Source organism: Gastrolobium bilobum, unplaced genomic scaffold, assembly GCF_033153095.1.
Source record: "Gastrolobium bilobum isolate Gb01-03AN ecotype WA unplaced genomic scaffold, APGP_CSIRO_Gbil_v1 utg11336, whole genome shotgun sequence".
Lineage (NCBI taxonomy): Eukaryota > Viridiplantae > Streptophyta > Magnoliopsida > Fabales > Fabaceae > Gastrolobium > Gastrolobium bilobum.
Window position 1 is genome coordinate 314,659 of NW_026898076.1, and position 120,899 is coordinate 435,557.

General features: G+C 33.9%; 9 protein-coding genes across 13 annotated transcripts; 6 read left to right on the forward strand and 3 right to left on the reverse strand.

Moving 5' to 3' along the window:
• Positions 1–6,636: 6,636 nt before the first annotated feature.
• Positions 6,637–9,597, reverse strand: LOC133312673 (patellin-3-like). The gene is made up of 4 exons (XM_061513913.1): positions 8,317–9,597; positions 8,116–8,240; positions 7,889–8,024; positions 6,637–7,122 (listed from the first exon to the last, which is right to left on the reverse strand). Exons 1-4 carry the CDS (start codon positions 9,595–9,597, stop codon positions 6,865–6,867), a joined length of 1,800 nt encoding a protein of 599 aa, XP_061369897.1. The 3' UTR covers positions 6,637–6,864.
• A 17,848-nt stretch (positions 9,598–27,445) lies between these two features.
• Positions 27,446–31,372, forward strand: LOC133312657 (serine/threonine-protein kinase SAPK7-like). The gene is made up of 9 exons (XM_061513895.1): positions 27,446–28,143; positions 28,727–28,801; positions 28,901–29,002; positions 29,115–29,168; positions 29,266–29,358; positions 29,448–29,540; positions 29,824–29,928; positions 30,019–30,117; positions 30,842–31,372. The coding sequence occupies exons 1-9, from the start codon at positions 28,024–28,026 to the stop codon at positions 31,169–31,171; spliced, it is 1,071 nt and encodes a 356-aa protein (XP_061369879.1). The 5' UTR covers positions 27,446–28,023; the 3' UTR covers positions 31,172–31,372.
• Positions 31,373–33,687: 2,315 nt separating this feature from the next.
• On the forward strand, positions 33,688–40,177 carry LOC133312649 (ferrochelatase-2, chloroplastic). 2 transcript variants are annotated; one of them, XM_061513883.1, is made up of 11 exons: positions 33,696–33,935; positions 34,030–34,191; positions 35,079–35,385; positions 35,587–35,730; positions 36,321–36,422; positions 37,114–37,217; positions 37,308–37,434; positions 37,810–37,962; positions 38,734–38,834; positions 39,075–39,276; positions 39,484–40,177. In XM_061513883.1, exons 2-11 carry the CDS (start codon positions 34,085–34,087, stop codon positions 39,706–39,708), a joined length of 1,572 nt encoding a protein of 523 aa, XP_061369867.1. In that variant the 5' UTR covers positions 33,696–33,935; positions 34,030–34,084; the 3' UTR covers positions 39,709–40,177. The 2 variants fall into 2 exon arrangements, with proteins under 2 accessions (XP_061369868.1, XP_061369867.1); XM_061513884.1 differs by lacking the exon at positions 39,484–40,177 and having other exon boundaries at positions 33,688–33,935; positions 38,976–39,215.
• Positions 40,178–40,908: 731 nt separating this feature from the next.
• LOC133312663 (TOM1-like protein 5) lies at positions 40,909–46,852 on the reverse strand. Its single transcript, XM_061513904.1, has 11 exons — positions 46,422–46,852; positions 46,053–46,152; positions 45,405–45,511; positions 44,784–44,862; positions 44,452–44,550; positions 44,240–44,353; positions 43,455–43,615; positions 42,894–42,969; positions 42,546–42,631; positions 41,802–41,969; positions 40,909–41,585 (listed from the first exon to the last, which is right to left on the reverse strand). The coding sequence occupies exons 3-11, from the start codon at positions 45,503–45,505 to the stop codon at positions 41,231–41,233; spliced, it is 1,239 nt and encodes a 412-aa protein (XP_061369888.1). The 5' UTR covers positions 45,506–45,511; positions 46,053–46,152; positions 46,422–46,852; the 3' UTR covers positions 40,909–41,230.
• Positions 46,853–55,480: 8,628 nt separating this feature from the next.
• LOC133312680 (uncharacterized) lies at positions 55,481–59,460 on the forward strand. 2 transcript variants are annotated; one of them, XM_061513921.1, is made up of 8 exons: positions 55,481–55,834; positions 55,930–56,065; positions 56,213–56,282; positions 56,374–56,467; positions 56,942–57,155; positions 58,006–58,147; positions 58,741–58,911; positions 59,147–59,460. In XM_061513921.1, the coding sequence occupies exons 1-8, from the start codon at positions 55,534–55,536 to the stop codon at positions 59,336–59,338; spliced, it is 1,320 nt and encodes a 439-aa protein (XP_061369905.1). In that variant the 5' UTR covers positions 55,481–55,533; the 3' UTR covers positions 59,339–59,460. The 2 variants fall into 2 exon arrangements, with proteins under 2 accessions (XP_061369905.1, XP_061369906.1); XM_061513922.1 differs by having other exon boundaries at positions 55,481–55,810.
• Positions 59,461–62,464: 3,004 nt separating this feature from the next.
• LOC133312677 (uncharacterized) lies at positions 62,465–70,214 on the reverse strand. Its single transcript, XM_061513916.1, has 11 exons — positions 70,042–70,214; positions 68,789–68,942; positions 68,424–68,596; positions 66,819–67,237; positions 65,744–65,822; positions 65,075–65,421; positions 64,447–64,889; positions 64,184–64,346; positions 63,947–64,108; positions 63,780–63,868; positions 62,465–62,808 (listed from the first exon to the last, which is right to left on the reverse strand). The coding sequence occupies exons 2-11, from the start codon at positions 68,899–68,901 to the stop codon at positions 62,661–62,663; spliced, it is 2,136 nt and encodes a 711-aa protein (XP_061369900.1). The 5' UTR covers positions 68,902–68,942; positions 70,042–70,214; the 3' UTR covers positions 62,465–62,660.
• Positions 70,215–79,594: 9,380 nt separating this feature from the next.
• On the forward strand, positions 79,595–88,667 carry LOC133312674 (oxysterol-binding protein-related protein 1B-like). The gene is made up of 10 exons (XM_061513914.1): positions 79,595–79,894; positions 80,040–80,378; positions 80,495–80,585; positions 80,674–81,077; positions 81,215–81,370; positions 87,295–87,462; positions 87,554–87,694; positions 87,936–88,166; positions 88,257–88,370; positions 88,485–88,667. Exons 1-10 carry the CDS (start codon positions 79,595–79,597, stop codon positions 88,665–88,667), a joined length of 2,127 nt encoding a protein of 708 aa, XP_061369898.1.
• A 5,543-nt stretch (positions 88,668–94,210) lies between these two features.
• Positions 94,211–99,336, forward strand: LOC133312676 (phosphatidylinositol 4-phosphate 5-kinase 1-like). Its single transcript, XM_061513915.1, has 9 exons — positions 94,211–94,295; positions 95,278–96,448; positions 96,552–96,716; positions 96,864–97,029; positions 97,191–97,301; positions 97,400–97,593; positions 97,676–97,806; positions 97,887–97,935; positions 98,982–99,336. Exons 1-9 carry the CDS (start codon positions 94,211–94,213, stop codon positions 99,289–99,291), a joined length of 2,382 nt encoding a protein of 793 aa, XP_061369899.1. The 3' UTR covers positions 99,292–99,336.
• Positions 99,337–106,411: 7,075 nt separating this feature from the next.
• Positions 106,412–112,932, forward strand: LOC133312655 (uncharacterized). 3 transcript variants are annotated; one of them, XM_061513892.1, is made up of 8 exons: positions 106,412–106,622; positions 107,668–107,759; positions 109,052–109,199; positions 109,920–110,051; positions 110,153–110,302; positions 110,561–112,201; positions 112,290–112,459; positions 112,547–112,932. In XM_061513892.1, the coding sequence occupies exons 1-8, from the start codon at positions 106,491–106,493 to the stop codon at positions 112,692–112,694; spliced, it is 2,613 nt and encodes an 870-aa protein (XP_061369876.1). In that variant the 5' UTR covers positions 106,412–106,490; the 3' UTR covers positions 112,695–112,932. The 3 variants fall into 3 exon arrangements, with proteins under 3 accessions (XP_061369876.1, XP_061369878.1, XP_061369877.1); XM_061513894.1 differs by lacking the exons at positions 106,412–106,622; positions 107,668–107,759 and adding an exon at positions 109,449–109,635 and having other exon boundaries at positions 109,071–109,199; XM_061513893.1 differs by lacking the exons at positions 106,412–106,622; positions 107,668–107,759; positions 109,052–109,199 and adding an exon at positions 109,219–109,635.
• The last annotated feature ends 7,967 nt before the right edge of the window (positions 112,933–120,899 follow it).

Here is a 120,899-nt window from a genome sequence, read left to right on the forward strand (position 1 = left end):
ACACTACAAATATACCGACCGTGCACAGATTTATTTCTTTTCATATCTCTATTTTTTTCCTTTTTTAATAAAAATGTACCGTTGCATCGAAGATTTACTCATGAAGAGGCAGGTGACTGTGCTAAGGTGACACCTCATTCAGCCTTAAGCTTTGAAAATGAGGCATCTGTTCCTATGACATATGCAATACAAGCAATATCTGACACGAGTTTTGTTCTTTAGTCAAAGTGAAGGAACTGGGGAGGGTCCTATTCCAAACCTTAAAGAGTGAAAACATCAATTTCACATGCAAACCTGCAACGCGTGCACAGAAAGCGCATGTAAGCTGCCACGATAAGCTTGCCTGACATGTTTTAAAATGGCCACATACATTATAATGTGTGATTCTTGCTACCTTTAATAGATTTTGTTTTTTATTCTATTATGTGATTTCATTTTTCAGATAATTTATTAGAAGTCAATATTGATTGACTTAATTAAGTGGTCAAACCATTTTTGTCCACGTTGCTATAAATAGTTTAGGCTAGTAATATGTTCTGAAATTGAAATAACACAGATTTTTATCTTCCTCTGAACTTTTCTTTTAAAAAATCCAAAAGATCACTAAAAATTGATGTTTGCAGATCAATTGTTTATATATTTTTTGTAATAACTAATAATGAACAACTTTTTTGTTTACAACATATATTGTTAGGTTAATAGATCAATAATCCGTTGCTATTATATTATAATTGGTTACTATTCAATTAATAAAACAACACATTTTTTTAACAAATAAAAAGTTCGCACTTTGCACATCATTAACAAGTGCAAAAGTAACATGAGAAAATTGATCTCTAAATATCCATTGAAACTAAAGATTATCTGCCATAATGGCCCATAAGGGCCTACTCTATATATCTACATGTAAGTAGGCATAATATGTGGAAATGGAACGAGATATAGAGAATGGAATTGCATTTGATGTCTTTTTTTTTTTTTTTGGTACAATGCATTTCATGTCTTTTATTCAGACCTAAGATGGAAAGGGATCTCACGTGAGGATTTTATAGCCCATGATCAATTGAAGTTAGGTGTTTACAATCTAGGAGCCCGTGGACTGGCGTTGCTGATATCCCTTGCCGAACCCGGATTTTTTTTATGGGCCAATTTTGAGGTTTCCAACCTAAGACTATGGGCTCATGCCTTCCATGTTTCTCTCTCTCTCTTTTCAAGTGAGTCAAAAAAAAAAAAAAAAAAAACTTCATTTTGAAAGTTATCGTCTATCCCAACTCTGATTCATATTAGTTAATGACTTTGAATTCCAGCCCAATACACTCACATAAGCTATTACTAATTTTTTTTTGAAATTAAGCCAATAGTGCTAAAGAATTTGAATAATTTGTATTAGATTTATCATTATATTTAAAAAAAATAAAATTGAAATCGCTTATTTTTTTTATACTGAAATGATAATTATCTTATTATTTTAAGAAATTAAAAAATAAAAGAAAAAATGTTTGTCCTTTTAAATGACACAACTAGTATCATTTCACTCTCATAAAGAAGTGGGACCCACACCTTTATTTTTTTTATCTACTCTCTCTTCCATGATTTATCTTTTTCTCTCGCTTAAAATGATATAATTTTACATCTTTTAAAATGATACACACTTTTTTCAAAAATAAAATGTTGATAACGAATTTCTTTTATATTTTTTAAAAAATTTAAAAAGTATTGAAAAGTATTTCTTTTCAAGTTTTGAAAAATCAATGAATACTACAGTTAACTGGTAAGATGACTTTGAAGTTTGAAGCATGAAGAGATAAGTCCAATACTCATTTGTCTCGAAAAGAAAAAACATTTTCTTACATGTCAGATAGCAATTTATTTTAAAAAAAATAATAAGATAAATATTATTAATATTCATTATCAATATGTTGCAGGATTTATATTCCTTATACACCGATAGCAATTTACTTGTTGCGTTGGCGTTTGTGTTAAGTGCTGATCGTGCATCTCTTGTCACCTCATCCAACCCCAGCTCCAATTTACTCATAACATCTTCGGAAGGCATGCCTCTACACTTTCCCTGATCAGAGAATCAATTTTTGTCATATCATTAACGCATGTGAACAGCGAAATTAACGAGTGGACCATTTGACGTATCATTTTCAACTTCAAATATTCTCAATCATAAACATTTTTATAGATATCTTAATTGGATTCCTCTCAATCCCATCAGTCCTTTATTTCTGGTTTTTTAAATCCGTTTTCCTAGGAATTTTTCTGTATAACTTGACACAAAGATATAACAACATTTTTTTTATTTTTTTTCACTTTACACAAATATATAAATAATGTAAGTAGATCACAGGTTAGAGGGAAATGATTGTTGCAAAGATTCCAAAAGATTTAAGTTCTTTAAAAATAAAATAAAATAAAATAAAATGAAATGAAAAACATTATGAGCAGGGTCTCTATTTATATAAATAACGTTAATCTTGATTTGACAGTGTTGATCAATGATGAAAAAGTAACAAGATGTTTTTTTATGCCTTTACCTAACTAAAGAAACAAAAAACATTTCTATAACTTTGCTGCCTCGTTGGTCCAAATGATGGTCTCGACCTCCTCGCTCGTCCAGCACTTCATGCCTTAAAAGGATCAAAAGTTTGTTTGAAAAAAGAAGGCGTTACAGGTACATAAAGCATATTTAAACAGATAGGTTAGAGTAATCAATGGGCTTTTGCGATGAAATTCGGTGCAAAAAAAGTTAAAGTAGGCACCATGCTACTGAACATTGAATATGTTTGGGGGGTCCTTGAATGTCTTCATATCTGTCAATTTACATATGGGAATTGTTCTGCCACGGCAGGCATTTATGAAACTCAAAGATTCAGGGGTTAATAAAAAAACCAAAAAAAACAAAACTACAGCGCATGTGTATAATTGTACAATTATCTTACAGTATGTGGTTGTCGAGCTGATGGTACTTGAACGGTAGCTGATGAGAAAATTTGAGTATAAATATAATAATTAGACATCATATTTTATATATAAGTAACCACACTCTTGTATTTTTTATGTAAGAAAACATAGCCTATACATCTTACTGTTTAGAAATTTCCTTTTTGAGTCTTTTAAGCATCATTGTCCCACTTCCATTCTTAAAGAGTATAGTATAAATTTAATTGCAGATATTTTGGCCAAAAAGTGAAATCCCTAGTTGACCTGTTGGCATAACTCTAGTGAAGCACCATGAAAGCTTTCAAATTCAATATAGGAAAACAGGGATTTTCAAAATAATGTTGTTGATACGTGCTTGAAGCATCTTTGGTATCGCACGATCCAAGCGGAGAAAAAGATCCGTATAAATATAAAATTAATCTTAAAATAAACGGTATGAGTTAATTATTCAGCTTCACAAAGATTTGACAAATTATTTTATATTATCACTTGAATTAACCCATTACGGTCCAAATTTTGTTTAGCCTAAAACTGCCAAAGAAACTTACGTAAAAATTTTACCGTTCGTAAACAAAATTTCCAAGTGCAATAAACTTGAAGGGAAATATAATGGGGTGGTTCAGTTATCAAGAATCGAAGTACTTTTGTTTGTGAAATTCATGTTCCATTCCGCTTATCTACAAGGGCGCGTTTGTTAAGCGGCTTATTTGTGAAACACCGAGAAAGCACTGTAGGAGATAAATATTAGCAACGTTTGGTAGCTTCAATATCAAAAGTTTGCAGGGGAAATTTGTTTCCAGCAAAATGTGTTTATGTGATAAAAATTGTACTATTTGACAAATTTATTATTCGCAAATTGGGTGGAAATGTTCAGTCCCCGGGGAAGCAAATATTAAAGCGAGAATATACGGACAAATATAACCTTCAATTTGTACTGTACATATTGTCTTCGCAAAAGGTAAAGCTACCACAATGGCCTCTCCCATGGCTGAAAACCTTCCATTCGACGGGAAGAACTTGAAAGGCGTAATTTATTTGTTTTTTGTATTTATTTTGCAGAGACTCCTATGAGTTTTTGATGTTGTGAAAACTCGTTACTATGTTTACTACTCGACAAAAACAAGAACACCGTATGAGGTTTTCTTCTCTGTCGACGAAAACAAGAACATTGTCTTCACACCCGAACCCAGTGAAATGACCCTCCTTCGGTTGTTGAGGACACAGATGTGAACCAGATCTATTTGTCTTCAGCGACGTTATTAGAATATTTGAATCAAAAAGGATAAAGGTGGGATTATTTTGATAAAATAACCTCACATTCTCACTAATATTTCATAACCAACCAAACACAAACTCAGTAAAATTAGTTTAATTATTCCGGGAAAATATGAGTCTGCCACACAGCTTTTTATAACATTCCAGTAAAAATATATTTCCTAATACAATTCAGTAATAATTATTTTTCGGTTAAAAAAAAATTTCTCTTGTATCAAACGTCCCTGAGTGTTTATTTGGATTACAAAAGTTGAATTATAAATTAGAATTTTTATTTTTATTTTGAAGAGTTGAAATTGATTGATAGAATTAAAATTAATTTTAGAACAAATAAAGAAATATGATATAGAGTCACAATATCAATAAAGGATACCGACGACAATGCTGGTCAAAGGGCGTTTTAAAAAATTGATAGCACTTGTGATCTGCTGACTCAAACCGCGATGAGTTGTAAGAAAAATCTTTAAAAAAAAGAGAGATTGCAAGTAGTGATGATCATAGTTATGATTATGTACCATATAATATAATTCACAAACTCAGCGACATGTATTAAGGAATGTATTAAAAAAGGATTGTATTGGATGATACATATTGTATCATATGATGGTAGTATACGATACGAAAATAAATCAAAATTTTTAATTTTTAATATAAAAAATAAAATTTTGATTTGTAATTTAAATTAAAAAAATCTACAAAAATTATTATTAATAAGGAAAAGAAAAGAAAATTTTAATTTTTAATTAAAATTCAAAAATCACTCTAAAAAATCTATATTAATAAAAGAAAATTATATATATATATATATATATATATATATATATATATATATATATATATATATATTTGTTATGTATATTTTTATATTTTAAGTCCTCGAATGATAAAAGTAAAAGCACCAAACTCCTTTGGCACAGGTGATAAAGAGCCTCAGCCCCTTAATCAGAGGTCTCGAGTTCAAGCCCTGGGAATGAAAAAAAAGGGTTTGGGAGAGAGCCGCCCCCGAAAGGGTCCGACAGTGCTCGAATGAGAATTAGTCTTCGGTTACGGCTAGAGGATATCCTTGAGATAACTCCAAAAAAAAAAAAAGTAAAGGTATCACCATATAAGAATAAAATAATGTCAATTAGCTTAATAAACAAAATGATATTGCTAATGAGAATAATAGGGGGAAAAGATATCAGATTAACAAGAAATGGGAGCTAAATCGAATGACTACACTAATGAAAAAGATAATAGATTGGGCTTAGCCCCTCTTTATTTACAAAAAAAGAAGAAGAAAGATAATAGATTACTTATGTCACTGATAGATGCGGATGGTGATAGTAGTAAAATATTAATTTGATGATTGATAAATAGAAAAATAATTGATTTGCACTTTAGTTACTTATTTTACTTATTCTTTTTGGAATTTAAATTTATATGATATTAAGTATATTTTAAATTTTAATTTTTTTTTTATATTTATGTATCGATTTATGATACATATGAAAAATCTATCAAACAATATACAACGCGTATTGTAATTAAACAAGATAGTTGAAAATAAACGGCAGCGACGTGGCCGTTGTTAACAATGGTTCCTGGTGTATATCAACGGCAATGGTTTCTAAAATATATAATAAACAATAAATATGAAATCTTTAGTATTTAGAATCATAATTCTTAATGTTTAAATTAAGAACTAAAATTTTAATTTCGTAAAATTAGACTTAGAAGTAAAAATTCAATTATAATATATACAACAAATAAAATAATTAAAATTAAAAGCTTCAATTTCAAAACTCAATTCAAGTATCATCTATATGTTCTTCCTGAATAGACCTATTTGTAATAAAATAAAATAAAAAAATCTTAACCTTAAAATATGATAGTGTCTATGTTTAAAAGCCGGCAAAACACAAGGTCATAATAAAAGTCAGCCGGCTAAAATAGCAAACAATTGTTTCTTGAGAGAACAACAAGTTTTGGTCGACTCCTGGAAAATAATTTCAAAAATTAATTAGGCATAAGAAATTTAATCATATAAAAAAAAACTAATTGAATTAATGTTATTTATAAATTGACCAAGAACTTGAATAAATCAAATTACTAGCTAGATTTTTCACGCACACCTAATTGAATTCTTTTGTTTTTTGAAGAGACATCCAAAAATTTCCATTCTCTCAAGACAAAGCTGACCCAAATGTCTGAACAGCAATGTGACACATATTATAGAAGTCCAGTGCCATGATAGATATTCGTATTACCTTTTTTCCTTAGAGGGAACATGGATCATGACGGCTCTCAATCACATTTCACGCTTGAACAGAGACAAATCGACAGAGATAAAGAGACCCCACTTTAATTAACACGATATTTATAACATACCAATCAATATGTCCTCCCTATAAAATGAATAACAGCAAATTTAAAAGATAAACTCTAATACGACAAAATGGACCTTGATACTTATCTTCAATGATAACAACAACAATAAACAATAGCAAGAAAAACCCAGAAAGAGTATATATGAATTGAACACAATTAAAAGGTAAAAACAAAAAATTTATGTTCATAAAAGAACAGCAGGAAAGTTAATCTTTGGAGCTTTGGTACTGTTCGTCTCCTTCCTGCTTGCACATATACATAATGATATTCTCAGTCAGAGGGGGAAGGCTTAGTCTTCAAGCGGTACAAGAGCTTCTTCTTCTTAGAGCTTGGATTGTCAATGGTGAGAACAACTTTCCCAGGTTCACTAATATTGAAACTGTTGCAAAGCACTGGTTCTTCTGATGAAGCAACCTTTCTAGTCTTCTGCACAATTACTGTATAGCTTCCTTCTGTGCTTGGCACGAATTCTGCACCATAGCTTACTTCCCACCCTATTACTCTGAGCTCCCAAGAGAGTAAGCATTTCTGCTGGTTCCCAAGAGAAAAAAAAAAAAAGACTTCAAATCATTATACCATATATTAATAACAATGTACAGTGTACGATTTAATTGCTACACCTGGTTTTCGTTTGCAGTGTCAAGTCCTTTATTCTATAATTGGCTTCAAATAATAATAAAAAGAATGATGTAGAGCTTAAATATGCAACCCTATAGATGAGTCAAGATCAACATCACTAGGTAGTTATCCAGACTGATGAAGAGTATGAATACTCGTTAAATGTTGGATGCTCCAATGGTTCAACATAAATTTCTCTCATCAATCCTTATGAGGCAAAATTGAAATATCTGACAAACTTTATATTCAAGGTTACTTTATTGTTCACTCAATTACCTAGCCAATCAAGCATCAAAATGGTCCCCACATATTTTATGGGTTTTCTAAACGCAACGGGAAATAATTTTGGCTCTTAGCAATAATAAAAATGAATTGAAATAGAATTCCACTATTCCGGTCTGGTCCCCTAGCAATAACACACAGCTAATGAAAGAAGCTGCTTTTTATGTTTGTTTTTTCCTTTTCCCCAATTGGAGTATGTTCTTTCTATATTTATTTTACTATTTGCTCCTGAATTTTCCTCCAGGTCAGCAGCAATTTGTTGTATAAAAACATGAGAACTAAGCAAACGATGAATAAATAATATTGTGAACAGAGGAATCCTATGAAAGATTCCCCCATTCCGAGGTTGCATACTCTGGATTCTAAAAAGCAATCAATTCCGACAAAAACTAACCTCAGTAACAGGAAATTCAACAGTATGTTTTGCTGCTGGCCTCAGTGTGATTTCTGTAACAGCATCGGTATTTCCGAAATCCCCATTTTTGCTTAGTCCGCCGTACTTGACCGGAAGTTGCTCTGCAGCTATGTATCTGAAAGTGCAAAGAGCAAATTAAAATTATGCATAATAACCCAAATACAAATCAAACTGAAAACGCAAATTTTGAATCTTTATGTTTCCACCTCAAAAGGGTCTCTGTTGATTTTGAAGGCCCAGCAAAGACAAACTTGCTTTTTGTTCTCTGGGTAAGAAAAGGGCTTATCATCCGATTCACAGCCAGGTACCACCATGGCACATTGATGAACACCTGAACCAAAAAAATGAAATATTTGAATACCCATTACACGTTTAAAATTAAAATTTACCAGCACAAAATTCAGTACCTGTTTGGCTACAAATTCAGGATAGTTATCCTGAAGCAATTGCAAGGCTTGTTTAGTAGCTTGTCTAAGTTCCCATTTGCCAGGTCCAGGAGAATTCTTGAGATCATTGACCTGAACAATGGTGCATATGCCACCGGGGTTGAAATCCAATTTCCTGATACTCTTTTCGAGGAACTGAATTCTCCATCTCAGGAACTTGTCCCTCTTCTCCTCATCAGAAAAAGTCTTCTTGTATAACTCCTTGTTTTGGAATTCCCCATATATGTTATAACACACGGGATGACCTTCCTTGTCGAATCCATTCATGTAAACCACTTTCTCCAAGTCATCACCCAAGTTCTCCTCCATCAACTCGTCCATTTTGAATTCTTTTCTCCAGCGGATTGTGTTCTTGATCATGGCAAAAGCATCTTTCACCTTGAAATCCCTGGCACGTAGAAACTTCAAGAGAATCACATCGCTCCTCCCATCAGCAAGCAGTGGTATCCCCCAAATGGATACTTCTTCGGGTTGCAATGGTGGTGAAGCTTCATCCTTGACTTTTTCTGCCTCGGACACTTTCTCTTCAGCAGGCTGCGTAACCGTAACAGAGGAAGAAACAGCTACAACAGTCTCTTCAATAGCCTCAACAGTTTTTGCTCCATCATCATCCACAGATGGAGGAACAGCAGCAGCAGCAGCAGTAGCAGCAGCATCAACCACCTCGGTGGTTTCTTTCACTTCTTCCTTCTTTTCTACTTCATCTTCCTCTGTCTTTGTCGCAACTTGCTCCTCCTCATCGGTTTTTGCAAGTTGTGGAGGTTCTGCTGGGGCAGGAGCAGCAGCATCAGTGCTTGGTTCTGAAGACTGTTGTTCCTCATGGGGTTGTTCCTTGTCAGCATCTAGGGTGGTTGGCTTTTCTTCTTTGGGTGGAGGAGATGGTGGGGAAGAGAACTCGTGCTTGTTGAGTGCATCCTGAATAAGCTGCTTAAGGTCTTGGAGTGCCTTGTTCTCATTGTCGGGAAGATCAGAAAGTTTGGTACTTTCTTCCTTGAAAGAACCAGAATCAGGGACTTTGTCTTTGTCATGAGTAGTACTGTTGTCAGCATTGGGTTTGGAGAGGTGAGTCTCCAGAGTTACAGTCTCCTCAACGGGTTTCATTTTTTCTGGCTCAGGATGTGGATCTTTCTGCTCTAAGGGAACTAGTGTTTCTGTTTTGTTAGGTTCTGGAACATCATTGACCAGCACTTCCTCCTCCTCTTGGGTTGTTGTTGTTGTTTGGTTTGGAATCTCTTCAGCCATGTATGATTGATAATGATCTGAACTGAACAAGATTTTGAGAGTGAATTATGGAGGAAAAGGGAACTAACAGTAATAGGTAGTGAGTGAGATAGAGGGGGTGTTTGAGGGAGAGCAGTTATAAATAACAGTGCAGTAGTGGGGGGTGGGGGTGTGAGGGGGTAGGGTTAGTGATGGGTCATGAAGCATGAGTTAAAAGGGAAAGATGGCCGTTGGTGTTGTGCTGTAACAGCTAGGAATGTGTGGGACATGTTTTCTTCACAATGTAATCTTATCTGTCCATTGCATTGTAAGTTGTAACGTTGTAATTAGGCTAATCATCGGCGGTTTTGCCGGCTACAACTCATCAATTATCCATGGGATGTGGGCCCTACCTACCAGTTACTCACCACAACTCAACTCAACAATTCCAAGCTATTTTCATATTTCTTTCCATAACTTGGCCAGTTTCTTTTTTTTTTTTCCTTACTTTTTTAAAGAATGTAAATGAAAGGGGGGGGGGGGAAATAACCTTAAAAAGTTGATGAAATTGAAACTCATGCGGTGGTATTATTAATACGCGTTGCACTTTGCATGTTTCTGTTCTACTTTGTTGTCGCTTCTGACTGTGTAGCTGTAACTCTATGATTCCGTCCAGAGGGTTAAAAAGTTTTGGTTAGACCCGCATGATGACGTACATTTTTTCATTCCATTAAATGTGAATGTGTTTGGACGAGGAATTTTAAGAGGGGAATGTAGTTTTAAGGAGAAACTAAAATTCTATACTGCAATTATTTTTTACTTTTTTAACTTAGAGTCTGTTTCTATGAGTTTTTTAAAAAGATTTTTTTTTATGCAATATTTTTTTTAAAGGGAGGTTTTTTAAAAGTTATAATTATTTTGCGTTAAGATGAGAATTTCTGAATTCCGAGGTATACCAACGACATGACACGGAATTTCAAATTCATGAGAATCCAATGTCATCATTTGGATTGACACGGTATCCGATGAATTTGAAATTCTCTGTCATTGCCTATGGCCTCAACTCAACAATAGACCATTGTATGTATGGCGCTTACATCTGGTCTATAACATGGCCTGCCCTTAGCTCAATGAGGCCCAATCTAACTGTAACATTGCATCTATCCTCTTTGAGGCCCATTTTTCAAGGCAGAAGCGATTAACCGTGGAATCCTAAGCCTGACTCTTTGTAACCACGAGTCCATAACCACAGAAAACAATAAATAAATAAATAAATTGTAAGTTACACAGTACTACTGAAGCCAACAGCCAACAGGGGCTCTTGTAAGCTGGGCAACTTTGAGTTTGTCGTCTAGTCGGGTAAAATTTTAAATAGCAATTTTAATATTTAAATTTTTTATATCACGAATAAAATTCACCTGGATATTGCAGAGTTAAAAGTTGTTTATTATAAATTATGAGACAGTTCACATCTATATCACTTTTTTCTTAGTGTCTGATCAACATTAAATCATTGGATTTATTTGATATCATTTTATAACCATTAATTTTAATAAAAGTGGTTGTAAAGAAAAAATAAAGTAAAAAGCAAATGTTATGTTACATGAAAATTTTGTTTTCTCCTACTCTCATATCATTTTTCGTGCAAATTTTTTTTTTTTTTTTTCCTAATATTTGGTGGGTCCTACACAAACATGTCTCTGTAACATGATATATCAATTTTCATGTTACATAACATTAACAAAAACCAAAAATAAATATAACCTCTTCCATAAATAAATTAAGAGAAATATGTTTCTCTTGCACACACAAAATAGGTAGGTTTCCCATGAATTAAATAGTGTCGTCTATTTAAAAATGTTTTCTATTATGTTTAAGATAAACTAAAATTGTACACTGTTTATAATAATAATAGTCATCATAATAATAAGGATTTAATATTTATTATATTGTAAAAGATAAATTTACTTACTACACATACATAAAAGTGTATGTAGTCCCTATTTTTTTATATCTCTCTATTCTTCTCATATGGGTCTCATATATTTTTATGTATGTGTAAGAGATATATTTATCTCGTAAAACATGAGGAATATTAAACCATCATATTGTGATTTGATTTTATGCTAACAAATAATCAATTTAATACCTTTGTTTTACCCAACAGAAACTGATTTTTTTGTTTTTTTATGTTTTAAAAATGGATTTAATATTTTTTTGATTATGGGAGATAAAAGTTCAAAGCATTGTCGTTTTGAGATTAAAAAAAATGTATTTTTATAATTCTAATCTATTATGGGATTATATTAGTATTTTATTGTTATAATTTTTTTTCTCCCAATCTCAAAACAAAGAAAAAAATTATTGCCAAAGTCTAAAATACAAAATTTATCTGGATATTGCCAAAGATAATTTAGCAATCTAAAAATAATAGTCATCATAATAATAAGGGTTTAATATCTGGATATTGCCAAAGATAATTTACCAATCTCAAAATAAAAGACTAAAATTATGCTGTTGTTCTGGATATTGTTCGAGGAAGAGACCCTGATGATCTATCGTCAAAAGATAGCTCCATTGATGATCAATTCCTGGTTGACATTACTAAGTTGACTGTTGGATATCTTGATGATGCTGAAATGGAGGTTAGTTATCCAAGTAATTTTGCAAGTAAGCTTTGACATCATATATATTACCAAATTCCATGAAGACATTTGCATTTCTTGACTGTTGTTAGGATAATATTATGAAACTAAATTTCTTTTCCTATGACAACTCTAGGTTGTCCATGTTCTTGCATCCCAGGATGTCAAGATGGTTACTTTCCAATTGAATTACACAGTTGATTCTGTACAAGTACCTTAAATTTCACAATAGATGTTGATATGCTGGCTCACTTTGATCAGTGGAAATGCTCAGGCCAGGACAATGTGTATGAAGCCCAAGATCAGTGGCCCACTGAATTAAGGCGTGCTCGCATAATTCCAGCGGTGGACTATGTACAGGTTTTTTATTTCCCTTAAATAACAGCATGTTTTATATGAAGAATTTGCTCCATTTCCCTTTTGCTGTTTTGCATATTTATTTTTGTTGAAAGTAAGTTTAAATTTGAAGTATTGTTTGTTAAGATATGTTTAGATAGGATCTGATTGTTAAAGATAATTTGTTTAAGTTGTTTCCTAGTTATATGATAGGTTGTTATTTTCTCCTTGTATATATAATCCCCATTGAAGAGGAAGATAAATGAATGAAATGTATTTACTGTACACATGTTTAGCTTTTAACATGGTATCAGCTAGTTTTTGATCCTGGGAATTATTCTCTTTTCCCAATTTCCTATTCTATTTTTTTTTTGTTCCTTTTCCCCACCCGTTACTTTTCCCAAACCCATATTCATTACCCGAACCCATTTTTTTACTGTATTCATTACTTTTTATTCATTACCCGAACCCAGCCGACCCGCTCTTCCTTCTGCAAATACCTAGCCGCCGCGCCCAGTGTCTTCATCTTCTCTGATAATGGACGCTGGTACAGACGCCACCCATTTGAACAACCTCCAGCCCACCGCGACCATTGGGTCGTCCTCCTCTTCCAATATTGTCATCCAACAAGAGACTTCCTCCTTCCCCATCACCATTGTTCTGGACGATTCCAACTTTCCTCTCTGGTCGCAGTTGATGGACATGCGAATAGGGGCGCGAAATAAGTCTGGCTACCTCACTGGTACCACGCCGAAGCCCCTGCCCAGCGATCCCTCCCACGATGCTTGGGTAACCGAAAATAAGAGGGTCAAGAGTTGGCTCATTGATGCCATGTCTCCTTCCTTGATGCAGAGGTTTATTCGCTTGGAGACAGCCCATGACATTTGGGAAGCTGCGCGCCGTACGTTCTATGATGGCTCCGACGAGACGTGCCTCTTCGACCTCAACCAACGGTCATTTTCCGTCAAGCAAAACAGACGTCCTCTCTCTGTTTTCTACAATGAATTACTCTCCATCTTCCAGGAGATAGATCACCGGACATCCTCCCCTGCCTCCACCATAAATGATGTTGTTCAAAGCCATTCTTCCCTGGCACGCATGCGGGTTCATCTTTTTCTTGCAGGTTTGGATCCTGATTTTGATCAGGTCCGTGGCGAAATTCTTCGGAAGGATATGAAATTAGACCTTGAAAGCTCCTATGCATATGTCCGCCGTGAACACCAGCAACGAATTACAATGAATCGCCCTTCTTCTGCCGAAGCTTCTGCTCTTGTGACACAGGCTCCTCGTCCCTCCTCTGTGCATCTCCCACATCGCAGCCGCAAGGATGGTCCTCCCCACAGAGATGGTGCCCCTAGCGCCCCTGGCAAGCCCTTCATCTGCACCCACTGTGGTGAATCCGACCATTCAAAGTCTCGGTGCTATGAACTTGTAGGATACCCGGAATGGTGGGATTTTAACAAGCGTCCCCGCCGCAAATTGCCATCTAAGGCTCTGCAGTCTTCCTCTACTGGTGACACCACTTCCTCTTCCTCTGCTAATGTTGTTTACGAAGGAATCTTGGGTAATCCTCTTTCCCTTTCTGCTCATTCTGGGAATTTAATTTGGATAATCGATACTGGAGCCTCTGATCATATGATTTGTGATGCATCTGTCCTCAAACACTGTAATCCCTGTTCTAAGACCACTATTACTACTGCCAATGGTGGTTCGGCCCCTGTTATAGGACAGGGCACTGTTGTTCTTTCTCCCACACTGACCCTTCACTCTGTTCTTGTAGTTCCTACCCTTGATTTTAATCTAATTTCTGTTAGTAGATTGACCTCTGATTTGAAATGTAATGTTATTTTTTGTTCCACGTATTGTATATTTCATGACGTCCAGAGCAGTGTGATTCTTGGCTATGGAGTTAGACATGGAAATCTCTATTTTTTGGACCTCTCGAATAAAGCACCTGTGAAGGCTTCTACTGCAAATTCGAAATTCTCTGCTGTTTGGCTTTGGCATAGAAGGCTAGGCCATTTATCTTTCATTTATCTCTTTAAATTATTGCCCCATTTATTTTCTGGTTGCAACCCTTCTAGTTTCCATTGTTCTATTTGTGAAATGGCCAAGAGCCACCGTATTCCATTTTATCCAAGTATGAATAAAAGTTGCATTCCATTCCAAGTTATCCACTCTGATGTTTGGGGTCCAGCCAAGGTCCCTTCTTTTTCTCACTCGTATTATTATGTTTCCTTCATTGATGAATGTACTCGAATGGTCTGGATATCTTTGCTGAAAAATAAAGCTGAAGTTTTTCCTGCATTTAAAAGATTTCACAGCATGGTAAAAACACAATTTAATAGCTCTATCCATATTCTTCAATCGAATAATGGACTCGAATATAAAAATGGACCTTTTTCTGACTTCCTCTCTTCTATTGGAATAAAACATCAGACTTCTTGTACCTACACCCCTCAACAGAATGGCCTCGCTGAAAGAAAAAATCGGCATCTTTTAGAAATTGTTCGAGCCTCCCTTTTTGATATGCATGTACCATCCACTTACTGGGTTGAAGCTCTCTTATCTGCTGCCTACTTAATTAATCGCACACCCTCCAGTGCTCTAAATTTTTTAACTCCCATCCAAAAGCTTGAGACCTTCTTTTCTCTTCCTCACAAAATGAACCTCGACCCTAGAATTTTTGGTTGCACTACCTACGTCCATATCCCTAAAAATCTTCGGAATAAACTTGAACCTTGTGCCAAAAAATGTATTTTTTTAGGATATTCAGATCTTCAAAAAGGATATCGTTGTTTTGATCCCAAGACTCATAAAATGTATGTTACTCTTGAGTTATCCTTTCGGGAATCCGAACCTTTTTATTCAGGGGGAGACGAGCACCCTGCTTCTTCTCAGGGGGAGATTCCACATAATCGAGAAGAAAAATTCTGGTTGTCTCCACATATAAATCATTTGTCCCCTTCTTCCAACAGTCCCATAAATCAAAATTCTTCTTCTGAATCCTCTGAGATGACTCCACTGAATGAAAATCTAAATGAAAATCAAAACTCCCATCAGATAGCCGAATCACCTGCTGTGGACACACCTGAAGTACACTCGGAACCTGTTACTGAGGTAATCTCTGACACTCATTTGAATGATCCGCCACCTACCGTACAAATCAGAAGATCCGAAAGAGCAAATAAAGGTATACCTAGAGCGGTGTATGAACCAGATCCAAAAATGAAAGTGAAATACCCCATTAGTAGTTATGTATCATCTCACAGATTATCCAAATCATATGCTCTAACGGTTGATCAATTATCCAAAATTTCCATTCCCAATAGTGTGCAGGAAGCGTTAGAAGATCCTAGATGGAAACAAGCAATGGAGATCGAATTGGAGGCACTTCACAAAAATGAGACTTGGCAATTAACTCCCTTACCTAGAGGCAAGAAAGCAATTGGATGTAAATGGGTGTATACCGTAAAGCTTAAGGCAAATGGAAGTATTGACAGATTTAAAGCAAGACTTGTGGCAAAAGGGTATACTCAAAAATATGGTGTGGACTATCAAGACACTTTTGCTCCTGTGGCTAAGCTTAATACAATCCGAATTCTGATATCAATAGCAGCTAACAGGGATTGGCCTCTAAAACAATTTGACGTCAAGAATGCTTTCTTAAATGGTGACTTAGAAGAAGAAGTCTACATAGAAGTTCCACCAGGAATAAAATTAGCACCGTCAACAGAGAATACAGTTTGTAAACTAAAAAAAGCATTGTACGGTCTTAAACAATCACCCAGAGCATGGTTTGGAAGATTCACTCTAGCAATGAAGAAGTTTGGGTATAAGCAGAGCAATTCAGATCATACATTGTTTATAAAGCACAAAAAAGGGAAGGTCTCCATACTCATTGTCTATGTAGACGATATGGTATTAACAGGTGATGATGTAGAAGAAATGAAACTACTAGAGAAGAGACTGGCTGCTGAATTTGAAATGAAGGACCTAGGCCAAATGAAATACTTTCTGGGAATTGAAGTTACAAGATCAAGACAAGGAATTTTTCTGTCTCAAAGGAAATATGTTCTAGATCTCTTGGCTGAAACTGGAATGTTGGCTTGCAAGCCAACTGATACCCCGATTGAGGTGAATCACTACTTAGCAATTTATCCAGATCAAGTTGAAACTGATAAGAACAGATATCAGAAGTTAGTGGGAAAATTAATCTATCTATCTCATACTAGACCTGACATTGCATACTCGGTGAGCATTGTAAGTAGGTTCATGCACTCTCCTAGCGGACAACATATGGATGCAGTATACCGCATCCTTAGATATCTAAAAGGATCACCAGGAAAAGGTCTCTTGTATTCTAAAAATAAAGCTGGAATAGAAGGATATTGTGATTCAGACTGGGCTGGAGATAAAACCACCAGGCAATCAACCTATGGATACTTTACCTTTGTAGAAGGTAACTTAGTCACTTGGAGGAGCAAGAAACAAAAGGTTGTAGCAAGGTCAAGTGCTGAGGCAGAATACAGGGGTATGCATATGGTATTTGTGAGTTATTGTGGATAAAGAGCATCCTAAATGATTTGGGAATCACATATGATCAACCCATGAACCTATATTGTGATAATAAAGCAGCTATTGATATTGCTCATAATCCAGTCCAACATGATAGAACAAAGCACGTGGAGGTAGATAGACATTTCATTAAGGAAAAGCTGGATGGAAAGATTATTCAAGTTCCGCATGTAAAATCTGAAGATCAACTGGCAGATGTATTAACCAAAGCAGTGTCAGGAAGAATTTTTGAAGAAGTGATTGACAAGTTGGGCATGTTAGATATCCATGTACCAACTTGAGGGGGAGTGTTGAAAGGAAGTTTAAATTGGAAGCATTGTTTGTTAAGATATGTTTAGATAGGATCTGATTGTTAAAGATAATTTGTTTAAGTTGTTTCCTAGTTATATGATAGGTTGTTATTTTCTCCTTGTATATATAATCCCCATTGAAGAGGAAGATAAATGAATGAAATGTATTTATTGTACACATGTTTAGCTTTTAACAATTTTGCTTCAGACAAAGGAAAAACTAGGGAAATATAAGACAAACTTGAGTAACTGAATGTCTTGTCAATTATCATATATTCATATATTCATATTTATCTTTATGCTGCTGAGTTTGGCAGAAAAATCAGGTTAATGTTTGCATAACATAAATCGATAATTCAATATTATTATATTATATTTAGCTAAAATATGTTGGCGTTGGGATTTAAATAATTGTTTGCAGGCACATAGAACATGGAGAAGGCTAATCAAAGAAATAAGAGTCTTTTCACGGTGGATGCATTCATTGACAATGCAACCAAGGAAGCACGGACACTTGTAAAAAAAACAAGGAGAGTCGTATCCGACACGCTTCGATACGGCGACATGCTCCGATACGGTGTCGGACACGCGGTCAACTTTTTTCGACACGTTGACCATTCCGACACGCGAATTTGACCGTGTGTCCGACACGGTCAAATGACATTTTCGCAATTTTTTTTTTATTTTTTTTAAATTAAAATATATTAATAAATCTTCCACTTTATCATATCAAATTTATTTTTTTGTCTTTTTTCCCCTTGAGTAGATAAGAGATCATCTCAGCATCATTGTTGTCAATTCCTATTACGCTCTTGTTGTATCTCTTTTTCTCTGATCTCTCTCTATCTAATATGATTTGATCTCTCTATCTGATATTATATCTCTCTCATCCCAGTTCTTATTTTTTTTAATTAAAGCTTCCATCTTTATAACGTGTTGATGGGTATTATTAATTTAGTTTTATTTTTTTTGTTAAATTATTAAATATTAAATGAAATATACACTATATAAATTAAAAAAATTATTTAATATTAAAACGTGTCCCAACGTGTCGAAATCTATAATTTTTTAGAATTGACGTGTCAGAGTGTCGTGTCGTGTCGCGTGTCGTATCGGTGCTACATAAAATGCAACGAACTGAGAGAAAGTTTGCCTAGGAAATCTTGTCGGTTTACCAGTTATAGTAGTGCCAACAGGATTTACTAATATCTTTGATCCACCACCTGGTGAAAGCAGAAGAAGAACTACCGTCACTATTGGCATTTATGCTCCCCTTAACCGTGATCACATTATAAGCTTGTGACTTCAATCTTTGTTTAATATCTACTATATTTTTTACTATGATAAAGTGGAGGAGCCAGTATTTAATTTCAGTCGGGGCTAAAAAATTTGACATATCAAATTATCAAAAATATTTCATAATTACACAAAAAAATTTCAAAGTAATATGATCAATGTTATTTTAACAAATAAAAGTTATTTATTTAAAATTTAGAATATAATATAAAATAAAATTAATAAAGAAAGTGCAAATTATATATACATATATGAAAATTTTCATATGATTTTTATGCACATTTTCATGTGATCTTTGATAACATTATTTCATGTGATGTTAATGAAAACTTATTTCGTGTGATGTTAATGAAAATTGATTTCATGTGGTCTTTGTGAATAATTTTTTTTATTTTAATTTGATTTGGGCCTATAAACTTTAGTTTGGAACTTGGTAGGCTTTACAAGTCGTATTCGAATTTTTTAGTTTTTTATAATATGGCAGTCTGGCAGGTCATAGTTCACTAAAAATAATTTTATCTCGGTGTCTAGAAAACATGAAACCTTTAAAAATATGATTATATCTTATAAAGTGAGAAAATGTAGTTAGACTAAGTAATATTGATAAGAATTTTTTATGAATAAGTCTCTAAAAAAAAAGAATAAGGAAAATAGATAATTTATATGAATAATATTACTAAAAAAATAAAATTGATTTAATTGACCGGAAGAAATTGACAACATGAATTCCATTATTTTAGTGACTATTTCCTATTTTTATTTCTGTACAAAAGAATCTTTGAACATTATCAAGTGTCGTGCTTAATGTATAATATTTCTCACTCTTTTTTAACATTTATCAATTTTAAATTAAAGGGCTAAATATGTATATAAAAAAACAAAGGGCTAAATTCAGTCCGTTCCTTTTTGAAAATATACCCAAATTACTTTTTTAAGACAAATAAACTCTCTCCGATATCCCGTTGTGGTTATCCTATAGTAGGGTTGGCAAAACGGTCCATCTGGCTCAACTCGACCCAACATGCATGCAATCTGAAAAAAAGAGTCGGGTTACGGTTGGCTCGAAAAAAAAGAGAGCCAGAAAACCCGACCCGAGTCGGGTTAGGGTTGGCTAAAAAATTATAGCTCGTGAGTTGACTTGAAAAAATAGCTCGCGAGTTGACTCGAAAATTGGCTCGCGGGTTGTATCGTTTTCAGCCTGATTAAATGAATTTGTATTATCAATGCACCAGCTATATATGGCTTCCATCAGCTTAAATAAAAGATTACAAAATAAAAAATAAAAGCAAAATATTCCAGTTTTGAATTTTCTTCACAAAAAATTTGCACCAACATCAAGAAACAATTAGAACCACTTGCTACTAAGTGTGTAAGATATTTGAACCAAACAGAGTCAGCACAGCCTAACAATATAAAAATGACAGTGATGTGAGAAGATTAGGGACTTAAGTTTAGAGAAGGAAGAAATATGATGATAGCATGTGTGGGTTTTGTCCATTTTTGTATATTATATTTTGTATTTTTTATAAATAAAAAAAATACTCAACCCGCGTGCTGGCCCATTTGACCCGCTAGTTGGTTCATTTTTGTCTGAGCTGACTCGGATTGGGTTGACAGTTTATTTTTGCTCCACCCAACTCATTTTTGGCGAATTACTAGCTAACCCGACTGGTTGACTCATTTTTGCCAACCCTATCCTATAGTTTCAATTTTGTAATTTTGCTAACACTTACGATTTAATTTCATTTACACTTTGTTCATATAATATCGTTTCGTTAAATTTTTTACTGTAAAATTGCTTTAAGTGAGTTGGAAGCAATTATTTAATATGGTTTCGTGAAATTTAAACTCTTAGCATAAAAATATATCAACCTGATAATGCAACCACAAGTGAAGGAAACGGTATGATAACAATGAATATGATTTAGATTATTATCTTGAGAATAAAGTACGAATTCATATGTCATGACTCATGACCCGTGGGGTGAGGAGAATTTCTCGCCTATCTTCACTGAGGCCGGTTTTAGTTCACATTTCTTTTCCTTTTTTAATTTTCGGAAAGGTCTTAATAACGGAGAAGACGTTTAAGGCGCACCCTGTAAAATAGGGGGCATCGGTGGCACATGAATATTTAACCATTGATAATTAATTAAAAAAAATAACGACAGGGAATTATAACATTTAACTTTATCAACGGCTAATTTTGCAACTCCCTGCAAGTTATAAAAAAAAAATCCCCTCAACTTATAATTATTTATTATTTGGTCCTTCAATATCAAAGTTTGCCTTTCCTATCTTGTTTATGAACCCGTGTTGTTTTGATTTTTCTAATTTCAACTGAATACTCCTGTTATTTCTGGTCTAAAATGACATGCTTGTTGAGAAGACATAACTATTATGTTATGGGCCCAATAAACGAGCCCCACTTCTTAATAGCCCAGGATAGATAAAGGTAAATAGGGTAAAGATTCTGCCTAAAAGATGTCAATTTTGTAATAACTTCATCATACGAGGCCTCCAATATTAATAAGAAGTCCAGAATTTCATACTTATTAGGTAATCATTTATAAATAAAAAGTTATGTCTACCATATACAGTGGCGGAGTCACGTTGTAACCTGCCGTTACTTTGGCACTGGCTTAATTAGTCACGTTCATTTAGCTATACTTGAACGTGGCAAATTCTGTTTCAATTTTTTTCGAAAATTAACCACGTTTGGTCGTAGCCAAAGAACCGTAGCTATTTGGGCACTAGTTGAATTTTTTGGCACTAGCTGACTTTCCATGCTAGCTCCGCCACTGACCATATACATATTTTTAAACAAGGATGTTGGATCGTAATACATATTGAGATTTATTTGGCTAAACTTTTGTATCATATATATATATATCATGAATTGTATCAAATTGTAAAATACAGAAATATAACAAAAAAAAAAAATTTAAATTATTTCTTTTATTATGCAATTTTTTCATATTGTTTTTTTTTAATCACAATTCAAATCTTTATTTTCTTTTCTTTATTAATAATTATGTTTAGATTTTTTTAAATTTGAATCATAAATCAATTTTTTTATTTTATATTAAAAGTTATCAATTTGATTTAATTTTCGTATCGTACGATACACGATACGTATCGTATGATACAATATCGTAACCGTCGGATACAAATTCCTTTCCGATACACCTAACGATACGTATCGTTGTGCTTTTGAATCGTATTGTATCATGGATCGTAAGAGCTGATAACTACATTTTTGAACCATTTCTCTTTTAGCTGTTATTGTGCACACACTCTACATTTTCGCAACACCGTTATCCTTGGTGCATGGTAATAATCTTCTCTCTCTTCTATAAATACCTAAGAAGGAATACAAATTCTACATAGATCCACCAATATTTAACGGGACATATCCAATTCACTAAGATTGAACAAATTAAATAAATAATTACAATCGTACATAAAACATTAGTCTCACAATCTTAGCGATAAAGACCATGATCCAACGGAGCTAGGATATTCTATCATAATTATCAACATCTTGTGAAACACGATATAATTCGGACTATACGATATGATTCACAAACACAGCGATACATATCATGGGGTCAGTGGGGTGTATCAAAAATTAGTTTGTATTGGACGATACGATATTATATCATACGATATGATACATATTGTATATTAAATCAAAATTTATAACTTTTAATATAAAATAAATAAACAAATATTTGATTTATGATTCAAATAAAAAAATTCTAAAACGTAATTATTAATAAGGAAAATAAAGATTGATTTGTGATTAAAAATAAAAAATTAATCGAAAAATCTGTTTTAATAAAGAAAATAACAAAATAAATATTTTAATAAATATTTTTGAATTAATTTTTCTTTTATTTTTGTATCTCACAGTTCGATACGATTTGTTAGAAATCGACAATCACACAAATCAAAAACGAAAGAGAGAGAATAGACACAACGATTTACTCTGGTTCACCCAATATAAGCTACGTCTAGTTTGTCTGTACAATATTCACCTCACCGTCACTCTTTACAAGTCACTCGGTTTACAATGAAAATATAAATAGGATTAGAAAATCCTAACAACAGCTATTCATAGGCCCAAGCCCAAACTGTTAAGAAAATTACAATAAATCAGAGGCCACAACAGTACCTAGCCTCTACGGGTCTGGAGGCGCTGCTCCTGGACCCCCGCCCGCTCACCTGGGAGTGGGACCCCAGTTGCTTTCCTGCTGACCCCGACAACTAGAATCCTCATCAACATGCGAAGTATAAGCGATACCCGAGTGACAATATAAAAAATTGTCCAAATAATACACGATATGTATATTCCATCGCAACTAAAATAAAGTGCCAAAAAATACAACTGATGCAGAAAGTAAAGTAAGTTCTTAGGTGCTTTACCTGATTAGAAATAACATGATTCTATAATTTGCAATGCATGGAAAGGCAAAATACAGTAATACTTTCTTAAAATACTTATGGCAAGCTGATTTAACTCTCAATTAAATAATCCATTAAGGTAATTTTATTATATTTTTATATTTTCACATTTAAATTTTTTTATTTACTGCTATTAAAATATTATTTTCAAAAAGGTTTACTCGAATACTAAAATTAAGAGAATTAAATTGATACAATACAGCAACATACAGTTGTTTAAGATAATTAAATTGATAAAGCTGTAAAATAATGAAACTATGAGATGATGTAGTACTTCGCTTTCATATCTATTTTTTTCTCTACTTTCTCTTCCTGTGTGAGCCCCTTTTGGCATCTTGAGAGTCTACTTTAGTGATAGGTTCTTCCAATTATTTAAATAAAATAAAATTAAAAAAGAAATGTACCATTATATTCGATATAAGAGACAAGGGTAGGACTATAATGATGTGAAACATCATTAATTTGAAGTAACACTAACGGTGGAGAGCGATGGGTAGTAATTGGAAGGGGAAATATCAAATTGGCATGTTAAATGGATAAGGTGCATTTAAGGTGATAGCCATTTGTAAGTTGGCATCTGGATTTTTAAGTGTAGCAAAAGTATTTAATGTGATGAAAATGATTTCTACAGTGCAGGGTATGTGTAACTATGCTGTTCAATCTTTAATTGTCTTTATCCCCTCTTTGACAACGTTAAGTAAGGTACCCTTTTTGTTCAACTCAATACTCGATGAATAACAATAGCACGCGAAACTCTCCCATTGCCGACATCTAAATATATATTTTAAAAGTTATCCCATCAAGACAAAAATAAAAAATAAAAAATAATTCATATGGTCACATCACAACTATTTTATTGTGTGGTTCGAGCCTTCGAGGTTTTAGCATTTTCAATTTAGGAAAAAAATTTGATGCTCCGCGCCTAATGTGATCCTTTCATTTTAATGCATTTATAAAGATAAAAGTAAAGAAATTGAAGTTATTTTATCTATCATTGTTTACTACTCTTCAAAGTTAGATCAGAATCTAAAGAGGAGAGAGAAATATAAATGTTAATTAAGATTCTAATATAATAATCTTTTAAAATGATAGATAAAAATAGACAAAAAAATGATAAGTAGAATAACTATCTCTAGATAAAAGTTAAAAAGTGTTTCTATAGGTGTATGTAGTATTATTTTTTTAACATATTTTGTATATTATTTTTTATTTTATTTAATTTAAAAAACAATGTAATTCAAAATAGTACATATAATATTTTTATTAAAAAAAACTATAAGTACTTAATAAACTTTACTAGTTAAGTTTTACTTTCAATAATTGATGACAAAATTAATGAAGTGAATTCTAGCAAACTTAATTTGTTATGTATGAACCTGTAATTTATTAAATATTAATAGTTGACTTTTTAGCATTAAATCATTAATTGATTTTTTTATTAAAAAAAATAACCTCCCATTTTGGAAGAGCCAAAGACGAAGAAAATAAATAAAAAGAAGGTTCCCTGGAAAGTATTGAATCCCCCTCCGAAAAATATGCATATCACGTCACAAAACATTTAGTGGTAGTGCCGTTGAGTATTCATGAGAAATGCAAATTTGATATATTATAAATAATAAAATATAATTTAATAACATTATAAATTTATGGAATTGATATTTCTAATATTGTACGAAAACATTATCTCCTACACAGATATAAAAATGTGTGAGAATCATAAATTTTTTTTGTCTTCTCTTTACATGGCCTCACATGGGTTCCACATATTTTTAGGTATATAGGAGATAAAATATAACATGAGAAATATTAATACTTAAATTGAAATTTACGTGTGGTATAGGGTAACATACCTCTTAAACTTAAATCATGGGCTAAGCATATTTGAAATTAAATTGATCTTAGCTTACTATGGAGTGTGACGTTATTTAAAGTTCGACTCTCCACTAAATTACATACACATCTCTCTCCTTCTTCTCACCTCCACGTACTAAAAAATCACTGAATTTTACACGAAGTAGTGACTCAATTATTGCTTCTATTTCCTAAAATAACAATTTCTTAGTTTTATAGAAAAAATAATTTGAAAATTATATTTATAACCTTACTCACGTGGAGATAGAAATAAAAATTTCAAGTAATAAGATTTTTTAATATACATGTACATATGTGTGTATATAGATATTTATAATTATTAGTCATAATGATGGTTACAGTTTATGACTTTTAATATATAAAAATGAAATGCTATGTTCTATCATTTTAAAGTTAAATATTAGAATAAGGATGATTATTTTATTGCTTTTAACTCATTCTTATACTTATTTCCACTCCACGAATTTAAACTAAAAAGGTTATTTACATGAAGTTTTCATCATTTGAAAAAAAATCACATATTGGGGTGCAACATTAATAAGGACCCTTAGGGGCTGTTTGGTACATGGTAATAAAATGGATATCCAGGAATTTAATAGTGAGAATTATTTATACTCATATTTGGTACAAGGAAAACATAAATTTTGCCTTGGAATATTTTGTAACCAGGTATCCATTTAACATGGTAATTTTTTTATACCTGCCTATTACATTTTTTGCAGACAAAAATACCCTTGTGAGTCATAGCATAAGTTGTTTCACAAATCGTTAACCAGATCTCCATCTAACTTCATGATGCAGGCCGTGAAACTTGCCTAACCTTGTGCACGTCGAGATCTCCATCGTGGTTCATAATGCAATGTTGTTTTATGAATCTGTTTAATGAATTTTGTTTCTAAAACATCGTGTTTAAAGTTATTTATTAGGAGGGCAGTTTTGTAAAAATTACGTATTTTTTCAGTAATATTTTAACATCAACCAAATACTCATTCAGTAAAATTAATAAATATTTTTAATAATATTTTAGCCTATCAAACACTTTTTTTGTATTATTCTCTGTCACTTTTTTTTCAACAGTAATAATGTTGCATGCATGGGACCATACCTACTATAGATGGGAATCGAAGGACTTGATCCATTTATAGTTATTAAAAAAAGCCTATACATGCATTGAGGTTTTTGAACTGGACAGAACAGGAGATATACATTATAATATATACTTCACGCTGTATCTGTCTAAGTTATTTGTATCAAACCTCGGTCCGAAATCAAATCAAATAAAAGGAAGAGACGAAGAAGAAATATAAGAGAAAATAAAACAGTGGAGATAATAAATGCAAGCAAATGATTGGAGAATGAGTAGAATGGACATGAAAATTTGGGAGATGGCACATGACTCGCGCAATCACATGTGGTGACTAAGAGTCTGACAATATTGCACATGGATTTAGGACAATAAGTTATTTATGGGCATTCACTAGTAACTGATACCATACCGTTTCAGGAAATTGGGTCAATCAGCCAATCACCGTCCCAAGGCGGTGTTGCTCGGTGTCGGCTCCGGCCAACGGGAACAAAGTCCGGATGATATGGTCAACGCGTTTTCTACATATTACTTGTACAATGGAATTAATTTTTGAAATTAATGTTTATTGTTTATTTTACTAATAAAAATTTAATCCTTAAAAACAATAATAGAACAAGTAACGTAAAATGATTTTGGATAGTACACAGAAATCACATTCATTGCATTAAGTATTATTCAAGGAGGGTTATATTTATCTCATTTAATATGATATAACTCATTTTTCTATACACAATAAAAGTGGATTTCACCTCTATTTTTGCTCTCTTCAGTTATTTGTAGATCTCTCTTATAATTTTGTTTCACTAACATAAGATAATTCATCTTTAACAACATAAGAAAAATATTTTCCATTTAATAATGGTATATATTGGCATTATTTCAAAGGACATTCACTATCAAAATTATTTATGACTACTTTATGTATCCAAGATTCCTAACGAAGTAATTATTAATTAATTAAATAGATTTGCTTTTTCTGCAATTTATTTACTGGAGATAAATTATTTGCAGTAAATTCAATATGACGTTATTTTGAGACGAAAATTATGATATTTTTATAATTTTATATTATTTTTAGATTATTATAGTTTTTATAATTATAATTTTTTAATCTTTTACTCATAAAATGACATCATTTTAGAAGTAAATGCAAATAATTTATCTGCAATAGTTACAAAAATATTTTTGTGTTAATTAAATGGCATAAAGTGGTTCTTGGGCGAGTGAGAGAGGCTGTTAAATAAATAAATAAAATAAATATATATATAAAAAGAAGAAGAAGAGATAGCTTGTGAAAACAACAATGAGATAGAGGAATGAAAAGAAAGGTGTCTCCTTGAGCAACGGCGTTGTTAGAGATCCAATACCAATGGCATATACCAATTCTCCAATTCCGAGTTGCAGAGCTTAAAAGTTAATGCAAAAATCAAAAACAATAATATAATATAATAATATAAAAGAGGCATAGCCAGCAAAAGAAGAAAGGTAAACCGATGGCAGTGAGTAACTGGATTGAAGCTGGTGTTGTTCCTCATCCTCATGGTCATTGATTGGATCCCCATACCCATTTCATTTTTCTAATGTCTTCTCTCTCACTCCCACGTGCACTCTCTCCTCTTCCTCACTCTCCCTTTCACTCTAAAATGAAATCCTAAATAAATCTTCATTCACACCTTCTCTCTCTCTCTCTCTCTCTATTTTATTATATATATAATATTTGAGAAAGAGCCATTTTTTCCAGTGAAAGCGACCTCCTTTACATTGCCCTTTTAATTAGAGTGCAAAAGGGTGCTGTGATTCCACAAGGGATTTGCATGCCCATTTGAGTTTGAACTTTGAACCCTTTCCATCAATATAACCTTTCCTGCGTAGTATCGTTGTTGGGTTTGAGGATTTGATTATGGAGAGGTACGAGGCCGTGAAGGATTTGGGATCTGGGAATTTTGGGGTGGCTAGGCTCATGAGGAACAAGGAAACCAAGGAGCTCGTTGCCATGAAATACATCGAGCGTGGCCACAAGGTTTTCTTTCTTTCTCTCTGTCTTTTTTCTTTTTTATTTATTTATTTATTATAATTAAAGTTTTATTTTCTGTTTGTTTTGCCTTCCTTCAATCTTCAGATTTATAACTAATCACGTTTTGCATTTGGTATAACCAATAAAAGGACTAGTGAGGTTGGAGCTCTGATTTGTCAAAAGTGCAAATCCAGGACAAGTCTTAACATATTCATTTGTCACAATTTCGTTACACGTGAATAAAAGAAATGTAGGACAGGGAATAGAAAATTCAGTTATATAACTCTTTTAGTTTTTTTTTTTTTTTTTTGTATGAAGCATCTCCTTCCCAGAGATATTTATTTGTGATTACTGATGATTAGAATTTAGAACTCAAAATTGTCAATTAATCTTTGAATTAGCAAATCCAACATATGGCTGGTTCATTTTCTGCATGTTGCTTGTGTTCTTCTGGAAAGCCAAGCTGGCTAGACGAAAAGGGCTCCTAACTTGTTGTTTCTCGTTTCTATTTTTGATAAATGAAATTGAAAAGCTATTATTTTGACATTTGTAATTATTTTAAGTTTTTTTTCCCCTCCTTCAATTCCAGATTGATGAGAATGTGGCGAGAGAGATTATCAACCACAGGTCCCTTCGGCACCCCAATATAATTCGCTTCAAGGAGGCAAGGACTTTATTTGTTTACCTGTTGGATTAATTTGAATTGAGTAATCTATTTAATTAATTGTGTGCTTCTATTTTTAATGGGGTTTGGATTTTGCAGGTGGTTTTGACCCCCACTCATTTAGCAATAGTAATGGAGTATGCAGCTGGAGGAGAGCTCTTTGAGAGGATTTGCAATGCTGGCAGGTTCAGCGAAGATGAGGTTAATAACTTAACATACTCTCTCAGGATTTTCTGCTTTATTTCACACTTTAGTTTTCAGTGTCATTACTATTGTTGCCTTATCTCATTCATTTTCCCCTTTGATTGTTCAGGCTAGATATTTCTTTCAGCAGCTGATATCTGGTGTACATTACTGTCATACCATGGTATAATCATACTCTCTGAGTTTCTGAAAAATTATAGGACTTCGTGTGTTCAGAAATACACAAAGTGAGAACCTATGCTTTTACTCTTCTTTTGCAGCAAATATGCCACAGAGATTTGAAGCTGGAAAATACCCTTTTAGATGGAAGCCCTGCACCCCGCTTGAAAATTTGTGACTTCGGTTATTCCAAGGTACTAGAAATCTAGAATGAATACTATCAAGTCCTAATAATATTTACTTTAGCGTTTATATCTCTGAGTGTTTCTTTTTTGTGGTGCAGTCATCTTTGCTTCATTCACGACCCAAATCAACTGTTGGAACTCCAGCTTATATAGCACCGGAGGTCCTTTCTAGGAGGGAGTATGATGGCAAGGTAATATATGTACTCTACATTGATTAGTTCTTTATAGTTCTTTACATCTTAGTCACACACACACATATATGTTTTTGGATGTTAACTATATATTTTCATCCTGCTGCATGACAGAATCGTTGCTTTTTTTTTTTTTTTTTGGTGTGGGTGGGGGTGTGGGGGGTTATTTCATGCTACCTGGAAAAGACTTTTATATGCATCAAATGTATGAAGGATTTGTACACTTCTGAACCAATATATTAACGATTATATTAATATTCTCCTATTCTTAAAATTGTTTTAGTTGGCTGATGTATGGTCATGTGGAGTGACTCTTTATGTCATGCTGGTTGGAGCATATCCCTTTGAGGATCAGGATGACCCTAGGAATTTTAGGAAAACAATTCAGGTATGTAATCCTCCGTTTAAATACTGAATTTAATATCATTTGATATTATTATCTCATCATCTTATCCCCATTTCCTGTTCTCTTCTGCAGCGTATAATGGCTGTTCAATACCAAATCCCTGATTATGTCCACATATCTCAGGATTGCAGACACCTCCTTTCTCGTATATTTGTTGCAAATCCATTGAGGGTATATAATGTTTTAGTAACTTATTTTTGTTTGCTATTAATGCAATTCAGATAGATTGTCATGTCATTTCAGATGATGTTATGCCTTTTCTCTATTATATTCCAGAAGGATTCATTCTACCCTTGTGGATTATTTTGTTAATGAACAGAAAATAATCAAAAGAAATTTTGCTGTTAAAATAAACCTTCTTGTTGACTGAAACTATACCTTGAGAGAAATTCTACACCCAATCCCTATGCTATATTCATCATCTGGTACACTCCTGTTTAGTTGATTGGTAAGTCTCAAGTGTATCCATTTCTCCTTTTGGTTTAAACCAGAACTTGAATTTGGTCTTCTTTACTCTCCTTTGCACTGCTTTCCATCTTAACTTGTGTAGGGTTTATATCACAGAGCCAGGACATTACGAAAATTGAGGCATACACAATTTAAATAGAAGTCTTTAGTTTTTTTACTTATATTCCATTCAGGCCTTATTAATGAAATCACTCGTATGATTTCTACATCTATATATGACTCCCTATTTGGATGCATCTAATGTTGTGTCTTCAGTTCATTCTCCAGTTTCTTTGTTGCATACTCTAAGCAAAAGACAAGATTTTAAACATGATTTATGTCAAACAAGATGTTTTTGAAAATATACTTAACTACATTTGATATAGGGAATCAATGTCTTGTTTATATCAAGCTAACCGCCAGACCTTGTTCTCTTAATTGTTGACAGAGAATTACTCTTAAGGAAATTAAGAACCACCCATGGTTTTTAAAGAATCTTCCAAGGGAGCTAACTGAATCAGCTCAAGCTATCTATTACCAGAGAGGCGGAAACCCAAGCTTTTCTGTTCAAAGTGTGGAGGAGATAATGAAAATTGTGGGGGAGGCAAGAGACCCTCCTCCAGTAGCTAGGCCTGTGAAAGGTTTTGGGTGGGAAGGAGAAGAAGATGAAGGGGAAGAAGATGTGGATGCAGAGGTGGAGGAAGAGGAGGATGAAGAAGATGAGTATGACAAGAGGGTCAAAGAGGTTCATGCAAGTGGAGAATTTCAAGTCAATTAAGCAGTCTAATTCTTGTGTACTTGTTTTAAGTATTTTTTTTTTTTTTTATGTTAGAAGTCACCTATTTATGTGTATTATAATTTATAACAAGTACTATAAACCAACGAGGCAGTATAACTAATAGTAATATTCATGTAATGTACTACCTTGATCACCTTGGACTATGAGAACAGTTGTTATCTGATAACATTCTAAATTACCCTTCCCAGTTATAACAGGATAGTTAAGCTCAAAATGCTTCTTTTTATTTGGAGCACGTAGTTAATAAGAAGGAATGGCCAATTTCTCCAGGGAGATACAGCAATATTATAATAGAAGACCTAGGTCATTCATTCCAAGCTGGGACCAAGATATGGCCACAGGTCACATGGGAGAGATCCAATAAAAGTGGAATTATTAGATTGTGCAGTACTATTTCTTGCTCGACAAATTACCGTGTTTTTTTTAGGAGTTTTGCACAAATTTTTTTATTCCCAAGACATGGAAATACATATTCCCAACTCCCTCTTATCAGAATGAAAATTTACCAAAACATGAGAATATATATATATATATATATATATATATATATATATATATAGAGGTAGGATCCTTTGACACCGGTGTCAAATTTGAAATTTGACACATCATCTGATAGCCGTTAGATAAAAAAAGATCAATGGTGTCACATACTTGCAAATCAGAGTCGTTGATCTTTTTTGATCTAACGGTTCTCAGATGAGGTGTCAAATTTGAAATTTGACACTGGTGTCAAAGGATCCTACCTCACACACACATATATATATAGGTAAAAGTATTTCTACAGCTACTTTAGATAAGTTTATCTACAGCTATCGTTTATAACTATGTTCTCCCGGGAGAACATAGTTATAATATTAAAAGTTGTTTTTTTTTTTTCCTCCTCATTTACTTTTCAGAACCTGTCTGCTGACGTGGAGAGAGAAAAAAAAAATAATTTTAATGTTATAACTATGTTCTCCCGGGAGAACATTGTTATAAACGCGGTAGTTGTAGATAAGCTTATCTAAAGTGGCTGCAGAAATGTTTACCCCATATATATATATATATATATATATATATATATATATATATATATTGAGAGTAACTTGTTCAGGAATTAAATTTTAAAACTTATACTAAATAAGGAAATATTCATTTCCAAGTCTATATTTTTATGAAGGTTTGAAAAAATACCCAGTATGATACACGTCTCACATGGCACACCGCACTCCCTCTATAGAATTTAATTCCTTGCTCCTCTCCCAACCATAAACATTACTGCATGCTCGATTATGTTACATATAAAAAAGCTTGTTAGGGAACCCAACCTTAGCCAACTGAGCTCCTAAGTGGTTGTATGATTCAAGATACAAAAGCATGTATCATGCAATTTCCTGAAAATATTTTGGGGAGAGAGGATGTATCTCTTTCTGAGAGAGAGAAATAGTCTTTTTTTTTTTTTTTTTTTTTCTGATGGCATAATTTAGCATCCACTCTTCGAACAAGGAGGTAGTTTTTGCGACTGTATTCTGAGAATAAGGTGGTCGGAAGCGATTGAATGGAAATACTTTGGCCGGTGGACAAGGTAGCGAGAGCAGAGGACTTGCCTCTCTCCTCGAGTAAGGATTAGTCTCATTCTTCTTCTAGTGACATAATCCAATACACGGGTTATTCCAATAAAAAGATAGTATTTTGGGATATACTCCGAAGACAAGATCACCAGAAGGTTGAATGAAGAGTATATCCAAAAAAAAAAAAAAACTTATTTGTTAGTCACAATTTTGTTTTCATAAGTCCTTTTAAAAAATAAGCTGGGTTTGTATCCACTTTTTAAAAAAGTTCTTTTTATCATTTTCTTATTTTAAAAGTACTTTTTATAAAAGCTATCACTATTTAAATTTTTTAAAAAAATATATGATTTTTGAAAAAAATATTTGACTTTTGACTTCTACTTTTTTGAGAAGCTAAAATTTTTAACTTTAGAAAAAAATAAATTTTTAGCTTTTTTTATGGTTTCTGTTTTTTTAAAAGCAGACATACAAACAGACTTTTTTCGAGAAGTGATTTTTTTCTTAAAAAAAGTAGAAAAACAATTCATCCATAGTCGAAGTGAATATTTGATTCTTATTCAACAATTCAAAGTAACTTCACCGATTTCATGAATCATCCATCATTGATTTGAAAATAAGTTATTAAAAATACATATACCCTTTATTACTGATGGGTACAAGCACCTACCACCTCCTAGTGGATAACTCAGAAATTGCCTACATATAATTTCATTTATATTTTTTTTTATCAGTTTATTTTTTAAGATATTTAGAAAAAATACCAGATCAGGTAAAAAAAACAAAAAAGTAATTAAAACAAATAAGGCCAAATAAAGGTATAGCCATCAAACATTTAAATTTTTTTGAACATACTTATCCATATAATGATAAGTAGAGAAAGATAATCCTGGAAAATGGTAATTTTTGGAGATGAGATGATAAACAAAAAGGGAAGAAGAGGTGGTTGGGATTTTTTTCAGTTTCACCAGTCACTCTCAACCTCAAGGGTCTCTCTCTGCATTCAGATTTCAGATGCAAAGGGTTTTTGAGCATTTATAACATTTTTCAACATTTTGCATCCAAACTCGTCCAATAAGAAAAAAAGAAAAAAAAAAGAAAGAAAGAAAGAAAGAAAGGAAATCTACATGGTCTTCATTCACAGTTCACCTTCTGCTTAGTGGTAGCTCATTCTCTTCCCAATTTGTGGGAATTTGGTAAAGTTTATTCCTTTTCCTTAAGTTAATTTCTGGGCTTGATTTTTTGAGCCTTGAGTTTTGTTGCTAAGAGCTCAAACATTCATTTATGCAGTAACAGAAGGACAAGCAAGTGGTGAAAGTGCTGTTTTTTTTTTAATCATCAAGCTATGAATTCTCCAATTCATGCCCCTTCACCGCCTTCCTCTTCTTCTTGCTCCTATACCCGTCCTCCTCCTTGCCTCCCTTATGCTTCTCGTAATTCCAAGTTTCCTCTGTAAGGGTTCCTTTTACCAGTTATTCTGTGTCTTGAGTTTTTCAGTAACTATTTTTATTTTTTTATTTTTTTTATAATTCAATTGTATTTCTCATTTTTTGTTGTAGTTTAGTTGTTGGATTTGAAGATGGAGACATTTCACCAGAAACACCACATTCTAAAATTTGAATTAGTGGCCCTGGCTATTATAATTTATAAGATGGCTTTTTGGGTGTTGATCATGCGAGTAAATGTTTTTTCATTATATAATGGGATTAATGGGGTTGAAAGTTGCATTCCATGGTCTGATATGTAGTTCTTTAAGGTTATGGTGCATTGCTTATATGGTATTTGTAGTGTTTATGACAATGTTTGAATTTTAGAATGAGATATTTCTTTAGTTTTGAATTGTTGGCATTGTAGGACTGCTATTTCAAAATAACTATTGCTATATTTTAAAAACATGCAAGGATTCTGTTGTATCCAATTCCAACTTTGTTTTATAATAACCAGGAGTTATAATATTTTAAGTACTATTTGCTCCCTCTGAAGTTTACTCAAATTATCAGTGACCATAAATTCTGCATTTTAAGTGGTCAACTGGTTATGATTTTAAACTTGTGTTCCACTTTGTTCCCTGTCTTCTTGAAGCTGTGAAGTGCTATAGTTTCATCCATAATTTCTTTCTCATTGTTCATCCAAGGCCAACTTGTCTTGGCTTTCTAGATTAGCATGTGTGGTATGCTAAGATATGAATTTCATTTTGATATTTTCAGTTTCATCTAAATGCCAAAAATACACTTTAACTTTATCCTCATGTTAAATTGTGTTTTTCTTGTATTGCGATTATTTTATTACTAAATGTTAGCAGAATTTTTCGATGCTTTTAATATTCTTTATTTTCATAGGCTGTTGCCACAGGCAATTTCTACCTCTCAAAAGATGTATCGCTGCTCTGGAGGCCATGTGGAGGCTTCTACTAACCCTAATCCCTTGAAAAATTATATAGTGGGCAGATGTACTGCAAGATGGTCCAAGCAATCACTCAAAAGGAACTTGTTGCCGGTGGAAGCTTTAGTAACTTCAACAGCTCAAGATGTTTCTGACACACCTTTTATTGGTGATGATAAGATTGGAGTGTTATTGTTAAATCTTGGAGGTCCAGAAACCCTAGAAGATGTGCAGCCTTTTTTGTTTAACCTTTTTGCTGACCCAGTAATACTCTAGCTTTAACACACTATTTATCTGAGCTAAATGTCTTTATCACTATTCCTTTATGTTGAGATGAACTAAAAGTTTCAATTTCTTATTTTTGATTGTTAGTTATATCTTTTGTACAATTATGCAGGATTATAAGACAAAGTTTGAATTTCTTATTCTTTGATGACTAGTTATATTTTCTGTACAATTATGCAGGATATCATAAGATTACCAAGGCTATTTAGTTTTCTTCAAAAGCCGCTGGCCCAATTTGTTTCTGTTTTAAGAGCACCAAAGAGCAAAGAAGGTTATGCTTCAATTGGTGGTGGATCTCCTCTTAGACGTATAACTGATGCACAGGCATGACACTTCCTGAAAACTTTTTTTTATACATTATTACATATATTTCACTTTCAACTTGTTAGATAGTGCATTGGAGACTTGAATTTTCAATTTATCAGATATGAGCAAGAGTGGTTCTGAGCTCTGTTTGTGTACAGAATGTATGTAATTGATCTCTTGTGGCAATTTTTAAGTTTTAGAAAGTGAAAGAAAAGCACAATGGTTGATGGCAAAAAATTGTGGACCCCTTTGTAGAAGTTATCATCGTTTGTATTACAATTATTCTGACCAATATAAGTTAGAACTGTTTTTGGCATTCAGAAATATTCTTTTCATCGGGAATTCAAAATTACCATGTTGTGAATTTTATGTTGTCTTCTTGTCATTCGTTTAATCAATATTTTACCAAATCTTTTCAAGCCAAAGTTAGAAGTTTTCACTAGTCCATTGAGATTTTGCAATTGACTTATGTCATATTTTTCTCTGATGTTTTTAAAATACTTTCTAATGCTGTGGTATGGGATACATAGCATGTCCACTCCATTAAATGCTTTTTTTTTTTTTAAGCTCTTTTATTGTTCAAGCTCTTTTGATGATTCCCTACACAGGCTGAAGAGTTGAAGAAATCTCTTTGGGCAAAGAATGTCCCAGCCAAAGTGTACGTTGGCATGCGTTACTGGCATCCGTTCACCGAAGAAGCTATTGAACAGGTATTTGATCATCTTGTTCTTTGATTACAATGTGATATTGAATAGCATTTGATTAAGATTATGCCACTGATAGAGACTTATTTTACAAGTTTCAACATGATATCATCTGAATAGTTGTTTATAAATATACGCAAATATGCATTTGTTACTGTTTGGAAAACATATAATCTGCATGAATGGGTGGCTTGCATGCAGCCACTGCCTTTTCTCCTTATTCAGATACTTCTTGGCTGGTATCCTATATCTGAGATCTAAACTTAATTTTGATTCAGACTGATACATGTTAGTTTGAAATAATTTGGTCTATTTGCACTACACTCTAGCAGGCACAATCTAATGTGTTCATGGAAAAAGATTCTGAAAAATTAACCTAAAAAAGATATACAGAAGTGGGATGGTGGAGAGGGTAAATGAGAAGATAGTGAAAATTTACAAAAATAAGGAACTTGCTGTGAGTAAATGGGAGAATATAATTGACCAAAATGTCAATTTATCTTTTTCGTTTTTATTATTTTAATATATTTATGTAAACATTTTTTTTTGGTTCGCATTATTAATATTAGTGTCTTAATCACATGTTAGATATTTAATGTAAAACCATTCATATGTGTTCATAACATTTGTCATTTGTCTTTGTGATTTACTCTCAATCTGGTTATAATTAATTTTCCCTTTGAAATATATCATGTAGATTAAAAGGGATGGAATTACAAAGCTTGTTGTGCTTCCACTTTATCCACAATTTTCAATATCAACCAGTGGTTCAAGTCTGCGTCTGTTGGAGAGTATATTCCGGTGATTACTATAAAAATATACTGTTATCACATCATGTTACTTCAAGATATTATCTAACATTCTGTTATGAATTAATTATTGTTTCTTCAGAGAGGATGAGTATCTAGTCAACATGCAGCACACAGTGATACCTTCGTGGTACCAACGTGAAGGATACATAAAGGCCATGGCAAATTTAATTGAAAAAGAACTAAAAGGTTTTGACTGCCCTGAGGAGGTACCCCGTCATTTTATGTTTAAATGACTTTGAAAAATTGTGGTTCGTAGACATTTTTATCTTCTCACTGTCATACTTATACTTCAAATGTTGATAGCATAATATATATAGTGAACATATTAGTTATTTCTGGTTAGGATAACGGATTATGAGAGTAAGTAACTTACCCAACTTAACTTAAATGGCATCTGGGAGATTGTGAAATGGCATTTTTTATCAATATTTTTCTATCAACAACTTTAGCTATTCTATTTTATCTTATTTTGGCATTGCCAATGAAATTTTCCTGAACTCGAGTTCCTCTTCAGCTTGATCTTGGGCGTCACTTTATTGCAAATATTTGTTGTTAGCCCTTGTAACCGATGCACATTGCAGGTCATGATCTTCTTTAGTGCACATGGGGTGCCTCTTGCTTATGTGGAAGAGGCTGGTGATCCATACAAGGCAGAGATGGAGGAATGTGTGGATTTGATCATGGAAGAGCTTGAGAAAAGAAAGATAAATAATGCATACACCCTTGCTTATCAGGTAACTACTTTTTTTAAAAATAAAATAATTATCCTGGTTTTCTAGTTTCAAAGTGTTTACACATGATATTGATTTCTATTTAAAAAAAAAAATGCATAAGTAGTGAGGCTTATCCTAGTATGTGGTATAAGGTATACTAACTTCTTTCCAGAAGTGAACATTCCTATCAATGATGGGAATTTTCTTGCGCAAGAAAGTTAAGTATCTAAACTAGATCTAGAGCAAGATTTCTTTTTAGATTATGTATAAAGTATAAACCTGCCAGTATAGTCCTTACCAAAGTCATAACTGGAATTTCTCTTTAAAAATGAATGATAAACTATGCAATAATATTCTGAACAGTTCATGTGATGCACCTGTCATTTACATAAAGAAATCTCTTTGCAAAGAAAAATACCTCTTTTATAAAGGTCTCGGGGAACCCCGCGATAATCATCAATATCAAAGGCCAAACATCTTACCCTTTTGGTCATGAGCTCTAGACAATGTAGCGTTATGGTGAATCCACTTGAAAAATAACTAAGTCACAAGATAAAGCATGTAAGGCACATAAGGCATGTAATACATGATGGAATGTGGAAGCATATCCAGATGAAGGACCTAATTTCTTTGCTGAAGACTAGATTACTCATCAAGGTCAATAGGTGGTGAAGATGACTTGTCTCTACACAATTAATCTGTACCAATCTTTTCCTACAGCCAAGCATGACTACTGCTTTTAGATACATCCTTTTTCCAATTTCTAACAATTGACTATAATTCTTGTTACAGAGTAGAGTCGGACCTGTCGAATGGTTAAAACCCTATACAGATTACACAATAATTGAACTTGGGAAAAAGGGAGTAAAAAGTCTGCTGGCTGTACCGATTAGGTAACTTCAGCCTTCTTTATTTATGTGATTTATTGTTTTAGCACTATTTTTATAGTTGCCACCTTTCATTTCCTCTCTGCCTGTCTTAAACCTGGACAGAGTTAAGTAACATTAATGTTTTGTTTAACTTTGTGGCACCAGGCCTGATACTTCCCTGAACCCTGCGCATAGCGGGAGCTTATAGCACCAGGATGTTCTTTTTTTTTCAATCTTTTATTTAACCTTTTACTTGATTCACAGCTTTGTCAGTGAGCATATAGAAACATTAGAAGAAATTGATGTTGAATACAAAGAATTGGCTCTAAAATCCGGTATAGAAAAATGGGGTCGTGTTCCTGCTCTAGGATGTGAGCCCACCTTCATTTCAGATTTGGCAGATGCCGTAATTGAAAGTCTCCCATATGTTGGTGCAATGGCAGTTTCAAACCTTGAAGCTCGCCAGGTACTCTTCTCAACTCTCATATTTACATTTTTGTATCCTAGTAAGAAACATTTTATTCGATGTTCTCTGTTGATTTCTTGTCGAAACATAGACACACGCATTTTCCATTTCAGCAAACTATTGAGCCATATAGATTCATGTGATGTTGCATTTGTAGTTGCATGCTTGCAGTATCTGATCTAATAGAAAGTTTTGGCTCTTTGGCAGTCTCTGGTTCCCTTGGGCAGTGTAGAAGAGTTATTGGCAGCATATGATTCACACCGTAGGGAGTTGCCACCACCAGTAATGGTGTGGCAATGGGGGTGGACAAAAAGTGCTGAAACTTGGAATGGAAGAGCAGCTATGCTTGCTGTGCTTCTTCTGTTGTTTTTAGAAGTCACCACTGGTGAGGGATTTCTGCACCAGTGGGGAATATTGCCCTTATTTCGGTGAATAAGTCCTCCATTGTCCTCAATGGAATTTAGTTTTGCTTGTATATGCATACCATTAGCATCACATATGCACCTTAAAGTCCAAGGCATGCACTCGGGAGTTCTCAATTAAGTTTTGACACTGCAGTTGTTTATGGAAACGAGAGGAAGATAATGTATACTGGTTTGGTTTGTATACAACGCAGTGTACCTCTTGTATTTATCTAAAGGTAAGATTTGAAAAGAAAGGCATGGTTTGGTTCTCAATCTAGTGTTGAGGGGGAAAAAAAGGGAAGATTTGAAAAGAGTATTGGTTTAGACGAGTTATGTGACTGATTTTAATTGTATTCCAGTTACAGAATAATCCTATTTCTACTACTATTTGCATTTGGAAGTAAGTATGTAACCAATTGTGGTTAGTTAATGTAAGCAACTGTTGCTAGTTCTGGAAGTAGCCTTATTTTGTAACACGATGTCCTTGGTTTGTGTTTTCACATGGTGCAATAACATAATCTCTTAATTATTAGATGTATTCGCATTAAAATATGAAAGATCGAAAGAATTTCATGTGTATAGCAACTTGAGTTTTTGCACCACAACATCCCTTGCCAACATTTGAATTTATGAGTATTTTGTTCATACATTACATACTCGTACATTGTTAAAATAATATTTGCAGTTAGTATCAAAATATTTATTGATAAAATTGCGTTTGAGTTACTATTTATAAGGTGTCAATTAGGTTAACTTTAGTGGATTGGGCTAGATCAGGAGTTCAGGACAATTACTGTTTAGGTTTTAAAAATGATCTTTTCTGATTTTATATCAACTATGCTCTATTAGAATCAACCTATATTTTTTTTTTCTATATATACTCTTATATTTTTAAAATATTAATTTCAAGTAACTTGTATGATAAAATTATATCAAAAGACTTGAATAACTTCTATTAAAACTTTTAAAATCAATCATTACTTGAAATAAATGAATGTTATTTTAAAATAACATTCAAAAAATTTAAAAAGAAAAACTCAATAATAATAATAATAAAAGTTAATTTTGATAATTTTTATACAAACAAGCTAGTCCAGTTCACAGCGGTTTAGCTAGCATTGAGTCACCTTAAAATATTTATTAACTTAGCTAATCCACACATTTCTATCACATCACTGTGTTTCAATTCATTTTCACACTTCGTAAATAATACACAATCACCTCTCCCCTGCACAAAAACAAACTTTTAAGTGGAGTTAAGAACATATAATCATTCCCTACAAATTACAAAAGAAAAAGCATTATCAGTATCACACTTGCACCTGTAAGGCTGGAACGTACAAAACCTCAGGTTATGGCATATGATCCCATAAAGCTCCTTGATTACATGCATTTTACGAACTGAGTAAGATGTACAAGTCCCTACCCCCAAAACACACAAAAACAAAAAAACAAAAAAAGGACTAAATGAAAAATCAACAACATGTAACATACTTTAATTCCGAACACCAAATTTGAAAGGCAAAAAGAGGTCCTTTTGTGAAAGAAATCTATTCACTAAAATCAAAGCTTCCACTGTGAGAGCTGCTTCCATTGTGACTATGTAAGGAAAGGCCTCTAATGTGGCCAGCCAAAGTATTACCATCCTTCTTATTTTCCTGAAAATATCTCTCCCTCTCAATGTGCTTTGCAGGTGGTGGTGGAATTGCCACATGAAGAACCTCCCCATTCTGTTTTGCACTTGGAGGAAGAGGAATTGCAGCAGCTGCATGATGATGATGAGGCTCCAAAGAGAGTGGTCTTATTAGTGGACGGTTGAGTCTCTCTTCAAGCAATCCCAAGTGAGGGATCTCAGTTTCAGTCTCTTCATCTTCAGCTCTTGCACAAGCTTTTCCTTTGCGTAATCTGCAAGGCATTATTAGTCATTCAGAGATGAATGAATATTCAAGATCCACTTTGCGTAATCTAGTGTTAACTCGCATTAACACTAGATTGTTAGTAATCAAAAGTTCTTTCATTGGGTAAAATAAACAAAGCGATAAGGGAGTGAATATTCAAGATCAAGTTTCATCCTTCATAAAAATGGAAAAAATTTAGCATGTTCAAGAGAAGGCAAGGAACCTTCGGAATAACTGTTCAGGTTCTTCTTCTTCTTCCTCCTCTGCTTCATGGCCAAGGTGATTAGCAGTTGTTGTTGTAGCTCTGCCACAAAGAAGGTCATCATGTCTTGTAAGAACTTTCTGAAGCTGCTCATTTAATTCGATTGCTCGAGAAACTATCCTCTCATCTCTGCAACAACCAAAGAAAAAGCAATTGAAGCTACAAATTAACCATAGAATAGATGCATGCACGTACAAATACATAAATATTAGGGAAATTTTCAAGAACAAATTTTCATAAAAATATTCTTAGTTTAAGAACAATTAACCACTCAACTACTAGTTACATTCAAATAATGATTAATCAGTAGCCATATACTAACTTAAATTTCCCTAAACTAATGTATCATTTTTTTCCATTATATCATATATTAATTGAAAAAGTATATGACATTTTCATTTAAGATTTTTCTTACATCTTAGAAAATAACAAGAAGCAATATTTTAAAAACCAAAAATCATGCTTTTCTTGGCTCAATAACAATACTCTGCTGCAGATGAATTATTAACATATCGCTTACCAAAAAAAAAGAAAAAAAGAATTATTAACATATAAAGGATGAAGTACGAAAGAAAAATCTTTGAGATACCAACAGACAAGAAGAAAAGGCATAACAATCCATTCTCTGAACATTTCATGTCTAGAAATGAGAAAGAGAAATCATATATGCTTTTAGCATAAAAGAAAAATTTAAAGCAGCCTTACCGAGAAGCCATCACAAGATGCATTACCCTTTGCTTCTGAAATGAACATTGTTCAACAAGGTCAAGGGTGAATTCATCTCTTGCTCCCTATAAAAGAAATAACATAGTTTCAGCAAAAGGTGGAATGTGGTTATTTACATGTTTCATGAGTACATCTCAGGTTATTACCATATTAAGTTCACAAGATAAAAACTATTTAAAGAACATCATGGTCATTTAGTCAATTCCTCCCTATTGACATCAAGCACAAGTCAATGTAAAGGTAGATGCAGTATGAATCAAGATAAAGTGCAGGTCATATTTTTGGAATGCGGAATTCAGGTTTCAGTATTATAGATCCTTGGCTCACCTGAGGATGTTGGGCATCAACAGCATCAAGAACTTCTTTTAGAACTTCTAATGCATTACTAGCTTTTTGAATAATGCTGCAAAACACAATTGCAGAATAGAGATATTCTTAGCTAGATGAAGATGATGACAAGAATAAATATTTTTAGAATGATATTTCTCCACCAGATCAGTGAAGAGTTCTCCAGATCAAGAATCATCCATGCTTCTGAATTTATCAAAAAAAAAAAGAGGGGGCAGAGAAAAAGCATCTAACCAAAAATAGATTTTCAAACTTACATCTTTTCATCGTTTCATTTAATTGAAAAAAACTACTGTATTTGGATAAATCTTCTTATCCCAGTTTCTATCCCCAAGATAAAAAATAATAATGGTAATTCTTATCATAATAAATCCTTCTCAATACGTCCAGTTAGAGAAGGGTTTCTAAATATCATTTTAATAATCTAAAAGTAACAATGAGATTCCTATTAAGTGAAGTGAAAATGTGATTGCCACTCAAAGGGATTTCTAAAGTCGCTGTCTACCTACGAGTATACAAAAACTGAAAAGTACAAGTAACCTAGATTCAGGAACAGTCTCGGTCTCTGCTTGCTGAGCAGCCCCTCCATGTCTAGGCGGGTCTTGCTCCCTATTCAGTACATTATTAGTCCTATTAGGCTGCGGATTAGGACGATTTGATTGGACCGCTTGAGCCCTTTGAGGAAACTGCACCCCAGCATTCTGTAAAATGCAAAACACAATTTAGCATTGGCATTCAGTAGACAAATAATGAACCAGTATTGACAAAAAAGTGTTTCCATATGATCACTCGAATCATATACAAGGGGAATAGGAAACTCATGATTGTCTATAATTCAGGTAGAAAATATGTTAACAGAAGTTTTATTAGTAAAAAGAGAGAGATTCAATGCCTGATACTCATCATATTTGCAGACCAGCCACGGGCTCAAAGGTAAATACCACCATTTTCTGTCAACTACCCAAGCATCATTCTTACCTCTTAGCACAATTTTCCCACACAACCATCACAACTGCACCCCATAAAACCCAAAATAGCAACTACCATACAACCTAGCATACCAAGTTAGCACCAACTGTCCTGTTCAAAAAAGAACCAAAGAATAGTGTGTGCTATTACAGCTTCTTCTATTTATGATTCATCTAGAAAATACAAAAAACCTTACATATTATCCATTAGATTTTAAAAATCATAAAGCTTAAACATTTTCACTTCTTTCATACTCTGCTAATACAATAGTCAAGCTGCTGCCACTTATTAATCAAATAATCTAGATCAGAAACATAAGAAAATCACAGGGTTCTACTTCACATAAGAGTACCTACCACCAAATCATAATATGCATTATAATACTGTGGAAACTTTCCAGAAGCACCACCAAGGGATGTTTGTGTGGCATCTAGTAGGAGAAATATCCGCTCCCTTACAGGTAAATCTGACTGCATGCAAATAAAAAGCCAGAGAGAGAGAGAGAGTGAGAGATTAAGGAAAAACTAAAATTGCAAAAGGGCAATAGTCTGTGTCGAGAAAAACTCACCTTTTTCTTCACAATTTTCACAAGAATGGGAATAATTCCTGTATCAATCACCAGCTCATGAATATGATCTCCAATATTGTTCATCAACATTTCCAGCAACTAGAAAAATCAACAGATAGAATATGAGTTAGTAGAAAACCATAGTACAAGCAAACAATGAAAATATTCAAGAAAAGAAAGTCAAATAACTAATCTTTTCTGTTTCAGGTATAGTGAAAACTATGTGGTACCAAACTGTCTTCATATAAGTTGTGGGTATAGGTAAAACGATATAGAAAATTCAAATTAAAAATTAAAAACAAACAAATTCATAATAAGGTCATCATACTTACCATGACTGCATAAAGTTGAGTATTGGGGTTCTTGTTACCCAGCCTTTTTTTTATAGCTTTAACAGCATCTCTAGCTTGCCTGAATATTCAAAAAGAAACAAGTACCATGATTAACATAAGCTGAATTGCAACTTATGTTAGCAACAAATAGCAGTTGTTTACTAATTACCAAAGGCTTCTGATGTATCCTTCTGAAAAATAAACCAAATTGACAAATACAGATAGTGCAATTAAAATGAAAAAGAAACACACAATTTAGCAAGACATAAAAATTTGGCATGACAAATACAGAAAATGCAGTTAAAATCAAATTCGGCATGAGAAAAAATTTATCATTAACGAGGTTTATCTTCCAATAATAAAGAAATACACAATTAGTCAATTGGGCATAGTTCAAGACTAGTAGTGATGGGCTTCGGGTGGAGATAATAGATTTGATTCCCAAATCAAAAAGAAATACAAAAACATAAAGTGCCATAAGTAAAATCTAAGATAAGAATTATATGGCAAAAAAAAAAAAACAATTAAATGAGTTTAGTTTCATCATGTTTTAGGGCATTGATCAATGATCAAATAGAAAGAAACAACACGATGTAAGGAGAGGAAAGCTTAATGGGGTACCTTTTATCATGAGCAACCAATTCACAGATTTCAATATTTTTCATCCAATCAGTTTCAGCCAGTTTCTCACTCGTTGCAGCATTGACTAGCTCAGCTGCCATCTTTTTCTACGTAAAAATATAATAATTAAAAAGAAAATAAAAAATTAAAAGATATTTCAGACAAGGAAGCAAATGCTGAACAAGTACTTAAATATCAACTAAAATTAAATTAGGTGGTTTATCAATTTTCCCTAACTAGAAACAAACAGAGAGGGAGCCTTACGAAGGTTTGCAGAAAAAGGCTACTGTAAAATAAAGGTTTGGATGATACACATATATGAATAACTGAAAAAAAAAAATACAACCTTAAATAATAATTAATCCAAGTTGAATACCAAAATGGGAATAAACATTTTAGCACTTGCATGAATGGCACTATAGAATATAGACTCATTTTTTTTAACATATTGAAGTATAAATCAGAACTTGGGTTTTATATTGTATTAGACTGTTAACCATTATATATAATTTCTCTGGGAAAGTGAAAGGTAATTTGATTCAAAACATAGGGAAAAGTAGATATCACAAGACTCGTAATTTGTCCTATATAAAAATCATCTTGCACCATAAGACAATTAAATTGACCTCAGGAAAAGATGAAACTTACATGTTGTACAATAAGCAGAAGGGAAGTGCTAAAATAAATGCCGGCGTCAAACTCTTATGCCACCAACCAAACTCTGAACTACTAGTATGTCATGAAAGACCTGCAACAGGAAAAAATTCAAGGCCAGATAATTTAGCACTTCACTCAATTCCAATGCTAGTTTAAAAAAAAAACAAATAGAATTGAGGAAAAAAAACAAAAATTAAAATCTTTATGTCCTGAAGCCAAATGATCAGATCTAAATTAATACAAATCAAAGCCATAAGAACAAAAATCTTAAAACCAAACTTGTTATTATGATTTATGGGCAAGGTAAAACACACTCAACAGAGTGAAAATTAAAAATAATTATAGAAAAAAAAAGTGTACCTGGATAGATGGATGCAAAGACAGAGATCACGAGGAAGAAGCCGAGGATGCACTGATAAACCCTAACTAGCTTCACCATTTCAATTTCCACCCAAAACCCAAGATCAATTTTTTCTCGCTGCTTTCTTCTTTCCCAGTGTGCTTTTCTTTTTTTCTTCTTTTTTAATTTTTTAATCTTTCTTTTTCCTTAGCTTTAAAGTTTGAAGCTTTTTAGCATATGACGATGAAAGTGTTAATTGGGCAACTAAATAATTTAAAGTTGGCGACAAACAGCTCCTCACACAGAGAGATATGAATATCTGTTCGAATGCTGTTTTTTCATGTGATAATGGTTAGAGAAGAATCTAAGGTTGGTTTGTGTGTTTTGCAGTTATATGTTTAAGGTTATTGAACCAACCAACTACAGCACCGCCATGAGGTCTGTCCCTGTCCCCCCCTACTTAACTCAAAGCCAAAGCTTCTTTTCCAAGGAGAAGCTGCAATTTGTTAACTTCACCTGCCTTTCATCTTTTTCCCCATGCCTCATCCTTTCACCTGTTGACACGTATAAAATTATTCATTTAATAAACGTATAAATACACTTTCACGAATTAGAAGTTTAAGAAAATTTTCCAAACAATCATTATAAAAAACGTAACAGTTTTGTTTTGTGTTTTTAAAAACAGAACTTCTATTTTTTTCGCAAGTGTTTATTTTTAGTATCTTTGTATGCGATAATCGCTTAAGTTTATATTTATAATACTACCAAGACTTTTTTTAAAGGAGAAAAAAAAAGAATAAAGCAATATCATGGAATATGAAAACGAAAGTTGTCCCCAGGGGCACGTCATCGAATCTGAAAGAAAAAAGAAGAAGATGTAGTTCATGTGACAAGTGTACTTCTAATGGTTGTGTTTTACTTTGAAATTAGAGGAGAAAACACCATTTTAAATTTTTTTATAAAAGAATTATTCACTTAAAATTGATTGGATAAGTTATTTTAAATTAAGGGTTCTTTTTTCTCATGTCACATGAGATAATATCTCTTATAAATGTTATAGACACAATAAGTGGTAGGTCCCACCACGTGTTAAAAAAATAAAAATTAAAAAAAAGATAGCACGGATTTTGATACCTCACAACATGAGAAAACAATCTCCAACAACATGAGAAAATAATTTTCTTTTAAATTAATACAGTTAAATATGTCACTTATACTGACAGAACTAATCCCGTCAATAATACTGACGGAACTCATGTCACGTCAGCGCTACAGTGTCGTTACCGCCAAACTAATGCAGTAAAACACACTCGTCGTTTTCTTTGTGCTTATCCTATGTCCAGTAACACTTCAGCACGTATAAACATCAGAAAAACGAGTCAAAAGTAGGGCTGTGCATGGGTCAGGTCGGGTCAGGTTTTTGTCTGACTCGACTCAACTTGGTTTTTATAGGTCAGGTATTTGGACCCGACCCGCTTTAATTTGATCCAAGTCAGGTTTGACTTGGTTTGTATTTTGTTGAACTAGTTCAGAACTGGATCAGATCTGGCCTGACTTGGTTTCTGAAATGGGTCAAATCTAACCTGACCCGTTTTTGACTTGATTTCCTCACAAAATTTTGTCAAAATTTCTACGTTGCAAATGACAAAAATATCGTCACAACATTATTTTTTCGTCGAAATATTTTTTGTCGAAAAGCGACGAAATTTTTTCCCTAATGAAAATTTTACAAAAATAAATTTTCGATCGAAATTTAGTTTCTGTCAAAAGTTTTGAGGAAAATGATTTATTCCATCAAATATTTTAAACGAAAAAAGAATTCTGTAAAAAATTTTGACGGAATATTTTTCGTTCAAAATTTCGACGGGAATGTGTTCTGACGAAAATTTCGACGGAAGTTGTTTCGAGGGAAATGTTTCATTTGAAACTTTCGACGAAATTTAGATTCTCTAAAGAATTTTGACATAATATTTTTTCCGTCAAAATTTTTTATTGAAAAATTTTTTGTTAAAAATTTTTACTAAATTTTTTTACAGAAATGTGTTCCGTTGAAAATTTTGATGGAAATATTTTTTATCAAAAAACTTGACGAAAATATTTAATTGAAAATTTTCGATGGAAATGTGTTTCGCTAAAAATTTTGATCAATTTTTTTTTTGTCAAAAATTTTATCGAAATTTTTTCCGTCGAAAACTTGCACCGAAATTTGAAATTTGTAAAAAAATTTGATGAAATTTTTTTCCGTCAAATTTTTTTGATGGAAATGTGTTTCGTCGAAATTTTCGATGGAAATTGTGTTGAGGGAAATGTTTCATTCGAAACTTTCGACGAAATTTAAATTCTCTAAAGAATTTTGACAGAATATTTTTCCTGTCAAAATTTTTTATCAAAATATTTTTTGTCAAAAATTTTTACGAATTTTTTTACAGTAATGTGTTCCGTTGAAAATTTTGATGGAAATATTTTTTATCAAAAAACTTGACGAAAATATTTAGTCGAAAATTTTCGATAGAAATGTGTTTCGATAAAAATTTCGACGAAATTTTTTTTGTCAAAAAGTTTAACGAAAATATTTTCGTCAAAAACTTTCGCCGAAATTTGAAATCTGTAAAGAATTTTGATGAAATTTTTTTCGGTCAAAAAATTTCGATGGAAATGTGTTTCGTCGAAATTTTTGATGAATATATTTTTTTGTGAAATATTTTGACGAAATTTAGATTCCGTAAAAAAAATTGACAAAAAAATATTCCGTCAGAGTTTTTTTACGGAAATGTTTTTAGTCACAAATATCGATGAAAATATTTTTTGTCAAAAATTTTTGTAAAAATTTTTTGTGGAAATATTTTCCATAAAAAATTTTGACGTAATTGTTTTACTTAAAACTTTTCTTTTAATGCAATTGTGATTTTTTTTTCACATAATGGGTATGGGTCAAGTTTTGGGTCAATGGATTAATTATTAAATGAGTCAGGTCTAAAACCTGACCCAAATAAAGTGGGTCAGTATTAAATCCAATTCAAAAAAAAAAAAATATTTATGAGTTAGGTCAAGGTCAGATCAAGAACGAGGCAAGTGAACCAGTTATTTTGTGCAGCCCTAGTCAAAAGTATAGAATTGGATTTGATTGAGTTTACGAAAATGACTAATCAGATTTCGTATGTTCTGCGAAAAATTCTTGTATGTTTATGCATGTTTGTATAAATTAAAGTAGTTATTAATATTTAGTACATTATTATCATATATTAAATGGTTATGTAAATTTGTATGTCATATAAATTCTCATAACAATGCTTACTTCTTCTTTTTTCTGGATTTTCTATACATACGACCAATATGGGGAAGAGGGTCCTCCCAAGGCTCAGGTGCGGTAAAGAGAAATTTACATTTATTTCATTTTAAATTTTAATCCATTTACATTTATTAAATTTTGTTTTTTATTTTTTCTATTTAATTTAATCACACAAAAATCTAGAATTGCATTAAAATTGATGTATCGTAAAAGAATTAAAATTTAATTTCATTTGATAATAATTCGATTATCAGAAGGATGGTCTAACTAAATGGACTAGCCATCTCTCTCCTAAACGTGATTCCCAATAATTTAAAACTATTTTTTTTTTTCTTTAATCAATTCCCAACGTGAGGTAGTATGTTCTTTTCTGATGTTACTAACTACTATACTTTTCCGTAATTGAGTAAAGTTGACTTTATAGGTTACATCCACACACAAAAAATCGTTTTTATTTTATTTTATTTATTAAAGAACCATTTTACTTTTGTTGTGTAGCAGTAATTTTTAAAAATAAAAAATAAAATTGATGTTCATGTAGAAGTAATACAGTACGCTCCAAAACAAAAAATATATAGTACGCTTTCTAATCAAACAGAAATTTAAACAGTTTTATTTATATATCCATGCAATGGGTATAGATAAGCGAGCCTATTACCTAAATATAAGAAATTTGAAATCTTAATGAGCAATTCTATTGCAACAAGTTTTCGAACATAAATTCTTTTACAATATTTTTCTTGCTAAATTATTATTTTAGTCTTTTAATAATTTTTATTATTAAATTAATTATTATACTCATTAAGATTAACATAAACTCAATTTTTAAAAGGTAAAATGATGCATATTTCAATCTAGGTAAAAATATGTTTTTTTTCCCTCTATATGTTACACATTTTAAATTTGGTCTCTATACAAAAAAATATTTGAAGTTAGCCCAAATATATATATATATGCAAAAAAATATTTCTGCAGCCACTTTAGATAAGCTTATCTACAACTACTCATTTATAACTATGTTCTCTCGGGAGAACATAGTTATAACATTAAAGTTGCTTTTTTTTCTCTCTCCACGTCAGCAGACAGGTTCTGAAAAGTAAATAAGGACATAAAAAAAATAACTTTTAATGATATAACTATGTTCTCCCGGGAGAACATAGTTATAAAGAGTAGCTGTAGATAAGCTTATCTAAAGTGGTTGCATAAATGTTTACTCCTATATATATATATATATATATATATATATATATATATATATATATATATAGGGGCAGGATCCTTTGACACCGGTGTCAAATTTAAAGTTTGACACCTCATCTGAGAGCCGTTAGATCAACGACTCTGATTTGTAAGCATGTGATATCATTGATCTTTTTTGATCTAACGGCTCTGAGATGAGGTGTCAAACTTTAGATTTGACACTGGTGTCAAAGGATCCTATCCTATATATATATATATATATATATATATATATATATATATAGGGATATGACCCTTTGACATCGGTGTCAAATTTAAAGTTTGACACCTCACTACGAGTCGTTAGATAAAAAAAGATCAACGACTTTGATTTGCAAGTATGTGACACCATTGATCTTTTTTGATCTAACAGCTCTCCGATGAGATGTCAAACTTTAAATTTGACACTGGTGCCAAAGAATCCTACCATATATATATATATATATATATATATAAATATATAAAATTTAACACCAAATCTTAATCGTTGATTTCCGTCAATCAACAATTATCATAGAATTAATAATTAATTAATGAGTTTCGTCGGCTAAAATGTGGATAAAAATATTCATGTGGAAGCTATCTATTGCGTCATTATCTCCCAACCAGAAATTTAACTGTGAGGTAGGGCGAAGTGAACCCCATGTGCCAAGCTTGCCTAGACTCTAATGAGTCAGTCCTAGATGCGCTAAGAGATTGTGAATATGTAAAGAATCTGTGGGATGAACTACTACCTGCAAGCATGGCGGAGGATTTCTTCAGAGATGATCTTAGCTTATGGCTAACCAGAAACGTATCGAAGGAGCATCTCCAGCTAGGGGGGGGGGGGGGGGGTTTCTTGGCTAACAATATTTTTCTTGGCATGCTCACAAATTTGGAGATGGCACAATGCATATGTACATGGGCAAGATATAGATGCTAGGACAAAAAATGCTACATTTATTCGTTCGTCAGCAATGCAGGTAAACAAAGCATATAAAAATCAGTGTGGATCCGCTCCTAGGGGTAGTTTCATGGAGGTAATTATTTCTTGGAACCCATCGAAAAAGCACTGGATTAAAATAAATATGGACGGAGCAGCAAGAGGGAACCCAAGTCTTGTTACATGTGGTGGTCTAACGAGAAATCATGCCAGCCAATGGCTGGGAGGATTTACGTACAAGATTGGACAATGTTCCGCTATGGTGGCTGAGTTATGCGGCATACTCAAAGGATTGAAAATGGCTTCGAGCGACGGTTGGAGGAGAATAATTGTTGAGAGCGACTCAAGTAGGTGCTCACCAAAATTGGTGATATTGCTCACCAGACTCATTTGATGACTCGAATACGAGTATGGTTGGCCAAGGATTGGAGGATTCATTTCCAACATATTTACAGAAAAGCTAATCATTGTGCCGATTAGTTGGCAAACCTGTCTCTGGAGAGTAAGCCGCAAGATTCTTTCATTCATTTTTATCATCCCCTTGACGATGGTTATATATATGGAACATGATCTTTTGACACCAAATCTTAACCATTGATTTCCGTAAATCTAATGGTTATAATTTATTGAGTCGCACTTATTAATTAATTATGAATTCTCAATAAATTATAACTGTCAGATTAGCGAAAATTAACGAGTAAGATCTAATATCGGTGCTCATCAAAATTGGTGATACTGCTCGCGAGTCTCATTTGATGACTCGAATACGAGCATAGTTGGCCAAGGACCGGAGGGTTCATTTTCAGCATATTTACATAAAAGCTAATCAGTGTGCCGATTAGTTGGCAAACCTGCCTCTGGAGAGTAAGTTGCAAGATTCTTTCATTCATTTTTATCATCCCCTTGATGATGGTTATATATGTGGAACAATATCTTTTGACACCAAATTTTAACCGTTGATTTCCGTAAATCTAATGGTTATAATCTATTAAGTCGCACTTATTAATTAATTATGAATTCTCAATAAATTATAACTGTTACATTAGCAAAAATCAATTAGTAAGATCTAATATCAAATTTTATTTTATTTTTTGGTATCCTAATATCAATTTTTTTAATTTGACACCAGTGTCAAATGATCTAGTCCATTTTTACACCAGTGTAAGACTAATGGCATTTTTTGTGTACATCATAAGATAATGCCTGATAGTATAAGGTCAGATTAAATTTTAATATTATCCAGCATTTGACACGACATTATATAAGATAATAAAGTGTATAAAATAATATTATCCAGTGTTTGGTAATACAATGTATAATACTAGATATGATAAAAATAAATATTTTTTACAAAAATACACTTTAATATTTAGACCTAGTCTGGTCCCTTGGTGGAACCTAGTGTGGGTGCACCCAGGAGAAAGAAGAACATGGTTTTAAAATCTTATTCTGAAAACCAGAAATAACAAAATCACGCCCAAAAGTAATTTCAAATTTTGATAAAAACAAAATTATTTTATGTAAAAGAAAGAAAGAAAAGAGCACATGATATTAACATCTAGCAAACAAAAAGAAAAATATCGCAGACAAAAAAGAAAAGTGCTTTATATGTCATCACATCTAATTAATTTTCCCAAAATGAAGAGATATACACCATAAAATTCTAATCCTAATCTAAATATACAACATGACCAACCAAAACAGGATTTCAATTTGAATTCCGACAAATGAGGAATTGAATCCTACGCGACTAAAACTCCTGGCTAGCAGAACATTTCGAACCATCAGAAAAGAACACAACCAAAGAACAAAAATTAAATAAACAAACAAATCGGTTAAAACAACAAAAGCAGGAACCTCAGCTGCGAGGTATTCGAGAACGGCAGAGAGATAAACGGGGGAAAACGTGAGGGGGAAAAAAGGGGCGAAGGGGAAGACACATACGATATGACACCTAATACATCAACTTCATCTAATCTCATCTTCTACTACTCCTGATTAAGTTAAACACTATTTTAATGTATAAAGAAATTTTGTTATATAAGCTTATACAATACAATAGTCATATCAAATAATTAAAATATATCACACTAATTATGCCCTAAAAATTTTACACCACATCCTGACCTTTTATCACATTTTGATCCAACGATCACGATCCATTCAGAATTAGTAAGCACGTGATGTTCTCCTTCTCTTCCAAAAATTCATTTCCCATTTCTCTCTTCCAAACTTTCATTCTCCTTCCATTCCTTTGTCCCCATCGCTGCAATTTCGTCAAGTTCCTCCCATCAACCTATCCATCGTGTTCTGCTTTGGTATCCAGTAAATGATTGTTTTGTTTCCATTAGTTTAGGGCTTTACTGCACTCTTTGTTTTTTTCATTCAACATAATCATTTTTTCACTAATTTGCAACATACGGCAGTCACATACAAGTTTGATTGCGGAAAAAGAGAAGTCATAGTCTTATGAGATTACTCTTTCATATTACTCTCACGTAAAAAAAAAGTGCCTTTTCTTTTTCTTTTTTAAATCAATGAACTCCATTTTATTTGTCTCTCAAAGTAACAGAAGAACTTGTCTCCCAAGACAAATAATCTCCTTTAAAAAATGTAATATATAAGTATATCATAAACTAAAAAACATACATGCGTATAAATAAAGGATTTGGTGTTTCTCACCGTTGAGATAAAATAAATTATCTCCTAGATACATATAAAAGTTGTGAGATCCATGTTCACATACTTTTATATATGTAAGAGATAATTTTATTTCCTACAACATTAAAGATATTAAACCCATAAATAAAAGTAGTAAAAATATTTTCTCATGTTGCATGAGAATTCAATTATCATGTTGTGACACTTCGATTTGTGTGCAAAATTTTTCTTTTCTTTTTAATAAATATGAAACCCACCACTAGTTGAGTCACAACATAAAAATTTAAATTTCATGCAACATAAGAAAATCAAAGCCCATAAAAATAGGGATTTCTCAACCAAAAACAACAATGATTTTTAATCTATTTTCCTTTCAAAATGTACTAGAGAATTTGATAAACGTAACAAAAGATAGATATAGTGCTGATTATATAATTAACTAATTTTCTTAGTTCATGAAATTTGCTAACAATTCACAACCCACGCATTATATTAAAGGAGTTTTACAGAAAAAAAAAATGATACATAATTTTCAAACTTTAAAAAATTATCAAATTTGCATTACATATATGCCATTCATTTTTCACTACAAGCATAAGCTATAAAAACACATAAATTAATGCATATTTCAAATGTTCACACATATTATATTTTGTATTTTATTATGATTGCTTGAATACAAATTTTTTTATTAAAAAAATTTGACATGTGGGTTAAATTATCAATACAAGACCCACTTGGAGGGATAATTATTCACTAGACCACAAGTAGGTTATTTTTAAATTATCAATTCACACATATTTTCCATTTAAAAAAACAAAGATAAATACAAAATTTAAAGATGAAAACAACAAGCATTGAATTTGGCATTTATTAATAGAATAGAAGGGATGATGGATGATGACATGTCAAGTTTGGAGATGGATTTGGTATTTAGTATTCAGTAATGAACTTATTATATAGTTGCCGCAGGTTGTCGTGATCCATTCACCTTACACCATCTTCTTACTGAAATTCACAAATGGCTTCTGCTATTGTTCGTAGAACCATCACCCATAGCTTCAAGATCCCCTTTTCTTCTTCTTGGTGCTTCCACAATCACTTACTGGCTCACCATTCCTCAATCCACAAGGCCGTGGATGAACAACATGATGTTGTTTCCTTTCATAGCCAAGCTTATGGTGGTGGTGGTGGTGGAGGAGGAGGAGGATTGCCATCTTATATGCGTGGAGCTGTGTACTGGGAACCCAACAAGCCTCTCACCATTGAGGAATTCCACATGCCTCGCCCCAAGGCTGGTGAAGTTCTCATCAAAACCAAGGGTACCCTTTTCAATTCCTTGCCAACAAGGGTCTTCCAAATTTTCAATTTTTAATTATTGGGTCTAATTGTCTAATGTTGTCATTGTGAAATGCAGCCTGTGGAGTATGCCACTCTGATCTACATGTTTTGAAAGGTGAAATTCCTTTTTCCAGTCCTTGTGTTGTGGGGCATGAGATTACTGGTGAAGTTGTTGAACATGGACCACACTATGACGGCAAAATCATTGAAAGGTGAATGTTATTAGAAATAGAAATTTATTTTACTACTCCATTTTTGTGTGATTATGTTCCAGTCAATTTACATTGAATGAAAATGTTATAATTTTAGATGACAATCAGAAAGGAATAACAATTATGCTCGGATTCTCCATGTTTCAGGCTTCCAGTTGGATCTCGAGTTGTTGGGGCCTTCATTATGCCTTGTGGCAACTGCTCCTACTGTTCCAAGGTAAGATTGTGTTAAACACACTCCACTCTATATGTCAACGGAATTCTTGTTCACCATTGATGTTGTCATTACTGCTCCAAATGGTGTGCAGGGCCATGATGATCTATGTGAAGCTTTCTTTGCTTATAACCGGGCAAAAGGAACCCTCTATGATGGTGAAACTCGTCTTTTTCTTCGAAGCAATGGTTAGTATGACTTAACTATTTTTTGAAGGCTAACAATGATTATTGCTACTTTTTCCCCTGGCCCTCCTACTACCACCTGCTGCAACAGTGATATGATTTGCATATTATTGAAAAGTCTTGTAATATAACTTATTTCTTTTTTCCTTTATCTATTTTGTTTTATCGGCCAACTACAGTCAGCACTGCCACAGACACCCGGGCTTGTTACTTGATAGTCATATTACTGATATCACTGATCATGAAGCACAACAGAATTAACTTCCTTTTCCTGAAATAAATCCATGTTCTCAATGTTTCCATCTATAAAAGCTTAATTGTTATACATTATAATTTCATACGAAAGGCATGTATATATATCTCTGCTATGGTGTTTTATTTTCATCTGATACAAATTTCAATGTTCTTCAAGCATATTTATCCCTGTTAGTAGAATCTTTCATTATTGGAATACTGAAAATAGTCAGCATTTTATAGGAAAACCAATATTCATGTATAGTATGGGAGGGCTTGCAGAATACTGTGTTGTGCCAGCAAATGCATTGGCTGTGTTACCAGACTCATTGCCATATTCCGAGTCTGCAATTCTAGGATGTGCTGTTTTTACTGCTTATGGTGCTATGGCTCATGCGGCTGAAGTGCGTCCTGGTGATTCTGTTGCTGTTATTGGAACTGGGGGTGTAGGATCTAGGTAAATTAATCAATTCTCAAATGAATGTTACATTGTTAAATCTTCTGCTAGCTGTGCTGTGCGTATTTCCTTTTAATAATGCTTGCTTTGAGCTACACTAGGTTACATATTGTAGTTTGTAGCTGTCTTCAAATATTCTTAGGGAGTCAACAAAGAAAAAAATAGTTGTTTGTGGTACAATACATTTAATCTCAGCCTTATGGTAATGCTAACGCCCGAGTGTTTGGAAGTTTTGGTAACCTTTTTATTAACATCTGGTACGATATGGCCAAGATAGTTGCTTATGAGATTCTTTTATGCTTTGTTTATGAATTGTTGAAAATTTGCTAGTGACTACACATTTAGGGGTTTGTTTGGTTTGTTTTTTGTTTTCATTTTCAGTTGATATGTTTCACTAAATATTACAAAAATGCTACCTTGTTTTCACTTTGTTTCCCGTTTTAAGAATTTACAAAGGAAATAGTAAAAATAACAAAATCTTGTTTCTATCATTTCCTTTGCAAATTCTTCAAAATAGGGAACAAAAAGGTGTACCTTTTGTAATTATCAAAGAAAACATATAATCTAAAAATGAATATTTACAAAAAAAAAAAATTGAAAAAAATAAATAAACCAAACACTCTTTATATATAGTAGCCGATAGGTAATTGAGAACTTTAGAAGAGCTGTACAAATTGTGGAAAGCCTTTTGGTGAAAAAAGAATTTATAGAAATCTGAATTATTTGATGTTTTCATTTACATTAAATTTGGAAATCAGTAGATTTCCTAATTTGAGCATTTCATACATTGGAGCAACTGGCTCTAATCAAATGCAGTTGTTTTACCTTTAAACTTTATCATCTATTCCAGTTGTTTGCAGATAGCTAGAGCATTTGGTGCCTCAGATATAATTGCCGTGGATGTTCAGGATGAAAAACTACTGAAAGCAAAGACATTTGGTGCTACTCACACTATAAATTCAGCAAAGGAAGATCCCATTGAAAAGATAATTGTATATGGCTATATGCATATCCCTTTTGCCTCATTGTTTAACATCTAGCTATGCAGGACCAAGGATTATTGTGCTAAAGCAGTTTAAATTAATTATGAAAGTGTAATTTATTATTTACTTTTTTTGATTTATTTGGAAACTATTTCCCCCCCTAATTTCCCTGCATGATACCTCATTTAGAGAGATTATCTGTTGTACAAGTATTATTTTAGTTTATAGTACAACGGCCACTCTTTCATTTGACATATTAGAAACACTATATGTATTTACCATGAATCAGTATTTGTTAGATGACTTCCATTAAAAACTGTCAAAGAAACAAGATCTTCTAAGGCTTTAGAATGACTTCTGCATCAGAAAATTTTCAAAATGTAAAGTGTATTTTGACATGTAAAAAGTAGAGCAGCTCATTTATTACGTGTTTACATTAACTTTGCCCACACTTCATGATTTGTTTACCCTTATATATATGTATACACACACACACCGCCTTATTGGCTCGCTCTTAACATGTTATCCACTCACACTATCATGGCCTCATTTCTTTCAGTTAAGGAGACCCTTTATTTGGTTGTTTGCACTAATTCACACAGGAAATTACTGGTGGAAAGGGTGTTGACGTTGCTGTGGAAGCCTTGGGGAAACCACAGACATTTGCTCAGTGCACACAAAGTGTGAAGGATGGAGGAAAAGCCGTGATGATTGGACTGGCACAAGCTGGTTCTTTAGGAGAAGTGGATATAAATCGTCTTGTTCGTAGAAAGGTGTGTACTCTCTCCGCATATATATTTATATAAGTTACACTTTCAATTTTGGTTATTGATCTCATTTATATCTAACATCTCTAATTTATTCGAATGAATATAAGTGAGTCAATGGCTAAGAAAGAGTATAAAACTTCTTATTTTTATACCGGTATAAAAATGATTTGCCCCATATATATATGAAACTTAAAATAAAATAAAATAATCTAAGCATATTGAATTTTGATTTGAGCAGATACAAGTTATTGGCTCATACGGAGGCAGGGCGAGGCAAGATCTTCCAAAGTTAATTAGATTGGCAGAAACAGGTATCTTCAATCTTGGACATGCTGTTTCTAGAACATACACCTTTGAGGAGGCAGGCAAAGCATTCCAAGATCTCAATGAAGGAAAAATTGTTGGTCGAGCTGTTATTGAGATAATTTAGTTTTATATTCCAAACAATTCTGCTTCCCACACTGCAGAATTGTAAATATGCTTTGGAGTTGCAAGGCGTTGGTGCCCTGAGAACACATATATACATGTCTTCTGCTTTGTTTTGCTATCCTCATAAAAGAACTAATCGCAGGGTCATGTTCAAATAAAATGTGTTTCTTTTTTTGTCACTTTGTTTCTGGCTCATATCATATAGCCAGTAAGGTACATTAATGTATCTGAAGGCTTATCATTGGCATATCATAGAACATTTGAAAAAGCAGGCAAAAAATAAAAAGTTAGGCATGCTCCAACGAAAAAAATGAAAAAATAAAAAATCTTCCATGCTTCAAAAATAAATTCATGTCACGAATTCACTTCAGAGGAGTAAGAATTTGAGAAGTCTTGTTGCTCTACGCCTTTTTGTAAAGGAGATTTTTATGGTACTCTTTAAGTCACCTCAGCTAATTGGCAGTATTGTTGTTTTTTTATTAAAAAATAAAATCTTTTCAATTTGAAGAGCGATTTCAACATAAATATTATGAAAACAATTTGTGCAAATTAATTATTAGTTAAGCAAGTTTGTGCAATAATTTTCCATGGCACACGCATTCCCAAAATCAGTTACTGGTCACAGTCACAGTCACACTCATAAGTATTTCATGCATATGCCAGCAGGAAATGACTTACATGGGAATGTATGGCATAATCGTCATGACCGTTAACTTTCCTAAAAGGTGTGGCACAACCTTCGATTCACCTATGCATAGTAAAATGTCGTGTAAATTTTATATTGCTTTTTTGTTGTTCACTTCTTATCATTACCGAGGCAGGAGTAGATTTCAAGTTTGAGGGTAATTTAGGACCAACCAAAACACAGAAGCCATAAAACCAAAAGGGTTTGGATTAAGTGTTACGTATTTCATTTTGTTTAAGTAAATTTTTGTGAATGTAATTTCTTTTTTTTTGGAAAAATTAGTTTCACCATAATGTAGATATTTTTGGCTTGAACCGAATTACCTCTCATAAAAAAAAAACTTGTGGTTTAAAAAAAAAAAAAAAAAAAAAAAAAAGAAGAAACAACCTAAAGATTGGTGTAAGGGGAAAAGCAAGAGAGAAAAATAAGAAAGATATAAGCAATTCTTAAATCAATTGTCTTACCCTTCAAATCTGCTTACATGATTTAGATTATTTTTAGAGAAAGTTATATTTATAATCTCTTTTTCTTTTTAACCTCTAATAATTATTTGTATGTCATTGAATCAAAATTAAATTAACAACTTTCACTTAATATCATTTTGTAACCATTGATTTTGATTTTGATCCTCACAGGGCTCCATATGGGTTTCACGTTTTTTTTTTTTATTAGTATAAAAGTCTTCTGCAACATAAAAAATATTAATCCTTTTTTTAACTAGCTTTGATATATTTTTGCCTTGATTAAAATTTATTCTAAACCAGTTGCATAATTACGTGCAAATTAAAATTTAAATATAAATAGAGAAATAAGGAAAGATTCAATATAAATTTGAAGAGAAAGTGACAGAAGACATAAAAAACAATTAGGAAAAATTGGAAGCCACTAATAAAAATGAAATACAATAAAATCAACTTTACGTTGGTCTTTTTTTTTTATAACTAATTTTAGCTTGAAAGTGATCAAATAATAATTAGTTTTAAAGTTTTTTATGCTTATCAAACACTTAAAATTTCAAAATCGGCTATAGTACCTAATTATTGATTTTTTGTGTTTGACAAATAACCCCTTAAATCTATTAATAAAAAAAATTAAATACTAAGAAAAAAAAATCGTAATCAGAAATAGCTCGAATCGTTTTTATAAGATTCAGATGGTTCAAGGGTTTCAGATAAAGCTATGTACTCCTCGAGTATATAGGTTCGAATCCCTTATTGACCTGTAGTTCCATTCAAGAATTTTAATAAACTCAAATCGTAAACCTATTTGAGTTTACATGCTTCAAAAATATTATTCAAAACACATATCCAGCGTCCAAACAAAATTTAATAGCATGTCCATGTCCATTATTAATATTCAACATTCCACCCCATAGTAAAGATACCGAAAGTAATAACATGAAAATATAATTCAATACTTGACCCAACAGTTATATTATACTTAAAACTTATATTATTTTAATAATTTAATAAAAAAAAACATAAAAGTAACTACAAAATCCCAATACATACTATAGAACATAGGCAATACCAAAACCATATTTAAATGTGCGTTCATAAACAATGTTATAATTGAGTTTACTGGTTTTGTCTAAGTGTACATGACCACATAGGAATGGGATAAAGTTTACGTATTGTTTAACTCATTCTTGGGATCATAAATGGGTTTCCTTTTTGTCATTTGACATGACAAGAGCACTTTCCTACACACACAAATCAAGTGTGGGTCCCACGCTTAAAAAAAAAAAGTCAAACCAAAATCAGGATACGACGCCGTATCCTTGTTGCAGGAATGAACAGTGACATTCCTGCAACATGATTCTTATATTTCCCATCATAAATTTGTAAATGTTTTGAACCTAGGGGGTCATGAACCAAATACTATTCCTTTATTACCCAATTTGACCACCATTCAAAATGGTCTAATGAATCGAACTATATTGGTCAGGATAGTCCATTTAACCCTCCTATTTTGGCTGGTTGGATTGAAAATTTCAATCAACCAACCCACCTTAACTTGCCTTGTATTAAGGTGGATTAAGAGCTTATTTAGCATGTCTTTTTTTAAGTTAAAAAGTTACTTTTAAACTGAGGTTAAAAAAAAGAAGATAAAAATTATTTGTTGATTATATAACTTATTCTTAGGGTTTTAAAGAAAGGAGATGAAATGATTTGTCATCAGAATAAAATTCATAAAACAAGATTTAATTTTAATTTTTAATTCTAAGCCCGTGAAGTACAAGTGAGTTGCTATCGTGTAAGAAAATCCTTGAGTAAATATCCTAAAAGCAATCATCTCGGAAACCATCTACTCGTCCTTTGGCTTCCTAACATGATATTGGTGCCGTCACTGGTAGTATTGAAATAACCATCCTTACAACCATATTTATCTATCAAAAAAATAAGGAGTAAAATAGCATAAATTTTACTAGTTTCCGCTATTATTGAAGAATGGTATAAGTCATGTACAAAATTTCAGAAACAAGCATATATACACATGCTTGTCCGTCATCCAAAAATGGATCGAAAAGACTACTTAATTTCTTCCTCTCCTCGCTATGAACCAACCTGCTCCCTTAAAAAAGTTAAAAGTTTCATCAGTTTGAAGGTTAAACTTACCATATGTTAAATTTACCCTGCTATTCTTTCCACTTGTTAACATATCTGAGGTAAGCATTAGCAGGGTTTTGCCTAGGTGGTGCTCGAACACGAGTAGACCTTCGAGGGACAGACTCATCCATTGCAATCTTCTGCATCAAATCCTTCGATCTTTTCTGTAATTCTGAGCTGTAATCATGCAACAATGAAAAAGAAAGCTCACAAATCAAGAGGGAAAATGATTTAAAAAAAAAATGTCAACTAACAATAAAGTGATCATGGAGGCAGCTTTCAATCTTCACTCTGTTCCAAAAGTTTCAAAAATATTATCTAATTCAAATGTTTGTTAAATATGTACACCACAAATTAGTGCTACTAAAGTAAATTTAAACAAAAAAAAGTAAATAATAGTAATTTTTTTGGTAAAATTATAAATAACGTTAGATTCCATAGTTTCTCTGCACTTCTTAGGTAGTATTTGGTAGACGTAATAGAACAAGATGAAACTATGAATTCTTTCTACGTTTTATGTATTTTAAAATTAGAACAGAATATTGACATGGAGTTAGTATATACTAGAAAGTGAAGCACATACTCATGTGCAATTAAGAGAAAAAGTGGCGGAGAAGAGAGTTAAGAGAACTAAGGTAGCATTTGGCGCACAAACAGAAGGGAAGGGAAAGAAACGTTCTGCTCTATTCTCCTTGGTTTCCCTCCATTTAATGGAATCAAAATGTACCACTGTAGTAAGTTTAAGTGTTCATTCTATAAAAACAGCATTTAAATTGGAAACAAGATCGACAGCAAACAGTCATTTATTCTATCACGGTAATTAATATAACTGCATTCATATTTCACTTAAGCCACAGCCAACAACTCCAGAAGATCCTTTTACATAAGTAGAACATTGACAAACTTTATATCTAAAAACACAGACATAATAGCATGTATTCTGATTTATTCCTTCATTTATTTTTATCCACTTACAGAATACATGGCTTAAGAAGCATATGTGCATGTTGGACTACGAGACTGAAACCAAGGCTTTTGCTGAAGTATGCATCAAGATATAACTTAAGTATCATGCGAATAGAAAACAAGGGAAACAACTATAAAGGTTGTCTGCGCAAGTCATATATTGAAAAGCAAATCTAACTTACCATATTGTACTATAATATTTTTCCAATTGTTTCCGCAGCGCCCTTTCCCGCTCACCCTTGCAATTGAGGGAACCCATCAATGCATCAAGCTATTCAAGCATGCCAACTGAAAATTAGAGAAGATATATGTAGAAAATGCAAATATAGCAGGTTATCTTCGTTAGTACCTCTTCCTTACTGCAGTAGTATCCCCACTCCTTGGAGTCACAGCTTTCGACAAATATCCTCCCATCACGACGGAACCACCAATACCTATTGTAATCTCTGTCCTTACCTAATGGGCTTCTACAAACAATTCGTTTCTCTATCTCCCGTTCAAAATATTCTCTCTGTATAACAGAAAGCGTCAATAAAAGATCAACTAAAAGAAAAGACAACAATTTGAGCAGGGATAATGGGAGCACCCTCTGTTCTTTACTATTCTTCTCTGGTGGATCCTTATCGCCCTTCAACTGTTTCATTAATTCCTTTCTAGATAATTCTTTTCCATTTTCCGTTGGTTCTTTCAGCTCTGACTTCAGCTTCTTAGATGCCTTTTTTGAAGCTGGATTTGAATGCTTGATCCCACTACAAATTAAATTTTAGAAAGGGGAAAAAGTGAAAATGCAATAACCACCGAACAGAATAATGTGATTTGCAGATATACACATAACATACAGAGTCTTACCTTGTACCCAATGGATCATTTTGTCTAGATGATTCTATCTCTCCATTTCTTTTATTTCCCACGTCTCCATTTTGTATACTAGGATTATTGTTTGTTGAGACACTTGCACTGTTTAGAAGATACCCATCCACAGTTCCATTGCCCTCTGACTCAGCTTTCAACCGCTCCTTCTCTTTTCTTCTCTTCCTACCATCTTCCAGTGCTTCTTCCCTTCTAGAGGCCCCAAGTGCCCGCCGCTGTTCAATAAACTCATCCAACTTTTCCCTGAATATTTCAGTTTCAAGGGCTCGATTGACCAATTCACGTAAGATTTCTAATTTAGCTTTGGCATCTACAAGGCCATAATGTCCCCGTTTTATGGTGGCTTCATAGTGATTCAGACCAGGAATGTTGATCATTTCTAGAAAATCGCATAAATATTCTGTCCAATTAATCATTGTAATCTGAAAATAAAAATTAATGATATATTGTCATATCAAAATAATGATTGGATAAGCATTGAGCAATTCATGAACGATACTAGATAGCAAGGAGAAAGATCCAACTGGTACAAGCCAACTCATTAAATATGGACAAATATCTATTGATGATGCAAACAAAAAGAATTATATGTAAGTGAGATGGTAACCTTAGACTTCAGCTTTCGTTTCTTTACAGCTGAAGAGTATTCACCGTCATCATTAATAAGAATCCGAAAAAGTGCTGCATGAGATTCCACAAGGAGAACCACATTGCTATCCTTATGGCATACTGCATTTTCAAAATCTTCGAGAGAGTAGGGCCACAAGTGCAGCAGTTTTCCAAAAGAAGTACAAAAATCCCAAACCATTAAGAGATCCCCTACACAATCCATTGGAACACTGAAGTCTCTTGATGGAGAAGGAAGATCAGTGAAAACAGGATCATCTGGACTAGGCTTCACCAATAGATCATCAATTGGATATTTAATAGGTTCATCCTTTTGTTGGTCATTTTCTGGAAAATTTGAGATAGCAACAACCTTTTAGACAAAATTAAAATCACAAGGATAAGAGGGTTAAGTTTTTTTGAAAAAAAAAGAGATATTATGTATACCGAAAGTTGTGTGATATAATACAATTTTACACAGTTGTGATTTCTAAACCATAAGAGAAAATGCTTTCTAAAGAACAAGGTAGAGGATAAAAATAAATTTCAAACTAAAAGCAAATCGAAATAGTATTTGATGAGAAAACAAATTAATAAAAACAACTGCACAATAAGGGGATAAAACCAAATCAACAAGCAGCCAAAAATTGCTTCAATCTCTGAACGCTACCTTTCTCTTGGGCAGAACCATCAAATTGTGCCGCATCCAACTTCTCCCTTTTACAGTTATCAGTTTCTTCCATTGATCCCTGAATATGATATATATTTAAGACAGAATAATATCATAAAATACATTAACTAAATAACAAGCCAATCATAAAAGCAATTAATTAGGATATATGTGCCATAGCGGCCGACCCCAAAAACACTATGACCCCAAACTGTGGTGAGCTTACCGGAAAATTACCGGATCTTTGATGGTCTTGCAGAGGAGGGGGGGAGGAGAGAGAGCAGTGAATGGAAGAGAGTAGTGAGTCGAGAGAGGCGGTGCCAGAGTGATAAAAGCACAATAGGGTTCGAACAGTTACATTAGATAAAAAGGAGGGATGAAAAGTCAATTTTACCCCATTGGACACCCGTTACACAGGGGTAAAGATGGGAATTGCCCTTCTTTCTAGAAGCATGACTACAACGCAATCGGCCGCAATTTCAGTCAAAATTGCGGTTACCACCAAAGTTATCAAATGCGGATTGCCGCATGTCGCGGCCAACCCCAAAAAACACTATAGCGTTACAGAAGGTAACGGTTGTGGAAATAGCGGAATGAATATATGACAGAAATAATGACAAAAAGAAACATTTTTTAAAGGCAGAGATAGCAGAAGTAACAGAGATAGATGAAGATATACTAAAAAAACCTTAAAAATTTTCTGTTACACATTTAAATTTAGGACAAAATTGGCATTTTTCCTTATGATAGAAATATGGCCGCAAATGCGATTGCAATGGCCGCTATTGCGTTCCGGTGCAGCGCGGTTTCTTGTGGCGAGGCACCGCAACGCCCATAAGGCGCGGCTCGCAACGCTATTGTGGAGCAATTAACTACTATGGCTACCAATGCAAATTATCACATTGCATAGCAAAAATTACAGGGGAGGCCACTATGCGCATCTATAGCACGATTGTGCAGCTATCGTGCGCTATTAATAACCTAGATTGTACCTATCTCAGTTATAGATAGTATTATTCCTTTATAGGAAAGCAAAAAAGAAACTAAATCTACATATTCCATTTTGTCTATCTACCTCATTTTTCCTTTTCTTGGAGCAAATTAAAAGTCCATCTTTGAAAAAAATCCTTCCTCTTAACTCCTTAGGAATGTCAAGTGATATTCCATGACTTTGTGCCAGCTCATCATGTAAGACCCAAGGGGCATTCCGACATGTACATTCACGAATAAAAGACTTCAACATATTCCTACTAAAAAGCGGCTTCTTTTGCACCAAATCTTCCACACTGACTTGTGTTTTTTCACTTATATTCTTGTTTTTGTCAAGCCAAGCTACCTCATAACAGAATTTGTCAGCTCCTTCCTGGATGACTTTTAATATTTTGCATGGGCATACTCCATCACCCTTTTTCCCATATAGTTCAGCACCCACAAACAAGCGTTCCTGCAATTTTTCAGCAATAGAATCAGCAAGTTCCTTCAAAGGGAGCATACCTGCAAAAACAAAAAGATCACTAATCAGTCCGATCCAGAATGAAAAATGATACAAGCTTTCTGATGGAAAGAAACATAATTGTACAACCAACTTGAATCGAAAGCTAACATATGTCCCCAGAACATTTCTATGTAGCAATTCTTTAACAGGCATGATTTTTGTAGTTTCAAGTTACTCAGAAACATTTCTTTTACTATTTTCCCTAACTGTTTACAGAACACTTATTTAAGAAGTCTAAGTTATGCTATCACTTATCCACTACAATTTGATCTCTGCAAGTGCTGAGAGCATTATTACTCTAACATTATATAATGAATAAACATATATGACATATCTTAGATACAAGGAGAAAAATCAAAATGTCAATGCTCATAAGAAGAATATAGAGAACACTTTAATTTGCTGTACATCATCCTGTGATCAAAAGTTACGGCCTTCGGTTATGGCATTCAATTTAATTATTATGTAAAACATATACACATTAAAACTGAAATTCTAATTGACTCAATGTCAATAGATGCAGACTGACTTATAAATGTTATGGTGATTATCCTGATGGATATACATGAACAGGCTTAATGTCTAAAGAAAGTTGTATGACTTGTTTAACCAGCTGCACAGTAATCTACTAATGTAATCACATAAGTTGCAAATATATAGAATATTGTGCTCGATAAAAAATGAAACATTTAGTTCGAATCCTTTGGTAGACACTAGACAACCACAAATCCAGACAACATAGGAAACCCAAACTTCAGTGGGGCATGAAAGTCCAAGGCTACTTTCATCTCTCTTTTGAATACCATTACTGGATTAAAATAGAATCATATTTGGGTTCATCCATTCAAGTTAGCTACATCACACATTCAACTCACTGGTCCTACTGTGGGATTAAGCGTAAATATTATATTCAATGGATAGATGCACTACACAAGCATCATACTTTCTAAAAAGGAATTGATGCAGTGTATATTATTAACCCACTGCATTAACCACCACATGTTCTTATAAAGTCAGCAAATTAAACAGGAATTAGAATTCAATAATTGCAGACATTAGAAATTTAGAATTACCCGTGTAGAACAGAAAGAAATCATCTATAACAAGACATCAAGAAAAAGATAAAAAAACGGATGCATCATTGTATCAACATATTTCTTCATCTCAGAAGAAAGTAGCTCTTACTGTACTGAATGATCCTTAAAGCAGGAGCCATTAACTCTCTAGGAAACTGTTGAACTTTCTCAGTCGCACGTTGTTCTGACACCAAAGCCTCCTCATAAGTCAAACCAGTTTTTCCAGTGACTTTACACATCCAAACCCTCTGGCGGTATAGATTTAAACGGTCCAAATAATCACTAATTAATTTTAAGGCATATCAACCATTATCCTCACGTGGCTGGGACCAAGTATGCAATGCCAAAGACATATATTATCAATAAACTCTCAAAGAACTAGTCTAAGATGCTAAATCAAATATTTTAACCACTTTCAAGTTCAAAACAATTAAAAAGCAATAATTAGAGAAAAAAAATTACTACAAAGGATACTGATATTCTCGAAATATTTCTTTCGTAAATCGAATTCGGTAAACATGTTCATCCAGCTTCAAATCCTCAGGAGGTTTTGCCAAGGCAAAAGGCTTTCTCCTTAAAAGAGGCATTGAGAAATAACCTCAATTCCTGGCAACCAGGGACATGCACCCTGCATTGAGAATTTGACAGAACAGAAACCTTTCAGTGCTATGATCTTAATACTTCTGGTCAGTAAAAAAAATTATAACAGTTTATGAACAAACAAGCTATAAGCAACCATGATACAGAAGCCACTCGAATGTGAATTATAATGTCTCAGCACTAAAATTAGTTTAAACTGGCTGAATCTATCTTTGAATAAACCATAAAATCTGTGAATCATGATTTGGGGGGAAAAAATCAAATTGTCTTCAACGGTTTCTCTTTGGTCTCCATCATCATTGACGGAGAGCTTAAGAACTAGCCAAAGGAAAAAGTAAGTCCAGTTTAACCCAAAATAAGCATATACACTTTCACTCGGGGAAATATGTTTTGAATTGCATCGTAATCTTATGTCATTCAAATTCATTTATCAAAGATACGTGTATCTGAAAGAAGGAACCCTAAGAAATTCCCAGAAACAAAAACTTTATAAGTTAATGCGAGACAAACCAACCCACGAAAGTCTTCAGGACAAAATTGAAAAACACCATCACGAAAACCCATTCTTTAACCAATGCACCGAACTAAAAGTGCAACACAAGATTCATACGAAACCCCAAGATGTTCCGTCACGACACCCATAAATAAAAAACAGAATTTATTTATTTTTTCAAAAAATTCAAACTACGCAAAGCCCTACATTGAAAATCAAAACGTCCAGCATTGAAGGTTTCCAAGAAGAAAAAACCCAACCCAAGAACAAAAAGAAACCCTAGAACGTGTCCCTTTGGGGATCTCAGAACGCGTACACTCATGGGTACCAAGACACGCAAACGGTGATGCAAGAACGCAGCATCGAATGTCAGAAAACACAACCAACGAAAGGAACGAAGGCGCCACCCTCCATTAACGAGAAAAACCGAAACGAAAAAGAAGAGAAAATAACAAATCGGTGACCACCGAATAAAACCTCGGTTCCCGCCACAACTAAATGGTAACAGTTGAAAAAGTAAATAAATTAAATAAATAAAAGTCAATAGCTGCAGAGTGGGAGAGAGAAGAGAATGTTCGTGTGTGTGCTGTGGAGAGAGAGAGAGAGAGAGAGAGAGAGAGAGAGAGGAACTTACAGTGAATGAAGGAAGGAAGTTGGTGAATGTGTGTGTGGAGAGGCGAGGAGGCTGTTGTGTCTTCGTTTTGTATATTCTGAGTTGCGAACGAAGAAGTTTCTCACGTTTTCTCTTTCTCTCCCTCCTTTTCTCTGGGAAATTTATATTTATAAGGAAAAGGGGAAGGATACTGTGATAATCAAGTTGGATACTGTGATAATCAAGTTGTGTTACTATCAAGTGACTACCAATCAATCTCACCGTTAGATCGATTATGTTGATCCAACGGTTATATTTATTTTCATCTTTTTATGGTCATAATTCCCCATATTTAAAGTGAAAGTATTAAATATGGGAAATCATAATCATACAAAGGTAAAAATAAATATAAAGTATTAAATTTGGGAAATCATGACCATACAAAGATGGAAATAAATATAACCGTTGGATCAACATAATCGATCTAATGGTAAGATTGATTGGTAGTCACTTAGTAGTAACACAACTTGGTTGTCACAATATCATTTCCCATATTAGAATTACAAAAAGTACATTGATTTTCGTCCCACGATAATATCGTTTTGAGTTCAATTATCTCTGCAGAATTTCTTTACCCATTTTCGAATTATTACCATTGACAATTTTGAATTTGTAAGAATTTCAAAAATTGTGTCAAATAAATTAAAATGATTTGATGCACTTAGAATTAGAATTAGCTTACATAAAAAGGTTAAATTTAGAATGTGATTTGATTTTGTTTATTGATCGTTTAATTATTAGGTTGATTTATTTTAATTATTTTCTTATGTTAGATATATTTAATGTCAATTGATTGGCAATCAAGTATATTTAAATTTTCCTTTTTTTAGGTATACTTTAATTACGTTTTAAGGTTATTTGATTCCTTATACAAGGGTGTGTAGGACTCCATTTGTAGGTTGTTGGGTTTTGAATATTAATTGTTATTTTTTATAATAAGGTTTCTCTTTATCAATCCCAACTTTATTTGTTTAGTCTTTTTTTCTATGTATTTCAGCATTATTATTTATGATGTTAAATAATATTTGACTTTATGAATTGTTTAAGATGTCAATTTCCAATTTAACATAAATTTTTAATTTAATACTAAATAATAAAGTCAATTTAATAAAATTAACAAAATAATTATTTAAGCATTTTTTTATAAAATTAGTAAATAAAATAAAAATCAATTATAAAATTAATGTTATCGACAATAAATTTATACTTTTTGAATTCGTGTGATTTTAAAAAATCAAGATAATTATTTACATTATTGATTATTATTTGACTTATTAATTTTAAATTTATTGACAAATTAATATTGTCTTCTTCTTTTTTGGTAAGCAATATTGTCTGTTTAATACATTTTGTGTGGAGTAAGATAATAGAGTTGAAGAATATATGAAATTTAAGCCACGATTCTACGTTGTGGCAAAACAGGTCCCTTGATGGAGTCAAGGAGAATTAAAATATGACATTTTATAAGCGTTTGATTGATTGTGTTTTGATTTTTTTGCTCTTGAAATTATTTTGTAGAATAGTTAATGAAATAGAGACATGATATACTTACAACCAAAAAAGTTTACCACATTTACAACTAATTTAATTACCGTTGATTTTCGTCAATCTAACGGTTATTATTTATTGAAATTAATAATTAATTAATATATGCAACCCAATAATTTCTAATAAATGATAATCGTTAGATTAACGGAAATCAACGGTGATTAGGTTGGTTGTAAAAGTTGTAAACTTTTTTGATAGTAAGTATATCCTTCCCCAATGAAATATGTATTTTTTATATTTTTTGTTTTGAAAGTTAAAAATAAAAACACAAAACAAAAATAACTCAAATATATATTTTAAATTGGGTTCTAGAAACAAAAAAAATAGTTACAACTTTCAAAAAAAAAATTACAAAACGGGTTATCAAACAGGTTTTCTTGTTTTGAAAATCAAAAAACAAATTTCAAAAAGCCCTTAATCAGCATGCCCTTAATCAATAATTCTCAAGACATGGCATTTCGAAATATAATTTCAAAAAATAAGAGGCAAACTCATTCCTAATTTTGTTTGCTTCTATAATTAGGGGAAAGATATTGTGACAACCAAGTTGTGTTACTACCAAGTGACTACCAATCAATCTCACCGTTAGATCGATTATGTGGATCCAACGGTTATATTTATTTTCATCTTTGTATGGTCATGATTTTTCAAATTTAATACTTTATATTTATTTGCACATTTGCATGGTTATAATTTCTCATGTTTAATGCTTTCACTTTAAATATGGGTAATCATGACCATACAAATATGGAAATAAATATAATCGTTTGATCAACATAATCGATCTAACGGTGAGATTGATTGGTAGTAACATGGTAGTAACACAATTTGGTTATTACAATATCTTTCCCCATAAATAAAAGTGGATAATATTAGGGGTGAAAGTGGGCTGGACTGGGCCAAACTTTGCCCCGAAAAGTCCAAGTCTACGTCAAAAAATTTCAATTTAGCCTGGCTCAAACCTAGTATGAGTCTAACTGTTAGCCTAGTTTGACCCGTTTATAAAAAAACAAATGGTCTGGCTTAACCCGTTAACTTGTTAATTTTTAACTTCCAAGCATAACCATGAATCAACTTCACATAGTACTCAAATTCTGTTGCTACACCAAAAATCATAATTTCAACGTCCAAACAGAATCATGAATCATAACAAAACTAATACAATATGCATTTAAGTCATTTTCAAAAACAAAATGCTCAAACTAAATAACACATATTTCATCAGATAAACAAATCCATACTATGTAAATTAAAATAACTACATGAATCCAACAAACACATCATGATGCTTGTAGTAAGTATAACATCTCCCAAAAATCTTTTAATATATTCATATACACAATCTAACATGTTGAGATGTTGGTTCCTCTTATATAAGAAATAAAGTAAGATTTCTATTAAAATATAATCGAATATAATTAAGTTATAAATAATTGTAATTGATTAAATTTATATATTTTTTTTCCTTCAATACAGACTTACTCTATTTTATTTTATTTAAAATAAATAGTACAATATAGGCTGGCCTGTAGGCTTATAGGCCCGGCCTTTTGAAAGTGAGCCTACAGCCTTTTTATTAAGCAGGCATTTTTAAGGCCCGAGCCCGGCCTATTATACAAAATATACTAAGTCAGGTCTAGCCTGATGTAGGTCGAGCCGTAGACCCCTGTAGGCCGGTCCGACCCAATTTCATCCCAAGATAATATGCAATTATAAGATTATTTAATTTAAACGGGTCAATTATGAGCAGATATGTGGATCATGTTTATGTTGTGTTGCAATTTGACATGAACACAAATATCTTACACTTGAAAATAATGAAAATAGCTAATTATTCGTGTCAAAGCCCTCAACACTAACACCGTAAGAAATGTAGCTTTAGGAGGGGTGAATAGAGTATGTCGAAGTTTTCGCAAATGTTACCCTCAATACGACGTTGTTCTGAGCTTACTGAAGATAACTTTATCTCCATTGACCAGAGAAATTCTTTACCCATAATAGATTGATTGGATGAGATACGATAGAAAACACAAGATAAATTATTCTTATTTAAACCATGGGAAAAATATCTTTGCAGATACTGCAGATAAGTTATCTGCATTTATTCCCAAAACGACGTCGTTTTGGTATTAAAATCTTTAAAAATTATAAATATAAAGACTATTATAACCCTGAAATAAATTAAAATTACAAAAGCACCATGATTTTCGTCCCAAAACGACATCGTATTGGACTTACTGCAGATAACTTATCTGCAGTAACTGCACAAAAAACGAACCCTTAAACCAAATATAAGCACATAAAATAAGGAAACAAAATCATTTCTATTAATTTAAATATCTTATATCATAATTAATAGGAATTCTAATTGATACCAAACTAAATAAATGCAAATTTTAATATCCACTCAATTGGATCTCATTACTAAAATTACGCTTTCCATGATATTTTAGGGAAAAAATATATCTTCTTGCTAGCAGAATTTAAATGATATTCGTATGAAAATATAATAAAGCAGCAATTTTGCAAATTATATAAGGGCTTGTTTGGTGTGACGTATAAGGCATGATAGTATAAGCTTATACTATACGTTATGACATTTTCAGTTGTTTGATGTGACTACCGTATAGTATAAGCTTATACAGCATAATCCCTTAATTCATCAAAATGATGTATAACTTAATCCGGCCTAAGGGTGAGTGATAAGACCTGATAAGAGATTGATGTATTAACATCGTTGACCAATGTAATTCTCAAAAATTAATATATTATTTTAATATTAATCTATTAAAATAAAAATTTATTTTTCAATATATTATTTTTAAAATATTGAATATTTTTATTTTTATAAAAATTAATTTATATTTTGGACACACTGATCAATAAATTTTTATAAAAATTAATATCATATGACATTTTTTGAATATTTTAATAGTATTATACAGTGCATTACCAAATACTAGATGATATTATCTTATACAAATTTTTTTTTTTTTTTTAAAGTTTAAATTAACGCTTGAACCCGCTCATAATCTAGTTGCTTCCATAACAAAGGATGAAGAAATCATGGAAATGGGTACGTGACATGGGAGGAAGAATAAGTTTTCTCTCTAATCAATTTGTGTTGTTACGTTGTTTTAATCATCTCTGTACGTTGCTAACTAATATAAGAATAAATATCATTTTTGGTCTCTAACAAAAAATTCGGTTCCCACTTTAGTTCATTAGAAACAAAAAGAGTCACCTGGTCCCTATGAGATTTAAAGTGGACCTATTTTAGTCTTTTTGAGACTAATGTAGGTCTTTTTTGAATTTGTGAGGGACCACGATATTAATTAAATTGATCCACTTTGAATTTTTTAGGGACCTCTTCGAGACTAATTTTTGATAAGGGACTAAAATAGAGACTATATTTTTTGTTAGAAACTTAAAATGATATTTACTCCTACTATAAATATTGAACCAAGAGACAAATAATAACCTACATAACTAAAAAAAATTTAAATAAAATCCAAAGTGCGGACATGTGACCCAACGTGGGTCCGTCAGTAAATCAGACTTTATACTATCAGGCCTTATTTTATACTATGCACCAAATATGGGTTCGTCTAGTGTGCTATTAAATGGGCTTTGGGGGATGCATACATGATACAACACTTGTATAGTTGTATTGGCGTAGGAGAGAGGCAGTGTAACTAGTTTTGGAGAGATGTTCTTTAAGAATTAAATTCGGATGCCAAATAACACTAAATATACCACAATAAGTTGGGTACATGTCAAATTATGATTGTATCAAATGACCGCCTAATTAGACATTTGTAAGTCGAAGACTCACCGTATTTGTAAAAGTTAAAGAAATTGTAAATGAGATATAACTGTGTTTAAACTATGCCAAAAAGTTTAAACTTTAAGTTAATGAAATGAAATGGACATTTAAACATATATAAACATAATCTAATAGGAATTTTCATCAAAAGCTTCTTAGGTTAAAGCTTATATTAATTTTATTAAACTACGTATTAGGTGGGTGCTTTAAACCAATTGTAAATGAAATAATTATTAAAAAATAATATTTTACACTTAAACAATATTAATTATATAATTTTAATTTTTAAAAATATTTATTTAAAAATAACTCTCGAAATAATAACTTATTTCTTAATGTGTAATAATAAAATAAGTTTATTTTTTCTGCAATAAATATAAATAAATTATTTCGGAGCAAAAGTTAAAATATTTTTCTGAAGAAATGCAGATAACTTCAAGCCACTGTAAACATCACCAACTCAATTGGTTAATATACCAATGCAATATAACATTATACTGGTATTTTAATATTGGTGCTCAGAATTTCTATAATACTCTTCAGGCGAAAGAAATTAAATGGTTCATCAAGAACCATCATGCTTACGCTCTGACATGGCAATGATCATAAATAGTAGTCACAACAATATCGGGTTTCAAAATGTCACTGTGCATTAAAATTCATTGCGGTGTTAAGATGTGGATCATATTCAGATTTAAAATTGAGGATCTTATATTTAATTTTTGAGTAAATACACTTTTTGGTCTTTAGTAAATTTTAAGATGCCCGTTTTAGTCCTTAGCAAATAAAAATGCCCATAGTGGTCCCTCAAAAATTCAAAATAGGTCCATTTAGTTGAAATTGTAGTCCCTCACAAATTTAAAAAAGAGCCATATTAGTCCCTAAAGGAATTAAAATGGGTCCATTTTAAATTTCTTAGGGACCACGATGGACATTTTTATTTGCTAAGGACTAAAGCGAGCATCGTAAAATTTGCTGAGGACCAAAAATGATATTTACTTTTAATTTTTTTTATAAATAGGTAATATATAATCTAACTCATGTACTATTTTTAATATATAGTTAAGTTGTAAATAAAAAGTTTATAAATATAATTTATCTTTTTAAAAATTATGCAATTATATATATATATATATATATATATATATATATATATATATATATATATATGGGCTTATCGTTTTTCAAGTTGCTTGAGATAATTTTATCTCCGGCTATTAAATCATAACCGTACAAATATGAATCAATGGTGATAAAGGAAGAGAGAGAAAATGAAATCATAACAATTCAAAGGTAAATCAATTAATATAAGGAAATAAATAAATAAAACGACGTTGTTTTGGGATAGCCGAAAATAAACTTATCCCAAGCTGCTTGAGAAATGTTTTTCCATATATATATATATATATGAGGCAGGATCATTTGACACCGGTGTCAAATTTGAAATTTGACACCTCATCTGATAGCCATTAGACCAAAAAAGATTAATGACTCTTATTTGTAAGCATGTGACACCATTGATCTTTTATGATCTAATGGCTCTCATATGAGGTGTCAAACTTCAAATTTGACATTGGTGTCAAAAGATCCTACCTCTATATATATATATACACGAAACATATTATTTTTATGGGTTCACTTTTTCTGTAGTTACTGCAGATAAGTTATCTGCAGTGAGCCCAATACGACGTCGTTTTAGGTGGAAATCATGTTATTTTTATAATTTTAATTTATTTTAGGGTTATTATAGTCTTTATAATTATAATTTTTTAATATTTCAATCCCAAAACGATATCATTTTGGAAGTAAATGCAGATAACTTATCTGCAGAAATATTTTTTCTGTATTTTTGTATCGATGTTAAAATAAGAAGTTTTACACTAAATCTTAACCATTAGTTTTCGTATATCTAGCTGTTAAGATTTATTGAGTTATATTAATTAATTATTAATTTTCAATAAATTATAATTATTAAATTGACGGAAATCAATTATTAATATTCGATATACGATTTGTTATTCTTACATAGATATAAATTGATCCTATTCTATCCCTATATATGTATATAATATCCTTTATCAAACTAACAAGTTTGATACTAAATCTTAATATTTGATTTCGTGAATCTAACAATTATAATTTATTCAATCACACTCATTAATTAATTATTAATTTTTAATAAATTATAATCGTCAGATTTATAGAAATTAACAGTTAAGATTTGGTGTCAAATTTTAATATCGATGTCAGAGAATCCTGCTCATAAATTATTCTGTAAGATTAAGAAATTTTATATTAAACCTTAATTACTGTGGTTTAGGATTTAAAATTTGGGAGTGGTTATATTTATTACTAATTTTTTTTTTACAATTCTTAGTACTAAATTAATCATTGTTGATTTCTGTCAATCTAATGATTATAATTTATTGGATATACTTATTAATTAATTATTAATTTTTAATAAATTATAATCATTAAATTAATAAAAATTAAGGGTAATTAATTTAATAATAAAAATTACAAATTTTTTTAATAGTAAGAATATCCGTAAAAAATATTGGATGAATTTTGAATTACAAGGTGTGCTAAAACGGGTATAAACACGTGTATTTGTATATGACCACAATATTAAACTTCTACGAGGTTGAAATTGAAATACAAATATTATTATTATGGGAATAACATCTATCCTTTTAAAGGATATAAATTTATATCCGTTTAGATCTTAATCGTTGATTTCCGTCAATCAACGATTATAATTTATTGGATTAAAATTCTTAATTAATTAATAATAATTTTGGCACATTAAGTTTGGCCCAATAGATTATAACCGTTGATGGACGAAAATCAGCGATTAGGATCTAAAAGGATTTAAACTTATATCCTTTAAAAGGATAGATGTTTTTTCCAAATAATAATTATTTGCTTTAATTAATTAATTTAACATTAATTTTAAATTGAATGTAATTTATATAGAATGAGAGAATAAGAGTTGAAGAAATAAAATTCAGGATCCACAGCAAATATTTTATCACGTGACAAAATCGTTTCTATTGGTGATGCCAAGCTGATCGCAAATATGAAATATGTACAACAATTTATTTACACATAGTAATATTTTAGTCTTTAATGTTTCTACAGTGTATGTAAGTAAGTTATTTACATTCATTTTCAAAATGATATTGTTTTAGGTTAACAAATTTAAAAATTATAATGAGAAAGACTATTATAATCCTGAAATAAATTATAATTACAAAAATACCTTAATTTTAACTCAATGTATATAACTTATCTAATTGCATAAAAGCTAACTCAATATTTTAACAGATAATTTAAAAATAATAGCATACCAGCAGTTGTGCCAGTCTATGAAGCACCGACACTTCAAAAATCCTGACGTATTGTGTCCGACACTCACCGATACTCTGACACTTCCCGACACTCCAATACTCGTTGCAAAGACTCAAAAAAGGTTCAAATTTTATGTTACATTGCATTTTGAGTTCCAACTATTAGATTCGTTAGATTACGATTACGATTTTATTGAGTTTAATATAAACATTTGGGATATCTTATGTTTCTTTGCAAAATTGATGAGTATTATAAGTTTAGTTTTATTTTTCTGTTAAACTATTGAATACTAAATATAATATACACTACATAAATTAAAAATATTATATAATATCTAAACGTGTCCTAATATGTCAAAATTTAACATTTTTTAAAATTAACGTATCAAAGTGTCGTGTCGTATTCCATGTCCTGTATCGATATCGGTGCAACATAGGTGCCGACAATTCACACAAGGATATTTAAACACTAAGAAGGAAGAGAGAGAGAGAGTTACACAGAGATATCATATGATTTCCAAAAAAAACAAAAGAGATATTATATGATCTACATCCTGAAATCATATATGTAATAATAAAAGGAAAGTATAAAAAAAAAAAAGAGTAAGGCGAATTTAACTGGGAGCCATCACCGCAAAGATTTAACAACGTCAATAACGCTCCTCCAGTACAACCTGCGTCGTCACTATTTATATCATCATCCCTCTAATTCTCATTCCCCATGCTTTTCCATTCCATTCTATGCTATCTTCTATGCTATGCTATGCTATGCATGATGCATCCCTTACGCTCCAACACCGACTTGCATCACATGCATCATCCCCCAACGACAACGACGTCGTCGTTCAGGTCCCTCCCCAGCTTCATCAATCAGCTAAACGACACTACAACCGTAGGAAACGAAATATGTGGCCTTCTCTATAAATGGGTCAATTACGCCCGAGGGTGGCGCCCTCGTTGGTTCATCCTCCACGACGGCGTTCTCTCTTATTACAACCGCGAAATCGTCCACTCCGCCTCCAAGGTCATCGGCTTCCGCCGCATCGACGCCGCCACACATAGCGATTCTACTCTCACCCACCGCAAACCCCTCGGTCAAGTCCACCTCATGGTTAATTTCACCTTTTCATTAATTCTTCTCCATTTTTTCTTCTTCTTCTACCTAAGCATTATTGTATTATCATACAGTACTAATTAAACTTCATGCACGTGATCATTATTGTTTCGTTTCGTTTCGTTTGGTGTTATATATATAGGTGTGTTCCGTACGAGAGCACAAGTCAAATGAAAAGAGGTTCTGTGTGTATACCGGAATGAAGAAGAGGCTCCATTTGAGGGCGGAGACCAAGGAGGATAGGGACACGTGGGTGGAGGCCATGCTCTCCGTCAAGGACGTGTTTCCTCGTACGTCCAACTCCATTGCAGAGTCAATCTCAGAAGCAGAGTCAATGGTGATTTCCACACACAGGTTGAGGCAGCGTTTGTTAGAAGAGGGTGTGAGCGAAGCTACTATTCAGGAAAGTGAGAACATCATGAGAAGCGAGATATCTCACGTTCTCAGCCACAACCACTTCAATCTAAACCTAATTGACACGGTACATAAATGCACGCACTTTATTAATTAATTACAATATGATAATTGATAATTGATATATGATAACCATCAATGTGCTAGCTAATTGTATTCAATTCATGCAACTCTGTTTTCTAGACAGAGAGGGTTGATCAGGTTGAAAGCCAAAGGCAACATTATTTAAAGGATGATGGGGAGTCCTTTATATCAATGCTTGAGAATGATAGTGGTATGTGGAAAGTTAAACCTTTTAATTAGAATCCATTTTTTAAACACATTTTAATTTTAATTTTTTAAAATGTTTTGATAAATTACAGAAGGAAGTGCTAGTGATTCTACTCATGAAAACAACCACGATGCATTCTTTGATACATGTGATATTCTTTCAACATGTTCTGGCAGAAGCAATGGATCTCATCAGTACCAGAGATCCTGCATTGATTTTGAATGTGGGGAGAGTAGTACTAATGGTGAATATGAAGGAAAGTCGTTCAATGGATCTAATTATCCTCATGTCAGACGACGAAAGAAGTTGCCTGATCCTGTTGAGAAAGAAAAAGGAGTCAGCCTCTGGTCAATAATAAAAGATAACATCGGAAAGGATCTTACAAATATTTGTCTTCCTGTTTATTTCAATGAGCCCATCTCCTCATTGCAGAAATGTTTTGAAGATTTGGAGTATTCTTACCTTCTTGACCAAGCATATGCATGTGGTAAAATGGTTAGTTTTTCTTCTTCTTCTTTTTGTGCAAAATATAATTGCTAATTTATGCATAACTCACTAGGCAATTGTTGTGGCCGGTTGCTCAATTATATATCAGGAATTGCTTCTTACAAACATGGTACTTTTTTGCACAGGGTAACAGTCTTATGAGGATGCTACATGTGGCTGCATTTGCAGTTTCAGGTTATGCTTGCACTGATAAGAGGAGTTGTAAACCATTCAATCCATTGTTGGGTGAGACATACGAGGCAGATTATCCAGACAAAGGCATTCGCTTTATATCCGAGAAGGTATTGATTGTGTCTGCAAGAAAACAATTTTGATGTGAGCATTGCATTTTATCTATATCTATCATTCTGTTGATGTCTATTAGTAGTGCAAATCTGCATTTGCAGTAAAAAGAGAAGCAGAGAATTGTAACTGTATATTCATTCTATTAAAAGAAGAAAAAATAAAAAATACAAAAATATAATATTCTAATACTCCCCCTCAAGATGGAGAGTGTATATTAATAACTACCATCTTGGAGAGAAGAGCAGAAAAAAGACTTGGATGAAGAGCTTTGGTCAGCATATCAGCATATCAGCAAGCTGATGAGAAGAGGCTACGTGGAAAGTTTTCAATTGGCCACAAACAATGCAATCGCGTATGAGATGACAGTCAATCTCAATGTGTTTCGTACGCTCATAAAAAACTGGATTATCTGCAATATGAAGAGCAGATTTGTTGTCACAAAACAGATGTGCAGCAGAAGGATGAGGAAGATCAAGATCCTTGAGTAACTGTAGAAGCCAGAGGATTTCGCAGGCTGCATACGCCATTGAATGATATTCAGCCTCTGCTGAGCTTTGAGAAATAATGTGCTGCTTCTTTGATTTCCATGAAATGAGGGAAGCACCAAGAAAAACAAAAAAACCATATACAGAACGATGACTATCTAAACAAGAAGCCCAATCTGAATCACAAAAACTTTCAGATGTGAAGAAGAGGTGGAAGGAAAAAATAGTCCTTGACCAACAGTGGCTTTGACGTAGGCAAGTATTCTGGGAGCTGCTTGAAGGTGAGGAACCCGAGGATCAACCATGTATTGGCTAAGATGATTTACTGCAAAGGAAAGATCTGGCCGCCTGATGGTCAAGTATAGAAGTCTTCCGATAAGTCTTCTATATGGAGTAGGATCAGGTAAGGGTTCTCCATCGTGTGATGACAGTTTCAAGTTAACTTCCATTGGGGTTGACTTTGGCTTACAACCAGAGAGCCCAGCATCCTGCAAAATATTTAATGCATAGTGGTGCTGACAAATGGAGATGCCTTTCGAGGATCAAGCTACTTCGAGTCCCAAAAAATACTTGACAGGTCCAAGGTTTTTAAGCTTGAATTTGCTGTCCAGAAGAATAGTCAGAAGTTGTACTTCAGATAAACTATTAGAGGCAACAAGGATATCATCCACATATACAAGAATAGACACAAAAAATGAGTCAGAATGTTTTATAAACAGAGAATGATCAGTCTTAGATTGTGTAAATCCAAGAACAGATAAAGCTGAGGAGAATTTTGCAAACCATTGTCTAGAGGCTTGTTTAAGCCCATATAGAGACTTGTGCAATCGACACACAACATTGGGAATAGACTCCCCCTGTCCATGATAACCCAGGGGCAATTGCATGTAAACCTCTTCCATTAAGTCCCCATGTAAAAAGGCATTATTGACATCTAATTGAATTAGATGCCAATTATGAAGAGCAACAAGTGCAAGAATTATACGTACTGAAGTTAACTTGGCTACAGGTGAAAATGTGTCAGAAAAATCCACTCCTTGTTGTTGAGTGAACCACTTGGCCACCAACCGTGCCTTATATCTTTCAACAGAACCATCGGAGTTATATTTAACTCTATAGACCCATTTGCAGCCAACACTATTATTGTTAGGGGGAAGAGGAGCAATGGACCAAGTATGATTTTGTTGCAAAGCTAGAATTTCAGCATCCATAGCTCCCTGCCACTCAGGGAGTTGAGATGCTTCAGAAAAATATGTTGGCTCAAAATGATTAGACAAAGAGTTGATGAAGGCAGTGTGTGAAGGTGAAAGCTTGGTGTAAGAAAGAAAATTGGAAAGAGGGTGAGCCGTGGAAGAGGAGCAAATATAATCAGCCAAATGGGAAAGGGGCTGTCTAGCTCTAATGGGACGGTGAGTAGGCAAAGTGGTTGAAGAAGGTTCGGTTGGAGAAGAACAGTGGGTGGGGAAACAGGAAAAGGAGAAATGGGAAGTGTATGTGAGGCAAAAGGAAAAATAGATTCAACAAAAGTGACATCCCTAGAAATAAAGGTTCGTTTGGAGGTTAAATCAAGTAATTTGTAACCTTTAAAACCAGGGGGATAACCAAGAAAAACAGAAGGGAAAGCCCTAGGGAAAAATTTATGACGTGATTTGAGAAGAGTAGATCCATAACAGAGGCAGCCAAAAATTCGCAAGTGATCATAAACAGGGGGCTTATGGGAGAGAAGTTCAAAAGGGGTTTTGTGAGAAAGTAGAGGGGAAGGGGTCCTATTGATGAGATATATAGCTGTGCAGACACAATCCTGCCAATATGCAAGAGGGATATGGGATTGAAAGTGTAGGGCGCGAGCAACATTCAGGATATGTTGATGCTATCGCTCCACCACTGAGTTCTGCTGCGGACGGTCAACACAAGAGTGATAAACTTGAATTCCTTTAGAATGAAAAATGTCAGATATCATAAACTCGAGCATTGTCACAACGAATGGCTTTGATGGATGTATTATATTGATTTTGTATAAGATGAATGAAATTAAGAAAAACAAAACGAAAAACAGATTTGCATTTCAAAAAATAAGTCCATGTAAAACGGGTAGCATCATCAACAATTGTAAGAAAATACTTGGAAAATACTTGGAACCTTCGACAGATAGGGGCTGAAAAGGTCCCCAAATGTCACAGTGTATAAGAGTGAAAGGAACAGAAGACAATTTGGGATTCAAAATAAACGGTAAACGTTTCTGTTTTGCAAGAGGGCAAACATTACAATGATGTGTGGATGCTATATGCTCAGTATTATGTAAAACATCCTTCATGGAATTCAAGATAGAAAAAGAGAGATGACCTAGTCGAGCATGCCAAAGTGTAGGACTAGGCCTATTTACAGCAAAACAGAGGGATGGGGGAACAAAAATCTGGGGGAAAAGAGAACAAACATCAAGGACATAAAGATTGCCACAGCGCTTAGCAATCCCAATCGTCGTTGTAGGTTCTTGTAAGATGCAATGAGAAGAAGTAAAATTAGCAACGAGAGAGGAATCGCGAGTGAGAGCACTTATGGACAAAAGATTAAAGGTGAAAGAGGGAACGAACAAAACATTTTGAAGATTTAAAGAAGGAGACAGAGAGATGGAGACAGAACCAACCACGGGAACAGTCGAGCCATTGGGAAAAGACACGACGAAAGCCGTGGAAGGTGGAGAAGGACGGGAAGAGAGAAATAAACGAGAAGAATAACACACATGGTGAGTAGCACCAGTGTCTAGGTTCCAACAAGAGTCAGAGAAAGAGGACGGAACAGTATCGTTGAAGCTGGCGACAGAGGGAGAACCATCGTTGACGGAGACAGAGGACGACGTGACCGGTGCAGCAGAACCCTTGTGGAGGAGAGAAAGAAGGTGCGCATATTGTGCTTGGTTGATGGCAGCGGAGGGTGGAAGAGAGAAATTAGGGTAAGGGATAATTGGGTTGGGGGAATTGGGGAAAGGCTGGTGAGAGATTGTGGAGTTGGAATGGGCCGAGGGACTTTGGGCCGGGTTTGAGTGAAAGTTAGGTTTGAAAATTCTGGGCTTATACCCTGGGGGAAAACCATGAAGGCGGAAACATTTGTCCTTCACATGGCCCTGAGCATGGCAATAGGTGCAAAAAAGGCGGGGGCGACGAGGAGTATTGGTGGCTGCAACCACCGGAGAGGTGGAATCAGAGGGGAAATAGGAGCTAGGGTTAGTGGATACTGAATTAAGAGGCCGGGTACCAGGGGTAGCAGGAACTGAGATAGAAATCTGGCGTTGTCCGTTCTTCTTGAAGAACCAGGGAGAATACTCTAGCAAGAGAAGGTAGAGGATCCATTAGTAAGATCTGGGCGCGCACTAAAGAAAATAAGTTGTTTAGACCCATAAGAAATTAGAGAGCGTCATGTTGCTGCTGAGATGTTGAGAGACGACGCAAACCACCGCAAGTGCATGATGGAAGGGGAATGTGACTCTGAAGTTCTTCACAGAGGGTCTTCAACTTGGTGTAATAAGCATTCACATCGAGGGATCCTTGTGTTAGGGAGGAGATTTCTTGCTTCAATTGAAAAATTCAAGGGCCATTTGCTTGTTGAAAGCGAGTGCGTAAGTCAGTCCATACCTCAAAAGCATTGGAGAAGTAGACCAAGCTATCAGCAATGACCCTAGATACAGAATTCAGAAGCCAAGAAATTACCGTCGAATTACACCAATTCCAAGCTGGAAAGAGCAAATCAGCATCAGGAGGGCGAGGAATAGACCTATCAATGAAGACCGATTTGTTCTTAGCAGTGAGAGCAAGGAGCATGGCTCTACTCCATGAACTATAATTGGCACCATCGAGTGAGTGAGTTACCAAAATTAATCCAGGATGATCACGGCTCTGGAGGAAATAAGGGTTAGAAGCATCTTCCATGAAAGAAGATGAACCAGAGGAAAGCTCAAGGGAAGGAGTAGGAGGACGATGATGGCCACGAGCCATCAAAAATTGCTATCAGATACCATATTAGCAGTGCAAATCTGCATTTGCAGTAAAAAGAGAAGCAGAGAATTGTAACTGTATATTCATTATATTGAGTCGTTTCTGTACAGTGTGTATCAGAATATAAAGGTGAAGAATAACAAATTTTGTTACAATCACTTGGGTGACGTGGCCACTAAAAGAAGAAAAAATAAAAAATACAAAAATGTAATATTCTAATAATGTCAAATGCCACATAAATTCATTTATGCAGATGACATAAACTCAGAAAAGAGAGGGAAAAAAAGAAGAAGAAAAAACCTATCAATTGTCAGTTGTATACAACTAGAGCAAGTCACTAAAATTCCAATTATGTCTATTTCTTTTCTATAAAAAAAAATCTCTGTTTTTGTGATTTACACTTGTGTGATTCCAATCATTTTGATGGTAATAAGATTATACTAGTGTTGAGATATATAGTCCCACATTGGTTGTATGTGCAACTAATGTGGAGTTTATAAGGCATTGGGCACTCCCACTCTTTGAGCTAACTTTTGGGGTGGTGTAAAGAACCTTGGGATACACAACCCTAAAAGCTAGCTCAAAGAGTGGGAGTGCCCAATACCTTATAAACTCCACATTAGTTGCACATACAACCAATGTGGGACTATATATCTCAACACGCCCCCTCACACGAGAGCCCACCGGGCTTGAAGAGTGAACAATGCAACAGGCCCAGCCTACCTGTGCTAAGAAACGCCACAAGAGAAAGTGGGGGGCGGCGAGGCTCTGAAACCATGTAAAGAACCTTGGGATACACCACCCCAAAAGCTAGCTCAAAGAGTGGGAGTGTCCAATGCCTTATAAACTCCACATTAGTTGCACATACAACAAATGTGGGACTATATATCTCAACACGCCCCCCCACACGAGAGTCCATTGGGCTTGAAGAGTGAACAATGCAACAGGCCCAGCCTACCTACCTGTGCTAAGAAACGCCACAAGAGAAAGTGGGGGGCGGCGAGGCTCTGAAACCATGTAAAGAACCTTGGGATACACCACCCCAAAAGCTAGCTCAAAGAGTGGGAGTGCCCAATGCCTTATAAACTCCACATTAGTTGCACATACAACCAATGTGTGATTATATATCTCAACACGCCCTCTCATACAAGAGCCCATTGGGCTTGAAGAGTGAACAATGCAACAGGCCCAGCCTACCTGTGCTAAGAAATGCCACAAGAGAAAGTGGGGGGCGGCGAGGCTCTGAAACCATGTAAAGAACCTTGGGATACACCACCCCAAAAGCTAGCTCAAAGAGTGGGAGTGCCCAATGCCTTATAAACTCCACATAAGTTGCACATACAACTAATGTGGGACTATATATCTCAACAACTAAGCTTGCATTTTCTTTTTGTAAAAATTTGTGGATGTGGAAATAAAATCCTTACGCTGTTCATCTTGAGATAGGTCAGTCATCATCCAATGATTTTAGCATGCCATTGTGAGGGCAAGGGATGGAAATTTTGGGGTGACAGCAATTTAAAAAGCAAATTCTGGGGTCGTTCAATTCATATTGATCCCGTTGGTGTATTAACTTTGGAGTTTGATGATGGAGAAGTCTTTCGGTGGAGTAAGGTATGATTTTCTTTGATATCAGTATGAATTATCAATGTCTTCCAAAATATTGCTTGCTTATTAGTTATCAAACTTAATATTCTACCATCAGGTATCAACGGCAATTTACAACCTCATTTTAGGAAAAATCTACTGTGATCATTATGGTACAATGAGAATAGAGGGGAATCGTGAGTATTCATGCAAGATTAAATTCAAGGAGCAGTCAATCATTGATAAAAATCCTCACCAGGTGCTCTTCTATATCTCCTTTTCTTCCGTATCTTTATGTTCCTAGAGGATCATAATGGGTCAAATGTGTTGGATTTTTTGCATATACTGTCTAAGTACACAATGGCACTTGTTGCTTTTAGACTAGATTTTCATCTTGAATTTGAAGCTTCTAATTTTCATTTTGTTGTGTAATTTCGTTGAAACTTCATGGTCCCAAGACATGTTATGTAACTTATCCTGTCATTTAAGTTCTGCTGCAGGTGCACGGGGTAGTGGAAGATACGAAAGGTAAAGTAGTAGCAAGTCTATGTGGAAATTGGGATGAGAGCTTGCATTATACAATTATTGAGAATTCTGGGAAAGGAAAACGGTCCAATGTGTCATCAAAAGCACGTCAGCTGTGGAAGCGAAGCGAGCCATCCGATTACCCCACAAGATATAACCTTACACAGTTTGCTATTACACTAAATGAAATCACACCTATACTCAGGGTAACAGGATGAATTTTATTTTATTTTCTGAAGTGTTTTTCTTTCTCTTTCTCTGCTTTTGCGAATTTCTATGTTTGCATTTACAAACAGGAGAAGTTGCCACCAACAGATTCAAGGCTGAGACCTGATCAAAGGTGTTTGGAGAATGGAGAGTATGAAAAGGCCAATGCTGAGAAGTTGCATTTGGAACAAAGACAGCGGCAGGTACAAGTGGTGCATCTTAATGAATGATTCAAATTTATTAGATTATGTAATTAATGAAATGCATTTTGCTGGTTTGTTCTTGTACATTAACGAACTCGTCACTATAATTGCCAGGCAAGGAAGATACAAGAGAAAGGTTGGAAGCCAAGGTGGTTTGCTATGGACAAAGACAGCCATACTTATTGTTATGTAGGCGGATACTGGGAGGCTAGGGAAAAAGGGAACTGGGAATCTTGCTCTGACATTTTTGGCCAACTCCCTACTGAGACTGATACTGATTTTGACCCGACAAACTAAATTCTCAACACTTTTTTCTCAGTCAAAAGCTCTAATCAGGATTGGGTTTTGAAATGGAGTTGAACTTGAAGGAACATTAGTACTAGTAGTATGAATGTCATAGTATTTTACCAAGATGGAGCTGTTCATACATTATAGTTCTAGGGAAAAGAAGAGTTCATTATATATGCACATTTTTTTTATGCATATTCTTACAATCATTAAAATTTATCTGTTTTGGAGTTAGCCCTACTTTAGAGTTAGTATTCTCAATTTATCATACTTTATTATTTGGGAAAATTATTTTCTGCCAAAATTTTTTATCCACAACCTTGATATAGAAGTAAATTAGTTTTATTAACTTTTTATCTCTCTTCTCTTCTCATTATAACAACACTTATTAACTCGTGAGTGTGACAAAAAGTTATTTGGATGGATTTTGATGGGTTTTTTTTAGCCAAAAGTTAATTTTTTTCTCATAAAAAAGCACTTTTACTACGAAGTCTATTTGGATGTAAAAAATAAAATTTAAAAAAAAAGTCAAAAATTTATTTTTTTTAAAGCTAAAAATTTAGCTTAAAAAAAAAAAAAGTCAAAAATCAAATTTTTTTCCTCAAAAAAAATATTTTTTTAAAAAATTTAAATAACTTTAAATTTTATAAAAAAATAATTTTTAAATAAACAAAACATAAAAACTTTTTTTTTTACAAGCACATCCAAACGTCCTTATTATTTATGCTTATTCTGACAATGCGTTGTACTTATGGAATAAATTTTTGGTGCTGTCGTTGTACCAAAGATTCAGTACATCCCACCAATAAAAATATTACATGTCAGCTAAAGTTTTCTTTTCTCTGTCAAATTTTCTCTCTCCTATGATGTGTAATATTTTCATTAGTGAAATGCACTGAATCTTGGTGCCACAATAACACCAAAAATTTATTTGTACTTGTGGTGAACATAGATACAAATTGCTTTGTTATTCTATATATGATGTGAAGTCATTGTCATAGATGTAAAAAATATTAATGTGACACTCGCGGTTTAATAGTATATTCTTTTATGGTATATTAGAAGATGACCAAAAATATTTAGTATCTCTGGAATAAAATAAGATCAATTATGTTACTTAGATGGTAGAGTTATAATTATAGGTATATAGAAATTTAAATAAGATCAATTATATGATTAAATAATAAAATTATGACATGTAAAGTAATGTGTAAGTAGAGCAATCAAATTAGAACATAGTGATAAAAATAAGGGTTTGATATTTCTTATGTTGTAAGAGATAAAATTATTGATTACATACGTATAAAAGTATGTGGGACCATGTGAAGAGAAGAGAGAAAAAAAAAAAAAAAAATGAGTCGAACACACTTTTATTTGTACAGGAGATAATTTTATTTTCTTCTTAAGAGATATTAAATCCTAAAAATAAACATGTAATCAACATAATTAAGGAGGAAAACATGATTTTTCTTTAAAAAATGAATGCTGCATTAAAAAGAGAGGAAGAGGAAACTGCGCTAGCTAGGGTAAACTCCATTGACTGGAATCTTGTTTGCATTCGAGTTTTATTCGGTGGAAATATGGGTTAGTGACTAAAAACAACTGAGTGGCTGTGCTCGTGACGCTCGAGTTTTTTTTTAGTCTAGTTGAGAAAAACTTGATTATGTCGACATCATCATGAACATAGTATTAAACAAAAACTACCTAATTTCTAAGACTTTGTGTGAATGTACGCATCAGGATGCAATATAATCTAACATATTCATCTTATTCTGCTGATAATTAAATAGGTCCCTCTTTTCTTGTAGGAGAAAGAATTCTCCTACTATAGACACAATAAGTGATAGGTCCCATCTCTCATTAAAAAACAAAAATAAAAAAAGTTGTTGCACACACTTCGATATCTCTCTAGTAGGAGAAAGAATTCTCATGTAACATGAGAATTCTTTTCCCCTAATTAAATATAACCAGTTTTAAAGTAAAATTATTTAGAGAAGGATCCGTTTAAAAACTTTTTTTATAAATTACACTAAATATGACCGGTCATACACTCTTAATTGAAGTATGACTGGTCATACTTAGTATAGTTTATAAATAAAAAATTTGTAAATATAACCTTCTCCAATTTATTTACTTATAAATAGTTTCAAAGTTATGTAACAAAAATACCTAACATTAATCCAATAACAATAATGAGACCAAAATAATAAAAAATTTAATGTGCCACAAGAAGAAACAGTTTGAATTGACATTGTATTTTATAAACTTCATAATTATGCAGATTGGACAAAGGTGAATGTACTAAGCAACATGATGACATATATTAAGCAATAAGCGTGTTACTGGCAAAAAGTAAAAAAAGTATTTGTGGAATGGTATTCCAGCTTCGTTCCACACTAACCGGAGAATAGTTTGAACTTCGAAGCTGCTCGGTGATAGGCCTATGCCACCAAATGGCCCCAGTATTACCAATATTTCAAGTTCTCAAAACCTACTATTACCCAGGCGGTGACAGCTAACTAGAAACAACAGAACTCCCAAAAAATAAAAAAAATACAGAAATCATTGCTGTTATTTTTTTGTTATAAATAAGAATGATGTACTTGTGAAATTTGGTTGGTTGATGATTTGGATTCTTTTCTTTTGAGGCCACAGTGTGGCCCAGAAATCATTGACCCAAAAAAATATGGACCTATGATATGATATGTCTTTTTTTTTTTTTTTAAATTTATTTTTGGACCGATTATCCCCTCATTTTTTTTAGTTAACTCAATCTTAATTATCTTTTTCAGGAGAGTTGACTTTTTTTGATATACTCATAAATTTTGATTTTTTGAGCTAATTATGAGACTAATTCGGAATAAGATCAAACAAAGATCATTTTCTTTTTATTTATTTAGCTCGTTTATTGAATTATCATATTTTTAGACCGACTATTGTTTACATATCAAAGTGATCAATATTTCAATGCCTTACAGTCTCCATAAAAATAAATAATATTTCAAAGACCGACTATTGTCTACATATCAAAGTGATCAATATTTCAATGCCTAACAGTCTCCAATATATATATATATATATATATATATATATATATATATATATAAATAAGTGTGTGTCATTTTAAATGACATAAATTATCTCATTTTAGGATAGAGATAGACACAGAAAAGTGAAAATCATGAGAGAGAGAAAATTAATGGTTTTTTTAATTTAAAATTTAAATAAAAAAAATTTGTGTCTGTCTCTCTCTTCAAATGGCATAACTTTATACCATTTAAAATAACAAACATTTTATATATATACGAAAAATCCAAAATTCAGTCACTGGACTGTCCAGTGAGTGAATTTTCGCTATATTCTCTCGCGAGAAGATAGTGCAAAAATATTACAATGGTGTTCTGCAGGTGTTCTCCCGGAAGAACATAATCAAAATTTTTTGTGCACTATATTCTCGCGGGAGAATATAGTGCAGTGGACCTAATTTACATCAAGTCACTTGATACTTACTAAACCCATATATATATAGGCAAAAGTATTTCTACAGCAATTTTAGATAAGCTTATCTACCACTGCCATTTTTAATTATATTCTCCCGAGAGAATATAGTTATAACGTTAAAGTTGTTCTTTTTTCTCTCTCCTCATTTACTTTTTAGAACTTTTTTGCTGACATGGAAAGGGAGAAAAGAGCAACTTTAACGTTATAACTATATTCTCCCGAGAGAATATAGTTAAAATAGCAGCTGTAGATAAATTTATCTAAAGTTGTTGTAGAAATGTTTATCCCATGTATATATATATATATATATATATATGAGACAGGATCCTTTGACACCGGTGTCAAAGAAAAAGTTTGACACCTCATCTGAGAACCGTTAGATTAAAAAAATCAACGATTCTGATTTGTAAGCATGTGACACCATTGATTTTTTTTAATCTAACAGCTCTCAGATGAGGTGTCAAACTTTTCCTTTGACACCGGTGTCAAAGGATCCTGCCTCTATATATATATATATATATATATATATATATATATATATATTTTTTTTTTTTTTTCAATGCCTTACGTGAATGCGACCCACTGAACCAATGTCACCCACGATTTTCCTCGTGTGTCCCAGAATTCCATGCTGGTATTGCAATTTTTTAAATAATTAAAATTTGTCGCCACAAATTAGTTAAGTCCCACATGAGTAAATTAAACTTAAAACTCTTGAAATAATTTGTTTATTTTTCCATGAGATTTCATTCGCCACATGACCACAATCTGTTATGCTTCAATCCACAAACAACGTATGTCTCGGATTCTTGGATACTTAAAATTCACAGGCTGATAGGAATAATTTCGGGGTAAAGTTAAGAGTATGCGATAAAGGTTGCAATGAGGCATCATCGGCTTATCAATTATGACAACACAGAGTTTTTGCCATTTCTTTCGCTTTTGAGAAGACGACTCGTTGGCTTTTGCTAACACCGATGTACATATGCCCTTTTTCGGGTTCAAAATTGGAATTTGATTTCAGTATCATTCCATCACGCCATTACAAACGTAACACGGTACTGGGTGGCATTATACGTGATGCCCACTATCTCTTTCCTCTATTTCATTATAATTAATTATAATAAACTTTGTGTACATTAACAATATTGACTTCTGAAACGAGGTAGGAGAGCTATTAGATAAAAAAGATTAATGATATCACATGTTTATAAATAGGAGTCATTGATCTTTTTTTAATCCAATGACTCTCAGATGAAGTGTCAAATTTTAAATTTGACATTGATGTCAAAAGATTTTATCCCGCGAAAGAATAACACTCACTTGAATGGTATATTTAAAACTCTTACATCCTCTCACATTGTTACGAAGTTATAGGTAGGCATAGGAGAAAATATCGCTAGTAACAGAAATTCACGTGGATTTGGTACATGTCACGAACCTTAAAAAGGAAGCATGCTAGCAATGTTGGGTGGAGAAAATAAGTGTTTGTTTGTATGTTTTTGTTTTTAGTTATTCTTACTTTTAAAGTTAAAAGTTTAACCAAATATAATTTTTTATAAAAATATATTATAAAAATAATTTTTATAATGAATAAAAAATAGTATAAATATGTTTTTTTTTTTTGTATTTAGTAAATGATGCATGGAATACTTAGCATTGATAATATTTTTCAAACACTAATATAATACAATTATATAATTTAAAAAAATTGTGAGTACATAATTATAATATTAGATTAATATTTTTTTTCTTAATACACATGTCAGCCAATATATTGTAAAAGTTTTCCAAAAGAAGGAACTTCCTTATAAAAAAAAAGGAAAAAAGAGACATAAAAAATTATAAAAATAAATATAATATAATTTTTTTTTACATTTAGTAAATGATGTATGGATTGCTTAGCACTGACAATATTTTAAATGATTATATGATATTATTTCATCATACCTACTCATTTAAGAATTATATATATCTTACATACAATATTCAACAAATTCATCATCACTTAAGATGTGCGCGAAGCCTTTCAACTAGGAAAAACTAGCACAATGGATAGGATTACTGAGCGAATACACATTACTTGGAAGGCTCCTGATGAAGGATGGATAAAAATAAATTCTGGGACTTCAAGAGGTAATCGTGGTTTGACAACTTGTGGATGAGTATTTAAAGATGCCTCTCGTAATTGGTGTGTTGGGTTTTCTTTTGGTATTGGTGTCTGCTCAGCTATTACTGCAGAGCTTTGCGAAATTCTTAAAAGTTTGGAGCAAGTTTGGGATAGAGAATATAGGAAAATAATTGCGTTACATACAATCATGGTGGTCACTAAATCTGGTGATGCAGCCCGCGAGTCTCATTTGTTGACTCGCATATACGGGCATGGATGAAAAAAGATTGGCAGATTCATTTATTACATGTCTATGGGGAAGAAGGATAATATATGCGCAGATTGGCTCTCCAACTATTTCTTAGGGGACGTTTGGTACAGTAGAAATTTTTATTTGTCCGGAAATCTCGATTTTCAAAAATATGATTTTTGCATTCAGTTTACGATAATAACTGAAAATTTAAAATTTAAAAAAATTCAATTTTCCAGGAATCTCTCAAAATCCCACGTACCAAATGCCCCCTCAATATGCTGGCTTCCGGTTCTATCACTTTCCTCCTCTTGGGATTAGGAATTTTTTTTTTTTTTTTTTTTTGTAATACGGGATTAGGAATTTATTTGTTGTTGATTTAGTTTATCTCCTTTAATTTTTTTGTAATTTTTTTCTGCTGGAGCTTTGCCCTTTAATCTACAAAAAGAAAAAGAAAAAGAATTATATATATATTATTTATATATAACTGTGATCAAATAATATAATCACTAATTCATATAATATAATATAGTATAGCAAAAGCGGCACCACAATGTGGAAGCGACCAGCAACCTTTGCTCTGTTTTAATATTTGTCAATAACCTCCATTCTCTCTCTCTCTCTCTCTCTCCTTGTGTCTTGTCTGAAACTGTTATAACCACTGTTCCTCTCACTTTCTTTTTCTCTATATTGTTTCTGTTTAATTCTCACGCATTCTATTCTACAAAAGCAACTTTGACTAACCATTTCCGCCGGAGATGCTGCCGCCGTCGCTTCATTCTCCGGCAACTCTCCGTCGGCGGTGACAATTGCTGAAACCATTACCATACATACCATGCAGGAGACGCTCCTCACTCTCTCACACCAAGACATTCACATTAACCCCAACGCAGCAAAGAAGAAAAAATCCCAACAACAATCTAAGCTAGGTACCGACCACCTCGTGGTCCCGTCTCCGTGTCTGGCGGCCGGCGGAAGGACCAGAACGCGGCGAGTCAGTCCCGCCGTCTCTCCTCCCTCCTCCGGCGCCGGCGACCTCACCTCCTCCGCCGCCGAGAAAGCACTCCCGAACGGCGACATCTACACCGGAACCCTGTCGGGAAACGCGCCGCACGGCACCGGAAAATACCTGTGGTCCGATGGGTGCATGTACGAAGGAGAGTGGAGGAAAGGGAAGGCGTGTGGAAAAGGGAGGTTCTCGTGGCCCTCCGGAGCCACCTACGAGGGGGAGTTCAAGTCGGGTCGGATGGACGGGTCCGGGTCATTCATCGGAGTCGACGGCGACACGTACCGAGGGTCGTGGGTCGCTGATCGGAAGCATGGGTTCGGGGAGAAGTGTTACGCTAATGGGGACGTGTATGAGGGATGGTGGAGGTGCAACTTGCAGGACGGTGAAGGAAGGTACGTGTGGAAGAATGGGAATGAGTACGTTGGGGAGTGGAAGAATGGTGCTATTTCAGGGAAAGGGGTTTTGGTTTGGGCAAATGGGAACCGTTATGAAGGTTATTGGGAGAATGGGGTGCCAATGGGGAAGGGAATGTTCACTTGGGGTGATGGAAGCAAGTGTGCTGGGAATTGGGGGAATGAGGAGGAGAAGGAGAAGGAGAAGGAATATCAGATTATGATGATGGGGCCAAGGAAGAGATCTTCTGTGGATGGTTCTAAGAGTGTGAGTTTTCCCAGGATTTGCATTTGGGAACTGGATGGAGAAGCTGGGGATATTACCTGTGACATTGTTGACAATGTTGAGGCTTCTATGTTTTACAGGGATGGTAGTGAATCGGAAAATGGTGGTGAAGGTGGTTGTGGGGTGTTGCATAATAAGAGTCCCTGTTTGTCTGTTGATGGTGAGGTCAAGAAGCCTGGTCAAACTGTGTTCAAGGGCCATAAGAACTACGATCTCATGATTAGTCTTCAACTGGGTATCAGGTATATTGCTTTTGGACTTTTTGGTAGCTTAATAAGGCATGCTGGCTTATGATTTCTTTGGTTTTGAGGAATTGTTTGTTGGGATGGGGTGTTTTTCTTATAGATACACTGTTGGGAAGTATGCTTCGATTGTGCGAGAGCTTGGGCCGGGTGATTTCGATCCTAAGGAGAAGTTCTGGACAAGATTCCCACCGGAAGGGTCTAAGTTTACACCTCCGCATCAGTCAGTGGACTTCAGGTGGAAAGACTATTGTCCCATGGTGTTCAGGTGTTAACAGTTCTATGTCAATTTTCTTTGCATTGATTGATGTTTTCCTTTTTCATTTCAAAGTAAAGAAAGATTGATTGTTTATAGTATACTAATTGTGCCCTGTATCTTGGTGGTTGCTTGTTTGTTGATTGGTTGGGTATTTAGACATCTAAGGGAATTATTTGCCATAGATCCCGCGAATTACATGCTTGCTATTTGTGGAAGTGATACACTTAGAGAGATGTCTTCTCCTGGCAAGAGTGGAAGCATCTTTTACCTCACTCACGATGACCGGTTCATAATCAAGACGGTGAAGAAGTCTGAAGTCAAGGTTAGTTGTTCCTACCATCTACTGGACTTGGAAGTTTAAATGCATTAATTTGAAGAGAAAACTCTAAACCTTATATTGAGTGAGGAGAAATTTCTCTTTCAGCTTTGGTCACCATGTTTTTTTCTGGGTATTCAATTATAATTAGTTGGTGGCCATGTCAGGTGCTTATCAGGATGCTTCAAAGTTACTTCCAACATGTTAGTCAGTACAAGAACTCCTTGGTAACAGCATTCCTGGGCGTTCATTGTGTCAAACCTGTTGGAGGGCAAAAGGTATGATTTCAAATTTGAGTTTTGCAGCAGTTAAGAGATTTACTATCCAAATGCTTGTCACAATGTAATGTAAACTTGTGATGCCATGGAAAAAACAGATCAGGTTCATTGTAATGGGCAATGTATTTTGTTCGGAGTATCGGATCCATAAGAGGTTTGACCTCAAAGGTTCTTCTCATGGTCGAACAACAGATAAACCCCGGGAAGAGATTGATGAGACTACCACTCTCAAAGACCTTGATCTTAATTTTGCCTTCCGCCTGGAACATTCTTGGTTTCAAGAGCTTAAATGGTATAGATCTTGCTTATTCTTCTACTCTCAATATTTTTAGTGCTGTTCTTGGAGTTGGTCTTATGTAATGGCTTATGCTCAGGCAACTTGATAGAGACTGTGAGTTCCTGGAAGCAGAGGGAATTATGGATTACAGTCTTCTTATCGGCCTTCATTTTCGTGATGATTACTCATTTGATGAAATAAAACGTTCACCATGTGATTTGCATTCAGGTATTTGTCTTATTTCCTATTTCTATCTTTCCTTTTCAAATGTTTAATCCTCGAGGGATATAAAATCTTCTGTGTTATAGATTTACCAGGCGAGAGAGACATGCATAATGATGAGATGCACACGTGCCGGTATGCTCTTTTCTCTTCGTATTTGAGCTTCCTTGTCGTTCCAAGTGTATAATTAACAGTTATAAGATTGTTCTCAATCTTCTTGCATTTTTCATTCATTATCCAATAGAAGGCAATTTTTGGATATTTAGAAATCTTAATGCACTTCTATTAGTTTATGACTTTTAAACTGTTAATGTAAATTCCAACCCAGCATTTCTTGTACAAATATAGTCAAATAGGAGAATCAGGATATTTTTAATTATACGCCAATTCTCAGTTACTAAATGTTGCTACTAGATGATTTATACGGGGATAGCACTTTTGTCTTTTAAAGTCATTCTCTTGTTTGCACCCATTGGTGGCAATTGCTTTCACTTCTTTGCATGTGCGGTGTCCTTGAGGTTTAGTGTATATGGACCCGGGTCTAAAACAAACAGAGTCTAAGTGCTTTCTGTTTCAAAATATCATATGGCCCATTCGTATGCAAAATGCCAAGAGGATACGGCCACAAGTCATGAACAAACAAAGAACTGGCTGGTGAATGAGCATTATATTTATCATTCTCTAGTCCTATCCAGCTATGATTTAGAGGAGACTTATTGATCCCTTTTTAAGAATATGATTCCAATGGTTGAAAATTGTGATGCACCGAAAGTGACTTGAGTTGGGTTGGCAAAATTGGAGTTAGTTTTGTTGACAATTGAAGCATATGCTGGTGGGGTCATTTTGATCTTTCAGGTAAGGGCAGAGCATTCTTTTGGAAAACCAAATGGTAGCTGACGGGGATTTTAATGGATTAGTGATGTTTTCTAGGACTTGAAACTTCGGAGATATATTTGTGTGCTAGCAACATATGACAAATATTTTCATTGTTTCTAGGAGGAGTTTTATTTCTTTCTTTCTTTTAAACCCAAGTACATGGGTCACACTTAAAATTTAGTAACTAGAGGGAATTAATGATTACTTCTAACCAAAAAGGTAACCTGTAAACTTTTTCATGACAGCTGATTTTGATCCTAATCATGCAAATATTTGATCCATAATTGCAATTCTTAATATTTCAGGGGACCTCTAATCCGGCTTGGAATGAACATGCCTGCCAGAGCTGAGAGAGTGTGTAAGGCTGGTTTGGATCAGCAGATGGGTAGTGGAAGTAGCAACTCTACACCTTCAGAGAATAGTGGTGAGATCTCTGATGTAATCCTCTACTTTGGTATCATTGACATTCTCCAAGACTACGATATTAGCAAAAAGCTAGAACATGCATACAAGTCACTGCAAGTGGATCCCTCATCCATCTCAGCCGTTGATCCCAAACTATACTCCAAAAGGTTTAGGGATTTCATACAGAGAATCTTTGTGGTGGACAAATGATATTGCTTGGAGACACAAGACTATTGGAAGTGAACCGGGACCAACTCTGCCATGCTTAGGTGACAACAACAACCCATGCAGCATGAAATGCTTCAAAACATGGGTGATATAAAAAGAGATGTTAGCGTTAAAATTAAATCCACAAGATTGGAATATAATGTTTGTTGATGGCTAAATTTTTCTCTTAGCCATTGCAAATATAAGGTTGAAATGGATGGGGGGGGATAAAACTGGGACACAGTATGCCAATTTTTTTCCGCAAAAGATTGTCACAACAATAGCTTTTGTATATCTAAGGCATCACAGGGCATGTGATGAGATACATATATATTTTTTTATTGCTTTTGTTGTGGGTGTGAACCATTCTAGGGGTATAGGGTATGGGAAGATTCAAATTGACTCGGGATGGGGGTAATAAGTGTACATACAGTCAAAAATTGTAGTAGAATTGAATTGAACATACATTTTTGGTTGGAGAAATCAAAAAAGAGATGGTTTACCTATTGAGCAAGAAAGAAAAGTTCCCCTAGGGGGACCCCACTCTCAGTCTGTCCCTCACTCCCTCCCTCTCTCTCTCTCTCTCTCTCTCTGTGTGTGTGTGTCTCTCAGTAATGTGTATTCAAACTAGTGTTTTTTCACTTTTTCAGTGAGTCAGCCATAAAAAGAAGAGAAAAGCAAAGAAAGAAACAGGTGGGTGTTTTGTTGGTTCATGTTCCCCCCTTTATCAATGTATAAACCAAGTTTGAAAAAGCAGAATAACGATCATACGGTGTGTTATGGTATGTTCCTTTTGCTTCTTTTGAACAATACCGAGAACAAGAAACAAACAAAACGCCAAAACAATCACGTCAATGGGGAAACGGTAGGGCATCCGAATGCTATTTATGCATGTTATGCCTAGTCATTTTAATAATGAGAAAAATGATGGAACTTGACATAAAAAGTCTCCCCTAATAACCCCACCCTGTATTCCAATTGTAAGGACGTAAGGTGTGAGAATGTGAAATGAGGTTTCTTTACCCATACAATCTGTATTACTCATTTAATTTTTTTCATAAATTATTTATTAATTTAATATGAAAAGATAAATATTTGAAAAATACGGGTTCAAATCATAAATTATCTCCGTATATGATTTGTGATGCACAAGGATTGTGCAACTTGAATGTATATTGTCTAATGAAATGATGTGCGATTTAAACGTGTATATTTTTTTATACACATTTTATTTATATTAATTAGTAAATAATTTATAAAAGAAATTAAACTAGTGAAATATTTCTGATTATGCATTATCTTGAAGAAAAAAAAGCTGTGAAATAGGATCCCAACAAAGAATTAAAAAATAAGGTGTTAAATAATTATTAATCTTTGTATAACTGTGGTCTTTTCATATGATTATATTATTATTTTTTAATACAAAAGCATCCATTTATGTGATGCTTAAATGACATGGTCAAATGAAGAGGAGAACGAGAACAGCGTATTTGTCTTACCAAACGGAGCCTAATGCAAGTGTGTGTTGTTGCCTGCTGTGATTTGGCAGTTTTAGAGCGTGATCGTGTCCTGTCTTCCGACACTGAGCACTGTCAGTGAAACATCCAAATTGAAATAGTGATTATACTGAATCTGCCATTGCCTAGTTGGGTATCTCTTGGTCTTCTCTATTTCTTCTAGAAAACACCAGATTTGATTCACATTTCATATTGATTGCTTATAATATTTGGTCGATGATTTTTTTTCTTCTTTGATAATTTACCATTATAAAGTAATTCTAATATTGGACAATTTAAACTATAAGTACGCATTCTCGCATTCAAATTCATTTGAAAATTTGTTGGAGGGAGTTAAAAATGTTATTCTTCTTTATATTCCAAATAGTGGATTCCACCACGTGTAATATGATTGTACTAGCACTATATATATATATATATATTTATTTGATATGCCTTGCTGGACGCTGACTACATCTTCAAATTGAATCCCATTTCTTCAGAGCATAATTTTTATTCTCAATGGACAACAATGACTAGATTAATTAGTTAATCTTCAACATGGGTCGCGCTGCTATATGTGAGGCAGGTACCTATATTGCTTTAAGTTATTATTTCATATGTCAGGAAACCGATTTGCTCAGGTCACTAAATCAACCACCGAGCAGTGGCAACCTAGTTGATTGTAGAATAACACAATTGATGGATGAAAAGCTTTTTCCGTGAATTTTTAATGTTGGTAGTAAAGTAGTGGTTCATGTCAGTATACAAATTATTCTGAACCACATGAATGATATCGCTTTAGGAATCCAATGAAGAATATGAATCTTCAATAATAATTATGTGTGGCATGTCTTATTTGTATCTTCAATAATAATTATGTATGACATGTCTTATTTGTATCTTCAATAATAATTATGTATGACATGTCTTATTTGTATGACTAGTCTCCACTCTCCAGCATCCTCTAGGAATTTTATCCTCTAGGAATTTTTTATAAGACATGCTTGGGCCCGCGCATGCATGTGGTACTGTAACACATTTCTATCATTAATTTATTTGTGTAAATTGCATTAAAAGATTTGTCAAAATAGCATTTATATGAAGTTATATTCTACTTAAATTTTTGTCTTTAACTAATTCTTAACTAATCTCATGAACTTTTTGTAAATTCAAATTAGCATTTCAATATAAAATTTTAAAAAAAATAGTATGAAGTTCACCAAAAAAATAAATAAAAATAGTATGAAAAAGATATAACTCTTTAGAGTATGTTTGGTGCCTTTTTTTTAAGTTAAAATTTACTTCAAAGGTAAAGCTAAAATAAATAAATTTAAAAATAAAACTAAAAGCTATTTAATGATTATATAAAAAAATTATCTTAAAAATTATTTAAAAGTTCAAATTAAAAATAAGCTGATATAATTTTTCAAAAAAAAATTTCCTAAATTTTTTTGGCTTTTGATTCTTTTTTATTATAAATAATATTTTTTTTATTATAAGAATTTTAATAAAAATTTATTTGACCTAATTTCTGTCTATAAAGAAAAAAAGTAATAAAAAAAAAATCTCAAAAAGGCAACCGTTGATTTATATTAGGGTTTTCAAAAAAAAAAAATATATGTTTGGTAAAAGGGAAATATATTAAGGTTTTCAAAACAAAAGAAAAAGAGATTTATATTAGGCGATTAGTTTGGTATAATGGTGGGGGAATAACATGTTACTCTCTATCTTAACCAATGATTTTCGTCCATCTAACGGTTGTAGTTTAGAAAATTATACTAATTAATTAATTAATTATACTACAAATGATAACCATTGATTTTCATCCATCAACGGTTGAGATAAAAAATAAGACTTATAGAGTCAAAAGAACTCCCCTGTATGTATGTGTGTATATATATATATATATATATATATATATATATATATATATATGGATTTCCAACTTCTCATTTCAAAGGAGAAGAATTTTCTGCAGCAACAAAAACAATTATGTCTTACCGGTAAGACATAGTTGTAATATTAAAGTTATTTTTTCTCTCTCTGCCACGTCAACCGACAACCTTCTGAGGAGAGAGAAAAAATAGCTTTTAAAATTACAATTATATCTTACTGGTAAGACATAGTTATTTTTAGTTGTTACAATAAATCTCTTCTTGTTTGAAAGGAGAAGTACATTTCTTTTTATATATATATATGGGAAAAATAGTTGTTCTGTCGTAGGAAAATTATCTTCTCCTACTAGTGAGAGATTGATTTTCGTGCCAACATTTCATTTTTTTTAAAAATCAAGCCTGGCCCATTTGAGTGTATATACCGCAAAAAGTTCTCTTCTCATGTGACAGAAGAGAATACACCCCCTATATATACATGGTTCGTTCTTTTCTCATTTGTAGGACACCAAATGTCTCTTTCATCAAACACAAATCAAATGTGGGTCCCACATTTTAAAAAATTTGTCTGGCACAGAAAACGATCTCTGTGCAAGAAAAAATATGCTTTTTGTTGCAAGAGAGCATGATTTCCCATACACACACACACATATATATATATTAAAGATTAATTATTTATCATGTTACTTGACCGTCTTGTCACCCAAAACTACGTCGTTTATCTCCTACACACATAAAAATATGTGGGGGCCATGTGAAGAGAAACGAAAAATAAAGAAAACATGGGCCTCACACATTTTATGTAAGTGTAGGAGATACAGTTTATCTCTTACCACATGAGAAAAACTATTTCATATATATGTATATATATAGGGATAAGATTCTTTGACACTAGTGTCAAACTTATAACTTTGACATCCAATCTTAGCCGTTGATTTTCACCAATCGACGGTTATGATTTATTGGGAATTACTAATTAGTAAATAAGTTTGACTTAAATTTACAAAAAATAAAATAAAATAAGTTTGACTTAATAAAGTATAATCGTCAGATTGGCGGAAATCAATGGCTAAGATTTGGTTTCAAGCTTTTTAGTTTGACACTAGTGTCAAAAGATCTTGCCATATATATATAAGTAAAAAGTTTTAAGAAAATTAAATAATTTTTTAATAAATTTAAAATTGAAAAATAGTTTAATATTTTAAATTAGGAAAAAATGTTTGTCCTTTTTTTATACATAAAAATATTTATCCTTTTAAAGAATGACTGTTTTAGTTAAAACTAGTATTTTTAATTTTATTTAAAATTAAATTAAAAATATTCACTTTTTCTCCCATTATTTCTTTTGTGTATCTCTTTTTCTCACTTAAAATAACACAATTATAGATTACCAAAAAAATAAAATAACACAATTCTATGTAAAGGACAAATACAAAATCCTTTAAATTAATTAAAAAATAACTTCTAAAAAATAATTAAGAAATATATCATAAAAAATATATTTTAAGAAAACTTATTCAAATACATTCTGTAGGTCATAATGGACAGTCCTAGCAATAGGTAGATTTATTAAAATGGGCGCACAGGTATGTGGTCTTTCATAGGCTCCGCTCCATAGTCCAATAATCCCCCATGGCCCCATCTATACAACTCTTTCTGGGCCTGATCCAAAATGATTACGACTGAAGAATCACTGTTAAAATAGCCATACGACAATCGCAATGTAAATGTAAATAATTATTTATATTATTTTTGCACATGATAACGTAATAATTTATGTTTTTAATTTTATCCAATGAAAAACTAAACTAGATTTGTAGTTTATTAAGAATTATTTTATACATAATTTTTTTAAAATAAAATTGAATGTATAAAGAATTAAAAATAAAAAAAATTGAATTTCCTTGTAACCTCTAAAAAAAAAAAAATAAAAAAAATAGAATTAAAACTGTGAAAAAGGTTGGACATAAATAAGGTCTGGTCAACCCACTGGTGGCATTTCGATGATATTATTTGCTTTAATAGTCAGTTACCATAAAAGGCATTTTAATATAAATTAAGATAAGAATAGATTCAGTATTGGATCTGTAAAATTGATGTGTACATCATACACTTTCAATTTTTGAAAATTTTATTTTTTATTTTTTCCTTTCCTTTTGCAGGATTGAAGGGAGACTTAAAATGGGCTACAACCCTATCCTATTGTTATTTCATATTTTATACGATGACATTATACTTTTAATTTTAGTAATTTATATTTAATAACTTTCATTAATTAGAAATATGAGTTGAATCAATGATTAAAATTAAATATAAAATCTTATATTTTTACACGATGTAAATTGATTCAGGCTTATGATTGATAATATTCCTTCCCCGTCTAATTTGTCAATCCTTGGAGACAAAAAACAAAAAAAAGTGATCGAATTCTGACCTGTGAAAGACAAAAGGAAAGCACAGAGAGACAAGATTTGAGGGAGTGTTTATGGAACAGACACGTAACGCAATCCTCGTATTATCATATTATGTGATGTGGGGTGTGGGAACTACATCGTGTACGTGTCTGTTGCCTGATCTCCACTTAACCACGTTGTTACCTTCAATGCCATATTCAATGAAGCCAAAAATGAAACACCAAAGAGCAATCATCTATTCTAAACTTCAATATTTTAAAACGGAACACACAATAATTAATACTTTTCTCATCATCGATAGCAAGATAAAATATTTTATTTTAGATCCCTTAAATATGCTGTTAGGGGTTGGGGTTCAATTCCTGATAATGTATATGAACAAAAAAATTGTTGGTACAGATAAAATTCAATTTAATAATTTTTACGTCTCAAAAGAATTAATCTGACTATTCGGATATGATATTTATAGGAAACTCAAAAAAAAAAAAAAAAAAAAACTTTAAAAAGGACCGTTGATTAGGCCGTTTTATAAGGCCAATTCTCCGTTTTATTTTGATATTTTTTTTGTGGTATTCAATTTAAGTATGCATTCATGTAAACCTAATCATTAAAGTAACATTCGAGAGTGGGACAGATTGCCGTTTGTCGTGATATTTTACAACTCAAAATATGGCATTTAATAAGGAATATAATTTATATGATAATTGTTCAAGACAGATTAATCAAAATTCACACTTGACAGTTCCACATGGAAACATATATTTTAAAGAGAAGTAATATTAATAAAAATAAAGATAGGAGATGTTGACCCAACCACCGAAATGGAATGAATGAAATGAAAGGTGGTTGTGAATGTGGAGAGCCTTAAAAACTCCGACCTCATAAATTTCGCGGGCACTATAGCTAGTGAGAACCAAAAGAACACAAAAAGAATAGCACAATCCCCAGTGTCTTTTGTGGCTGCACAGCACTTTTTGTCTATTGCACAAAACAAGAACCAAACCAGATATATATATATATATATATATGAGGCAGGATCCTTTGACACCGGTGTCAAAGAAAAAGTTTGACACCTTATCTGGGAACCGTTAGATTAAAAAAAATCAACGCTTCTGATTTGTAAACATGTGACACCATTGATTTTTTTTAATCTAACGGTTCCCAGATGAGGTGTCAAACTTTTTCTTTGACACCGGTGTTAAAAGGACTCCTGCCTCTATATATATATATATATATATATATATATATATATATATATATATATATATATATATATATATATATATACACTAGTAAAATGTACTAGGTGCTAGCTTGTTACATATAGAGATACATGTAGATGTAGTTGAGGTTGTCGTGTCTTATTTTTGCATTCGTATTGGGTGGAAAACAGAGTGATGGTTTGTGAGGAATCTCCATTATTGGAGACTGCCCCATCCTCGGAGCTTCTCGAAATCGTCGCGTCTGCTGATTCATCTCCTTCCACTGACGAATCTAGCTTTCGTGAACTCGACGATGCATTCCTGCAGGTTTATCACTCTCACTCTCTCCTTCACTCTTATTTTCTTACTTTGGTGGTTGTTTCTTCTTCCGATTTTGTAATCCATCAAATTGTTTTTGCTTTTAGAATCTGCTTGTGTTGTTTGATTGGGGGTTAGTCTGAGCTGGATGCTGGAAGAAGATTTTTTATTTTATTTTTCCTTTTCCTGTTACTACTGTAGATCGGCAAAAAGCCTTGTGACATTTTTCTTACTTGAAAAATTGGATTAACTCTATTCTAATATGCATTAAATTTATATTGCATCTTGTTTTCCTTCTTATCAACTTTTAGCTCTACGATGCTTATGCATGTTGTTGTATCCAATTCCTTCAAAACCGGGTGGGGAAATGAAGAGATTTTGTTTGTTTTGTATTCTCTTAAATTTTATTAATACTTAATGCAATTCGTTTCGTTTTGAACCGGTAAGTTATATGACTATATAAAAATGTATGCAAAGAATTTGGTTTGTGAGAAAATGAAAAGTTGAGCTGATATGTAACGGTGCTTCTCTTGCTGTTCATGCTTGACAAATTTTGTGAAATATCAGTAATTATAGCTACATGATCCTGGTAGAGAATTTGTGAGAGGAGATAACTTCTTGTTTCACAAATTATCCATGCTTTCTTTTTTTTTTAAAAATAAAATAAAATAATTTCTTATCAATGAAGGAGCTTTCTATTCTTCTATTTGAAAGTTGAGCATGACTGCAAACTTTCATCTTTGAAACCATGTGAAGTTAGAGGTTGAATGAACTTGTTGATTATGCGTCTAACAAATAAATATAAGCAGATATAGAAGTTGCGTGAGAAACACATCTAGTATTAATCACTTGAGTATCGGAATTGTTTTTCATCCTCTAGCTGCGAGACATGAACCATGATTCTCTAGTTCACACTTCGTCTTTATCTTTTTTTATTTCATTATTTATTCTTGCTCTTTATGTTATAGGTTGTTTTCTTTCCCCTTTCCTTGTTACTAATTTCAAGATGATATATCATTTGTTCATTATAGCTATTTTGTTTTCCAATTTACAGACTCAAACGAGAATTTGGCTAGGAGAAGTATTGCAGATAAGATTAGAGGAGCAACTAATTATATCAGAACTACTTGCTGATGGAGAATTGCTGTACGTATCTGGTTTTTACTTTTTATGTATATACTTGATAGATAACATGTGTGATTCACGGTCTTGTTAAATAAGCAATGCATATGCTAAATTATTATTATGAAATTGAATAATTTGGTTTCAACATTTTTAATTTTATAATCATTACTATTAATGTGTTAAGGTTGAGATGCTTTGAAAATTAATCCAGAGTTCGGGTGCGAGTCTAAGAATTACGGTACTTATGCCCTCCCCAGATGGTGTTGGTGGGATTCGAACCGAGGTCCTCTCTCACCACTCAAATCCCCATGCTACCAACTGAGCCACCACACTTGGGTATTAAAAGCTAATATTAATCATACATATAATGTTTAAAACCAAATGAGATGATTTTTTTGATTCGGTTTAAATAATGAAAATTAGTAATTTTGAGGATAAAATCAGGGGAATTTGAGAAAGAAAATTAATCAATAACTAACACGTGATTGTCACCACTTTCATGGAAAGTAGTGGGAAATGGATGTCACAATTCACTGCTACCACCAGCATGTGGTGTGTTTTTTTATAGTAGATATGTAGTGTGTTTTTACTTATTTTATTAATATTTATATATTAAGGTTGAGATATTTTGAAAATTAATTCATGATGTATTTTGTATATATTTAGTCTATCAAAGGCTAATACTAAACATACAAATAACGTTAATAGGAAACATATTAGATCATTTTCTTCATTTAGTTAATTTTGAATAGTAAATAATTTAAATTGATAATATTGTGAATAAAGCTCCATCAAAATCAGGAAATTGGAGGGAAAACATTAATAACTAAACATGTATCATTGTCAATACTTCCATGTACAGTGTTATAAATTATTATTATTATTATTATTGTGTTGGTGTATAATTGAATTTCCCTTCTTAACTTTTGCCCATAAGAAAAATCACATCGTTACTTTAAAGAACAATACTTTTGAAAATTCATCTGGTTTGAGAAATGGCTGTTAAAAACTTAACATCGATCAGTGAGTGAAAATCATTATGCTATAGTTCTATTCTATATAGAATTTCTGATGATATAGGCAATTCCTAAATATTATGATTTATTCAAGCTAATCTACAGCAAGACTCCAATCAATTCCTCGTGAAAGACTTTGACTTCAACAGAATAGAAATTAAAGAGTGTACTTTTACTTTGTCTCTTTTATATGGGAATTAAAGGGTGGCACTACTTGCTTGTTTTGATTATAATTTAACTCCAAGAAGCTTACAGAAGCATTTTTTGAAACCCAAATACAATTTTATTGATTTTTAGGTTTCAAGTGTCAAAAGTGGTGTGGAAATTGCTGTTAGCAAAGCATATGGAGCTAAGGCATATAAAAGTATACAAAAGCCAGCCATTTGCTTCTAAGAAGACAGGCGGGAGATATAGGCCTTATTCTAATGTTGATTCATTTCTGAAGGTAACTTAATTTGATTATATTACATACCTCTTCCTTTTCACAAATTAAGGGAATAATTGTTATATTTTCCTTACTTTTAGCTTGTGAGAGAATATAGTTTGAATACTTTTTGAAGTGATCGCACGGATTCAGTGACACTTTATACCAGGCAACTGATATTATTGACCAAACCAAGAGAGAAGTAAAATTTAAAGTTTTCATTATTGTTCTGAAACCAGTAACTGTCCTTGATATTTGATTTAAATTCAGTGCAATGTGGTTGTATGGAGAATGGTAATGGCTTTTGTAACGTGGAGCATGTTCCCTGAGGCTTATTTGCATCTTTGGGGGTGGCAAATTTACAAATTTTTGTGTCCAAATTGAAGCACAGTTCCGTGGGTGTTTATAGAGTTGAAGTTTTGTTCAACCATTCATTAGTTCTTCCTTTCCCTGTCAAGTAAGTTTGGAAGCTGAATTCTAGGATGTTTTGTTTTTCCTTTGTTTTGTATTGTTTTGTTTTCTTGTGTAATTGAGTTCCATCTCCTTGATGTTTTCTCTATATGTTGTGCTGAAACTGACTTGTTTGAAATAGTAGATAAGTCTCTTGATGTAAGCATAAGAATACAAGAAAGACAAACTCTGAAACCTCATTTTATTTATTTATATTTGCAACTTTTGAATGGTGTAAACATACATCAATAACTGGATATCTTAGTAATCTCAATATCTTTTAATATGTAGATTTGCAAGATCTTGGGATTGACTGGCGTTGACCTCTTCTCTCCATCAGATGCAGTTGAGAGAAGAAATACTCGTAGAGTTTGCATGTGTATACGCTCATTCTCCAAAAAATCAAGGTCTATGAATATAAATGTAAGGAAGTCTCAAAATTCCCTATAATCTTGATTTACTTGCCCTTATTTTTTTTCTCTCTCTAAATAATGGTTTTTGCTAATGTAAGAAAGCGGTGACAGGTTCCAGATTTTGATATCGTGACTTGCATGGTAGCCATGCCCAAGGATTTGGTGGGATGCATCCGCAGAAACATAGAGCTGTCTCACAGCATCCTTGCAGATTCTTCTAATTATTACTCACAGAAGCATGCGAGAGGAAAATCTAGACAGGTATGTCTTTGATGTCACTAATCAGTTAAAATAAAACATTTAGTTACAAAGCCAACGGGTATGTAACAAAATTGGCAACGGCCTAATTCTTTTTGAACTTGTGTATGATGATGATGTCTGAGGTTAGATTCCCCACCAAGCCAACCCACCCCCCCACAAACCCCCCAATAGGCATCTATGTGAATGTCATGGACTGTACTTTGTGCTTCTACCAAATCATTTTGCTTCTTGTATCTCTAAAGCATGATACTTCTGTAGGGTTACTCAGTTACAGGCTCCACCAGAGACTACAAGACATACTCAGACCAATCTGATGACACAAAAATCAAGCATCCAGTACAATTTGATGATTTGGATGATTATACATCAGAGATAAACTACAATATACCATCTTCAGTGGTTGAAGGTGTTTTCATGCCAGACGATTTAGATCAAGTGGATATTCAAGAGAGAAATGAAAATTCTAATGATGAGTTTGATTTGTCATATTCACTGGAATCATTGCAATATCATTGCTCTCAGGATATAGAGCATGATTGTAAGCTGAGTTGGTCATCATCTCCTTGCGAGAATTTATATATTGACTTTATTGGTACGACATCTAATTTAGATACTAGCGACGAACGAGTCCAAGAAAGTAGGATTATGGACTTTGATTGCTTTGAGCATGTGTTGTTAAGAAATAATGCTTCTATCAGTGGGACTCCTACGAATGACAAAACACCAGTTACAAGAGATGCTAGCTCGCATGCAAAAGATAGAAAGGAACTTCATTTGTTTCATGAAGAAAATAGTACACCAAATGTCCATCAAAGTGCTAGCTCTCATGGTTCGAACCCAACCCCACTGACTATTCGCAATGGTAGATGTTTTGAAATTGGTGATAATACGGAGGTTCTGCAAGTAGCTGGCATGAGGTGTTTGTCAAAGGTAGCATTGAACTTGGGAGATCAATTTGATGCAGAGAACAATCTCCAGAACATTCAGTCTTTTGAATTACATAATGTTAAGAGTTATCAATGGGACATGATTAAAGAAGAATATGAATCTCAAGACATAATGAAATGTAAGGAAATGGCATATGGTATCACTTGTAATGCAAGACATTCATATTTTGTAAAGAAATTTGATGAAGCTGAGCTTTCATCATATTCTCCTGATTGTTACTTTCGCAATACTAATTCTTCAGATAGAGCTGTACCTCACAGCAATGACATTAGCTCAACTATACTGAAAAAGTTTATGACATATGAAGACAGGGAGTCTCAAGTTGATTTGAAGTGCTTGGATAATGCTAGTTGCAACCAATCTGAGGAGTTTCTGTCCTGTCACTCTTATTATTTGCCCGAGTTTTGTAAATGGGATCGGAAAGGAAAATGTGCTATGACATCACATGGAGCTAAAGATAACCAAAGTTCCTCATGTTTTTTGGAGAATGGCTCACCTGCGGAAACTACACCTTGTAAACAAAAAGCGTTTGAAGTCTTGACGTCCAAGGTTATTTTGTCTGGTGTACCAAATGAAGAAGATTTACTTAATGCAGCTGTTATTAAGTTGGGAACTGATAGTAAAGAGCTAAAAAATGATCGTCTGGCTCTTGCATCAAATGCTCCACGTGTAGATGACAGTGAAAAATGTCCCACTCTTGGTGATGATGTTAATGATTTCAGTGGCAAAGGTGGCACAACTCAAGACATGGTAGACGGCAGTCAGAAAGTGCTAGATATGATAACCAATAATGTTGTAGTTCCTGCCAATAGTGATGAAGATGTATCTCGCACTGGATTCTGCATATCAAATCGAAGCTCAAAAATTGAATGCAATGATGGTCATCAAGCATGTCCATACGACAAGGACCCTGTTTACCATTCAGAACATACTTGTTTGGTGCATGTTAAAGTAAGTTGTCCTGATCCTTTCTCAGGCATGCTTATATTAATTCATTTTCGTATGCAAATTGAGTCTGTCTTGCAATTTTGTTATGTAGGAGGAAATAAAACCAGAAGATGAGAGCGTGCACTCCTTAGAAAATTTAGTTGAAACAGAAGAGAGGGATATAGAAATACCAAAAGGAAAACCCCAAAAGAAGCTACTACTAAGATCAGTCGTTGGTGGTGCAGCTGCTGTTGGTTTGTTATTCATGTTTCTGCACCTAAGGTTTGTGTTTGACCCCCTTTTTTTAGGCTGAGGTAGTGCTGATTCTGGTAGTCCATTGATTTGACATTTTTGTCCTTTGTTTGATAGGAGGAATGGCGGAGAAAAAGCTGCACAACCAAGTAAGGCATCTAGTCATAAAGGCAAAGAGAAGATTCAGAAATATTCACCTCGGAAAGTAAAGAGGATAAGTACAACAAAAGGGGTATATTCAGCTGAAAAGCTCAAGTTAAAGTGATTAGGATTTCGGTCTATTATATATACATATAACTATAAAGGTGAAAAAAAAAAAATACTAGTGGTTAAATCTCTCAGATGGTCAAGAAACTCCTCCTGTAATTACAATTTTTCCACGCGAGGCAACAGACATAAACTTCATATTTATGAGCTTGAGTGCTTGAGGGATGTAATGGCAAATTCTAGATACTACTTGGTAAGCTCGTACAATTATGAAAGTAAGTTTCATATTAATATTGGGGTAGGATATTGTAACAACCAAGTTGGGTTACTACCCAATAATTGCACCGTTAGATTAGTTTTTTGATCCGACGGTCCTGATTTGATCCTTATATACTCTCTCTTCCCCCTTATCTCTCTTCCCCTTCTCTCTCTAACTATAAAATCTGTCGCTGCTGCTGCTCATCACCAACGCTGCTTCCCATCGCCGACGCCACGCAGCTGCCCATCACCACTGTCGCGCCGCCGCACTCTATCGCCGCTGCCACTGCCCCTACGTGGTGAAAATTGAACCATTTGGGGTTTCCTCGCAGAAACATGCAAACGACAACAACGGCATTGCCGTTTTGGCAGAAAAGCCTCGGGGGAGCTATTCCTCTTTCAATATTTGGCGAGGAAGAGGAGGAGGAACCTGCTTCTGCCCATGTTTTCTCCAATAGTGATGTTGTGAAAAAGGGATCCGCTACGAACGGGTCCATTGGAATATCCTACTTGATTTCGAATTTGTATTATTAGCGCCCACCTCAAATGAATTCTGACAAAAACGGATCAATTTCAATATCGAATGTTGCTGCTCCTAATCCAAACACTGATGGACTAATGAACTCGAACGCAAGCAATTTGAATTCAGATACAGAGGATGAGGATGGATGGGAATTCAATTCTATTGTCCATCACCCCCTACACAGCGGCGCGGCGGTGGTGATGGGTAGCTGCGCGGCGTTGGCGATGGGAAGCGGCGTCGGCGACAGATTGTATAGTCAGAGAGAGAAGGGAAGAGAGAGAAGGGGGAAGAGAGGGTATATGTAACACCCCGTTCTAGAACCGGTTTGTTAACATCGCATTATGATATTAAGCGCAGTTACAATCACATGGGTTCAATTAAAATCCGGATAAATTTTTCTTTTTAAAACATGCCGAATTTATAATACCCAATTTCGTGATCATAACCAAATTACCTTGCGGAAACAGATAAATTAAGCTTAACATCATGTTCATTTTCCATTTTTAAACCTTTAATTTACTTCTTGTTTAGTTCAATACTTCTACTATATTGTAGGTTTCTTCATTAGCTACCTGTGGCTTCAAACCGTGCTCAAATCGGAGCACTGTAGCCCAAGTTAGGACCATTTGAAGCAACACAAGAGAGTGTTGGTCACAGGCCCAGCGCGCTTCAGCGCGCTACCGGGCGCTCAAGCGCGCGCTATCGGGCGCTAAAGCCTCCATCTGGGTGCTTAAGCGCACGGAGGCAGTAAGCATCAACATTTCCAGTGTGGATGGGCGCTTAAGCGCGCAACAGGGCGCTAAGGCGCGCTAGCCTGGGCGCTCAAGCTCCCACTGGGACGTTTTAGCGCGCAGAGACAGAAGCATCTCCTCCTTCAGTGGCGAAGGGCGCTTAAGCGCGGACCAGGGCGCTCCAGCGCGCAATCCCGGGCGCTTAAGCCCCCACTTGGGCGCTCCAGCGCGAGGAGGCAGAATGCCTTGGCACTCGCAGGGGCAGCAGGGCGCTTGGGCGCGCTCCTGGGCGCTTAAGCGCGCTGCCAGGGAATTCCAATTCCCACATTTCCCAAGTCCAAGCCTAGGGGAAATGCATCCCCATTACAAACCCCAATTGTCCATGCCCCAAAACTAAATCCTAGCACTCATCCAACCTCTCCTCATGAGATTTAGCTAGAATTTGGGCAGCATGACCTTTGTTTTCTCATCGTTTACCAATTTAAACAAAAGGGTACCTAATTGATTTTCAGCCCAACCAATTCACAACTCAATACATGATAGCATGCATATCTGAATTTCAAGTGGCATCATTTACATTACATACCCATTACAAATCATGGAACTTAGCTTACAAATTACTATGATCATTCCCATGGCTCCGATCAACAAAAGAGATGACCAAAGGCATGAGCATAGGCTAAGTCCATTCCAATATACAAATCATAAATCTAGCATTGCCTATTCATTTAATTCTATACATGTGAGCTACAAAACAACATGTACAATCTCAAAAGAAATGCCACATTTCATGCATAATCCAGATATGGCCACTTGCCACCAGAGGCTCCTGCAGCATCCTTACCTGAAAGGGGGTCCCCACAACACGGGGTGAGATATACGAATATATCCAGTAAACCAGGGGTCCTTGGAGCATCTCTCCACCCCACAGTTCCATATTAGTGTAATAGCAATAACAATAATAATGCAGTAAATACATATCTATGCAAAGTGCAATACATCTCCAGGAGAAATCCCTCGAGCTCTCAAGCTGTCCTAAGGAAACTCAGATGCAAATAGTCCTACTGGCCAGCTAACTACCAAGTATGATTTACGCATCGTCATGCCACATACCAACATAGGGAAACACCATCCTATGCCACACCAAATGCATACACATACGTATAACAAAGCATTACACTATTTTATTGCATTTATATACACAATCACAACCTCCACCCTTTCAGGGCTTGGTAGAACAGTCAAGGGAATTACACCCAAGGTCCGAAGGCTTACCTCAATGCTTCAGTCAACCTTTGTTCACCACCAACAGGTTCCACAGTCAGTCAATTACAATACTTCACTTCTCAAACAAAACCTACACAAGGTTTAATGCAATTAACACATATTGCATCCAATAACATCTCATAGCTATCAACCAAGCTATACATTTCATACCAAACATAAGCATGAACTCACCTATCCAATGGAGCTAATCAAGCTCCATAGCTTGCTCCAATGGTTGCTCACTCACGGTTGGTCCAAATGTCTCAATCCTAGACATCACAAGGACACAATCAATCATTCATCTCACTAATTGTTCAACATGCTAGAATACCAACCAATCCAAGTATGAATTTTCCAATGTTATGAACAATTACCAAATGACTATCTAGGCTCATTTCCACCGATTAAATGACGTTCCTAGCATTTTTCACAACATGCTCTAAGCTTAAATCTTCCTAGAACATAGTCAATTCAACTACATTTCATAAAAATCCCAATTTACTATTCACAAACCCTAACTTATGCAAATTTCAAGGAATCATGAGGTTCAAGGGTTAGAGTCTTACCACCAATGGTCACACAACCAAGCAAGGAGTGTTCCTCAAGCTCCCATGGAGGTTGAACTTCCCAAAACCCCAAAATCACTCAAATGGTCGAATTTTTGAGGGGTAATATCTCTCTTCACAATGCTCCCCACTCAAAACAAAGCTAGGATTATGAAAGAGGGCGAGATTCTAAGCGATTTAGGCTTTTGAATCACTCAAATCGGTTGGGATTTGCTCCCTCCTCTCTCTCTTCTTCTCTCTCCCTTTCTCCTCCTTCTCCTTCTTCTTCTTTCTCCTTCTTTTCTGTTTCTGGCGTCGTGAAAATGGGGAGGGGAATTGGTTGCTTTTTACTTTATGCCACTTAACTTTGTTAAGTGGTTAAAAAGCGGGTATCGGTTCATCTATCTATTCAACTCCATTAATTACCAAACTCTACCCAAAAGTCTGGAATATTATTCTAGGAATATTACTATTTTTATTTTTATATTTTGGGCACTTTCACCAGTACCCATTTATACCCCTTAATTTTCACTGAGTACACTTTTTAACTCCAAAGTGACTCAGATTCATTTTATTAAGCCTCATACTTAATTTCACCCAATAAAACATGTTTAATTAATTAATTACACTTGATTTCCTAATTAATTAATATGGGCTATTATAGTCACCCCACCTTTTAGCGATTTTGTCCGCAAAATCAAGAACGTACATGTCCTTAAACTCAGGATATTGCCGGAGAAGCTCATCTTCCCGCTCCCAAGTGGACTCTTCAGGCGTCCTTCCTTCCCACTGGACTTTCACCATAGGAATAGATTTATTTCTCAGCTTCTTCTCATCTCTTTCGAGTATCTTCAGTGGTCCAATAGGAGTCTTCAAATTCTCCCGGATTTCAACATTATCAGGTTGAACCACATGAGAAGGATCAGCTACATATTTCCTCAGCTGAGAAACATGAAACACATCATGCAAATTTGCTAATTGCGGAGGTAAGGCAAGCTGGTAGGCAACCGGTCCCACCTTACGAAGAATCTGGTAGGGTCCAATAAATCTCGGACTCAGCTTCCTCACTCCAAGGGCTCGTCCCACACCCGTAACCGGTGACAGCTTCAGGAACACATGATCTCCCTCCTCAAACTCTAGAGGTCGATGCTTGAGATCATAGTAACTTTTCTGACGATCCTGAGCCTTTTTCAGACGATCCCTAATCATTTTGATCTGCTCAGTAGTCTCCTGAACAAAATCCAATCCAAACCGCTCTGTGTCTCCAACCTCAGACCAACAGGTAGGTGTCCTACACCGGCGACCATACAAGGCCTCGTAGGGAGCCATACCCAGACTAGCATGGAAACTATTATTATATGAAAACTCAACCAGTGGGAGATATCGATCCCATGCAGTACCCTGCTCCAGGGTGCAAGCCTTCAGCATATCCTCCAACGTCTGAATGGTCCTCTCAGTCTGACCATCCGTCTGTGGGTGATAAGCAGTGCTCAGTCTCAACTGAGTGCCAAGAGCCTCCTGCAATGCTCCCCAGAAGCGAGAAGTGAACTTCGGGTCCCGATCACTAACAATGCTCTCAGGCACCCCATGAAGCCTCACAATCTCCTTCACATAAAGCCTAGCCAATCTCTCCGCAGAGAAATCTACCCGAACTGGCAAAAAGTGTGCGGATTTTGTCAATCTATCCACAATCACCCATATAGAATCATAACTAGCCTGTGTTCGCGGCAATCCCACTACGAAATCCATGGAGATACTCTCCCATTTCCATTCAGGAACATCCAGAGGTTGTAACATACCAGAAGGCTTTTGATGCTCAATCTTTACCTTCTGACAAATGAGACACTTAGAGACAAATTCGGCAATATCTTTCTTCATACCAGGCCACCAGAAATTCATCTTTAGGTCCTGATACATCTTTGTAGCTCCCGGATGAACTGTAAAATGACCCTTATGAGCCTCTGCCATCACTTCTTCCGCCAACTGCCTAGGTACAACTACACGACCCTGATATAATAGTATACCCTCATCATTGCAGGATACACCACTCTGACCTTTTAGTCGTCTAGCACTTTCATTTTGCAGCTGGGCTTCTTTGATTCTGGTCATCAGTTCATTCTCAATGCTCGTGATTTCAAAGCCACAAATTTTACATGGAAAGATTTTAGACAATTGAATATCTCTGAACCTCTCAATCACATCATAATCTCTAATCATCATGCTTGATATGCTCACAGATTTACGGCTCAGTGCATCAGCTACAACATTAGCCTTGCCAGGATGATATTTCAATTCAAAATCATAGTCTTTTAGGAACTCGGTCCACCGTCGTTGTCTCATATTCAGCTCCTTTTGATCGAACAAGTATTTCAAACTCTTGTGATCGCTGAATATTGCAAATTGCATTCCATACAAGAAATGCCTCCACTGTTTCAACCCAAAAACAATTGCAGCAAGCTCAAGGTCATGGGTTGGATAATTTTCTTCATGCGGTTTCAATTGCCTCGATGCATAAGCTACCACTCGCCTATCTTGCATCAGCACACATCCCAATCCCTTCTTGGAAGCATCGCTGTATAGCTCAAATTCACCCTCCGGGTCGGGAAGTACTAACACCGGAGCGGTCGTTAGTTTCTCCTTAAGGCTCTGAAAGCATTCTTCACATTCTTGTGTCCAAACAAATGGAGTATCCTTTCGGGTCAAACGGGTCAATGGCAACACCATGGCTGAAAATTCTTTAATGAATCTCCGGTAATAACCAGCCAAACCCAAAAAACTTCTTATTTCTGTTACTGTCTTGGGTCTCTCCCAATCAACAACTGCCTCTATCTTGCTAGGATCAACTGCTACTCCCTCAGCAGAGATAACGTGACCCAGAAATTGCACTTGAGAAAGCCAAAATTCACATTTAGAAGGCTTTGCATATAACTGTTTCTCTCTGAGAATTTGCAACACAGTTCTCAAGTGGCCTTCATGCTCTTCCTTACTCTTCGAATATATCAGGATATCATCAATAAACACAATCACGAATTGATCCAGAAACGGCTTAAATATGCGATTCATGTAATCCATAAACACCGCAGGAGCATTAGTGAGTCCAAATGGAATTACTTGATACTCATAATGTCCATATCTAGATCGGAAGGCAGTCTTCGGAATATCTTCCTGCCTAATTCGGATTTGATGATAACCCGACCTCAAATCAATCTTTGAGAAGACACAAGCACCCCTCAACTGATCAAGCAAATCATCTATGCGAGGGAGAGGATACTTGTTCTTAATGGTAACCTTATTCAACTGACGGTAATCAGTGCACAATCTCATGCTACCGTCCTTCTTCTTAACAAATATGACTGGTGCTCCCCACGGGGACACACTTGGCCGGATAAACTGCTTAGCCGAAAGCTCTTCAATATGCTTCTTTAACTCGGCTAATTCCGGTGGTGACATCCTATACGGAGCCAGAGAGATAGGCCCCACACCAGGCAACAGATCAATCGTGAACTCAATCTCTCTATGAGGCGGAAGTTGTGGAATTTCATCTGGAAACACATCCACAAACTCCCTCACCACGGAAATAGTGCCAATCTCCTCATGACTTCCGCCTACTAAACCCCCCACAAAGACATATCCCAATGCCCCGGCCCTCAAAGCCTTTCTAACCTGCAACACAGATAGATATGGGGAAGAACTAGTAGCAGAATCATCAGCATCAAGCACAATCCTTTTACCGCAGCAGTCTATCATAGCACAGTTCTTTGACAACCAGTCCATACCCAAGATAACTTGAAGGCTGATCATAGGTAAACAAATAAAATCCAGCACGTAATCTCGGCCTTCATATTTGAATTCGACATCTTTACACAACACGGATGTATAACACTCCTCTCCAGTAGCTGTAACCACTTTCATTGGAGGGCGAATGTCATACATTTGCAAATTTAGCCCAACGGCCATAAAATCAGACATACAGGAGTGTGTAGCTCCTGAATCAAACAACACTTCCACATCCATATTATCAATGTAAACTCTAGCATAGGTTGAACAACAGAGACCGGAACAGCAGTAGCTTGAACTGCCATAGTCCTTGCTTCGTTCTGAGGACACTGCCTGGAGTAGTGACCGGATCTTCCACATTTAAAGCAAATCACCTCACCAGTAGCACATGGACCTCTATGCTCTTTGCCACATCCCTTGCACTTGGGAGGAGGTCAACAAACTTCCTCTATCAACAAACTTCTTGCCTTGCAGTTCTTCCAATAACCTGAGCCCGTTGTGGAACTAGGTGCCTGGGCCTCAGAAGAACAATACACTTCTCCACCTTTCTACACTGGTTTACAAACCGACTGCTTATGTCACAATTTGACATCTTCAGCTAAGACCCCATTGGAACTTGGAGGTCATTTGCACGACTCCGACTTCCAGAGTGATGGCTACCCTCACCCTCATTGTTACCCGCTCCACCCTTTCCTGTGAAGGAGGTGGAGAAGGCGTAGCAGTGTGAGGAGGAGGAGTGGGTTGCCGGTTCACGGGCCTAGACCCCTACAACGTCCTCGACTCGGTCATCATCGCGGCCATAGCAGTCCGCGAGTCTCATTTGTCTTTAACAAATTTTCATTGGCTTGCCTGCTAGCAGCCAACTCCCTCTGAACGGCTGCAAGAGCTTCAGCCACGGGATCAGGCTGTACGCCCGTTGCCCCAAGGCCACTTCTAGGCCTCACAAGAGCAGCCAAAACAGGTTCTGGCTGAACATTGGTGTTTGATGGTCCGGGGTTGTTTCGGTGCCTCGTCATGTCCTGCACATGTACACAAAGAAGTGAGTTGATCAGGGCCCACACTTAGAGTGATCACAAATGCAATAATCATACAGAGTACTAAAACAACTATAAAGCATCAAAGCGCGCGCGCGCGCGCGCGCGCGCGCGCGCGCGCGCGCGCGC

What these genes read in the sequence shown, in the direction of transcription:
- LOC133312673 (XM_061513913.1), bottom strand. Translation starts at nt 9,597, where the DNA reads ATGGCTGAAGAGATTCCAAACCAAACAACAACAACAACCCAAGAGGAG. An exon ending in CTGAATTTGTAGCCAAACAG is followed by an intron (nt 8,241 to 8,316) that starts GTACTGAATTTT and finishes TTTTTGGTTCAG; the next exon opens with GTGTTCATCAATGTGCCATG. An exon ending in TTGAATTTCCTGTTACTGAG is followed by an intron (nt 7,123 to 7,888) that starts GTTAGTTTTTGT and finishes GGGAACCAGCAG; the next exon opens with AAATGCTTACTCTCTTGGGA.
- LOC133312657 (XM_061513895.1), top strand. Translation starts at nt 28,024, where the DNA reads ATGGAGAGGTACGAGGCCGTGAAGGATTTGGGATCTGGGAATTTTGGG. An exon ending in GGAGGGAGTATGATGGCAAG is followed by an intron (nt 29,541 to 29,823) that starts GTAATATATGTA and finishes AAATTGTTTTAG; the next exon opens with TTGGCTGATGTATGGTCATG. An exon ending in TTGTTGCAAATCCATTGAGG is followed by an intron (nt 30,118 to 30,841) that starts GTATATAATGTT and finishes AATTGTTGACAG; the next exon opens with AGAATTACTCTTAAGGAAAT.
- LOC133312649 (XM_061513883.1), top strand. Translation starts at nt 34,085, where the DNA reads ATGAATTCTCCAATTCATGCCCCTTCACCGCCTTCCTCTTCTTCTTGC. An exon ending in CTGTTGGAGAGTATATTCCG is followed by an intron (nt 37,218 to 37,307) that starts GTGATTACTATA and finishes TTGTTTCTTCAG; the next exon opens with AGAGGATGAGTATCTAGTCA. An exon ending in CAAACCTTGAAGCTCGCCAG is followed by an intron (nt 39,277 to 39,483) that starts GTACTCTTCTCA and finishes GCTCTTTGGCAG; the next exon opens with TCTCTGGTTCCCTTGGGCAG.
- LOC133312663 (XM_061513904.1), bottom strand. Translation starts at nt 45,505, where the DNA reads ATGGCAGCTGAGCTAGTCAATGCTGCAACGAGTGAGAAACTGGCTGAA. An exon ending in ATGCATATTATGATTTGGTG is followed by an intron (nt 43,616 to 44,239) that starts GTAGGTACTCTT and finishes TGCATTTTACAG; the next exon opens with AATGCTGGGGTGCAGTTTCC. An exon ending in GAGACTGTTCCTGAATCTAG is followed by an intron (nt 42,970 to 43,454) that starts GTTACTTGTACT and finishes TGTGTTTTGCAG; the next exon opens with CATTATTCAAAAAGCTAGTA.
- LOC133312680 (XM_061513921.1), top strand. Translation starts at nt 55,534, where the DNA reads ATGGCTTCTGCTATTGTTCGTAGAACCATCACCCATAGCTTCAAGATC. An exon ending in AGTTCTCATCAAAACCAAGG is followed by an intron (nt 55,835 to 55,929) that starts GTACCCTTTTCA and finishes TGTGAAATGCAG; the next exon opens with CCTGTGGAGTATGCCACTCT. An exon ending in GACGGCAAAATCATTGAAAG is followed by an intron (nt 56,066 to 56,212) that starts GTGAATGTTATT and finishes TCCATGTTTCAG; the next exon opens with GCTTCCAGTTGGATCTCGAG.
- LOC133312677 (XM_061513916.1), bottom strand. Translation starts at nt 68,901, where the DNA reads ATGCCTCTTTTAAGGAGAAAGCCTTTTGCCTTGGCAAAACCTCCTGAG. An exon ending in CCAAGAAAAGGAAAAATGAG is followed by an intron (nt 65,823 to 66,818) that starts GTAGATAGACAA and finishes TATCATATTCAG; the next exon opens with GGATCAATGGAAGAAACTGA. An exon ending in AGAATAGTAAAGAACAGAGG is followed by an intron (nt 64,109 to 64,183) that starts GTGCTCCCATTA and finishes TCTGTTATACAG; the next exon opens with AGAGAATATTTTGAACGGGA.
- LOC133312674 (XM_061513914.1), top strand. Translation starts at nt 79,595, where the DNA reads ATGCATCATCCCCCAACGACAACGACGTCGTCGTTCAGGTCCCTCCCC. An exon ending in TTGATAAAAATCCTCACCAG is followed by an intron (nt 87,695 to 87,935) that starts GTGCTCTTCTAT and finishes GTTCTGCTGCAG; the next exon opens with GTGCACGGGGTAGTGGAAGA. An exon ending in AAATCACACCTATACTCAGG is followed by an intron (nt 88,167 to 88,256) that starts GTAACAGGATGA and finishes ATTTACAAACAG; the next exon opens with GAGAAGTTGCCACCAACAGA.
- LOC133312676 (XM_061513915.1), top strand. Translation starts at nt 94,211, where the DNA reads ATGGATAGGATTACTGAGCGAATACACATTACTTGGAAGGCTCCTGAT. An exon ending in TGAAGAAGTCTGAAGTCAAG is followed by an intron (nt 97,030 to 97,190) that starts GTTAGTTGTTCC and finishes TGGCCATGTCAG; the next exon opens with GTGCTTATCAGGATGCTTCA. An exon ending in AACCTGTTGGAGGGCAAAAG is followed by an intron (nt 97,302 to 97,399) that starts GTATGATTTCAA and finishes TGGAAAAAACAG; the next exon opens with ATCAGGTTCATTGTAATGGG.
- LOC133312655 (XM_061513892.1), top strand. Translation starts at nt 106,491, where the DNA reads ATGGTTTGTGAGGAATCTCCATTATTGGAGACTGCCCCATCCTCGGAG. An exon ending in CTTGCTGATGGAGAATTGCT is followed by an intron (nt 107,760 to 109,051) that starts GTACGTATCTGG and finishes ATTGATTTTTAG; the next exon opens with GTTTCAAGTGTCAAAAGTGG. An exon ending in ATGTTGATTCATTTCTGAAG is followed by an intron (nt 109,200 to 109,919) that starts GTAACTTAATTT and finishes TTTAATATGTAG; the next exon opens with ATTTGCAAGATCTTGGGATT.